Source organism: Cylas formicarius, unplaced genomic scaffold (assembly GCF_029955315.1).
Source record: "Cylas formicarius isolate icCylForm1 unplaced genomic scaffold, icCylForm1.1 PGA_scaffold_2__14_contigs__length_35257938, whole genome shotgun sequence".
In the NCBI taxonomy this organism is placed as follows: domain Eukaryota; kingdom Metazoa; phylum Arthropoda; class Insecta; order Coleoptera; family Brentidae; genus Cylas; species Cylas formicarius.
Window position 1 is genome coordinate 18697622 of NW_026844319.1, and position 144179 is coordinate 18841800.

A 144179-nucleotide genomic window follows, 5' to 3' on the forward strand; every position below is an offset into this window, starting at 1 on the left:
GTCGTTGTGAAGGGTATTGTGAAAATAAACTGCTAAATAGAGGACATAACTGTAAAAATAAATGTTTCCTGAAATGATAGACATAAACCAAATCCACGGGCGTACTGCACTGAGTCAGAAGAAAGTTCAAGTGGATCTAAGATGAAAAACGTATTTGTGTTTACAAGCTACAAAAACGAATTGCTCGTTCACCCTCCTTTCAATGGGTGAAACAAAGTTACAAGAGTGGTGCTTGGGTGATATATTGATTACGGGCGATGATGAATTGTCAAGGAGTACTTCATTGTGAATTTGTGTTAGTATGGGAGTTATACTATATTCCTTAATGTTAAAAAGTTTTATTCAACCTATTTTTAAGTGTGTTTTCCAAAACTAACAATGTTAACAATCATTTTTTATTCAAAATTCAGAAATAGAAATACCGCATAAAAAAAATTTATAAAAAATTATAAACGAACCTGGAATTCGAAACTCGAAATTTTTTGCTTCCCGGTGCTTACTAACTTAAGCAAAAAAACTTCTTTTATATGTTAGGTCTGAGGTTTTTGTTTTCTCATTTTTTCTAATCATTTCGAACATTTTAAAATTTGAATAATCCATTTTTCCATCAATTTGACTGGTAAGAAAAAATGGTTAAAATGTTTTGAAGGATTATTAGATTATTGGCGTAAATCTGAACTGAACGCAATCATTTATTCTTACATTTTTTGTGCAAATTATTGAGAAAACATGTTTTCTTAATTACCGTTTTTAGGGTTATTGGAGATTTCAGCTAATAATGCCGATCAACTCAGAAAATTATTATTTTTTTATAACTTAAATAAATAAACCTTCTTTTTAAACAATTTTGTTTATTAAGTTATATTTTTGTTGCGATTTTGACTGTTGAATTTGTATTCTCTGACTTCCGTAATATTGGTCCTACCTATGTACCTATAATAATCGTTAATTTTTTTGGACTAAATTACCTAAACTGAAAACTAATATTGAAACACAATAATTTTGGCAAATATGAATTTTCAATATCAAGTTTCACTATGAATTAGATTTTGGATGTTGGATTTTATTAACATGTTATTTTTTACCAAATTTGACCAAACCTATTCTTATTTCACTTTGATTTTTTTTCATATGTTCGTGTAATTACACTTAGTGTCTTTCAAACTTAGGTTTAAAAAAAATGCAACTTTCAACAAGTATTTTTTACTTACCTGGCGTTAATTACGGAATATTGATGGTGAGATAGACAACAGGCAATAGACAATAGATTTCATCCTTCTAAAGTTATACAGATCAGCGAACTCGAAAGTTATATTACTTAAATAGTGACAATATTTAAGAAAAATTGCACCTGCAACACTGAATAAGCGAACAATCTTGCAACTGAACTACAAAACAACATTTAAAACTAATAATAATAATAATAGACTGAACCGCATAGACTTATAAAATTTGCCAATTTATTCTTATTACAACAAAAATAACAAGAAGAAGCAATCAATTAATAACCAAAACCATTACAATTCTGTCGTGGCGGTTTAACCTTCGCTCGCTCCCTACAGAATCCTGTGTAATCGGCCCCCAAAGTTTTGATATCGGTTCCAAAAGTGTAGTGTTTGTTTTCTAAGAGTTTTGTGAACGTTTTAAAGTGTTTAATCGTTGTCAGCCTCGCTGTTTTTGACTTCTACTCCGGTTAAAGGCCGGATAGTCCACGGGGGAAGCGCGAGTGGCCGTTTCTTCCTATCGTCAAAAGCTATTTTTTTCAAGTGTTATCTTACGAAGGCATCCTTTAGGAATTTTGAATCATGTTTATCAATTTTGGAAGCTGTCCAAATGACCTTATGTAGTCCTGGCCATTAGAAGTAAAAGAAGAAGAAGAATTAGAACCATTACACGAGTATCTAGATGAAAAGCAACGTGTTTAGTATATTACAGCAAACAATAACAGTTATTCAAATAATAGACGAAAAGAAAATGCAATAATTATTTAGGTTATGTGATAGAAAATGGGAATATTATAAACAAATCTGAAACTTGCTTTGCATTCATTTTTTCGCTATTAATAGTTATATAAGAAACAAATAAAATAGTTTTTAAAAACGAGACCCGTCGATGGCAACTCAACTTTCATTCAAAACAAAACTTCTTAGTGGATTATTGGTTTTAAATTATTTTTATGAATTGTGATCAAAAAAATTATAAAACTTCGTTTTCGGGGAAATGGTTTTTAGTGGTAATTCTTGATGTAATTTCTGATACAAGTTGTAATTAAGTGCACGCAGATCCACTACTGAACTTCCCATTGCCATCCCACAAGAATTACCGGCGTATACCCTCACTGTGCCGCAATAAATAAAAGAAAATTAATTATAACACTTTCAATTTTAGGAGAAATGAATCATAAATAAGCGTTCGCGACATGGTTGCAAAAAGAAATACACGAGCGCCATACCTTGAACTTCATTTGTGGCCATTTGTATTTCCAAATTTAGATTTAATTATGGCGGAACGATATTTTAAACGATTTAATTAAAAATTAGCGTTCGCTCGAGCTCTCTAAAATTGCTTTCCCCTTTACGCAAACTTCAATAAAAGACGCAGTCGAAATGAAAGCGTTGGGTCACTTCAGCTCTTCAGTTGCCGCATGGGTCGGACTCATTTCATTCTTTGACCTATATATCTTAATCTTATTATGAGGGTGATGGCGCAAAAATACATCGGGGTAGCTTCGATCGCTCTACTATACAGGGTGCTTAATTGATTGAAGAAAAGTTCATATAGTATGTCGTTTTAAGGAAACAGTATATTATGCAACAAGTGCGGTATACGGCATTTGACTCACGAGTTTATTTGACACGAGCGGAACGCAGCCGAGCGAGTGTTTAATAAACGAGTGACTTAAACAGTTTACCGAACGTGTTGCATACTATACTTTTACATTTTCGCAAAAACAACAAGAATGCAGTCACTGACATGACCGTCAGAATATTATATAAATAATATATAAAATATCTCCAAAAACATCTGATTTCTTCCAAATCCGTGCGGTAAAATCCCGGAAATGTCCGAAGTGGGAAACCAAACTGACGTGGTAAAGACACGTTTCCATGTTGGATAGGCGTGTAATTAGGTATTTTTTTAATCCAGTCTGTAAATTACCTAATTACTCACCGATCTAGAGTGTATCACTTTACCACATCAGTTTTGTTTCCCATGAATCCGAGCCACTTCGGTCATTTCCGGGATTTTACCGCACGGATTTGGGAGCAATCGGATATTTTCGGAGATATTTCCCACGCTTTGAATTTTGACACTTGTTAATTCTGACGGTCATGTCAGTTAATGTATCCGTGTTGTTTTGCGAAACTGTACCCAAAAACTAACGGTCGTAGAAAAAGTATAGTATGCAATATGTTCGGTAAACTTTTGAAGTCACTCGTCTATTAAACGCTCGCTCCGCTCGTGTCAGATAAACTCGTGAGTCAAATGCCGTTTACCGCACTTGTTGAATATTTGACTATTTTTCTTCAACTTTGGACATGTTCTGAAATTTTGTACACATTTTTTATCGAGATGGGGAGTTTTTTCAAATGTATTTTTTTTAGGTTTGACTTCGGCATTGGCTTTGAGATAAAGATATTCGAAAAGCTACGCCGCTGGTCTTTATAAAAATTGAAATTATTTCTCTTTCACACTAGCATTTATCACCTAAAACATTAAAACCCAAAAAAATATATTTTAAGTTCGTTGAGACAGTTTTTGATTTTTTATTAAAATTTGGTAACATGTCTTTTTGGGTAAAAATTAATTTTCGATTATTCCAAGTGACACTGAGGCAGAAAGCTATCAAAATTACTGCATTTACCACATAAATAAAATTATAACAGTTTAACAGTATAGTTTTGACGTTGAGTATTGGAGATTGCTTGTACTTCGAATAGTGGTTATCTTCAATGATAACACGCTTGTAATTAAAAATGCTCAAATAAACTTGAACTTATCTTAAGGTTGTAGGAAACCTTAAATTTACCAGAGATAGAAGAACCGCCCCTTAGGTCAAAAATCGCCCATTGTTGTACATCTAGCTAATGCACTGGACTGGTATAACGCAATTTTAAATACGCTAATGTAAAATGGAGTTTCTAAGTGCTTTCGAGTACCACATTTTCGTTTAATGGGCTTCGGGACGATAATGGTCGAGGACAGTAATACTATGTTTATTGGGTGTACGAGACAGCTGCGTCATAAACAGGTACGGTGCGGTGCGATACCGAGAAGTTAAAGGCGACGGTTTTTAAAAAAAAACATTTTCCGTATAACCAAACTAAAAACTTGAAATCAAGAAAACATTTGTAAGTCATATCACGATTTCCAAATTGCTTGGAGCACACAGTATGAAATGAAGTCCGAATAGCTATATTTAAATAATGACGAAACCACAGAAATTACACATTTCTAACCTTTCATAAATAACCAATGCAGATAGCATTATTTGACACAATGTTGGCAGTTCTGGACATCGATGGGGTTTTTACCGAAATGAACTCAATATACGTAAAGAAAATGTTTTGCTAATATTTCATTAAACATTACCCATACAGTAACATAGAATTCTTTTTATCAATAGTCATATGGTTTATCAGAAATGTCTTTTTTATGACAATGTTGCAACCACTAAACGCTTACGCCAATGCTTTTAATCTCTCTGCTTTTAGTTATTGTTTATAGGAAAAATGACTTTGTGAAAAGGTATTTTTGAATATAGCTTTTTAAAGATTAATAGCAAAAGTATTATGAGCGCAATGAACTTTGCGATTTGAACCCCGAAGTGTCGTTTCATTTGGTGTATGTTGTATGTACTTTGGTGTACTTTTTATTATTGTTTTGTGGATTTATGTAATATCAATTACAGAACGCTCAAATTTAGGTAGCATTATCTATAAATGTGTGTAAAAGTTGTTTAATTATGAAAGTTTTAGTATTGTTACATTATGGTCTAACAACAATTGAAATTTTATTTAATTTTTTTAAATTTTAAGATTGCAAATTTAGCTTGCTTAGAAATCCTCAATTTCTTTAGTTTGTTATTATCTCTGGAGGTCAGAGGATGCGAAACTTGAATTTACACCTTACTCCATCCACATTTATAAATTTTCTGTGTCTTTATCTCAACCTGTCTTGAATTACAATAAATAAGATTAAAAAAAAACATCTAAAAAGAATTGTTTTATTAGCATGCGGCCGATAGGCGCCATTTTACACCAATATTTCGATATGGGATCAACGATTTATCCTTTTGGTTCAATCTATTTGATATAGTCCTTCCTGACAATGTCCTTATAAATAACACCGATTTGCGTAAAGCCGAAGGCGTCATATTTTTGACGAGATCATATTTTCTCAGCCCTCTCTATTTGTTCTTCCCAATGTTTCACGGAGGTCAGGGTTAGGCCTCATCGTTTTCTTTTAAAATATGAAAAATGTTTTTCCGCATCGAAACCGCAGGACAATCTGCACTATATATTCATAGGTGGATATAATCATGAATTGGGCATTATAGGATTACTTTAAAAAAACAACAAATTTTGTTACTCAAAAGCTAAAATGTAAAATTAACTCTCAGATCAAGACTGCTTATAGCGTTTACCTTGGCGCAGTGCAACATACATTTTGGTCATATGTACACCAAAAAAATAAATCCACCCGAATCCCGGTAGCATGGTTTTCGACGGCAATGTACCTGATGATCTCCTTTCTATTGTGGAAGCGTTTGCTACCTTTTTTGAGAGTGTATTTCTCCCTTCTGCGCCTGAGCGCACTCTTTGTAACATAGTAGATTTAAACTCAAGCACTATAAATTACTATCCAATTACTGAGAATGAAATAATAAAGGCCGCAAAGGAATTAAAAAATAAAATGACCTCAGGACCCGATGGAATTCCTTCTTTTTCAGTAAAAGATTGTATTAGTGTCTTTTCCAAGAATTTACTTAAAATATTTAACCTTGCCCTCTCCTTCCAAATATATCTGCAATGTTGGAAGGAATCCAGGGTCTGTCCAAATTTTAAAAGTGGTGAAAGAAATCACGTAACCAACTATAGACCTATCACAATCTTATGCAATTTTTCTAAAATACTTGAGGTCGTTCTGTATGACCGTATTTTTAACGCATTATCTCTCCATGTCATCACGGATTTTATAACTCCCGCTCTACTAATTTGCTACAGTTTACGGAGTATGCAGCAAGGGTGCTTGACAGTCAAGGCCAAGTAGATGTTGTATATACCGATTTTAGTAAAACATTCGACAAAATCAATCATGCTGGTTTGCTTCAGAAACTTAAGCGTCTTGGATTTGTCTATGGTGCGATGATGTTTCTCAGAAACTACTTAAGTGACAGGACACAGTACATATCTTACAATGTATCTAATAGATACATTGTATGATGTTGTCCCCCACATTAAAAATTTATTCAAGGGAAAAATACTTTAAAATCTGATAAGAGAATTTATCATGTGTCAAGAACTTTCCCAAAGATCGTTGGGGATAAATTTGCTTTACTTCTCTCGTAATCTCACTCACGATTTAGACAGTGGGCGTGGGATAAGTTCAGTATGACACGCAATATTACTCGATAGACTTGTTCCAAAGTTTTAACAGTAGTGCACTAAAAATAGTCTCTTATATGCATCAAAATCTTTCCTTTTCTAAAAGAAATTCGTGTATAGTATAACCGATGGTAACATAATTAGACGGTTTTCTAAAAGGAAGGACAAAAGACTTCTTTGCTCCGAAAGTCTCATATGTGTCTATAACTCATTTGTATTCGGTAAATTTATGAAATGACTTGCTTTCAAGTCGAACATAACTGTTGTTATTCATGACCACAGTCTTGTTAGATCGGAATTTAAAATAAATGCTCTAAACAGAACACTTACGTACAATTGTAAACTGTCAGATTTACTCTCTAACAATTAGCTTGCTAGGTACCAGGCCAAATTCTCGTACAACGTTCCCCTATGATTAGGTTACAGAATGTTTTCAACTCAATCAACCAGTCGATATATTTCGCAGTGTTTATAGGTGTTTACCATTCTTTAATTCATCTAAAAAATAGATAAACGATTCAGTGCAAAAAATTAGTACGATATACTAAATTAGCTTGATAAACATTATGATATGTTGGCAAAGTGGCGTTGAAATTCCTCTTCTCTCTTTAGTGTAATCTGGACGACCACAAGGGCTCCATTTGCCATTCGAATATGTGATGAAGTAATCGTACGTCTTAGCTAAAAAATTTTGGTCTTGGCGCGGCTTTTGACATGGATTTCCAAACTGACAAACAAAATTTACTAGCGGACGAGGCGAACGCGATTCATGTATTCCCGTAGAGGCCGTGAAATGTAACATCAAATCATCATTATCATACGATGGGCGAAATATGAAAAATATATTCCTTGTTAGATTTGGTTGCCGGCTATTATATTGAGAAGAGCAATTCGATAGTGTGGCATAGATCATAAAAAATATTGGGTCTTAAGATAATGAACGGACACCTTTTGTTCTAGGAAATAAGTTGCCGGAACGATGACATGTGTAGGTTATAATAGTTTTATTTTTTATAGAATAATTTGCTCTGTTCTTTATAAAACGTGAGTGAGAAGTAGCTTGCCTGTTTTTTTTTTCATTCAAGAAATTCTGCTAAAGTATTAAACTCTATGTGTTCGGTTGTAATTTCAATGTTATATTCTATTTTAAAATGTATTAGAAGCTTATCTTTAGGAATTTGAAACTGACAAATAGAGCAACGATGAGCCGTAGAAGTAACTATTTCCTAGGAAAAAAAATTGGCAAAGTGTTGATAGAAGATAGGTTTTTTGATGGTATGCAAAGTCTTTCAGTATATTAAAATTCTTATTACAATGTTTACACTAATGTTTATATTGTTTTCTCGGGGCTATAATATCAACTGAATCTCAAAATTGAACACTGTGCTTAAAGACAATACTTTTAGCTTTGGCTTTTCTTACCTGGATGAAACTTTTTTGCATGTTTTCTCAAATTGAAACGAGCACTGAAGGTTTGTTCACACTGAGAGCATTTAACGCTATCCATTTTCAATAAATCAAACACAAATTAAACGAAAACACCAGAAAGCACAACAATACAAGGAATTACAATCAAAAGAGTCAAAAGCCGAAATAAAATCGTAAGTATCAAGAAATGTCAAATCATATCAACCTTCAAAACAATCTGACATAATAAACAAGTCTACCCGCCAAAACTCTCGGTTAGTTTTGTTTCAGTTCGTTACAGGCTGCCAATATCGGGAATGAATATATCGCGTTCTCCCCATCCGCTAGTACAAAATTCCTGGGTCAATTTACGATTATCCAGTAATGAATTGCTCTCAGTGGACTATGCAAGCAAGACGGTAGAATGGCAATTTGACGTCCACCGGAACGGAAGAACTTAACTTGCACAATCCAAATTTATTTATGGTATATAAATAAAATAATAGAAATAAAAAAAAATTTTCAGTTAGTTAATTATACTAAAATAAATATCATTTTAATGTTAACCTGTAACAGACAACCAAATTTGTATTACTTGTTACCCAATGGTTTTTCTGAATATGTATCTGTTTCTGCGTTATATGGTATTTTACTTGTTTCTGCAGAGCTTGATAGACAGTTTCTTCTCGCTGCAGTTGCTATACCCTTAAGACAACTGCGAAACCGTGCGAGACGTTTAAAAAAATATATAGACAGCGCATTTAAGTAGTTCCGCCTGGTCAGTAATTTTCATCGTTAACTATCCGTTATTGTTGCGCATTGGGGAGAATGTTTGGGTTTAGAAGTTGTGCGCGAAAATTGCGGCCCGTCTACAAATATGTAATAATATGTTGAGCTAAAACAAAATGGAAATATTTTCAACCTTTGGGCTTCACCGATCGAAGCAAATGTTAATGGTTGTGTTTTATTCCTGGCAGGCGTTTTGCATATCCGTCTGCTTGGATATAAATTGCTTATTATCACGACATTGCCGAAAATTGAATACATATTATAACAGTGTTAACCAAGAGCGTCTAGGATTACTTGAAAATCCTGCTTAAATTTGCATAATTCGTTTCAAGTGCCAACGAGCACAGATTGTTAAAAATTTTTGTTTTGACTGCATTCCATTTTGTTTTCAAATAAATTTTCTGCTGCCACGCCAGTCTAACTTAGGACCATTACTATTTCTAATTTTTATTAATGACGTTGTTTCAAATCTTAATGATACTCAGAACCTGTTATTTGCGGATGACTTAAAAATTTATACTTCCATTTCCAGTATTGCTGATTGCGTTACGTTGCAGAGATCAGTAGATGTTGACTGGTGTATCTCAAATGAATTGAGTCTTAACGTAGATAAATATTAGGTTCTAAGCTTCACTCGTAAGAATGAAACTATCGATTTTCAATACAGAATCTCAAATATTGTCCTCCGGCGTGTTACAGATACAATCAAAGACTTACATTCGTGAATACATAACGAGCATTGTATCTGAGGCTAACTGTAATTCTGGTTTTATAGTACGCAACTGCAATTCTACATTGCTGCTTTGAAGGCCCTGTATTTTAGCTATGTTCGATCTAAGCTTGAATACGCCTCGGTTGTATGGAATCTGATTTACTCTTGTCATAGTTGGGCGGTCGATGGTGTACAGAAAAAGTTTTTGAAGTATTTGTTTGTTCAAAACATAAACTACAAATTTTACTTGGAAAATTTTAATGAAATGTAGGCGGAAGTGTGTTAGCTTAGTTATCTTTGTTTATAAATTTGTACACAATATTATAGATAGTCCGAATCTAATAGAGTATTTAGGATATTCGTGTACCATGACTCAATTCGCGCGCCAAAGACACGCTTCACTGTGTTCTGGCAAGAACAAACCTATTGAAAAATTCGCCTATAAATATAGCATGTTCCAATTGTAATTGTGTTTCGGACATGTGTGACATATTTAACTGTGGACTGAGGGAATTGAGAAATATTGGTGTCTAGCCGTCGTTAGCTCGAATCAAGATCTATGGTTATTCCAAATTCTTTGGAGCTCACTTTGTCAACCTGCTCGAACTAGTCACTAGAATAGGTTAGGTTACATTATATTACATACTGTTCCCTTTTTTTTGTTACTATACATTGCTCTGTAAATGGATTGTTTTCTGTTGAGCATTAAAGCTATTATTATTATTATTGTTATTATTAATATTGTTATTATTATTATTATTGTTATTATTATTATTGTTATTATTATTATTGTTATTATTATTATTACTATTATTATTATAACCCACTAAAACTTATGCGAAATTCTGAAATTCATAAAAACGAATTAACTTGTGGAAAAATTATAATGTTTAAAAATTGCTTTTTGACCGTGCTTGGTTTGCCTGCATATTTGGCAGTATTTTTTCCCAATATTTCCTTTACAAATTGAGAAACTCAAAACTTGTATTTTTAGATATTTCCTGTATAATTATATAATTAATCTTTCCTATGTTGGATAAAATTTAAGTGACACATTGCTGTAAAACCTTGCCATAAATCAGTTTATGAAACGGTGAAAGAGCACCGGGAATTGCTTAATATCGCAGAAAATTAAATCTGGCAGTCACCCGAAACAAAAAATCGAAAACATCAATTCCCATCAATATATGTATTTTCTAAGTGGTAATTACGCGAGAGGTTGATATATTTTTTCTTACTTCCCTGAACAATATTGACAAAAGTTTTCCAATTTCCAGTTTTATTAATAAAATGTCGGAAAGGGTTCCGCGATGATTTATGAAGACAATTAACTTTTTGCATCACTCTATATTGCTACGAAATTTATTAAATTAGCCTTCCTGTTTTGCAATTCATTTTGGTCCGACTTTCTAGCCCATTTTGAAATGGTTTTAATTTCAAGAGGTGAGGGACGCCGAAAAAAGACACCAATCCCCAGTATATATCAGACAGTCAACTTCTTAACTATTTTTTTTTGAATAAATTATTTTCCATACTGTACTGTATTGTTACATTCGAAAAATCGATAAAGTCGATGGTTTTCTCCTCACTAAACTCAAGATGTCGGTAACGGTAGGTCCAAGGAACCCCATTGATACAGAACGAAAAAAATCGAAAAAAAAATTACTTTTGTCTGTCCGTTTTCCATGGATTTTTCCGACAAGATCTTCCGAACGGTTTGAGCTAGACGGTTAAAAATTTGCACCTTTTTAACAGTCCACGGGATGCACAACATACGTAAAAATGGGCGCGATCAAACCTCGGCGGCCATCTTTTTTTTTTCAATTTTGAACATCGCTATGAAACACGATAAGTGTCTGAACTTTGAATCTATCGATGCCCACATATACAGCTTAGCTCCCTAACGGAACCTATTGAAATTGGGGGGCTGGGGGGTAGGGAATTATTTAAAAAAAAATAAAAATCGCTTCTGCAGGAGTTTAAGAAACAAATCAATTTTCGAAAAATTTTTAGGAAAAAATCTGTAAACGAGAAGATCCGCGAGATCAAATTCTATAAACTTTTATTCTTCATAATTTTCAGAAATGGGTGGGTGTGGCTGGTATTCGCAAAAACTGAAAATTGAGGTCACCTTTTCATAGTAATTGACGATAACTAGAAGGCTGTGCTTCACCTTTTCACATAGTCATATAGCAGATATAGACAGCTAAAACTATTGTACAGAATGTTCATGCTATACTAAGTTTTTTTTTTAATTTATTTTTTTTTTTGGATTATTTTATCTCTCAGAAAAACAAATGTCCTCGAAAACTATTAACCTAATCGGCGAAATTCTTCTGCGGGAATACGTGCAAGATTCGGTCCTATAACTTTTATTTCAAGCATTTTTTCGATTATATACAGGGTTTATCAATTATTGACAAACGAGAATTTATACTGGATGCATGCACAATAAAATTATATCCATTTTGTCAAAGTTCAGGGAAACAATGCGTCCCTCTAGGACAAAAAGATTTTAAAATACAAAGCTGAGTAGTAACTTTGTAGATTGCGTACTAGATAATACCTATAGTACCTATCTAATGTATCTTTGCTAATGCCGGTGTAGTTGGCAGCCCTGATTAGCAATAAAAACTCGTCAAAAATGCAAATCGCAAAAAATTTAGTTATACATCTCAAACGGCAAAGTCTAGCTTAAAATCCTGATCTGAGCTACTCGATATTATTTTATTTATTATTAAAATTATGAAAATAATAGATAAAATGCCAAAATACATTTCATCTTTTTATCTTTTTTGGTATATGAAATATTACTCTACCTAGCGAGTCAGATATTCCCTAGTAATTCCAACTTTCGGGGAATCGCAATTTATATGATGCAAAGGTAAAATCCAAAATAATTGTCCAAACAAGGAACTCGAACTTGACTGGCTTGACTCTTCTTAGCTGTCACTAAAACAATACAGTGCAGTATCATGGATATTTCCTGGGCGTTTTCATTTTTAATTTGGTGGTGTATGATGAGAAAGCACATGTTTTGTTAAGTTTAAAGAATACGACAACTCATGAAGGTACGGATTAATCGTGTTTGATTTTTTTTCCTTCATGAGTAAACTGCATTGTATTATATCTAATTGTTATCATACAAGTTACGTGTCAATAACCTATTAATCCGATTAACTGAAATATTTTAAACTAATATAACGATAATGTAAACTAAGCAATAATCCAATTACATAAATATTTTGAAATGAAATGAAACGAAACTCCGAAATCCAAAAATTCAGAATTTCATTGTTTCTCTAGTTAACTAATCGCTACTATATTTTTTAATTCATCAGTTACAAAGAAGGATAGAGAATGAGAATTTGGATATGGCCATGGCAAAATTACTTGCCTCCGAAACACGAAAATAATTTCATAGCATAAAGAAAAGTCATACCGTACTTTGATTAGGCGAATGAGTATTCATTAAAACACAACTATATGCTATAACTGGGTACTTTAACAAACCATAACAAATATTTAATTTAGGTGTTTACGCTTTTCGGTCACCTTGTATACTGCGCTAACAAAAAATCATGCAAACACGCATTATGCCAGTGTACAAAAGATATATTTACAATGTTCCTTTATTAAGTACCTACGTTTAACACAGTATCGGGTACTAACATAGAAAGACAATAGAGATAAAACGATTATCTAAAGTTACAAGATATGCGTTTAAATGGAAAAATCACGATTTCAAACAGTGGCCAGAGTGAGAGTAAAGATTCCTATCACAATGGTTTCGTAGCATGTGTTTTTTCTTTCACAAAACTTAAGTGGTGATTTCGCGGCGTCGTCATGGAAAAAGGAAACGAAATTAAAGGTAAAATAAAAATGTTTATATTATCTATTCGGTACGTTGGTTGTCATATGCATATTAAGGCTAAATTTTATTTATCTAAAGGTTATTACCTACTAAAAATCATGACGGTTTCAATCACATCATCGTTCTTCTAGGTGCAACAATTTCATAATAAATATGTTCACCTTCGCACTCTCGATATTGTGATTACTAGATGTCGATTAAGGTTCTGGTTTTGGAAACTTTTTGAAATACTTTTGATTAGTCAGAGGTGACTGATGATATATGACATTTCAAGTATCAAAACATTGTTGCTCTGCCCGAGACGTCCTTTGGTACCTCGTCTTCGTTGGATTCGCAGTGAACTATATGATCAGGATAAACCTAAACATAGCTATAGTCGCCATGGTGCAACCACGTCCCAAAGATAACGTTTCCATATCCAGCGAATGCATAATAGATGCACCGACGTCGTCGTTATTATTAAACAAATCCGATACTGGCAGTACAGTGAGTACCAGCGAATATCGCGGAATATGTCGAATAACGAATGAAATATTTAGATTTTCAACACTTCAGATCACGAACCGTTGACGAATCAAAGCGCAGTTGTCCGGGCTGGCAATTTTTCGGAAAACAAGGACGCAAAATTCGACTGGAATGAAAAAGTCCAGGGATACGTGTTGGGTAGTTTCTTTTGGCTGCACTGGGTGACTCAAGTTCCTGGTGGTATCTTGGCCGGAAAATATGGCACCAAACTCGTTTTCGGGCTGTCCAATTTTGGAGGAGTCGTTCTTTGTTTCGCTATTCCCTATTGTGCTTGGCTGGGACACACCTCGCTCATTTTGCTCAGACTCGTGCAAGGATTGATATGTGTGAGTAATATCGCTCTATCAATTGGAGACATAGATGGAAAAATTTTTATCTTCCAATAGGAGATCTCGGTAACTATATAAGCTGTGGAAATGGTTAGAACACAGTCTAGAGAACCAATTTTTTGTAGGTATATTGAAAAGGTAAATTGTTTGCGGTTTCAATTAATGCTGATTTCTTTCTAGTCTGCCAATTAACAAAAAAGATGTCTACTCATTCTTCGGGCTCTTATTTGAGTAGTCTCAAAAGATTTCGGATATTTCATTTTGTTTTTTGGTTATAAAATAAATGCATATGACTAAACAAATACTCCAAATAATATCCTCTTTCCATAGTTTTTAACACATGTGTTACAATATATTATCGGAAAACCTCAATTTAATTTACCATCAATCAAATGAAGATATTCCAAATCTGTAATGACCATTCCAAGCAATTACATGAAATTGTATAAAGATTTTTTTTCGTTGAAAAACAATGTAAGATATTTTTCCATAGCTCTTATAGCTTCCGGCAAATTTTAAATAATTTAATTTTCTATTATCTGGCAAATTGTCTAATAGAATAGATATGAACAACAAAAGAAACACGATATAAGCTTCAACCAGGGTTAATTAATGCAGCTGTACGACATGTTCGCTGGCATATGTAAACAAAACTTGCTTGTATCATTTTGGTAGCTGCGCTTGACCTAGATTTGACCCGTTTGAGGTTGCCATTTCTCAGATATATTAATGTGTCGTGCCCCCACACACAGAAAGGAAAACGAAGCAGGGATTAAAAATTATGTGTTTATTTTACATCGTTACATTACTTTTAACATGCGAAAATTATCATTTTTTGTTGAACGGACTAGAAATAAAGTTTTTTCTACTCCCTACTCTAAAATGTTCAATGAACTATTAGGCATGCACAAAGTGTCACCTTAAGACGTTAAATTCATTAAACATTATGACCGACCTTTCCGGCACTTTAGTCATGGGTTTGAGAGCCATGGGATGTTTTGGTCACATCATAGCGAGTATGCTGTTTTGCAAAAATATACTCAAAAACAAATGGCCATGATGAACATGTCAAGACACTCGTTATTTGATTAGCGAGTGCCAAAAAAACTGATGACTAAATGAGAGACTACTAATTACTTTGAATTTCTACGTCTTTTGGAATAGTCATTTTCTTAATGAATCCATTATTATTATCTGCAAAGGGTAACAGCACTATTTTTATAAAAGTTCAAAACTGTTATTCTAGGGGTTTGCTTGGCCATCGATGCACAACTTAACAGCGCGATGGATACCTCCAAACGAAAGAAGCAAATTTGTGACGGCTTATCTAGGTGAATTAATGACAAACAACTTCCTTTTTTTCAAAATACGAACAAATCGTTTCTCCTTTTTATTCCGTTATTTAGACTAGATACACTTATAATTTAATAATCTCTACTAAACATAAGTCTGGAAACAATTTTTTCTATTTCTTCTTTTCTTTCTTCTTCAATCTTTCAAAAATGAAGTCCCTAAATTCAATACAGACAAAAAGTTCAATTCAAAAACTGACAACTTTTTTGCTGCAGGTAGTTCTGTGGGTACAGCTCTGACCTATCCAGTGTGTGGTTTCATTATCGACAGGTGGGGATGGGAGTACGTGTTTTATGTCAGCAGCTTCTTCGGAACGGTGTGGTTCGTCGCGTGGTGGATGTTGGTGTACGATTCGCCGGGTCAGCATCCGAGGATATCGAAGAACGAGAGAGACTATATTTTGGCGAGCTTGGGAGAGAGCGTCGCTAAAACGCAGGTGGTTCTCAAATAGCACCGCACACCTGATACAAGTTTGGAGCAGGGTTGCTCTTCGGCGTTGTTTATACGACAAATGCAGTAACCCAAACTTTATGAAAACTTGCACCAAACTTCCTAGTTACCGCTGATAAAATCTCGTTGCACACTTGCAGATCCAGTCTTCCACGTTTTTCCCTTTTTCCCTCCTTTCTTCATGTGTTGTTCTTTTTGTATTTTTGTTTATTTGTATTATTATTATATTATTAAAAGGAAATGATGAAATTTCAGTCATCGGTACCATGGTCGAACATTTTCAAAAGCCGAACCGTGTGGATGAATATACTGACCCAGTTCGGTGGCTTGTGGGGACTTTTTACCCTAATGACTCACGCTCCGACTTACTTTAAGTTTATACATGGATGGAACATCAAGGCCGTAAGTAAAAAGAACCCAAAAGTACTCTATTCTCTTGACGGGAATATTCTATGGGTAGATCCCACACAGGCATAAAACACAAACGAGTGAAATTACTTGCAATAGGGGTCAATTAAACTGTCACGGGATTCAGATTTGATAACGTATAATATTGATAAGCGTAAAATTTTATTATACTCATGTACGTAATAAACACCTATGACGCTTTGGTGATCTTTGTAGTTGATAATCTTCGAAATCGCCATTAGTTTTTCACTTATATTTCAATAACAACATATAGCAAAATCCTTATCTTTATTTTCATACCTTCAGTTCCTTATATATATATATATATATATATATATATATATATATATATATATATATATATATATATATATATATATATATATATATATATATATATATATATATCAGAATTTTTCTATAGTTAAATCGAATACACATGGCTATGGCAAAATTCAATACAAAACTTCAGGTTTTTTAAGTTCAAATGGCAGCTAAGAAATTTAAAGTGGTATCATATTTTGGAGGAAAAAAATCAAATTTGTATTTCGAAAACCGTACCAAATTGCTAGTATTAAACGAAATAATCAAAAGAAACCAGTCTTGACATGACAGCCATGAGTGACTTGTTTAAGTATCTAATTAAAAACAATTGACTTGACAGTTTGTGAAAAAGTTGTTCAATGTGATTTTTCCAAGAAAGAGAACGTTCTATCCAGACCCCAAGGACCTTATTGTGCACTTTGCTACAAGAGAAAATCAGTTTAATTTTTGTAACGAGTTCGAGACGAACCATCCAAGCGCTCTAGTCTTGTTGGTCACACTATCGATACTAAGTTCATATAGGTTCCTATCTCGCGATAAAAGAATTGGATCATCCGCGCAGATGGTAGTATTACATAGTATGTGGAAAGAGAAATCGTTGGTGTAAACTATGAACAGCAGGGCATGCTAGAACTACTGCATCTTCACTATTCACTTCGATACACTGACCATAAGCTGCAGCTTTTGTCGACTGAACTTCTTTTTTATAGAGTTTATTTAAATTTCTATACTGCTGCCAATGATCTGAACTGCCAGACGCTATGGCCATAGCCTTCACGTGTAAGAACTTATCATGCAGGCAACTTAGATCGTTGTTGTACCAAGAAATTAGTCTCGAACTTTTGGATTTAACCTGCTTCTCGTTATAAGAACAATAATAATAATAATAATAATAACAATCTCTATTTTCCAAATCGACAAATACAATATTTGTAGATATAGGAAATTGTAAAATAATGTACTATATATAAAAAATACTACAGACAGCAATCTATAAACAAGGAAGGAAAATGCCTGCACTCTTTTACTGAGTACAGGCATTTAATCACAAGACAGTAAGAGGTAAAAAATTACAGCTGTGAAGCATACATGCTAAGCAACATGGCGTTTCATGGCCATTAAATAAGGACATGTCCAAATTTGTAAGAATTATGGTGATTATTTAGAAAATTTCAAAACTTGCACGAAATTTTTGAGCGTCTCTTCAGGATCATATTGAAATAAATGTTAATAAAAAGTAGTCTAACATACAGAGTTTTCACAAGTAAGTCCAGAATTTCAGCATTCTATAGGCATATTTTTGAAAAGCAAAATAAAAATAATGAAGATGGGTATTCTAAAGTATTACGCATAAATAATTGGAAGAGAGCAGTAAATCCACAAATGTTATGAAACGTTTAGAGACAACGATGTTGCCATATGCCCTTTTTACAAGCGACAACGACGCGTCGTTGAAAATATTTTAGTTCGATATAGCAGACTCGATAACACAAGCATCCAAATTTATACAATTCGAAATGCAGCGTGCTTTACCACAATTTTATCGAAAAGAATGTTTTCCTCTTGTCCTGAATTGTAAAAGAAACACCAGATACAACTTATCGGATAGAAACGTTTTAAATTACGCGGAAAACTCCATGTGTGTACCCTGATATATGTTTTTAGACGGGGTTGCTTTCCGGAATGCCCCACATGTTCCGAATGCTCTGGGCCTACGCATTTTCGTTGATCGGGGATTACTTGCTCAGAACAAACAAAATGAACCGCACCAATGTTCGAAAATTGGCAACGGGATTTTGTGAGTATCGATCGCGTGTAATTTTTTTGTTTTTTAATTAATTGTTTATCCCAACAAACCTTTTCGAAACGTTCGGGTCAGGATTTTGCATTTCGGTCGCTAATATGCGCTGCATAAAATTCATGCCAAACAATTAGTTGTCGTTTTTTGGCACAAAATCGTTGTTTTCATTGCGCGAAACTATACGTGTACATTTTGGACACTTTTACGAAAGAAAGATGCGGCCTTCGAAATGGTGAGGTTCTTTAATAAGAAACGCAAACGACACGAGCGATTTTTAAAGGCCATTCCATTTTTTAAGTAGAAAATATTAATTTTTAAGTGACCCATGTAGTTTTCATGTGATAACTTATCGAAAAACTTCTATCAATACAACAATAATAATAAAGAACTTTATGCGCAGAATACGAGGTCGAGTCAAAAAGTTTATTGGCCATCCTTTATGTCTTAAAATTTAGCAGATTGTACATTGTTTTTTTAATTAGGTTGATATAAACTTTTCAAAAATATGTAGTAAGGTAAATTTACTTTCGAAAACATGCTCAATAGTTAGCTATGTGGGAGGGGGGGCTGGTCAATTGACCATTTCTTAATTGACTAGTCAAATTCGATCAAAATATTTTAAATAACATCTTGCCATTGTAGAGCGTTATCTATCATTATTTAATAATCGAATGTATTTTATAATACATTATTATGCGTTTGTGATGTTCAATTTACCTATAACCCTCTTCAAGGAATACCTGAAAACGATGCTTAGCGATTCGGAAAATTTCAATTAAAATATCCACTCCATTTAGTTATCAGAACACAAGATATAAATAAAAATAATTAAATAAATATAAATTTCACTGTATTTTTAAAGTTATTCCGATCAACTGAGAGGTCAATTCCACAACGCTTTTTGGAGGGATTAATCGGAAAATATCAGAATAAAATAATTATAAACATCGTGTATTTTTGAAAGTCCGTATTATTCTGTATCAATGTCAGTTCCAAAAAATAACTTCAACTCACCAAAACAAGTATGATGTACTTGATTGAACTAACCAAAATTATTTTTGAAAAAGCTCAATTATTCAATAAAAATATTATTCCATGTTAAAAATAGGGTCCAATATATGTTTAACTAAACCTCATATACTCATTCTGAGAGAAGCACTTAATTCTACTCTCAACGCGCGTACTTTTAAAATAGAAATTCCTATATCTCATTTCTCAGAAAGGAAAGGCGGTAAGAAAAGTGCGTTTTTGCGATCTTTCGTTTCACAAAAAATGAGCCATACTGTAGGAACAACAGTATTCTTTTTAAAAAAAGTGACAAAATGGGAGCCAGCTCCCATGCTGGGCCTACACACGCACATAAAATCTAAACACTTTTTTTTGTTTTATGTAATTATTCTTCAGTCTGCAGCTTTTGTTGACTATCAGAACAACGCATTCCAGTTTCCAGCTAAAAATTCGAATAAACTTGAAGTCAGTTATTATTTAAATTTTATTTTCATTTGGTATTTTTATTTGTTCTATATAAACGCAGATATTTTTATTTTGCATTATTGCATTTTTTTTGTGTTTATAAAACCAGCTATGCTATATTAATCTGATACCCTGTAAATTTTTTATTAGGAGTCTGAGCTAAAGGTCTGCATGAATTTCGGGTAAAATGGAATTTCATTCATTCATTGAACGTCGAATGTTCTTTGTTGCTGCGCAAAAATAATGTATTATTATTAAACATTTTAGGTTGTGTGGGCCAAGGCGTATTCATGTTAGGGCTCGCATACTCCGGCTGTAACAGCCTAGCGGCCATAATATTCCTCACCCTCGCCGTAGCTGTGCACGGATCAGTTTCTACGGGTCCTCTGGCCAGCGTGGTTGATATCAGTCCGAATTACGCAAGTAAATTCCGTTCAATAGTCATCCCACCTGTTTCACACTGCTTATTTTTTCAATTTTAGGCGTTATACTAGGGTTGATGAATACATCCGCCGCCATCGTGGGATTTATAACCCCGGCATTGGTCGGATACTTAACTTTTCAGAATGTAAGTCGGCGGTTAAGTTCATCCATAATCACAAATTCATTATTTTCAATAATTTGAAAAGCAACTTATTCTTTGCAGCAAACTGCCCACCAGTGGCAAAGGGTATTTTGGGTGGCAACATTCTTTTTGGTGGTAAGCGGTCTAGGTTTCGCGCTTTTCGCCAAATCCGAACTCAAATCGTGGAACACGCCCCTCAAAAACACCGGACCTCCAGAAACCGAGTTGATGATAATTCACGCAAAAACAGAAGCAAAAGATGAAGGAAAAGCTACAAACGGTACGCAAAACTCATAAGCGATGTGGAAAATATAATAAAGTTTCAAACAAATCCGACAGGCACATAAACATAATATGGACTTCAATCGCTTGTGGTTTGTACGACTGAGAAAACGTAGCAATAAATTATTTTTATAAATAAAATTATTTGTATTTGTTTTTATTTTTGAATTTTTATTTGTTTTCTTCTTTTTCTGGTAGTACGTGCATTCTGACAGTAGGCTATTGATAAAAAAGAAGAAGGAAATGACATACGATATAACCTAAATCCATTTCCTCCATATTTTTTAAAATTCTGGGATGAATCCAAACCTTTTTGATGAAAACGAAAGGCGTACTCCGTTTCCGGGTCCCAACGCACCCCGGCAGCGCCAACATGTACTAAAACGTACAATTAAAGTATGTTGCCAATTTTTCTCCTAATTTTTTTTCTAGTACAAATTCACAGCGGACGAATTGAGAGTGTTAAAGGAATGCAACAGGGAGAGCTTTTTCCAAAGATGCCTCCCACTCTCCGCCCTATTAGGAGGGGCTACATATTACGCAGTCAAAACCGGTAGGTCATATAAAGAATGTTTTCTCTGTAAGTAACTCAACATTTAAGGAACATTGGCACCTAATCTTAGGTTTGGAGCTACACCCAAGGTTATGGCAGCCGTGGCAGTTGGATATTTCGTTGGAAAATTCTCTTATCAAGGCAAATGTGCGGAAAAGCTTATGCAGCTTCCCAACAGTCCTCTGGGGCAGATGATAAGGGCCAGAAAGGAGGGTAGGCTTCCAGAGGGGTAAAATGATTTTTGTAGAGATTACATTCTTACTATATCTCCTATTATTTAGTACTGAATCTGGATTTGGTCCAAGTGTGTCTTTGAGTCCATTCTCTGGAATAACAGATAGTTACAGTGACATTAGTCCGGGAAGTCAGGATATTGACTTGGATAGGCCTCAATTAGATGGATTGGATGATTCATTTCGACCTTCTGTTGACAGTATGAAAAAAGTTGGAAAAAAATCTTTTGGCAAAAGATTTATTTCCTTTTTATCTTTATTAATATTGTATGTCATTGAGGTTTTTAACTTGTTTAACTTTTTAGATCCAATTGTAATACAAGAAGAAGAAATGCCACCCGAACAAAAGCATGTGACCACTTACGAGGAATTAAGGAAGAAAAATAGAGAAGAATATGAACAAAAACGATTGTCTAGTTACAGGTTTGTCTTTGCTATACCAAAAAGTGTTTCTTGATTCTTTATATTTAAGCTCTAGGGAATCTCCTAAGGAATCGCGACAATTGCCTGCAACAGTTCCTTCCACAGAAGCAAGAGAAGAATTCCCAAAATCAGCTAGAAGAAATAAATATGGTGATATTATGGAATAATGGCATTTAATGTAATAATGGGTAGATTAACAGATGAAATACTACATTCACGTCCAAGTATTTTCTTAGTCCCATAAATTTTGTAAAATTTAAAGTAAAATGGTTTCAAAATTAAGATCATGAAGGAGTAATATGATAAAAGTGGTAAAAGATATTGGCAGGTAAAGTTAAATAAAAAAGACTACAATTAAATCAGGCTTTTGATAAGGGTATATAAAAATATAAAGTACTTTGAATATAATTTATTGAATAAGAATTAGGACTCAGGAGTTAAGTCAATTTTTAAAATTATTATTCTAATCACATATCATTTTGATTTTAATTAACCTAAAAATTTCACATTTGATTTCAAAATTTTGAGCACCTAGCACATTTGGCCCAATGCTGGAATAAAAAGCAAGAGCCCTGAAAATATTTTCATAAAAAAAACAAAGGTATCTCAAAATATAAACATTTATATAAGTAGGATTATATACAATCTTTATCTAAACGCCAACATTTTCGACATTTATTCATCCAGAATACAAGTTCGCACAAGAGCCTCTGCCACAGAATAAGGATCGCAGTTGGACGATGGTCGCCTGTCTTCGAAATAGCCCATTCCTTCTTCGGCGACGCCCCGCGGAATTCGTACGCTCGCTCCACGATTCGCAACGCCTGAGAAATAAAATTATAGCTATTTAAGTTCGTATTCCTTAACTTTTAAGTTGGTCTGACAAATAAAAATTCTTAATTCCCGGACTAGATAACCTAACCTCAATCGAAATCTTTCTTCTTGATCATTGTTTTTTACTTACAGTTGGGCAATGGTACTATGGCCGTTCGCTCATTACCGACATCCGTTGAACAATTTTTTCAATTATTCAAGGCAACGGAATCTATCGGGGGCGAGCGGAGGCTAAACCACCATGTGCAATGCTTACAATAGAATCCTCCATGGAAGTCAATTGGCCAAACGTCATGTAAATTGTAGAGGGAAAAAATGTTCAAAGTTCATATCTAAACTATTTTTCTATAGTTTTGTTGAAGGCTACTCTTTATTATACCTGAACTGAAAGTATCTATGGAAGACGTCTCATTCCTTCCTGTCAGACGTTTTTCGTTGTCTTTCCCCCCGCGAGGGTCGTAAGCCTGGATGTGCCTCTTATGATGTTTACTCAACTTCTCAATAGCCTTTTCTATTTCACTGCAACAGTTATGCCGACGTCACCACATAGTATAAGCTTGTTGCATCTCTGTACTTACAAAATCCCATCTTGAGTTCTCATCGCTTCTGTAGAAAAATTAATGTGCGCCCCTGCCCCGTTCCAGTTTCCTTCCACTGGTTTGGGATCGAACGAAACGACCACTCCGAAATCTTCCGCTACTCTGTGCAAAATGTATCTCGACATCCACAATTCGTCGCCTATAGAAATCCCTTCACACGGGCCCACTTGGTACTCCCACTATTAGGAAAAAAGTTTGATCAAAATGTCGCCATCGGAGAAAACAAATTTAAAAATCATACCTGCGATAACAACACTTCGGCATTAGTTCCGGTAATGTTAATGCCGGCATAAAGACAGGCTCTGTAATGGGCCTCCATAATTGATCTCCCGTATACTTTGTTAGCTCCCACTCCGCAATAGTAAGGCCCTTGAGGGCCCGGGAAACCTTGTTTAGGCCACCCGAAAGGTTTCAAATCCATGTCCAACAAAGTGTACTCTTGCTCAATGCCAAACCATGGATGTACTCCTTTGGCCTTTTCCATTGCTTCTGCGCACCGTACCCTCTTGTTGCTCTCCGTGGGTTCTTTGTTGTATTTGTAGGTCTCGCACAGTACTAGTACGTTGTTGCCTCGGATAAAAGGATCCTTGTATATTGCTACAGGAATCAGGTACGTGTCAGAGTTGGAACCTTGCGATTGGTAAGTGGAACTGCCGTCGTAGTTCCATACGGGAAGGTCTGGAACATTTAAGAAGGGTGTCTAGATTCGTGCAATGATTGGGAAAATTGATTGATTGAAAAATTAAAATGCAATAATATCAAAATTTAATATTAATATTAATAGAATGGGCAATTTTACTTCCTCTCATTTGTTAGTAGGAAACGTCTATTATTTTAGCCTCTTTGGTTTGGGAAACCAGCTTTAGCAGTTATGATGTCGGTATCCAAAAAATATTCTTAGCTTGTCCTTTGAAGTTCTACCACTGGCCGCGACCTAGTCCCATTGGTAATATTTTATAGATGGAAATAGAGTATTTCTGATTTAATTCAAATGTCCTAAAAAAGTGGATATAAAATATAATTATTTCAAATTTTGCTCTTTCTTGGCCCAAAAGTTTTATAACCTGAGTTCACAGCGAAACATCAAACATCCACACAAACGATAAAAACAAATAATTCGTCGACATTAAACAAAATTTGGGACACCTCGACATTTTTGGAAAACCACAATTCAACAATACGAATACCAGACTTAATTAATAGAATTTATAGGGGAGTTAGGGACTTGGTCGTGTGCCAGGAAAATAATGACAAATGAGTGCCATTCTTGATGATATATAAATAGTTATTACATGAAACAAAAAACAATTTTCGAAATGAAATTAATACTTTAAGATACTGTAAATTTTGACTTGTCTGGGTCAAATCGTCTCTTTTAGAATTTATTTTATTATATATATATATATATATATATATATATATATATATATATATATATATATATATATATATATATATATATATATATATATATATATATATATACGTATATATATATATATATATATATATATATATATATATATATATATATATATATATATATATATATATATATATATATATATATATATATATATATATATATATATATACGTATATATATATATATATATATATATATATATATATATATATATATATATATATATATATATATATATATATATATATTTATATATATAATAAATAACATAAAAGCCCGGAGTATGGGTAAGGACCCATGATGTGCCTTTTATATATTTTTTTAAAGGAATGTACATCAAAATTTTCAGATTATTAGAAACACTATTATAAATTTGTATAAGTTATAAGAAAACCACCTTATATGAACAAAAGACCTTCTGAACCGTGATACTTAGGCCCGGAAAGCAATGAAGACAAAAAAAGTAATTCAATAATAAGGAAAAATTGAATAAGTTTTTGAATGGACATATTTACATAATGAAAGGTGCGTTAAAAATTTCTACCAGGGTCCAAATTACTTAAAAATTTTGAAAATTGTTTTTTTATTTTAAAAATGACGAGGGCGTAGGGACAACCGGTATATTATGGTCTTTAGAATATACCTAGAAAGTGGATACGCTAAAAAAACACCCATTCATAAATAAATGTATTCAAGAATACAAGTATGCTAAGTTGTGTACCTATTTGCGTTAATTAAATGCCACGTCACCTGCGATGTAATTAAATTTCCGAATAGCGGAAGCCCAAACCAAATTTTAATTTAAGATTTCCCGTAAACAAACGCACACCTTATTAATTTTAAGGAAACGACATCGCGTCGTTCAGCTGCAAATAATGACATTTGCATAAACGGAGTAGATGATGAACGAAATTATTCAGCAATAAAAATCATTTTCACAAGCTGAACACGAAGATTAAATTCTCCTGAGATCGTTAAATTTTCAGATTTATCGTTTCCTACAAAATAACTAATTTTTAACTATATTTCTTCAGCTCACAAACTGTAGATTTGCTCATGTTCTAGTCATTTAGTTACTTTATTTACCGAAATATTTCTTTACTCTGTACACGCATTTACCCAAATACGTACATTTAATATTGTTTATTGCGTGAAAACAGGAAAAAATTTAATTTTTATTTTAATGACAACTAACTTAATAATTAAAGTTTACCAAAACGCTGATTTATTTTTTATTTCTGAATAATACGCACAAATATGTATTACCAAATAATAAAATCTAATGAACATTTCTGTTACTAATATGATCTATATAGCTATTAGATCTATTAGATCCAAACTGACGATATGTCAGAGGCCATGTTAAACTCGAGATATTAAATCTCGAGCATGCGCATGTTTCAATTTTTTTTTCATAGTTGCTTCATAAGTTTCCATATTATCGGCAAAGGCAGCATCTCTGGTAGCTAAATGATCGTCATCGATATAATATTTACATAATAATTCGCTGAGTTATTATTTATATGTAAAAAAACAAGATCATGTTCAGGTACATTATGCAAATTTAACAAAAAGATGAGCTTTATTTTGGCAGATATATACTTGCACTACTGCAACCATATGCAATAAAAGAATATAAAAAATGTTTATTAATTATTAAAATTATTTATTAATTATTAAAAGCAATGTAAGTGATTTTCCAAACAACAATCGCCTCACCTTCGAAAAACTGAAACAGGTAAAAAGATATTATAAATATTCTTTTAATACAGTTATCTGTCATGGGTGCTGACGGGTATGATCAAGAAAACAATCCTCATTACTACCGGTCTCCCTATGCATAAAATTTGCCTGACCAGATCCATTCCAGTTTAGATCCAGTTCACTGCACTTTGGAGACCATTACTTTCTTTCTTAAAATCTATCAATCCTACAGATTTTATATTAACGTTTTTTTATTTTTTATGAAGCATAGCTTGCGTAGTAGTCGTCGTTCAATCTACCTGATGGTTTGGTTGGAACAAAATCAAGTGTCCTGGTTTTTCCTCTGACATCTTCCCCCGTTCCGTCTATCCAGACGTACGTGGCAAGACACTTATTACTGGGTACGGGCAGGTCCATGTATTGGTACGTCACTGTTTTGTCCAATAGCGTGTCGTTTACCATTTTGATTTACCTGGACAGAAATCGCATCCTGAAAGCTAGCTCCGGAAATAACATGCAACAACGGCAAAACTTATAGTAACATAATGTGTTGCTCGAACTGGTTGTAAGGATTCTGTTATTTCGAGCTAAAAATAACTGGCCTGGATGATGGGGGCGATTGCAATTCCTATTCGACCTATCATACGCATCAGTTTTCTGGAGCAAAGCCATTGCCAGTGTACTAATCATAATCGAAGATCTAAAACCTTAAGCAGTTTGAATAAGAAATATTGTTTTATAATTTTTTTTATATTAAATGGAATATTTATGAAAAGGAAGATCAATAGCGTCACATATTTTGTGTATACTTTTTTATTCGTATCTGTGATAAACTTTGGAAATAAGCCCCTAAAATAATTTTTCTACTTCCTTCTCTAAAATACCTAATTATTCACCGATCTAGCGTACGTCAGTTTCGTTTTCCACAGATCCGAGCCACGGCTTAAAATTTGAAGTTTGTCAATTCTGACGGTCATATCAGTAGAAAGAGTGTATGCAACCCGTTTAGTAAACTTTTTAGATCACTCGTTTATTAAACATTCGCTCCGCTTGTGCCAAATAAGCTCGTGAGTCAAATGCCGTTTACTACACGTGTTGCATTATATACTAATAACAGGCAATAAGAATGCATTGCTTGACCCTATATTTTTTTTCTCAAAAATGGATTCCTGTTCTGAATTTTGTTTCTCCACAGGGAACATTAAGTCACGAGTTTAGCAGAATATGTCAAAATTAGATCCAATAAGAGCCTTTCCTTCAAATTTTCAAAAAGACCGTATTATCAAAAACTTTTACCAAAAACTATTATCATAAAGAGTATTTATATTTGCTGGGTAGATTTCAGAGAAACATCACTTTCATAGTTAAAGATGGCGGTTTCGTCAGCTGAAAATTTGAAAATGTTTCCCACGATCCTCTTTTGGCCGCTTTAGTAATAAATTTTTTTACTACGACGAATTAAAGGTTTCTGAAAACTTTCTGCATTTTGCATTATTATCTGACCTGCCTGTATAATAATAACCAGCCTCGTAATCACATTGCGCAATTATTATTATATTATTCAGACGCCATTTCGATTGAAATTTGGTTTTCAATTTTAAATATATTCAAAACGTGGCTGGTTTTGCGTTTTGTGGAAACACACAGAAAAATATTTACAACTATTAGGTATCATTGTTGCAAATCAAAGTTTGATCAAAATAAACATGTTTTTTTTCTCGATAACAAGGTTAAAATGACAAATTAGATGGCGCGACTTTACGGTGACCTTGGACGAAATCATAACGCGATTTCCAAACTTGTGGCGCGCTCCTGATATCGTGACCCCCCGCGAATTTTCATTATCTAGAAAAATTTGAACTCGAGTGCCAGCAAACGTTGCGTGTTCGCCAAACCAGAAATTGCCAACACAGTCAGTGAACTGTAACCCACTCAGCGGAAAAATTTTCCTATTTTTTTTTAAGGCCGTTTTGCACGTCCATCAGCCGAGTGCGTTGGCTGCAACTGCAATTCTGCGAATCGTCTATTAACGATTACCTTGCAATTACCCAAAAAAATTTGAATAACAGAGAACGTATATTTCGGTTACACATTAACCCTTGTTTAATTAATATATAATTTTTTTAATTTATACCGAAATGATTTTTTATAAAATCAAATTTTTAAAAACCTGCTGCCACCTTATAATGTATTGCTTGGAAATAAACCAAGAACCCAATCAAGACAACACATTTTTAATACGCCATTTTATTCTATTCTATTCTATTTCATCCAAAAACAAACAAAAAATATATATGAAAAATAGAGAATGTAAGGTAAAGTTTAAATTTTGATATTGGTTCGTAATTGCAGTTCAGTTGCTGCCTTTAAAAGCAAGCCTTCCTCCACGAGATTTTTAAATTAGAACGCCGCACGTAAAGGGCCTTAAGTTTTTTCAATTAAAATAGACGTCTTACAACATTAGTATTATCATTTTAGTTTCGCTGCTTCATGTACGCAATTAGGTACGATAAATACTACAGCTTACCTTATCATTCGATTATTGTTTACAAACACCGACTGACTGACGCTTTTTGCTTGTTCAGCAACTAACGACGAACTGGCTGATTATTTTCGTATCGTCTCATTCGTTCGTATCCCCTTCTTTCGAATTCCCTGCTGCGAAACCGCGCACCACAGACCATGTTTTAATATATCCCGACTCTTGCCTTCTCCTTTTTGTCCCATGCGGAGCAATTATCTTCGTTTTAATCTGGTTAATGGCGAACGCACACTTTTCCGGAAAATTGGAACCGTTTGGATTAATTTGTTAGCTGAGTTACTTTTTCAAAAAGTTTTTATGATGGCATGGAATGCACAAACGACTTCAATATTAATATTATGATACGATTTTTTTAAATGTTGATTTCTAACCACCGCATTTATTATCTGCAAATTTATTTATTATCGCAATACATATTTGCCTATATAGGGTGTTATCTAATAAATGTCTAATATTTCACAGGGTGATTCCTCGACTATGTTTTAGGTTAAAACAATATTAGGGGTTTTTGACATGAAAAATTTGAATTTGTGTTTAATTTAGCCTCTACTCATAAGGGCACTACCTGCATGCCTTTTCTCACTTTCAAAGCGTCATAAAAAAGATACTGTGGTCTTGGTAAAAAAAAAATAAATTCCCAAACTATTTTTATGTAATGTGTAATCTTATTAAAAGGCGTTTTCGAAATATTGTGATTGGAAATATTCGATGCATAAGTTTTTGAAAGAAGTTAATCGTTTATAATAAGTAATAAAAAAGATCAGGTAGGCTAAAGAGTTTATTCTACAGTGCGTATTGTTTGTTTAGTGCAGAGGGTGCCAAATTTTCATAAAGTAGATAATGATTCTATGAAAACATTTCCAAAGCAATATTTTATGTCGAAATTAATAAATAATAATTTCAAAACGAATTGTTTATTAATGATCAAAGCTAAAAATGTTGAATCATTGAAGAGGACTTAGCACACATATTTGGAGTTCAGGTAGCTGTCGAACTGTAGTTTTAGCTGCAAATAATCTTGGTTTTGGTTTAACATTTTTCTAAGAACCACATCAAAACCATGTGCTTTTTGTGTGCGATCTGTCCCATATAAAAAAACAGTTTTCGGTTCTTAACGTTTAAAAAATTATATTTACATTTCGTAGAAACACAGATTTTTCCATAACAAAAACGTTAGCACGATTTTTTTAAATGCACATTTTCCCAAAATATCTTTGAAGTCCGAAACGTTGCTAGATAATCCTAAGCGGTTTTTACCATTATACCCAAGTGTTTTATAACGATTGAGTTCCAGACATCAACATTACTTCAAATGTTCCATTTGGGTAGCAGGTAATGAATATTAGTTACATTACCGACATCTTATATCTTGAAGACCACACGTGTGTAGCACGTATTTACCTAAAAAATATTAGAGAAATCACTGTGTGAAATATAGGAAACTTATTAAATAACGCTCGATACATTTTGTTTTTTTAATTACTGAAGTTTTGTTGAGTGTCCCTCGCTTATGTGAAATTCAGGTAAAATTGTGGTCCGTAATAGAAAATGATTTTATACCTACCTGCGTTTAATATTCTTTCGTTTGGTATACTACTTAGTTTAAGTTTATTAGTAATCATTCTTATTTCGTGTTTTCGTGTGTAATACAGCGTGTGTTGAATCGTGTGCGAATTATGCAAAATATGTGCGAGTCTAGTGTATCTCCGGAGATGCTCCCGCTAAAATGTACAAAAACACTATTCTATTGAGACTAAGAAATTTATAAACAACGTTTATTTAACTCTCATTGAACGTTTTGCGATCCAGCAAGCATCTTTAGAAGAAATGGCCACATTGACGAAAATTCCAACATCAACTGTGAATAATCCCATTTCAACCAGGAAAAAAGAAGCGATGCTGACATTTTCTCGAGTGTAGTGATCAAGATATAATGCGGCGTAAAATTTACCAGTTATACGAGTAACAAAGCGTGCCTACATTAGATCTTAATTAGGAAGCTTGAAAAAGATGAAACCGGTGTTAAATGTGACAGAACTAGCTTATGGAAGTGTATTCAACACATGGGTTTTAGATTTAAAAAAATGACAAAAGGCAAGTTTTAATGGAATCTTTTAGAATTCGGAAATGGCTACTAGAATATCTAGAAAAAAATAGGATTTACAGAGAACATCCTGTATATACTTTGGCAATAATTTTAAGGATTGATTAATCGGTGGAAGAAAGCAAACACTCATAACACCTGGCACTTTTTAATTGGTTCATGTATTTTATTAGGTTTTAAGTTTTAGGACTTAGGACTACTAAATTTACATGTTAAGAGTTCCAGTCAGAATATTTAAAAGTCTAGGTATCCGAAACATATAACGAATAAAGTATTGAGAAATAGGCTTGATAAATATATTCTAAGCACCGAGGATGATAAACAATAACTGATACCAAAGTATAAGTATAAAATATTTACAATAAGTAGGTCAACATTCAGTTTCTGTTATATCTACCGACTCTTTCAATTTACAACATGGTTTATTCTGTTAAGTTTTATTTTTTAAGAGTTTGTGTTATCTAAATGGAATTCTCTTCGCATGATGTAACACTACGCTGATAGTAAACCTCCCGATAGTGGACATATTTACAATACCTGCTACGTGCGACGAGATAATGCTATCGCTGAATTTTGTAATAAGTGCATATAAATAAGACAAAAATTTTACAGTATTATCAAAATTCACTTAGTCTGTTTCTAAATGGTACATAGTAATAAAACTACGTCCATAGACGTAGGTCGAAGATTAACCCACCATAGAAATCAGGCAGGTGAAAATATGATTATAGATAAGTACTCCTGATGCGATAAAATACAGAAAACCACGCAAAATATATTGTATCTGTGGTCATTATTTTTCAACTTTTTTATGTATAATGAAATTTTAATATTGCCCCACATGAAATATAACTTTACAATATTTAGTAACGCGTTGTACTGGTGGAGGTTTGGGTGTAACTCCAAATGCGAAAAAAGTAAATTTAGGAATCTAGATTTCTGGAACAAATAACGTATGATATGATAAAAAGGCATGATGAAAATCTTCTACGAATCGAAGTTGATAAACAATAACTGATACCAAAGTAAAAGTGTAAAATATTTACAACAATTGGGCCACTATTCATTTAAAATAAAACGGAGTTGCTTCCGTCTATAATTTACACAGACGAGACGTTCAAACAAGGGAGGGGTAAGGCGAAGAGTATTGCCTGTATATGAATGGTGGTCATGATAACCACATGGGGTGCAGAGAATAATTCGCGAGAGGGGCAATAAATCATTGGGGCTATATTATAAATAGTTAAATCAAGCAAATTCGAGAGATAGACAACATAAAACAACACGGGCCTATGAGCACGTCTTCAATTTCATCATTTGATATCAATTACTGAGGCAGGGAAATCCAAAAACACATTTTCATTTTCAAAAAGTCACTTTCTTCACAAAAAATGAGCAAAAACAGATGTTCCACAAGACACGTGGAAAGTGTTAACCTATTTCGGCTAAAACATCGTTTAAGTTCTGCATCACACATGGTAGGTCGTACTTAGTCAGTTCCCTACAGAAGCCACAGTAATCGGTTAAAAATACTTGATATCGGAAGAATTTAAGTTGTAATAGTTAGTAGTCAACCCAGTGCTTGCAGTCAAATGTCCGATGACCTCTTTGTTAAGCCGAAATAACTTAACAAAGTTTTCATTCGGTATTTTAAAATAGTCCTTTATATGCCGATTTTACAATCTTATTTCTCTAATTAAAACTAGCCGTGTTGATTTTTCACATTTTCTAATGCAACAAAAAAGTCGATATAAAAATTTACAGCAGCGGAATTCATGTCTACAGGACACTAAACATATAAGACAAATAAGACGTAACTACCAATTTTGCTCTACAGTAAACGTGCTATAATTGTGGTTGCTAATGCAATTAACAACGCCTTAATAATTTTCTTTGGAGAAAAAGGTATGTTTAACAAATTCTGTTAGTAATTGCGTTATAAGGTTTATTGGGATGAGTATCCATATAATATTAACAGCTTTCGAAATATTGCTATTTATACATTTTCTTTTGCAAATGCACCTCACGGTTTTGGCGTTAAATTAATAGGAGTATATGCAATAAATTTTTCAAAATAAAAAACACGAAATAAAACTGAGCAAGCAGCGAACTTTAGAACTTCTCCTAATTTTACCCTGAAATTGAATACTCTGGCCAATAAAATAGACAGTTATAACCGCCCGAAAAGGTTAGAAACTTTCCTACATTGCAATAAGCTATTAGTCATTGTTACGATGTCACATTAAAAAAGACAATTTTTGTGTATCGGCAAAAAAGCCCGACGACATCTCAGCCCTTCAAGATATTTTCATTATATTCTTCTTCTTCTCTCTTTTTTTTGGCGTTTTCTAAATCCACTTTGGCACATACGCCTCTTCAAGTTCCTTTTTCCATTTTCTTCTGCTATAGGATGTTTATATCCAATTTCGGCCGGCGATTAGTTTTAAATCATCCGTCCATCTCTCTAAGATTGAAATGGGAATGTCTTAGGGCTTTGTGCACTACGTCGGTTACCCTTGTTCTTTATCTTATCTATGTATTTGTTATCTTATCTCTAAGAGATATTCCTTTCCATAGCACGTTGCGTGACTCTTAGAATGTTCATGTTCTTCTTTGTGATGGTCCATGTTTGTGCTGCGAATATAAGTATTGGCAAGATGTATGCGTCAAAAACTTTAGCTTTTAGATGTATTTGAATTTATTGGTTCTTCAGTATATAGCTTAGTTTTCCGAAGGCTGTCCAGGCTGTACCGAAACACATTATGACAGATAGCGGTTTCTATATTTCTATTTGCTGCTGCGAGTTGAATTATAATTTGATAGATGGCGCCCCCACGATAAAACGATTATCGTATCGAGCTACAGCCGGTAGCAGATAGTTGTGGGCCCAATAGTTCTTATTTTTCTAGATCTTGAGATATTTTTCATATCGGGAGAACCTGTGGCCTCTTATATCGCCGTATTGTGTCAATACACTTTACCGGACGCTTGCCTGGTCTTTTGTTAAGGTAGGTTGGATATTTTTTGTGTGGCAAATGCCAATTATAGTTTTTTTTAACTTATTTCTTTTGTTAAGGAATTATCTCAACCCGTTTCGGTGTAAACCAAATAAAGTTTCCCAACGCTGATTGCGAGTTTTCGCGCCTGCCAACCCACATACTCTAAATTCCATGTTGTCTCTCTTCCGTGTACATTACCTTGTTTTTTTCAATGTACATCTTCAAACCAACTTTGCCAGAGTTGGTGTGCAACTACCTCCATTAGCATTTCTTGCATGTCCTTTATATGTACTGGTTTTGTGTGTTCGTTACGGTTGAGATAGTATGTAGCTTCATGTAGATTGTAGATGTAGATTCATGGTACTTTGTATTAGGCTAATGTATCTTACGGTCCATCCTGCAATTCCGCTGAGATGTCATTATGTTCCACTATGTCGAATGGTTTTTCACAATCTGAGAATGCCAAATAAAGGGGAAATTTGGACTCGTTGTATAAGTAGCCCTTTCTGATGCCAGCTTGTTCGTATGGTTGGTACTCATCTAGTTTTACGTTAAAATGAAAAAAAAAAAAACATTTTTCCTTAATACCTATGATAATTTAGCCGATTGTATTCATTTTACGAAATAAAACCCACATTCTCTCAAAGAAGTCATTTTATTGTAAAAGACATAAACTCCTTTAAAAAAATGTATGTAAAAAGTATCACAAATTGTTTTAAAGTCTAACGAAATCTACAAAAAATAAGTAAAACTAATAGTATAATGAGGTACCTAAGGGTAATATGGCCCGGAAGAACATATGGTCCACACTCTGTTTCTTCTGCTGAGTATTCTATTAAAAAATAGTCAACTCGCATACAATTCAACAACATCAACATACCTTAAGACCGATGCAGTTTGCATTTTCTTAATACTGAATATTAATGCTGCACCTCAAATGTTCAGGAAAGACATTGGTATCACTGAATACGCCTGAAAGTGCCTCCGTCAATATGCAGCTGGTCGTACGAAAAGTTTTCGGTCCATAATAGACAATTTTTAAAAATAAATTTATTGGTTTTGCGTTTTCAGAAACGTTGAATCAGAATGTATCTTTATTTATGTTATTCGCTCATCAAGAACTACTAATAATACTTTTACGGTAAGTAATACATTTCAACGCTGGCCATATTACCCCATTACCTATGGTAATACTTTATACCATATGCAATGTACATGTAATAAATTACACTCTCACTCGTTTCAAAGTGTCGTTTTTTCTCGTCGTAGTTGTGGCTCGCCTACCAACGCAAGTTCCATTTATTGTCAACTTCCAGGGTTAGCAGCGCAGATCTCCTAACTCTCGCCTGATCCAAAAGCCTTTACTATTGCGGAAATACTTTCGTAACCTCCCGTGAGCGTTCCGAGAGCTCCTATGAAAATAATGATCGAATCTTTGATCAATACGAATTTGGTTAGCCGATTGAAACCGCTTGCGCAAACGATGTCTATGATGGCCGGGAATATTAGCGCCAGTGCCGAACTGCTGACCGCCCCCACCAGCGATATAAAAAGACCCAGGAATGGAATAGCTTCCGCCAGAATAACTAAAAAAAATTATTTCGAATGAATTATTTGTACCAGAACAGTCGATTTCACACACATTCATTGAGTTCTTAAGTGGAAGGTCTCTCTTATGACTGCATAAGTGTAGGGTAGTTCCTTTAAGGAATTTAGATAATTATAGATCTATTTAATACAAATTTTTAAACGATCATTAAATGATTAAATCCCACTTAAGAACTATACACTCTTTTGAAATCTTTGTTTATGGATCGATTTTGATAATTTTTTTTGTTGGATAGATCTCTCAAAGATTAACTAAAACCTTGTTTTGCTTATTGCTCCAATTTAAAGTCATGGTCATGGTGAGAGAGAGAGAGAAAGAGAAAGAAAGAAGTAGTATTAGGGATTTAAAAAAATAATAAATTGGCAACGAATTCTTACTCAGGAGTACTTAGAACCCAACCATAGCAATTTCTACAATGTTCCAATGCAGCGTATTTCAAATATCGTTTACGCCCCACTTAATGCTGTACATCTTATGTTATTGGTACTAATTTTTGGTGTCAAATATTAAGAAGGGCTATTAGGGGTAGGATTCTTTAAGAATTCTTATTCAGGACTACATAAAACTTAGCTAATTTCCATGAAGTTCGCCGACTCAATTTTTTGAAGCGGAAAATCGAGAAGCACTTTTAGAGATTTTTTCAAATTGAAAATGACAACAGATTCGTATTCAGGACTACCTAAAAGTAACTAGAGTAATGTCCAAAGTTTTTAATCTTAAAAAAAAAATAAATATTGTATACTTTGTAAATAAATAACGATTATATTGTAAGTGATTTTAAGATCTTAGAAATTTTAATTATACAAATTTCAAAAATAATGATAAAAAATACTTTTTAAAATAACAGCTTTAATAAATCTTAGTATTGGAAAGGTATAATATGAACAAAATTAAAATATATATTAGCAAGTGAATTACCCATGGCGAACACAGGAAACAGCATGTCGACGTCAATCAGTTTGGATATTTCTGTTATTTTCATTATTAGATGAGAATAAAAAATCCTTTTTAATTAAAAAATACAGCGTTGCAAAGTATGTTTAGTTCATATCTAATCCTCTCTAATCATATTTAATTTTAAGAAAATCGTTAGTATCTTTCACTGAAATCTATTCAACAAAATTGAATTATTAAAATACTTAACAGAACCCTGTATGCAAACTTCATGGAAATTAGTGTATTCAGCATTTATGTAGTTTTACTGCGTTTATGAGAGATCTATCCAAGAAAAAAAAAATGAAAATCAAATCATAATCACAGATTTTACAACGATGCACATCCTTAAACGATATTTCAAATACTTTAGTAAAAGGATTATAAAAATTGCTATAGTTTCGTTTTAAGTACACCTGAATAAGAATTTGCTGCCAATTTATTTATTTTTAATCCCAAATAGTACTTTACTCTTCCCTTTCTCTTTTGTTAAATAGCCTCAGTTTGTCTCAGTTAAAGCAATAAGCAAAACAAGGTTTTAGTGCAGTTTTCAGAGATCTGTACAACAACAAAAAATTATCAAGACCAAACCATAAACAAACATAAACAAAGATTTTACAAGGGTGTACAGTTTTTAACTAGGACACACTGTTTAAAAATGAACACGTAAAAAACAACAATCTCCATTATTAGCCACTTTTCTCTATAGCAAATTTGGTTAACTCTTCTATAACGCCCGTGTCAATCCAGTTTAGGTGAAGTTCATGGATTTTTTTGTTTGTTATTTACTTAAGTATACTGGAAATATTACGTTAAAGTTGTGGTGTCCAAGGCCAAGGAATCAAGATCCTGACATTTTGCATAGGATAAGTTGAAAATATTAAATAAAATTATTTTTTTATAAATAATCAAGATGCATGCAATAATTATTATTAGAATAAACAAATTATAGCTTGTTTTTAAAAGTCCATTCATTAAAAAATACTAACCCAAACTAACGACAAAACCAGTGGATTTAATTGACCTCACCCCTCATTTAAGAAATATAAAAAATAATAGTATTGAAGGAAATACTTACAAGTAACCAATACAAGTAATGATCTGAAAGCTAGTTCAGCAAAAACTGGGTATTTCACAGGTCCCAAAAAGGCCGCGACATTCGGCCAAATAATCTCGACGGCTATATAAAACTGCAAAGCGTACGTCAGCAGTATCGCGCATGGTATGACAACTTTGACACATTGGGCAAGGCTAAAATATAAAAACACAGCAGTTGGATTTCTTCTTCCATTCCACATAGCTTTTAGCACTCACATTTCTCCTGCAGGGAGATTAAGAGTCACACTTCCTTGAATATCGTCTCCATATTTGAGGAAACTCAAGCATCCGACCACTATGTACATTGTGGTGACGGCTACCATGCCAACGTTAAGTACCCCGAACGGTTTGCTAAACTTGGCGGGTTCTTTCATTTCGTTTTGTAATGGCAATACCTAAGAAAAAAGAATCACTTAATGCTATGTTGGATTTGGCACAGCCGTTCATTTGCTAGACTACTAAAGTCATTCTACATAAATAAAATTATGTCAAAAATACGGGAGAAACAGTATTTTTCTTGCTAGTACCATAAAATGGGATTTTTTGGTGATTTTCGATTAAAGATATATTTGCGAATATGTGAAAAATTCTATAGAACAGTGACAGTCAAACAACAAACAAACCAGGACTCGCTTGAAACACTTACCAATCCGATTCCTTCGAAGGCGTAAATTGCAGTGCCGAAAAACAGAGGCAGTTGCTTCCAATCGGCAATGTAGTCCCTTTGCGAAACGGGAGGAATATCTTGGCTCGCATAATAGAGTACGATTAGCATTCCGACTACCATTAGACCGTTTGCTAACGTCGAAAATGGCGCCAGATACTTCAGGTTTCGTATTAGAGCGGTCAACAATATCGGCAGCAAAATAATTGCCATATGGAAGTGAACATCCAGGACGTAGCCATAGTAGTCCAGGATCTTAAATTAGGAAAACCACAAAAAAAATTAATTGAAAGTAATATGAAATATAAGTAAATCAGATTTGATTTGATTTGATTTATGAAAACGGAAATAACAATTTATGTGTAATAAATTTGTGTATTTTTTTATTAAACACCAAATATTTTTCGCCAAAACAATCAGGCAAGTTACGGAATTTTTGTTTAACAATTATTTCGTTAATATTATTATTACTTATACATAAACGAAAAATGAGTTATATCTTCGCCGGTCATCAAGACCCTGCCAACTATTTATACATGAGATAAGAAAGTTGTAATCATTTTGTGGGACACTGCATCATTTCATAATTAAAACTATTATCCGCACTTTTCAAAATTAAACAACACCCTACATTCAGTAATGAAGATATCAAAATGCGGCGTTGTTTCATCGACACGTAAGTTGATTTTGCTCTACCTACTTTAAGTACAATTACAATCACCATTAAAATAATGGAGTTAGCGAGTTACTTTCATATCAGGTTTCAGGAGACGAACAAAAGCGAATGGCAATGTCATTATCTACGTTGGTGAGTTTATGCAATTGCCCTTGAAACAGTAATCATGGAAAAATTTATTTGAAGTGTTTATTGTGTTGAAGTGCACTTACAAAACGTGCAAAACTTATGAATAGATAAAGAATGTCCAATAAGCACAGCATAACCAGCGCAAATAAACACTCTGCGCAATAATTAAGGATCACAAACTGTGAATTTGTTGTAGAACTTTGATCACTAGTTTTGGCTAATTTTTACTAAACATGTGTAAGGTTTGAATCAAATAACTATTTCGAAAAAATTAACATTCCAAGAATATACCTGCTTGATATTTTCCGAAATAAATACGAAATAAACGCAGCAGAATCCGAGCTGCGTGACACAGAGGAATACGTTTACTATCCTCTTCATAGTCTTCGCCAGCCATTGGGTTTTGGACGGTCCGTTAGCGAAACACAGCTCAACTGTTTCCGCAAAGTCCGGGCTGACCTTTAGTTGTTTCTCCTCAGTTAAGTTCTTGGCGGCTGATAACTGCAAACGCAGAAGGTCGCAGTGAATTTTCCGTGATCAAATAAATAACAGTGAAAATAATGTAAAAACACAATGTGTTCAACAGGTTGTGCCAAAAAATTCGGAATAACTTTGTTATAGTATTTCTTTGAATCAACATACTGAGTGTTTTTAGTAAAAAGAGTAAGTTTATTAAAATTGATATTTCCAATGAGACCAATAATGTAAGTAAAAATAAGTAATCCATTGGTGGCGAAAGGAAATAAATATTGTGGTCTAACAATAATTTTTTTTTAAAACTTCCTAAAAACTGGTATTTCACATCGTTAATAATTATTACGTATATGTGTACCTACACCACTAAATTAGTCGTTATTGCAAAATTACATTATTATTTTGCCTACGAGCTACACCAAACAGGATGTTAACAATTTCGGAATTTATCAGATTTGCGGCAATTCTCAGCTACTTTTCTAAACCGACTCTCCCGTCTACTTATTAACTCTTTTATTGGTTCATTTTTTCGGCAAATAACAATTCCGACCTTGACTTACTGGCTTTGTTCCGCGACAGTTTAAGTAGTTTTCTCTGAAGTCGCAGTTTTTCATAAAGTTTTGCGTGCCTGGCAAGGTTCTGAGTAAAACAATTAACATTACGTCAATACTTGAAAAGTATCGGCCCTTGAATTCACAGATAGCCTTGACTACTGGTAATTGCGACAAATTTTATTGATTATCATTTGCAATTTCAATACTACTCAAGTGATTATTCAATTCAAATCAACTATTTAACATATCTAAGGCGACGAATATGAATTTTCTATGCTATTGCCTAAGGGCGCATAACGTCTTAAATACACTCACATATAAAATGCTGTTATGTGCATAAACAGGTAATCAAGCCGGATAAATCCGGTTCCTGTCGTTCATTGGAAAAAGCTATTATAACGCTATTAAAATATTTTAATTACGCCATGTTTACATAAAGTACACAGGACGTCCAGAAACGATTTTCAACTTCGATCGACCAGTCGGGATTGCATTTTATAGTGCAGTATAATGTAAAATGAAAAACTATCTATATTTTAAAATCTGTGCAAAAAGTCCAATTCTTATGTTTTTGGTTGCAGTGTTTAGATTGAATCCAAATTTAGATTGAATCCAAATTAAAAACATCATTTCTGCTGAAAATTAACCGTACAATTAATTGGCTACCTGTTCTATGCAATATAATCAAACTGTTTACCATATTGGCAATAAAAATTATCAACCGTCGAAGTTAACGCAAAAACTCACGTTGACTACAACCTTCAACGTCCCCGTTTTTCCTTATCAACATTAGCATTGCTAATCGTTTGTTGCTCATTACTGTATTGCTTAAATGCCACAGACAATTTGCTGCTTTCCCCGCCTTTTGGATTTCCCAGTTTGCGCCGCCAGAATGCTATGTTGACTATAACATTAAATATGCCTATGCTGATAACACTAAGCACTCTCGCAGCCAACATCAAAGAGTGCTGAGAAGCAACTTTCATTTTTGTGTCGTTCAACAGTCAACGTGGTTGCAGTCTATTTGACAATTTTCAGTTTGGATGTCGAATTTTTGGGGCAATATTTTGTCATAATATGCCCAAATTCCATTAATTTTTAGCGGGAATCGGATTAAATGTGCGGTGGCCAGTGGCTAAAAAGAAAATGGCGCAGAGTGTCATCAGCCTCCGAATTTTTAGCAGTTAATTAAATAACATGTAAAATTTTGCTACCAAAGTTCAGATTAACCAATAAATTTGATTAGATTGGGTTTTACAAATTAATTTTTTGTAATTAAAAAAAAACAGTAAAATAGCCATTTAAAAGAATTTTCCCTTGGAGATGAAAAAACAAATAAAAAAAGAAAAATTTGGGGATAATATAAGATTTCATTATGCAAAATTTGGAGTTAAAATAAGTATTTTCAATTAGAGGTAATAGAGGAATTCTATATCAACATGTGTGAAAAATTAATCAAAATTAGCGCTTTATCAGGCACCATATAAATCTAGAGTACTTTTTACTTTTATAGTACTAATATTATTTACAGACTTCTTGGGGCATAGTGGAGACAAATCTATTTTGGTTTTCGTTTAATGTTACAGTTACGAGAAGCGAACCATTTCATCGAAAAAAAATATCTCGAATATTAGTGTTTGCAACGGTTATTCCCCTGTGACCAAATCATAAGCATAATTAAGCGGGAAACACTAAAGCCAAGTTCAAGGCTAGCAAGTTACTGAGTGGCCGTTGAATTTGATGGACACATAAAGCTTAAAATTTAACTTCGATGGTTACTTACCAGCAAATGTTGACAGTGGGTACACATGACCCCAAGAATTAGGATGACCACTGGACCGACGATTATACCGGCATTTCTTATAGCGTCACCCATTGCGAAAATTCCCGATCCTACGTTTCCTTTAAGTAAGTGCATAAGCGATTCGACGAATCTGCAAGATCAAAAATATTTGGCTTACGGCAGCTGTTTACTATTTATTACCAATTAGATTTTGTTATTTGGTAAGTCAAAGATTCAAATAACAAGACGAATAAATTCAATTTTCGTTATAATGTCAGCAGGTTTGACATCCGTCAGTATACATACAGGGTGATATAAACAGAACTTTATTTCCAAGATCAGGATGTCATGTCTGGCATAGTTTTTGAGATGATTTAATTGTGTAATACCTCGGAAAGTGTATCACCCTCAAGGTATTGATAGAGGCAAATATTGACATCGTCGTGGGTACAATTTCCATTCATTATTTTTAAAATTGTAGGAAGAAACAAAAAAAACTGAAATGTAAACGGGGCTTCTGCTAATAATAATATAATAATAATAAGAAAAAAAAGTTACTATGAGCAAAAAATGTTAGTCAGATAATCAAAATAAAACTGCTTGATCTATTGTGTCTGAGTGGAAGGAATAAACGGCCAAAGAATTTTGAGATTAAAAGCAATGATAATATTATTAAGGAATCGCATTAGCCACTTCCATGAACAACTTTTTTATAGAAGCTCCTATTAAAATAGTTCACAAAATTAAGAAGTCATCTAAAATTCTCTGGCTCTGGTGGTGTGCCTATTGACCTCTTTGATAAATGCATCATTAGTAGAGCGAGTTTTTCCTACAGCCCTAAAAATTTCTCGTGTGATTCCCATCTTTAAAAATGGCGACAGGCACTCTGCAGAAAATTATCGTCCAATAGCAATCACATCATGCTTTGATAAAATATTTGAATACGTCATGCTTGACCCATTTACCGATTTTTTAAGTAAAAACAAAATTTTGGCACGTCTTCAGAAGAGGTAGATCAACCCAAACAGCGATTCATTCCTTTTTGGAGCATGCTATCAACCATATTGAGTCTGGAGAGCACCCTGAAAGGATATTTTGTGATCGTAGCATAGCGTTTGACTGTATAAACTACGAAATTCTTTTGAAAAGGATAAAACACTACGGAATTCGTGGAATAGGTCTGAACTGGTTTGGATCATTTTAAAGAGCAACTTGTGTCAAATTAAAAATCTCCAAAAAGTCAAATAGGTCGATAGATGCGCACCGCAAGGTACAGTGCTTGGCACTTGGCATCATTTTTATCAATCAATCAACGAACTCTTTTCGAATGTCCAAAAAACAAGGGTACTAATATTCAAACGTCCATTTTTAGAACTCGACGAAACCCTATCTTCGGAAACTTAATGCAAATTACTTTTGTCAATTTATTACACGGATTGTATTCTAAATATGTGGGAAAATAAAGATATTATTGTCCTATTTGTGCTTAAAGCTTTGCTAAAAAATGTTACCTTTTATTTGCATTTCAATTGATATATATAATACACTTAGGAGCACGTTCCTCACCTCAAAATAAGTTCATTCAAGATTTGAAGATTCGGGGAGTCAAAGTTTCATTTTTTTGTTTTTTTTGTTTATGAATAAAATTTTAAAAATAATAAATTGCAATTTGGTACAGCTCATACAATTTGAAAACTCAATAATTGAATGTATTAGGTGGTTTGGAGGTGGTAGTTAATCTTTCTCCAACTTTTTTTTTAGATTCTCCGCTCATTTTAGAAACTTGTTGAATTCGAGTCAAATGTGAAAAACTTGGAAAATGCCTTAAATATTGAGTGCATTAGATGCATCAAATTTCAGTTCATTGAAGTATGAAAAATTAAAAAAAAATCAGAATTTTTTCGTAAATTTGACACTCTTTATCTCGAAAGCTAATCTCCTAAAGTGAACTGAATTTCTCCTCACTTTATTTCGAATGTCCAACTAATCTATATTTCCATTCAGTAAACAATATCGAAAAAGGGTTTCAAAAATAACGGTTTTATCACAAACAAATAATTTTTCTCAAATATTTCGAAATCGGAATGGTTTAAAAATATTCAATATATTAACAGCTTTACAAAAAGCAAAGAGCAAAAGGTTGCGCAAAATAATTGGAGCTCTACCGTCAAAATTCTTTCACTCTGTAGATATTCAAAAAGCTGTAAATAATGACTTTTTAAAGTATATTAGTTATATCAAATTTTAGTTCATTATTATCAAAATTGTGCTAAAAAACTTGAAAAACACAAAGAACCATGAAAGTCTGACACCATCTTCGTCACAAAGCATTTTAGGATCCATGTAATGGGTGTTTTTTTTCGATGTATAGAACTTTAAGTTGGCATTACTGTTCAAGATGGCGACCGATTTAACAGCTATCTAGTGATTTATTCTCAGTTTGATTTGGCAATTCATCATGAATGGACTCACGCCTGAACAACGCTTGCAAATACTGCAATTTTATTTCGAAAATAATGGTTCTGTGCGGAATATGTATCGCGCACTACGTCCATTTTATCATCGACAAAATCGTCCATCAGAGCAGTTAATTCGATTAACCAAGGAACGTTTTTGCACCACGTTTACTTTTATCGATAACTCGCATCCCCAGAGACGCCGTACGGTGAGTACAGAAGAAGCTATTGCTGCTGTAGAGCGTAGCATTGAGGAAGACCCGAATGAGTCCATCCGCCATCGAGCACAGGAATTTGATCTGTGTCCGTCCACTTTATGGAAGATTTTGCGGAAGGATTTTGGTTTACGTGCTTACAAAATCCAACTCGTGCAAGAATTGAAGCCGAACGATCATCCAGTAAGGCGTAAATTCGTCGAATCGGCCCAAAACAAAATTGCCGTTGTTCCCGATTTTCATAAGCGAATTTTGTTTAGCGTGAAGCGCACTTCTGGTTGAATGGCTACGTCAACAAACAAAACTGACGCATTTGGAGCGAAGCTAATCCTCAAGTGTATGTCGAAACACCGTTACATCCAGAAAAACTGACTGTTTGGTGCGCTTTATGGGGTGGTGGAATCATTGGTCCGAACTTCTTCAAAAACGATGATGGCCAGAAGGTTACAGTCAATGGTGATCATTCCCCAATTGAATAACCATGATGTCCAGGAGATGTGGTTTCAACCAGACGGCGCAACATGTCACACAGCTCGTGCCACAATCGATTTATTGAAAGACACGTTTGGTGACCGCCTAATTTCAAGTTTCATACCTGTGAATTGGCCTCCAAGATCTTGTGATTTAACACCGCTAGACTACTTTCTGTGGGACTATGTAAAGTCATTGGTCTATGCGGATAAGCCACAAACGCTTGACCATTTGGAAGACAACATTCGCCGTGTTATTGCCGATATACGGCCACAAATGTTGGAAAAAATCATCGAAAATTGGACGTCCAGATTGGACTACATCCGCGCCAGCCGTGACGGTCATATGCCAGAAATCATATTTAAAATGTAATGCCACAAGATTATCTTTCGGAAAAATAAAATTCATGTCAAACGAATAATCCATCGTTGTTTTATTGCAACTTAAAGTTCTATACATCGAAAAAAAAAACACCCTTTATATATGATTTTTTTTCTTATTTTCAATTGTTGAATGTAAATGTATTTCGATTGTTAGAAAAACATGCCCGGTTGTATAACGTATTTTCGGTTCGCTGCTTGGGAGATATTTTGTCTATTTTTCTTTGAAAAGCTTTAATTCCCAGGAATTATTTTAATTATATACCCAATTGTGCGCATAATTCGACATGCTAACGCGGTGTGCAAATGCGGAAAATTCGATTCATTAGCGACATTGGTAAAAATATTTCTCACGTTATTGGCACAACTCATTACGGCTATTGTTCGAGGTATGCTTAAAGTGCGCATTTTTTTCGCATTCCTTTCAGATTAGGCAAGATCGACAATGAAGTCTTTCGATTTAACAAAACCTACTTAGGACCGGATCTTCAATACTATTGTAGGCAAAACTTCAAATTGAGTAATTCGTTACGTTGTATTCCAACCGAAAAACATGAACCAATCCTAAGTTCGAGTTAATTAAAGCACAGTACGATGAAATTTAAGGATCGTAAAATTAATACGACAATGGAAATAATTGCAGAGAATTGGCAAAAAGCTGCCAGTCTATGATGTTATCAAAAAAGAAAAAAAAATGATAACAGGGTTGATCGAACGCTTTCAACATAATATCAACAGATGAAGACAGTTTTTAACATGAAGAAAAATATGACTTTTACAATATAATTCAACTAAAATATAAAAAAATATAAAGGCACCGTACGTGTGTCAAAATATGATCGGAAACGCAGTACCTATACTATAATTTTTATTTTCTATCAATTTTGATAATATTTGGTAATTTTTTGATAATATTTGTTAAAATAAAATTTCGTTTATTTTTGTTGTGTCCCCTCCGCAAACATTTCTTGTATTGGATGTCATTATTTTTGAACAGATAATAAAAATAATAATAGTGTTTATTGAGATGTTTTTAATTATTGTAAAAAAATTACCAATATACCAATATAAACTAAATATACTTTCATTAAATCTCAAAAGGCGAAATCTAGCATAAGATCTTGATCAAAGTTAATAATAATAAGAGTCTAAATTTTATTATTTCTAGAATAATAGTTTGTTTAGTACAACGACTTTTACAAATTCAACAAATGGGCATTAATTTTTTTCCTGAATACTAAGACTGGAATGGATTCAAAATATTTATTATCAATATATAAGTAGATATAGATTTATCATGCAAGAGCTGAAACGAATTCAAAATATATGTTATCATTATATTGTTAAATTAACAGCGTTCAAATGCATACAAGAAGTACGTTGGTAAAAAATCACCTTAAATATAAGGGGTACGGTGCTGAATAAACGAACCGACCATATGCTAAAAATTGATAAACTTCAATGCCACATTAACAAATTCTCATAAAATATTGGATGTCTTATGACTCTACACCGAAGTAGAATATAGTGACTGTGCCAAATTATATTCAATTACACTTGCCAGGTTTGGAAAACATTAACAAAAAGTAATCTTAAAAAGTTGTGGACACCAATTTATAAGAACTTCCACGCCTTTTTCAGTCAATGGTTAAAATTTTAACTTCCCATTTCAAGACACCCTGTATATACAAGCCGCAATGTCCCGAAGAACTTCTTTTAATAAACAATTTAATATTTCGTAAAGAGATTTCATCCGTTCCGAAAAAAATAAAAAACTAAAATAAGGTAATAACACAAACTTAGTCATTACCTATCCTACTTACGACGTCGGGTGTTCGACGGGCATTCCGTGCCCGTGCGCGCCGCCACTGCCAGGAACTTTATCCTTAGGAACTTTTTCTTCGAGCGGTATGGAGATTATGGGGTCCTTCGACTGGAAAGTCATGAAACTGTCACCATTGCTGGAATTGACAATTTGTTAGAGTGGAAATAACACGCCTTCGTAAACTCAGATGGATCAAATTAGTTCGGTTATTTCGAGGGTAAAAAGACGAAGTTGATTTGAAAAGTACGTATAAAAACGTACTTAATTAATAATGATAAAACGTTTGCAATTATATTGTACATAATTTGTATTACGGTGTTTAGATGACGAACTTCTCGATCAGTTTATTTTAACTGAAGTTTTATTTTTAACCAAAGCTTGTTATTCCAATTTACAGTTTTCCAATTTTAGATTTACAGTCTCTAACGACCCTCCCTGTGGATTTATCAGAAAAAATAGTATTCGAAGTCAAGGTGCACCCGAAGTTCATTTTTCTATGGACGCATCTATAAGTACACTTTTGAAAAAAAAAAAAATTTGTCCAAAATATTTTTAATTTGCTCCCGGGTGGTCTCTTATATAAAGTATTTTAAATATTTTTGTTTTATATACCCTCTAGTATACACAAAAACAATTCAAAAAACACATCATTTTTTAAATGTATAAGCCTTTACTTTTAGAGGCTTTAAACTAAAGATAGGGCACCCTGCAAAATACGATTTTCCTGTTAGTAATTTTTTTACAGATTTAAGCGAGCACATGTAGAGCCCGTTTTTTCCGCAAATCCCATTTCTTGCGCGATATGGGGATAAAGGAATGTGGAACCCGACGTTTCTTATGAAGTATGAACATAAGGGAATCAAAAACCTTTTTCAGGGTTGTATGTCTTGACTGCCGAGGGTAAAAAGGGACTATAACGTAATTTTGACTTAATGGCTCTGAAAACGGCTTCAGTTTCCGCCAGAGGCTCGCGCATTCTCTGCGAGCTTTTAAAAGTGCGGTTTAAATGAAATAGTTATTTTCCATAGATGTATACTATTATAATAATAGTTGTTATTTTCAATAAGTTCTCGATATACGTAAAGTTTTAAAATTTATTTTAAAATTTTGCGAATTTGTCTCTATGACGAGTTTGTCATAGAAACAAATATCTATATTAATCCGCATATCAGTGGCGTCCATTTTTATTGAAGGCTAGCACGTGTTAAGTTATCAATATTACCTTTTTTCTGAAACACAACTAGACTTCGATCCGTACCAAGGTTGGTGCGGCTGCTCACCATTACCTACGTTATACTGCTTCTCGTTAGGTTGCAAGTCCATTCTGAAATTTAAATATGTTTACATACACTTTACAGTAATGTAGATTCTATATAATTTAGCCAGCGCTCAAATAACGTTCTTTATGACCCTGGAAATCGTCAAACTGTAGTCTGGGTGTAACGACAAGGTATTTGCTTTATGATGTAACCACGTTTATCACATTGTAAAGTAACATGTGTGTAGAAGAATAAAAATTTGCTTCCATGAGAATATTTGAACTTGGATTCTTGAAAATCAGGAGAGTAGCTACTTCCTATTTTCCCAGTCAGTTAAGAAGTGCCGAGGAGCAAAGGACAAAACTGAAGATACGGCGTTCAAAACGTTTATATCATGCCGAACTTGCGGTAGACATACTTTCTTCTGGTCGTCAGACTTGTTTGCAGCAATTATCTGCCGTTTAAGTTTTTGCGCAAATTCTGTGGATTATAGGTAAAAGATCGGACCACTTTCTACCTACCGTATACCGTTCACCTCCTCATTGATAGTTGTAACAGAGTTTGTCATTGTCCGATTAAAAAATAGCCAATCATTTGGCAACCGCGGGATTTAAAAAGAAAATCTGCGTTTACGAAAAATTACATTGTTCGGATAAAAAAAATGCGGAGAGAAAGCCCGGCAAAACATATGACTTTCAATTTTGAACCAGAAGTAAATAAGAGAGGGTGTTTCAAATAACTAACTAATATCACTTCTCTTCTTTTTTGAAACATCTTTATAATTGTTTAAATTTAAAGTGTGCTATAATATAGATACAATTTAATAAGAATAAATGATTAACAAAAAAAAAGTTTTTGCTATCTTTGTGGTAACTGGACTCGTCCTTTTTGGGCACCCACGTCCATTGCGCACTTATGCCGAATTAAATGTACTTTCTATGCGTATCAGGCAACCAGTTCGGCCTGATGATTAATTTTAGCTAACAGTGCTTCGAGCGAAATAGAACTGAAGCATTATGAAATACCACATGGTTGATAACTGAATGAGGCGGAAGAAAAGAATGAAGGTTTTGGTTAAAATTGCGTCAGGCGACCTTACCTGTTTGTTTATTTTTAAAAAATTGGCGGATAGTTTTGCTACGGGCGCTTTAAAGTGGGCGGAAATGGTTACGGTTTTATAAATATTTTGCCATCAATTTAATTTAAATTTGTCAGAAATATTCACAAAAGTGGATACCATGCAGAAATTAATAATTTTCATTTTCTTTTATTATTTATTATATATTAATTAATTTATTTTTTCGAGCATAAACACCATTAAGTAGAATAGAGTAGAATGTGAATTATTTAGTTCCTATGAACAATACAATGTAGCTTAGTATCTATAATTTAACACGCAAAATATTACCTGAGGACAAACTTTTAAAAATATTAATTTAAGAAATAAATTTTAAAAAACTATATATCGAAAATCAAATCAAATCATTCTATTCTATATTTCCATCGATTTTTTTGAAATTATTATTATTTTCGTTTAGTCAAAAGATTTTAATATTGTTTTAAAACTTTTTTTGAGGTTTACTGTTAAGTCGCTATTTATTTGAAATAGTTCAGTTAGACATTCTAACTGAGTATTAGGTACCAATGCCTAATCTGATAGCTGCTCTTGTAAGGTAAATATTTTTCCAGAATATCTTGAAATTCCAATATCTTTGTCTTATATTTCTTAACAGAAACGTGAATTTAACTTGGCTGCTGGATAATCAACATAGCCTTATATAGAGTTTTGGTCATTTTTGACAATTTTTAACAAAATTGGTTAGAAGATTGTTAAAATATTAACGAAAAAACATTTTTTTTTTAATTTGCTTTTTGTACATTGCAATTCAAACCGTTCTCTGTTCCGTGGTAGATATCGTCTTCATGATTTTTAATTCTGACTTGAACGAACTTAAGAATCTCGAAGCATTAGCGAAACTGAGAAATAATTCGAAGGTAAACGTATACGCTCATGGACCTTGTACCAGTTACCGCGATAGCAGGTTCGTCTGAATTTATTTAGCAATCACAATGTCAAAATTTTGCAAAACGATCTGACGTCCGATGCGTAGGTAAGTGTTTGTCAGGAACCCGTCTGCACGCAATCGCGAACATGAACCACTCAAAATATTGGGGCATGAACCTTGATAAGCAGTGAGTGTACTCTAAAGATTTGCCGATACGAATTTTTGTTTATCAACTTTGTCGTAGCCTGCATTCCTGCGGCGGGAAACTTTCAACGCCTGAGAAACCTTGAAACTTCTTCCCTTGGATTCTCAATCTAAGTAAATTTTTCGGAGGCAGGAATTTAGAAGCTAGTGGATGGTAAAAATAATTGCATTAAAATAACTAAACAGAAGGTCTCAGTATTAACAGTTGCAAGAGATTCGATCTGTTCATATTTTAAATTATAACCGATAGTAAAGGTACAAGCATCAACTCGAGAGAAGTGAATGATTTCCTAATTTAATTTCAAGGTGTTATGCAGCCAACTGTAAACGTTTAATTGAATTTGATTGGTTTTGGAGTAATATTTAACAAAACCTGATTTTTATTAAGTATAGATACGAGTTTTGTAACCGCCATCTCAAGAAATCTAGGGTCTCTATAAAAATCCAAAATCAATAACAGAATTCTTAGACAAATATTTCGTAACACTGAAGTTTCACCTGACCTTCTATAATATTTCAATAGTGGGAAATGATATTACAATCAAATTACTAACTAATTTGTGTTTACTTCATTAAGGTAAAAGTGGTTAAAATGGCCTAATGAGCTGTATTGTGACCGCTAAAGAATTTGTGTATTTCTTTTTTATATATTAACTGCTTCTAATTCCCCAGTATTGTTATTATACTTTTCATGTACCCATTTAAAGTAATCGAGGGCAACATGAATACTTGGAGTGTTTTTAAACATTAGAAGACGTCTTTCTAGTGAATCGGGTTCTTATTGGAAACGACTGCAAAAAGTTTTTCGGAAGCAACAAGAATCAATCATTGCACCTGTAACGGTTGTCAGGCCAAACACTCTGTATAACCAGCCGGAGTTAATATTATATGGATCATTAAATTATATTTTCACAGTAAAGACATAAATAAAAAAAAATCTTTTAAGGATTACTTTCCATAAGCGTTATGTTTGTTTTATGAAGCAAAAATTTTCTTACATAAGTGGGTAAATCAAATAAGAGCTTTAATTCACTTAAAGTTCAAACCAACACATGAACAATATATACATAATGCCAACTAAGTGTTTACATTCAACTAGAGTAAAATTCTATTTTACCTATTAAAAATCTCGAGCGGAGATTTAAAAAAATTAGATTTTTTATTTATTTATTTAATCAAATAAAACGAAAAGTACTTAATCTTCAAATAAAAAAACATGTAATACATATTGTTACACTTTTTCCAAGATCAGTTTTTAAAGTTATGAGAGCGCCAATGGCAAATGAGAGACTAATTGTCTGCACAGCAACGTGTAAATGATCTGCGAGAATTTTGTCAGTTGTATCGTTTCATTTCATGAACATCTGGGACGAGATTGCAGAAAAGGCAAACTTCTAATTCTAATAAATAATCAGATTAACCCGCAACAATTATCGAAAATTGTAAGCAACAAAAAGCGATCAAAAATAAATCAGGAACTTACGCGTTATTAATTTGTTTGAAATCACCAAAAACCAAATTTCAAAAAATAGGCGCGATCGTATGTCGTCCACTGAATCAGTGAATAGTACCGGTAGTTGGGTTTCGAAGCGACTGTCGCACTTGACTGACGCGGTACTTACCTTTATTCACAGTCAAACTCAATCGACAGTCAATTTAGCATCCCTCCTACTTTCATTTTTGCGCAGTGTTTTCCAAAAAACAAAAATATGTATTATTGTTATGTTGAATTTTTGTTTGCTTGCACTTGTCTTGTCACCCAACCCGATCCAAAGATAATTTTTTCAATCGTACCTGTTCCAGTTAATGTAGTGCTTGTTTAGTTTAAAATTTTACCGAGCCCGACGATGAAAACTCCAAGCATATTCAGTGATGTTAGCACAGTTTTATTATTATTTACTTTTCAGAATTTATTTACATTGAAACAGGAACAAAAGAGCATTATTGAGAAGAGTAACCAAAATTCACACTAATTTAATAAAATAAAATAAAACAATAACAAGCCGATTACGTTAGATAATTAAAGAGAGAATAATAATAAAATAATATTTAACGAGTACAAATACATTCAGAGCTGCAAGCCACAATAGCATTTTCTACTAGAAATTAATATAGTTCCAAAAAATGTTGAACTATGCAAAAAAGTTAATCTGATAATGAGAGTTGGCTAGACAGTCAATTCAGCATCCATTCCACTGTCATTTTTAATAAACGTTTTCCCCAAAAAAAATGTGTTTTCTGTTTTGTTATGTCTTTGGTTGCCACTTGTCTTGTCTGCTATCCTGATCCAAAGATAAATAGCCGACCATTGACCAATACTATTTGCTACATGTAATTAATTCTAAGGCTTGGTTCCAAAAAATGTTGAACAATATAAAAAAGTAAAACTGACCGCATTTGTTTGATTTATATTTGCTATTTGCTATATTGCTGTGGCAGGTTTTGTTGTACTAAACTGTGCTTATAGTGTAAATTATACAAACTAAAAGATATATAGTAGTCAAAATGGAGATCGCTAAAATGGATCAGCTTGAAGAGATAAGGAGTAGATATAGTATTTTCTACCCGAAATTATTTTAGACTTAGTTCCAAGACCAGTCAATATGACTATGTTGGTTAGCTAGTCAAGTAGTTCTAGAAATGAAACTATTAGTGCCGTACTTATCTTTATTCAGAGTCAAACTCATTAGAGATCAATTCCGCCTCTCTCCCTCCCTCTCATACTTACGTAATGTTTTCCCAAAAACAAAAATGTGTTTATTGTTTGTTGAGTTTTTGTTTGCTTGTACTTATCTTGTCTGCCAGACTATGGCAAAGATAATTCTTTTAATTGTGTTTGGTAAAAAAAAACCAATGATTTTATTTATTTATTTACTTATCGTGGGGCGAATCTGAATTACAATAGATATTAAGCTTTATACCCAAAGCAAGAACAAATAGTGCGAATGCTTAATAAACGAGTGATTAAAGAAGTCCACCATTAGTTTTTACGTACATTTCATAGATAATGTGTGACGTATCCCAAACCCATGATTAAAGCACAGGAGATGTCTGAAGTGGCTTGGATGGGTAACGAATTTAGCGTCTTACAGTGATAATTTCCGCACATTTTACCTACGCATAATTAGATATTATAGGGTATTGTCCAGAATAATCAAATTATTATAATTTTAAATGTCGCATTTAACACATCCTTCCGTATGTGCATTCCATAACCAGCATAGGCAATCGAAATCATATGGTTAATATTTCAGACCTGCTCAATCCACATTTTCGTTATTATTTTGTGAAACCCTCTATTCAAATGCGCTTACACACCGTGATCGGAATAATACGGACCAGGGATTTCCGTATTTTTCCTATTGTAAAATTCAGGATATTTGCAAGCAGATTTGGGACTCCAAATAATACCCGAATAATCATACAAAATTCGACAGTATAGTCCGCGGAATTTTTTCAAAACAGTTTGCAGATTTATCTTGTCTTATGGATGACGAGATAAGATACGAGAAAGATAGTGAAAGAAATTCGGTCAGACTCTTGAGGTAAATTTCCTACATATTCGCGAATAAGCTGATGCTTTAAAATTCGGAAACGCATACCTTTATAGTTATTTTTTATAGAATTTTAGTAAAAAAAAGCAATTACAATACCTTAACAACCTTGACATTCCATTTCGTTGGGTTATACCGTAAGGATCTAAATATATCTAGTTGGTTAGTGGCACTTACACCAAGTTGATTGTGCAAAATAGCAAATCATTTTCTCACAAGAAACCTAATTATTTGTATTGGATACATTGAATAATTACGATTGGAATATGTCTTTATATCTTTATTTACACCGCCACTAAAATTCATTAAGAGAAAATTTCAAAGCGCTCAAATTCACTTCATGTCATTATTTAAATTTGCAAAGTTAAATCTATAGAATGTATGAATTTTGAACGCCGTAATCTTTTTTTCACACTTTTGTCTATTAAAACTGTGTGTGGCGTATGTGATTTTTAACAACTCTTTATGATTGTGATTGTAGTTGTAGTTTTTGAAGCATTTTTTAGAAGTCGAAAGAAGACCTGAATTTTTTAGCACATACCTTAGACACGGTTCATATACGACGTAGGTGAGTCTCGAGTCTCCTAAAATCAGTCTAATAATAGCGAAGATAACAATAATCGACCCTCTACAAGAGGAAATGACCTTTTCCACGTGATAATTTTTCTGAATTCGAAGTTCGAGTGCAATTGCGCACAAAAATGAAGCGCAAAACTTTGTGGTTAAAATGTAGTCTTTCAAAATCGTTTTAATCGTGATAAAGATAATATCAGTCGCCAGCCACAATCCAGTAAATAACATTTTCAAAATGATTGCTTTTCTGACCAACGTTAGTAGGTACTGCCAAATTTCGATAATTATCAATAAATTTATTCGTAATTAATTGAAGCGCATATGATAAATGACAACTTTCAGTTTATTTGCGAATCACACGCTTAGCTCAAATATTCGACGTCTCAAATAGTTAAAGTTAATATTTATGTCACAACTAGATTTAGCAACTGGATAAGGTTGGATGATTAGGTTAAAGGTGGGTTTGCTACAATCATCAACAATTACAAATTCTTGATCGATTTTGGTTAATTTCGTATACTATATTAGAAGAATTCCTACATAAATAAATAAAAGAGTGAAATCTTGACGGAACGTCAAATATTATTCGATTAGATCTAAAACACCCATTTTTTTTATTTGGTCTCAAGTTTCATTCCCTCTGTGTAATAGTTAAGCTGGAATATTAATATATTAATAATCAATAATACACCTACTCATGGATAATTAATAATTTATTATATTTTTTTTTACAACATTACAGTAAAATAATCCATATGAAAAATTAGTATTTTCCATCGACATTTGATTGCTGAAGCCTCTTTGTCGTGTTCTGCGGCGTATAAAAATAAGACCAGTGTAAAAAATATACAGTACTTTTATCAAACAGGAAAGTAGGTGTAATCCACAATTTTTAATAATTATGGTTTTCCTATAACAGATCAACAAAGTTCACTTCCGGAATATCCCGCATTAATGCAAAAAGTATTTAAATTATAATTTGTTGTTATTAACAATTTGATTTTATTATAAGGAACATATTAAATTTAAATTAATATAGATTGCACAACTAATTCTTTAAATATTTTACCAAAGGCATATTGGCTAATGCTACCACCCATGTAGGTATGTACCCACGACCTGCTTGTAGGTAGCATCCATTGACGTCACAGCTTTCAATGCGCGTTATATATGATCCGAAAAATGAAGGAATTATCGGTATTGCTTTATATAACAAATTTATGTATTAGTTTACAGCCAAGGTAAACTTTCCGCCAGCAAGTATAGAGGATAATTAAAACTGGAATACATATAATAAATTCGCGCTGCGAGTCAAAATGATCACGATGTCTGTTCGTGAATTATTAATGCGTCAATGAGTCAAGGTTTGCAGGCTCTGTTACGTTGATTAATTTTTATTTATTGTTTACTTTTTTTTTTGCTGCAACAATCTGTAAACAGAGATTTCTCAGGCACCGTCAGTGATCTCAGTGGATTAATAATTGTAATGGCTTGAGTCTGTTATTACAGGTTTGCTAAATAACGCTGTAGCTACGTACGTGCTAAAAAGTCTTAATTAATATTAGATAATATGCACTTATTCGATGCTTACGGCCTAATGTTGCAAAATTGTTATAAACATATGTATTTTCCGTTATTTCGAATAAATATTTCTTATTCTAATTGACATTTCATAATAAAAACAAGATAATAAGTAAGCTCATCAAGATGAGAACGTATTGGATGAGAATCGTCGAATGATCTCATTAATTTGGCCAGGAAAAGTAAAGGAGACAAGGAATGAATTTAAACCTAACCTATAACTATAATCTAGCGTTCTAAGATGTTTAGATCAATTTCAAGCAAAATTTGCGAAAACCATCGCTCAAAAAATATCTTTTTGTCCACAGCGAGTCAAGCAGGAATCGAAATAAACGTCAGAACATTGGAAAGCGATCCGTCGAAGCATACGGTGAATAACCTTGCGCAGTTTTATTCAATACCAAGAGATATCAAAAGTAAACTTTTCCAACACGGCGGCATTCCTAAAACATTCACTGTGCAAGCGCAAACATTCAATGAGACATGTTTGATGATCAGGAAGCCAGCTTTAGACATTATAAATTGCCTGAAATCGATAGATTACTCAAAACCAGTGGTAAGATTTGTTTTGTATGGCAAAAAGGGCTCCGGCAAGTCACTATCTCTAGTCCACATTATTCACTGGGCACACAACAATGACTTTTTGTTATTTCATGTGCCTTGGGTTGGCAATTGGATGAGAAGAGCTAAAGAGTTTAGCAATTCAGAAACGAAAGAAGGGTTTGTTAACCTCAATCTTGATGCCTCTGCCTGGTTAATGCATTTCAAAACACAGAATGCAGAACTCTTAAAAGATCCTGCTCTTGTTGTGAATGAAGACATTGAATGGTCTAAAAGGTTTGTTGTTTAAACGTTTTTCTAATGTTTATTTCTAATCAATATATATATTTTAAGGGAAGTCACACAGAAAGGTGCACCTTTACTTGAACTGGTTGAACATGGTATAAGCAGGGTCAAATTTGCTTCCGATTGTGTTAATATCTTGGCCGAAAATATTAAAGCTTTGGCGCGGGATGGTCGATGCAGAACTTTAGTGGCGGTTGATGGTTTCAACGCGTTTTTTTATCCAAAAACAAGGGTGTACACAGAAAAGAAAGAGATGGTACCGCCGAGTCGTGTGGTTTTAGCGGAAGCATTCAGGAATTTGTCTAAATTTGATTGGCGAAATGGAGCAGTAGTCGTGACTGTCGACGAAATCGCAATTGCGGAAGAAGATCAGATCTCACATTTGCCAAGGTACAATTTTATTGTTTTTTGAATATTTGATGAATGCGCGGGTTTACACTTTTACAGTGTGCTTTTACCATAGCCTTATTCCTTGCGCCATCTACAAATCGATGTGCGAACTTTGAAAAACTGGTTCCTCTGGTATTATTGCTTTTCAGGCAATAGTTTTGCCCTGGCTGTTTGCCCGGTTTATTTTGTAATTTCTGTGAAGTGATGTTATAACTATTTTCTTTTTTCTTTTGCTTATTAATGATAATTACAAAATTGACAAAAGTTTTTCAGAAAAGTAAGGTATTGCATTGTATATTAGATATTTGCTGGGAAAGGATGGATTCGAGCATATGGATCCATTTGTGCCCATCTCAGTTCCCGCCTACTCAGATAAGGAAGTGCTAAGCTGCATGGAATATTATAGGGAGAGAAAATGGGTGACCCCATATCCCGGACAAGACGACGAATTAAGGTTTCTTAGCGCCGGTAATCCCTACAAACTTATGGAACTCTGCGCTTCTTTGTAAATAAATGATTTAATTAATTGTAAGATTTTGAGTCAGTTTGAAAATGTTGCTAATTAATAAAAGCTTCAAAAATTGTCATCTTTTATTTTTATTAAGAAAAGCTGGTAAAAGAGGTTTTTGCTGGGGTAAAGAAAGGATTTACCTAAATTAAAGAAACACTGGTAATAGATTCAGTGGCAAGATCTTGGGCATAAGAGATTAATTGATTGACCTTAACATAAAAATACTATCCAACAGATACACTGAAATTAGTTATTGTTAATAAAATTAACTTTCAACTGACTTGGTATTTCTTTGTTATCCATATTCCTTTTTTTTGACTCGCTATAATGTACCTGTAAAATTGTCTAAACATAGTACAATAAAATTCCATTTTATTCAGGTAAAAAGTAATAAATAGGTAGATTGTTGGAAACACCAAGTCTTTATCTCTGCTGTTAACTTTTCTACCTTTCAATTGATTAGTATTCTTAATTGTCAATTCTTTCTCAATATCTCAGTATTATTTTTAGTTTTTTCGAAATACCGATCATTTTCTATCAGCAGAGTTCTGAAACCATCTGTTTGGGGCCTGGTCCCACTCAGTGCTATATTGTTTTGTATATTTGCAAAAAGGCGATTTTGCAACTTAAATTATTACAACCCATGTTCTTCAACGATAGTACCAAAGAATACATACATACAATAGCGGTCCATCTGTAATACAATGCTTTGTAGTGAGTCAATCCATCAAGAGCAAGCGTGGCAAATACAGTTGCGTGACTACGTGACGTATTGCTTCCAAAAATGGATCCTTAATTTAAAAAAAAAACAATCGCTTTGAATTATTTGAACCATCGCATGTAAAGGATGTTTCGGTCAACCCATATGCCACCCGAGGACAGTAGACTAAATTATTTAATGCGTTCTTATTACTCCTATTTGTTTCGGTTCGAAAATAATTCGTGTGTTCCGCTACGGCAATAGACCAACGTTTATTATAAAATAGTTTTATTTCCTTTCTTATTTTGATAAATTGCGATCATTAAGTCCAAAAACGCCAATAGAAAAAACTGAATACCGCGATTTTTATTTGGCGCAGGTGATAAGATTATAGCATTTTTTATTAAGAGCAAGTTTTATTTAACAGCATAACTCATAACGCATAACTCATGTAAAATGCTTTATAGTACCACACTACCACTTCGAGATATCAGCTGAACTTTCCAGAATCTCTTTTCAGTTTTATTATAGGAAAATGTCCGTTTAGTTAATTTAGTTATAGTTTATTAAAAATCCCGGGCACTGATTTTACCTAAAACAAATCGCAAAAGTTAGTATTTACCGGAAATTCAAATTATTTTAATTTACTTCGGAATTTTATTTGGTATATTTGATGTCTAAGGTATTATAAACTCTTTACAAATTCATTATATTTACAATTTTTTGCTTCCTGAGTTTCCTTCAGTTTTAAGGTAAAGCAATATTTAAAAATATATCGCTAGTCTTCTCATTTTTATTTGTTTATTATGATTATAGAAGACGTCACGATAATTGTTTAAAGAAATTTCCACAGGTTACTGTAATACTATTCTCTTCTGGAAACTCTGAAGAAGACAACAGGATGATTGGCGAAACGTCAGCAATTTCGACTCAGCAAAAACCGACGCAGGAGGAATCCAGAACATTGTTTAGAGTTTGGGCATGTTAGTATTTGAATTTCCTGTCTCCGAAGACAACATATTTTACAGGTGGCCCAATAGTATGACAATAGTACAATATCTCCAGTATTTAGCACAATTTTAAACAATTTTATTAATTAGAAAAAAAAAAAATGAAGAACATGTTTGTCTATTATCACCTATATCTATCGTTCTGCAATTTTTTCAACCAAGGGGTTTTTCAAATTCAAGCAAACTTAAAATTTAAACTATTTTTTATCTGATTTTTCAAATGGAAGACTCTGTATCTAACTGCTTCATAATTTCCAGCTATTGTGCGTCTATAACTTTTGTTAAGAGTTCCGTACACCTATCGATCCAAGTTTTTCCTTAATATTGGTTTCTCTTATTAATTTACAAAAATTTGTGATACAATTACATTTTAAATATAAGATTTAATTAGCTATTTGCTCAAAAATACGTTTTTGTTATTAATAAATAATAAAATTATATATAATAATTTCATGAAAAAGCTTGTATCGATAGATATAGGGAAACCCGGATAAAAATGGCAAAAGTGTAAAGCTGAAAACGATGAAGTAGTTAGATCCAGAGTGTTACATTTAGAAAATTAGGAAAATTAGTTTAAACTTCGCCAAGTTGGCAGGATTTTATAAAACACCCTGTGTGAAATAATTACTTAGACGCCTAACTGAACTCTTAATAGTACATTATACTATTTTACGATCCATTTTTGAACTTGCAAGCGATGCAGATCGAGAGTTGTAATATAGAAAAACATATTCTTTGAAAAATTTTCTTTTTTTTCCAATAGTAAGTTGATTTCCTCGCATTAAAATTCGGGAAGAATTGCGGAGTCATAATCCACATTTCTCGGAGGAATCATAATAGGCAAAAATATGCAGGAGTTGCGTTTAAAAAGATATATTTTTGTATTGCCACCCTGTATAATTGAAAACATTTAAAAAATGTGTGGACATTTCCTGTGTATTTTATTTTTCATCGGTGTTAATTTATAATTATCTTTATAAAATATGTTGCATTTTCTATGGAAATAAAGTGCTTCTGACTTTGGACACTTTTAAAACTTGTGTTTTGTTTATCACAAATCAAGCATCCGCAGAGTTAAATTGTAGATGTTTACAATTACTTCTATGTACTGGTTTAGTAGCTCATCAGCTTGCAAGACAATGCAAAACCGGGAAATAGGTAACTTACTTGGTAAAGTCTGTTCATAGATATAAGAAAGTGAAAAATTGGAAAAATAAATGAAATAAATGTATATGCTTTAAAAATAAATTAATAAATACAGTAATATTTTTAAACAGCCAAAAACAGACAACGGCACGGGGTGTTCCAAGCGGTCACCCAATTCAACGGCGTCCGAGGTTATTTAACTTAAGAGATCGGACGGCATCTAGTGTATCAACGTGGTATGACCGTTGCATGTAAAACATCGCTAAAGTCTGTTCATAGATATAAGAAAGTGACTAACTGATACGAATTAAGGAAAGACCCGGGTAAGCTGTGAGAATGAAATATGGCCGAACAGGTCCGTACTTTGATAAGAATTTAATTATTTTACAAATTTTCTTTATTACCTAATTAAATTAATTAAAATTATTCACATAATATATCAGTATCACTATCGCTATCATCGCCTGTTCTAATTATTATTTGTTCTATATTATTTGCAATATGGATATGCGATTGTTCTGCTTTTTCTATATAAACTTAAACTAAGTAGTATACCAAACTAAAGAATATTAAACACAGGTAGGTATAAAATTATTTTCTATTACGGATCACAATTTTACCTGAATTTAAATTCCGAAACTTTAGGTAATAATCTTGTTGTATTGTATGTTAATGACCACCCCTAGATAATCCCATTCAAAAGCAATTGGTCACTTTCTTATATCTATGAACAGACCATACCTCAATTCGATAAATTTCTTGAAACAAAAATAGAGAAGAGTGGAAAGTTAGGAAGCCACATGGAAGATCACGTAGCCAACACCACGTACTGTGCATACCTTAATTCGACTAAATTACTCTACATTCCAAATAAACCGACTATAGTTGAATTCTCAATTGCACGCGCAAAGCTCAAACAAATTTACAAGCGACAATTCGATGTGACATCGAGACACGAAATAGTTATTATAGTTATTAAAGTACGTTTATTGAATGACGGTCGCCCCAATGAAAATTTCTGTTCTCACGAAATGTAATTTCCTCGATGGGCTTGCGCAGCGCAACGAATTCGCTCCGAGAATGGGGATCGGGGAGCAAAATACAACATAAAGAGAGTCAACACTCGCTCAAAACCTTATTCAGTGGTTTAATGCGGCAGATATATCGTTCGAGTTCTGTGCTCCGGTGTCTATTTATAAACAAAATCCTCCGATCAGCTGATAGCATAGGTGAGTAAACGTTTCCTTTGTTTACCTGCGGTTTGGTATTTTCATATTGTCGGAACCAGTCAATTTTCGCGTGGAATCGGTTCGGTGACCTACATTTGCCCCCGGCGGTTATTATCTACAAATTTAGGAATTCGATTTTCTTCGAAGCCGCTTTTCATTATTCCGTAGATCCCGACCAATTAATTTTTTTGCGAAATCTATTGAGGGGCATTTTATATTTTTCTTTAGCGTTTATCGCCTTATTGTCAAAATTTTTTATAACAAAAATGGCGCTTCACGAAACTCAAACCCTTTTACGGTTATCTAGAAAAAATAATTTAGGTAATGAACCTCTGCACTTTCTCCACTCCAGCTAAACAACATTTTCTCCACTTTTACTTGATAAAGTAAAATTTCACTTTGCCTGCTATGTTTATTCGAGTTTTTCGATCTTCCATAATGATGGATTTAGACAAGCATTACACCTTAAGTGCTCTTCACAATGGAATGAATTAAAATCATACTGAATCGGCTTGCCTACCTCAGAACCCTGCAGCATATTACCCCACCCACAAATTATATTGCTTCCCGCCAGTTCTTTGAATGAATCGTTCTTTAAAAATTTCACTTTTATAAAAAAGTACGAGGACCGACCGTATATAGGAAGATGTACTTTTATATGCGTATATCAGCCAAATCATTGCTGGGCTGTTTTTAGCTTCTATGTTGACTCAGTAGGAATCGACGTCTACAAAAACTTCAAAATTCGTGTCTTAAGTTAAATTAGGTTACCATATTTCAAATTACTGGTTAATTTAATATAAATAACAGATGTAAGTTACATATGGAGTAAATGACCAAATAAAGAGCCATAAAAAAAAATTGACAAATAATGACAAATTCGTAGATATAGTCGTCGTTTACCACTTTTGAATTTTTCTATCTATTGTCCTTCGTGGCAAGATTTAGTCGGAAAATGTGATACGCCTGCCACCACAGAAACCATATCACTAAACCTTTTTCTTTTTTGCTGCACACAGAAAGCGAAGCAGTTACGGTCAACCTCAAACATCGATGATGCAACTAACCTAAACACATAGAACATGCATAGATATAATTACAATTGAACCACCATATAGCTATAGCAAATATAGTGGCCCTAATACGGTAAAAAATGATGCTCCTTGTTCGACTATGATATTTGTCTAGAGAAGGGAATGTTCTTCCGCGCATGCCCATAAATTTCACTCACTAACCTGCAAACTGCAACTACGCATGCGCAAACGACTGCAGAAACACAAACCTTATGTTTTTAATTGAAAGTGACGATGGATGATTTTTTTTATCATCAAGGTAATATCATTCGGATCAAGTTTGGATCACCAATTTACCATTTTTTTTACTATTTTTGTCCTGTTTATATAAAGTTTTTAGCCTAAAAACCAAAATTTCTATTTTGCGTGTAAACAATTTGAAAGGCTAAATTTTTTTATTTATGTGTTCGTATTAATAATGTTTGGTACATTTATTTTTAATGTAAAACTTGTCTGAGTAAATTCTTGCTTTCTTCTTTAAGAAATTGTATGTAAAAAAAATCTTCCTTTCTTTTTACTGTAGCTGGCATTGATAATTAAAATTAAATATAATAAATACTTCCACCTTTTCTAGCATTCCTAGTTGCTAATGTCCTGGACCGTCTTACTAAATACGCTTTATGCCTTGACATGATTAGTAATAGTTAATTTTTATTTTAGCACTTTTCATTGAATTTTGTTCGATGCTATTACGAAACCGAGCCGGGAAAACTTCATAAAATTTTTTAAATCGGGCTTAGGAGAGTAAACATCAGCGAGCGTCCACGCGACAATCTCGTGCGTCCAATAAACTGCAAGGCCTACGATCGGTCCAGCACGACCGGAATAGCGTGGAAACGCATATTAGAAACCCGATCCTCGAACACGAATTAGCATAATACTGGGTAATTATCGTCAGTGCGAAAACAAATTTTCTGAAATTACCATATTTTTCCTGCAGCAAAATAAGCGCTCCTGCATATTCTATGCAACTAACCGCAGACTTGTGAGTCATCCTAATTATCAGCTTTTGCTTCTTTTGTTTCCATTCGAAAAAATGACCTCATTGGTTGCGGGTTAATCTCTATGGTATGTAATTGCAGAAATGCAAAGATCAACTTCGACCGTATGTATTTTTAGTCACTGCTATGTAAGTCATTCGATTTACAACATTATTTCAAAGTTCTAAAAAAGTTAAATTGACGTTAATATATAGTCCTGGATGATGAGAGGAAACTATCATTCCCTACTTGAATGAATGAATACGAGCTTGGACGATGGCCTCCAATAGTTGATGTGCACTTAACACAAATCCGTAGACGTTCACTTGCTTCCTGTAATTGTTCTTTAAGAATATGCGAGTTGTATTAATACTCTGTTTCTAGTTTATCCTCGTATCTAGGAGGTTACATTGAACAGGCAACAACACATTTTATAATATAATTCTCCAGCGAGATATTATAATTAATAAATAATTAATATAGGGGTAAATTAATTATTTTTCTATGCAGTCTTTGTTTTTCATTATTCAAATTCGTAAAATCCCGAAGTATAATTATATTCTGAATAAGTTTGGTGACAAACATGCTCCGTTTTTTATTATTTCAATTCCTCATTATTTGACTTTCTCTATTTTGTTAAATTACAAACAATATCTGCAGTAAAGAATGGAGCCAGAAAAAAATTGGCAATCAAAGACCGAGTCCGTGAATCGATTGCAAAAATTCGTAGATATAGTCGTCGTTTATCACTTTTGAATGTTTCTATCCGTTGACATTCGTGGCAAGATACCTTTCGAAGATTCAGTCGGAATGTCTGATACGCCTGCCACCACAGAACCATATCACTGAACTTTGTTCTTGTTTGGTGCACACAGAAAGCGAAGCACACAAATATCATGGTATTTAGGACCAAAATTTTGTTTTTAATCAATGTATGAGAAACCAAGCCATCCCTGGTTATGTCTAAAATTGTTCTCGTACACAAAAAAGCCTACACCAAAAATCAAAAACTACGGTGATATTTCCCGTATCTGCAATTTCTGTAAAGTTTTAGAAACCCTCCTGCATGACAAACTATGTCATGGTTTTAAGAATAAAATAGTCCCTCAACAACATGGTGTTTTTAAAGGTAGAGACACCATTACCTGTTTAACTACTATGTCTCAGTATGTTTCTGGGGCTATGGATGAAGGTTCTCAAGTGGACGTCATATATCTTGATTTTTTCAAAGCATTTAATCGGTTAGATCACAAAATTGTAATCCACAAGCTTCGTACTTTTGGATTTTCTGAATCGTAATTTGTTTTCTCGTACTCAGTACGTCTATCTCTGATGAATGCGTTGCTTCCCCAAGCGTTCCCGAGAACTCAATACTGAGGCCATTATTATTCGACATTTAACATGTTCATTAGTCACAAGATCTTGCTGTTAGTTTTCTGTTATATGCTAACTAGGATTGTGCATTTTTGTCTATAAATAAATAACTTGTAGCTTAATACAGTCCCCTAGCAGCAGGCGTAGCTATTGAATATAACTATCATCCTTTTTCTAAAACTCTTCTAATACTTTTTGTGACTTGGGAGTAATATTGGACTCGAAATTATCCTTTGTTCCTCATGTTAATAAGGTACTGGCAGCTGCTTAAAAAAGCTATGAACTTTAACAATACAGAAGTAATAAAAGTATTATATAATAACTCATACATCAGATCTAAATTAGAGTATGCCTCAGTAGTTTGGTCTCCTGGATACAATTAATAGGCTGCAAAAAATTCAGCGTTGTATGTATGGTACAAAATGCCGCTGTAACTATTATACTACTGCAACTTACCTGTTAGTTTGGTTTCATGCCTGTTAGGTATACTTTTTTAAAAATAAATATAATTGAATAATCTGCTTCCTATGAATATAAAAATAAATAAAGTATTTAAGATAATTTTTCGAGAAAACAAAAATTATATTTTAGATAACTCTTTTGGTTGAATTTTTTTTTTAATTTTCTAATTTTAATTAAAATTAAATTCTTACAAATTGATAATTTGATTAATTAATTAATTTGGGGTTGAATACATACATGTTTTTTATACCTAGGTGTTTAGGTCAAATATTGTAATGTCATAATATTATAATTGTATATAATTTCTATTGTAAAATTTTGTTTCGACTTACTAAAACTATAGTGCTTGGAAATTAGGTATACATAATAGTCTCAGGGGAACCCTTGATATTTTGAAATGGATCACAAAATAAACACATCATTATTATCGTTAGATGTATTGAAAGTGGGTCAATATGTTATCGGGAGTTCGGTGATAGTAATGCATTTTCTCGTAACTATTTGAAAAATAAAAGCGCCTGGAAGAGTATTTTAAGAGATTAACAACAACCGCGTGCAATAACCTTGTTCCCTTTATGACGCGCTACGTCTTTGTTAAACGTTTTCGATTTCTACACCTGGCACTTGACCAAAGCTCACGCCATGTCCGTTCTGAGAACCTTGCATGTTGAGTTATAATTTTTGGAACGTTTAATGGGCTTCTTTAAGCGCACCGACTCTGCACGGGAGTATAAATTTCAAAGCTAAATTAATGTTGATATTTTCGAAATTATCCGAATTAAATTGCCCATGAATGGCATAATCGTTTAGACAGACGTTCGCATGTTTCAAACGTGTAAAACCAGTTGTCCAGCATGACAACCAGTTAAGTGAATTAGTTATCAAAAATTTTTGGCTTGCGATTGTTCATATTTTATTCTAGCGGCAATAATTTTAAATATCGAAATACTTATTAAATACGTTATTGTACTTCGTATCTGAAAACAAATAATTTTGCATATAAGTACAACGAAAAACTCTCTAAGTTATCTTATCGTCGCTCGGTGGTTTTATTATTGCAAAAATTACAAGTGTATACTTGGTAATGGCGGCCAGAAATTTGGTTTTAATGGCGAATAGACTAAGCATGCATTTACGTTTAGTTGGAATAGACAGTATGTCCACGGGTGGAGTGGATAAGAGGACTAAAAAATGAAAAATATGGTGTTGTTTGTTTAAAAAATAAACCAGTGCAATGTCACCATAGGTGTATCTTACCCATGAAAAGTGAATTAGGATAATCGTAGGTCGTTAACTGCCCAAGACCGTTTTAAATAACTTTTTAACTGATATTTACATCTTCTAAAATCGCAAAAATTGATAACGGCAAACAACCAAAATTTTCCAAATTGCAAATGTCAAAAGTTTCTAAGTATCTGTCTCCTCTAATTGTTGGATCTCTTGGATCTACAGTACAGGGCATCCAAAAACTACAAAAATATTAAATTTGCTGAAGAGTGAAATGGCCTTATTTGCAGCTTTAATACAGAATGTTAAATGAAAATATTGTATTAAAATTTAGAATGAATCACTTGAGAGATTTTTTTCTTATTTTGGAAAATATGTCAAAAGTTATATTAAAGTGAAATAAAACAAAATGCGTGGGGATGTGACTTGCCAAAAATTTTAATTTCGAATTGTTGCTTGAAAATAAAAATAAAACAGCAAATTTAATATTTTTGATTTTTTTTTGGACCCTGTGCAATAAAAAAAAATAAGAGCATTTTCCAAACAAAATGGAAGTTAAAAAATAAAAATGCATTACGGAAATTAATAAATTGCGATGAAAGTATTGATAGGGCAACAAATCAAAATTTTAAAAAAAGTTTTTAGTTGTTCTTAAAATACCTTGTAAGACTTGCAAAGTTTATAATTCCTGCAACAGTTGTTAATGCATACATGTACAACAATGCCCTTTTTTTTTTAATTTATATTCTTAAAAAAATGTGTTGGGATAAAATTCATCCGTGGGTCAAAAAGTGCCGATAACGATAACACAAAAACCGTCAAGATTTAGAAGTTTCGTATTCGTACTCTCGAGACGAATATTTCAAAATTACATAATTTTACTTAATGCGTGTGTATTTAACAAATTAAATATTGCGGCATTATTCGTACGTCATTGTAATTGGAACGGGAGCTCAATCAATATTACAAGTTCAGTCTATATTCCAATTCTAAATGGTAATGTTTTATATGTAAAAGGACGACCGACGGGGTGACCATAGTCTGCCCATTGTTATCCGTCCAAAAACAATGGCGTGCAAAAATAAATTAAACCAAATTTCAACTAATGTTCCATAAAACCGAGAGATATATATTTTAAAAATATTTTTATTTATGCAAGGATACTCTGTGAAAGCAAAATGAAGTCCCTTATGTACTTTTGCATAGTACTAAAATGATAAATTAGTTAGATACAGGGTGCTTCATTTCAAAAATCAGAGAAAATTTACTTGACAAGGCGGCAAGATTTCATTTACATTTTTTTATCTTAAGCTATTTTTTACGATGTCACAATAAACATTGCTTGAATGAATCGCAATATTCAAAAATATTCCATTTCCATTTATAAAAAATATATATGTTTGTTTTGCCTAGCGTTTTGCGAAACACCCTGTATAATTGTTGTAAAATATGTCTCCATTTTATGCAACATTCATTAAAAAAATGGAAATAGTGCTAAATAAGGAAGATGTTGTATTTCGTTAACTTTTGCGCCATCCTGCATGTAGACTATAGACTTTATAGTGGGTTATATGAAGAGTTTGTATCAAGAAGCAAGGGTTTATTCACAATTGCCACTTACAACAAAACAACTCTGTAGGCTGTAGGTGGCTGGACGTCCTGTACCATTTACAATAATATACACAATATACAATTTACTATATAATAGGCCATATTCCTCCTCATTTGAGTCATCGTTAAAGAATCTTCTATATGTAATATTCTCTGTTTCTGCTATATCTTCCACTTCAAATCCAATATCATTGCTTGTAAGTAAGTGGATCGTTTCTTGTCTCACTAAATGAAATTAGTCTTTTTTTTTATTTTACCATTTCGCCGAAGTACATTGATGATAATCTGCCGTTCGAGAGGACTGTAAATCAAAATACGACTTGTTCCAAAAATATGGTGGAAAATATAAATCTTAATCTTGAACATTTTTTCAAGATACGACACGATAGCAATCAGTTACAAATCTTCTTAAGGTTTGGCTTATTTTCATAGAGGATAGACGTTTAAAATAATGGATATAATGTCAATTAGCAAATAAAGTTGTTAATCGCTTACGCATATTCTAGTGCATTGGCTAAGTACGTGATAATACCGGAACGAACTGGTTTCGATAGACTTGCCAATTGCCAAACTTTTAGGTGAGAAATATAAGAGCCATTAGTAGTCAATTTGATAATTTGTTAACAAATACGTTGTCGATTTGGTAGCATGTAGTTATTTGATATATACACACAGAAATACTTGAACGTAATATATTTTAATAATTGTATTAGAAGAGCGGAGTAGATAAAACAATGCGAATAATTTTTTTCTATTACTACCTATATCCATTATCACCTAATTAGTTTGTACTTTTATGTTACCTTGATTTTTACAAATATAATTATCGTTTAAATAATTAGAAACACTATATATTTTTGTTTTTCAAAAAGATATATTACTGTATTTAGGATCTTCATTAATAATGCTAAATGTATGCTCTCACTCTGAAATAATATTTGTATTCTACCAAATCGATAAAATTAATTCATTTGCGGTAAATATCGCTTTGACTTACAAGTTGCAAAAGATTTTTTAATTTGGTTTTAATTGTAAACGACCTCTCGCTAACATGTCCTAAAAAACTTCGAAAGTAAATTCCAGCGTAATTATTACTTAAGCTGCTTCAAATATGTGGAATATTTTTCTACAACTTATATAGATGGGGTGTGGAATTGAAAAGTTGAATTCTAGTTTTTATATGGGTTTTCGAATAATAATTTTAACATTTTTTTTAAATGAAAAATAGGTACGTAAAATTTTTAAATTAATCAAAATAATGGAGACAACTGAGAGCAGTGCGAAGAAATCGTTGCCAAATTTCTTAATACGATTGATTTAACAAGGGGATTTCTTTTGCTTCTAGGAGATGAGCCAAACATTTGTCATCTTAATCATGATAAATATCAAATACAGTAAATTAAATTAATTAAATGTAATCAGCTACGAAAACGACTATACTAAAAATGTAATGTACAAATGTAATTAAGGTTCAATTATACCGACAAAGAAAATATTTCTATTTAAATTATTCTTTGCTAGACGCCGTGCCTCAAATAAACTCTCCTTAATTTTCTGCTAATGAGTTTGACTGCTGATAAGATTTTGTGACGTCGCAATCGTTGACGATTCTTTTAACATAAATAATAGGAACAACGTAAAAATGATCAGTCTCCGGATCGCAGTGAACTCGTTTTGTTAAAGCGGTAAGTGACTTCTGTGTTTCGATATATCGCGTCATAAATTTTGGACCTTTTATAAGTTACATTTTATAAATTATAATTCGTCTGTTTATTTTAAATAAAACCGACCTCATTACTGTTTTCGGTGTAATCATTGTTACATTGTTTTGGATAATGTGTGTTTGTGATAACGGATCTCTAGATCTATATCTGCCCTGTACCGCAAACATCGCTGTCTGCTTTCTTATCCAATCTTGGCAAAGTAAACGAAGCAAATTTCGGAATTTTTTTATAGCTTTTTTTGAGAGACACTCAGTGTTGGATAGTTACGGCCTTAACAGATGTTTCCTTTTGTTTCTTGGTTTATAGTATTGTCTACTGTTTTTCCGTTTTCTCATTCATATGACATAGCGGTGCTTCTAACTATTTTTTTTTTCCGGGTTCAGTCTCAACTGTGAGGCGGAAGTCCAGCTCTCATGTCATCTTTTAGGAGGTCTTTCAGGATTTTATTTGTGTTGTGTTGTCTTTTGCCCGTTTTGTCCAACGGTTCTCTTCCATTCTATCAAAATATTCTCTCCAGTTCTTCTCGTATAGTGTCACTCACTCACGACACCTTTGTCTCACTGTTCATCTACTTGTTTTTCCACATCATATTCTGCAATTCCGGATGCGGTGGTAGCTTGCATACAAGTTTCTTTAATGAAGTCTTTGTGACTTGTGTTTTCCACTCCCAAATAGGAACATCTAGAACTTTGCTGTATCGAAAGTTTACATCTTATTGGCTCTCTGGTATAGCATTCTTTGTAAGTCGTCGTCATTTTCAGCCTCTTAGATTGCTGTGTCCACATAATATTTTTATACTTTGTACGATTTTATCCATAATCAAATAGAATAATAAAGGGCGCAAACAACCACCTTGTCTGATACCAGTTGTGGCTGGTGTTTTTGCCTTTAATCCTTGTTCCATTTTTATTTTAGTTTTGTTATCTATACTAAGTTAATTGTCTTTTTGATAAGAAGAATATGGAATTGTATTTTCTTTTTGGACGGAACTCCGGTTCTGGTTTTTCCCATCGAGTCCCTCGCGATCGGGAATGTGCCAATCATTTTTCCATAGCTCTGATAGTTACCGAAATTTTCCTTTGATGCATAATTCCAACAAATACCAATGAAGTCAAAGAGCAATATAAATATTCCTTGTTTTGATACTCAACCGGTATAAACCAAACAGAATCGCTTTCTTACTTAAAATAAATCTACTGTGAGCATATGGGTTCACGCTTTATCAATTTAATCGTTAAAGAGCCACTAAAAGTCGAACCCGGTTGTAATTTTTAGAAAATTATATCTAACCTCTCACAAACCAGTTCAAATTAGATCTAATAGTATGTTATGCAACGTTTTAGTGACCAGTGTGCTTTGGCACGAGCTGAGCGAGCGTACTTCATATTACACCATTAGTTGGGAAATAGCACGACCTAACAATTAGACCTGACAAACGTCAATGTGCCATCAGACTACTGCAAAACATCCGATCACTATAAAACCGGTGACCAAATTGCTGGGAACGCCTGACTGATCAGTGCATAATTCGCTATTTTAAAGAAGAGCTTATAAAAATATTGTTTCAAACAAAACAAGAGAAAAAGCCGATGAAATTTTCACTTTGCCTGTTACTTTTTAAAATAATTTCAGTAGAGAAAACCCAATTTGCTTAGTTTAAACTCACCGTAAAAATTTTATCTTTTAAAACAAGCAAAGGTAAATTCAATAAAGATTCCCGTGGGGTTAACCAAAATCCGTAAATATTGATATTGTCCTTGGAACAAGTCCGTTTGCATTCGTGATAATATTTGTGATAATTTAAGTACCTCTAATATGTATTCGTTTACCTAGACTTGTATAACGTTACCGTATGTAATCTTGTGCTAGCGAAAGGTAATCAGTCATACCGTTGCTATAGTTTTAGAGCATTTTGAAAGAGTTTCAAACCGAAATTAATAAATTTGGACTAACCCCACACTATAACTTAAAAGTATATTATGCGCTCTACTTTAGTAACCGATTTAACTAACTGAAGAAGTTTTTCATCGTGTTACATGCTATACTTGTTTTACAACTATTAATTTTTGGGTATATTTTTGCAAAACCGAATACATTCCTCGATTATCGTGTGACTTTAAAATCAGATCGCTCCCAAACCCCAGAAACGAAGTGCCTCGCGCCGGTGGTTAACGAAACTGGCGTCTTAAGTGAGACTTGGCGCAATCTTAATTAGCGCATAATTGTCTCTTTTATAAGAGGGAGTAGAAAAAAAAGATGTGCTTGGAATTTATTTATTGTCTCCTCTGACGTAGTGCAATACTGAAGTAATTTTGGTGCCTTCGGTATTGTCCGATTTGAAAAAAAATGTGATCTCTTAGTCCCATGAATTGATTATCTTCGAAGTTACCAAGGTCAACTTAAAAGGGCAATGTCAATTTTACTATATTTTCAAACTTTTTGAGTTGAGTTATCTGGTTTAAGATTTGACAGTATTTAACACAGTATTGTTGCTAAAATAGATAGCAGTTATTAAATATTTACAAGGCCGAGCTGTAATGAATGGAAAGAATTGGAACGCTAAGAACTGGTAATATAATTAAAGCAGGACGCATTATATTGGCGCAAGATCGTATAGCCCAAATTTGGTCAAGTCAAGAAATTTACGTCTAAAATTACGACAAACTGACCGATTATTTTGTAAATGTATAACGTCGTAACTTTTGTGCACCTGCGTTGATGGGAAAACACAGGAGCTCGTCAAACAAGACTTGAATCGTCAATACCTATTTCACTTTTCCGGTCACGTTCTAAATAAATGGCGAGGGAGAGAGTTAAAATGCTATAAACTAGCAAAATTCAATTCAAGAAAAACATTCTCTTCTGTTTTGACTTTATTAAAAAATATTTTTGGTATATAGTGTTTTTTTGCTACTTTCGGGATTATGGCGAGGTAAATGAAATTTCCGCTTTTCCAGATTATTTTAAAACTAATTATTAGAACTTTTTGAGGGTCGTTTTTTGCCGTGGTGAAAAATCTCTTTTTGTTTTTCTTAAACCATCGGCAACTTTAATTACAAGTTGTACAGGTTAAACTACTTTATACCATAGTAGGTCTTAATTTTTGAAACTTTGATGTGTAATTTTGTTACAGATAAAACATGCCGAACCTGACGCTGGAGCATTCGCCCAATGCGGCATTAAACAAAACAGTATTAGCCGAATACATGTCACTGCCCATTCCAGATGGAAAATGTCAAGCCACGTATATATGGATCGACGGCACTGGTGAACATATCCGAGGAAAAACGAGAACCCTCGATTTCGTACCAACCAAATCAGACGGTAAGAGCAATGCCGATTAACACAGATGTATGTTTATATGACGTCGGAATCGCATTATTTGCAACGTTAATAATTAAACAAAAAAATAAATAAATAACTAAACAAAAAAAAAATAAAAGATTGAGGGTCTATATCATAAAAAGGTTTTTTTTTTTAAATTAAGCAATGACATTTGTTTTCTTAAACTAAACCAAAGCTTTAGGTGAAGGAAAAGTCGAGCATCGCCAGTAATAAATTACCCTATATCTTCGTATTTTTGCTTTAATTACATTAAGAATTGTCTCTTACAAATATGATATTTTAATATAATTTTTTCACAAACTTCTAAAGCTTTGATCCTAACATAGAGTACCGCATTCCACAGATTAATTTCAAAGGAAATGTCGATTTATAAATAATGATACAGAAGGTATCAATCGAAAAACACAACGTTCCGTGGAGAGTGAAAAAACAAAGGAAACGTTTTGTTTCTTTCGATTTAAAAACAATTTAATCGCTCCTCTGACGTTAAAAAGTTATCATTTCAGTGTATAATTTCATTTTATTAACTAGATATGGCGATATTACAAAATCTACATTTTTTTATAGTGAGAAATTGATAATTTTCGTATCCCGTAAGTTAATCGAACCTGGATTTCTAAACCTACTGAATTCTAATCTTATCTAAACAAGAACCATAAACAAATCACAATTAACGTTTATATGTTGTCTAAATCTAAAATCCATAGTCTAACGATATGCTTTGTATGTTTGTTCTGGTTACTCCCTTATGAAAAAATAAGAGTTCCTTCTCAATATATGCCATTAAATTCAATAAAAGTTTTCCAAAAAACAAATATTTATTCGGATTTATGGAAGGAAGTATATAAAAGATTTGTTTCCAAATTTTGGTTATTTGTACCATTTAGAATTTCTTTTAAAATTAAATTATTAAAATTAATATTCGAAGAGTACAAGTACAAGGCACTCATAAAAACGAAAATTTTAGAAATTACGATGTTTTTATTACTTAAATATGTATAAATGTCTCCTCGGTAATTACCATTGTAGACTTAATCTAATTTATCGAGTATTGAACTCTTAAGGACCAATCTTGCAAACATGATAAAACTCATTACTCATTACATTACATGCAAAATCTGGAATCTTAAAAAAATATATTATGTTTTTAAGAAATGTTTTGCGGATAATATTAAAAAATGATTTAGTACATTTTGTTCCATTTTCGATGCGTCATTATGATAAACTCCATTATTATTTAAGACAAGTAGGTTATGAGCTACGATGGAATATTGAAAAATTGGTGATTTTAAAAATTTACCTTTAGTTGCTTATATTACTTTATCTTCCTTTTCTGATTTTCTAAGCATTGTTTCATGGAGAATTTTTAACAAAAATGAATGGTACATTTAAAAATTGGAGTCAAAGCTCTGTTTTATCACTTTATTAATTTAATAGTAAAACTAACCGTCATACAAATAGAAAAAAAAAATAAAACAGATATAAATTATGCAAAAATAAATGGATCTGTAGTTTATATTCTGACCTGGATGGCGGGATTTCAGTTCAAATTTTAAATAATTCATTTTATTTGAGTTATTGAAATGAAAAGAGTATTTGCAATATTTTTAAAATCGTCAGCTTTTTAAATTTTCCCTTGTAGCTCATGAATCACAGGTGCTATTCAAAAGCCGATTATATCAATTCTCAAACTTCAAAAACGCATCTTCAAAACTCTGAACGTGAACGAAGTTGTTTTCCAGAACTCCCAGTATGGAATTACGACGGCAGCTCAACATATCAAGCAGAAGGTTCAAATTCCGACACCTACCTCTACCCTGTCGCCATCTACAAGGACCCGTTTACGCGCGGTAACAACGTTATAGTGCTTTGCGACACCTACAAATACAACAAAAAGCCAACGGAGACCAACAAAAGGTACACATGCGCTCAGGTCATGGAGGCCGCCAAAAATGCTAAACCATGGTTCGGCATCGAGCAGGAATACACTCTGTTAGATATGGATCTGAGACCGCTAGGATGGCCCAAGAACGGATTTCCGGGACCACAAGGGCCTTACTATTGCGGTGTGGGAGCGAATAGGGTCTACGGACGTGATATCGTCGAAGCCCATTATAGGGCCTGTTTGTATGCTGGTATTGAAATATCCGGAAGTAATGCGGAAGTAATGCCTGCTCAGGTATGTCTACGAACCAAAACCAAATTAATCAAATCGATAATCGCAATCGACAGCCACCCAGATAGTTGTTTATTATAAGAACATATGATGATAACTTTTCAAAGAAACTTCCCCAGACTACTGTAATACTATTTACAAATCTTCTGGTTTCCTCCTGCATCAGTTGTTGATGATTGATTCGAACTTGGTGACGTTAATTATCCTGTAGGATTCTTCAGACCTTAACTGAAATAGTTAGCTAGTTCGATTCATCCATAACCGATGCAGAAGGAATCCAATTTTTTATCATTATGATCTGGAGATTAATTCTCCCACCGAAATTGTACCAAAGTAAGATTTGGTGTTTGTGTAATTAGTCGGGCACTAACAAATTGCATGTTTAATTGAGTTTTGTCATTAATATTAAATTATTCAGAAAATAAGTCTGAAACTTAAATTTCTTATTTGCATTTTGTAATACTTTAAAATTGTATAAAAATTTTCCAAAATTCAATTCTTGAAGTAATTAGGAATGGAAAAATCAGTTATCGCAACGCTCATCCAAATTTGCGTCATTAGAGAATAAAATAAACGAGGACACGATCAATAAGCTATTACGTACTTATACGGTTTTCCAAATATTCCCTAAGAACGCACTTTTACCTTGTGTGCGCGAGAGGTTTATGAATTTTTGAGTGTTCAAAATTTCTATTACCATGTTCAGTAATTGATTTTAGATACTTCCTAATATGGAACTCTTCAAAGAGCTTTTTATGTTGCATGTTCTAACTTGTCAGGGTTTTATTTTAAGTTTTAATAAGACCATCTACCAAAAAATAATTATTGCTGTCACACGCGTGCCACATGGTTTCCATCTTAGTTGACCTAAACTAAGTTTATATTTTAGTAACAGAACAATGAACATAAAAAATTCAGTTGCATTTCTTCTATTTTATTATACTAGATGATTTTTTATGAATTGCAGTGGGAATACCAGGTCGGTCCATGCGAAGGAATCACGATGGGCGACCAACTCTGGGTGTCGAGGTACATTTTGCATAGAATCGCTGAAGATTTCGGTGTAATCGTGTCGTTCGATCCGAAGCCGATGGAAGGAGATTGGAACGGCGCAGGCGCGCACAGCAACTTCTCAACTAAGGCGATGAGAGAAGACGGAGGAATCTTGTAAGTTTTTGCAGCTGTAATTTTTCGCAATTCCGATTCATACTTTTTTTTTTCAACTCGGAAAGACTTAAGCAGACTTAAAACTTTTCACTTGTTTGGGTACAGAACTAATTATCAAACCTTGGCAAGGTCGAATTAGAAACGACAAAATTTTCCTTTACTGGCTTAGTGTCGACTAAATGTATGTTAATTATATTCTCTCAAAGTATTCTGCGAAAGGATATAATCACAATACCAACAGTATTATTACCTACTTGGTAAAGGAAAATCAAGAAAGGGTCGAATTTTTGAAATTAATTGTTTTTATTTTTCATTTTTTAATTTTCTAAATTTTCTACTATGTTAAAACAACTCGTCATTAATAGGGAACGACGGCAATGAGTATTTAGGGAGTTATAATTGTGTTTTATTAACATATCCTCATTAAGTATTTGTTGTTTTAATTTATTGACGCGTCGTGCACTGCTTATCCGTTTGGCAGAGCTAATTGGACGCTTAGAATATCCTATTTCGTGCCTTTACTACGCGCTACTGAACTTAAAACATTATCTAGGTCTAATTCGTTTCACGTCATCAATTGCCTTATCTTTTTCAACAAATGCAATTGTCTCACAAAATTTATGAGCTTCTGTAAACATTTGTCGTAGCCAAAATATAAAATATGACAGTGGTTCAACAGCTGTTTTCAGAGCTAGATTAATTATTGATTTTGTCAAAAAAATTATACAATTGTCTTTACTTACTAGAGTAACGTCCTTGCCATAGATAAATTATTATTTACATAATAGTTTGCCAGCTAGCCTTTCTAAAAAAATCTTGTGGAGTTCAAATTTAATAATTGTCCTTGAAAATTTCGCCCTGAAAAATGCACATTTTGTTATCACTTTATCTAACTGTGAAACTTTCCGAGATATTTTTGAGTGGATTTAGGTTTATTAGTGGTTTAGATTAGATTTTGTTTGATTTTTAAATCAAATAAAATAATTAAATCAATAAAATAAAAAAGTGTAGCTGAACTGCTGATTTAACCGAGTATTAAAACAAATTCCATAAATCAACTTAAAATAAGGCAAATTTTATAACAAATACCATAAATAAATACGTAAATGAGCTAATAACAACAATAGAATAACAATAACAATAAACGTGGGAAAACAGTAGAACAATAATTACAGCAATAAAATAAAATAAAATCTTCATTTACAAAAGTAGAAAAATATAACTTATGTAATTTCCATTAACAGTTTCTTTTTAATATTTTGTTTAGCAACTTAGCAGACATATAAGAAAAAGAATTCCGAGACATAGCTTTGTGCATTTTTGGTATCTCATAAAGATTGTTGAAACGTTGTTGAAATATTCAGGACGTGCAATTTTATGTAAAAAGGAGGCTAGGTGAAGTTTTTGTCTCTCTTTTATGAATCTGAAAGTTAGTAAATTATTTGAAATAATTTCTCATATTATATTATGGTTTCAGTACAATAGGGAATAGATGTCGAAATAGGAAAGCATTTATTTATATCTCTCCAGGGAAATCGAAAAAGCCATCGACAAACTGAGCCGCAACCATCTCAGGCATATCCAGGCCTATGACCCCAAGGGGGGAAAAGACAACGAACGCCGCCTTACGGGCCGACATGAGACCTCGTCAATTCACGACTTTAGTGCCGGTACGTATTCGAAACGGCTTTAAAAAAATATAATTAGAAGCTATTGGATCATATAGTAGCCGATTAATTCGTTAAAAGGGTCAGCGACCATGATGATTACTGAAAGCTGCTAGGTCTTATGTGTTAAAAGCGAGATTTGAAATCACAGGTCTTATTGGTAAAAAACGTGGTTTGAAATGACCACGCATGCCCATGTTAGCCTTCTTCACATTTCATCGTGGCTTGAAAAGTTCTTGTGTTATCAGCATACACAGTGCTTCTATATATCTTGTAGATATGTGGTTACACTATTAAGTTAATATTTTTTCAGAGCGTTACTTCTAATTCCTCGCACTCCTTCTAACTTTGTAGTTCTCACTTTTTACACTTTCTGCCGTATTCAATCAGGTACTGATTGATTGTTATTGGTCAAATTAGAGTCTTTCAAATACAACAGCGACCGTTACCGCCAGGCTGTGAATCGGTGCTTAATTATTAATTACAGTGCAATTACTTTTTTGATGGCGGACGAGGGATAATTTCAAATTTGTGCTGTAAACATCTATCCGAAAATTTAGGTACCTAAATTATTATTAATTTATTGAAAAAGTATACATCGTGAAATGATGTTCTTTGTTGGTCCTTCCGCCTCATCGATTTCTGAACCAAGGGAAAATATTACCCACGGTTTTCTCTGTTGTTGTGAAAACGTATCGGGATCCGATAAACCGCTAGATGGCTGCACAATCACTCATTGAGCTACAGAAGGACAGTTTGTGTTGGTACAGTGTAGGATTGAATCAGGTTTTGTTGCAAGATATTTTGCAAAATTGTGATTAAAATTATAATGCCCAGTAAGCGATTACGCTTCTACCTGAAATTTACATCAGATTTGGCGAAAGATTGTACATATTTGCATTTGAATTATATTGGTGGAGTTTTCATTATACGTAAATATATTCACAGGTGTAGCCAATCGGGGTGCCAGTATCAGAATTCCGCGTGGCTGTGCCGAAGAAAAGAAGGGCTATTTGGAGGATCGAAGACCTTCCTCCAACTGTGACCCCTATGCGGTAACAGAAGCTTTGGTCCGAACTTGCGTACTCGACGAGTAAGAACCCAGAATGAATTTTGCAACGATTTCCTCTATATAAATAATATACACTCGATGTTTTATATGTATGTGTTTCAAAAATAGCAAATGTTTATAAACGTTGATCATATCATCATAATGTTTTAAGTTAAAGTTTTCATAGGGCACTAAGTAAGTAGATAATTGAAACCAATAGGGTTTTAGTCGAATTATAAATATCGTTTGATCACTAGAAACGCAACAATGTCTTGCGCATAACAAACGACTGTATTATATTTTCAATAGTTTTATTTTTATTATTGTTATAAATAATATATTACATTATTTGTTTAATTGGTTTTGTTTGTTTGGACGAAAAACGCTAATGTTGAGGTAGGTATTAAATTTCAGAGATGCCTTTGGGTTTAGCGGTTTATGAAAATAACTGACACAAGTTAAATTACGATCCGAATGCAAAAGCTTTTGAAAAGTCGAAATGCGGTTTCTAAATAACACGAAAATTTAAAATCCACTGCAATATTTTTTTTATTAAATTTTATATTTTCTTATTTTGAAATTATAATTCCTTTTGTCCATTTTCGTTGATTTTGAAATCCATTTTCTTTACTAACCGTTCCAATAATCAGAAAAATTTCAATGTTTTCCAGTTAGTATCTTCTTTGTCATTACAAAATACAATTCATTTCAACGATATACGTACGAATTTACTTATAACAGCGATTTTACAATAAAATAAAATGCACAATACAAATTGCTTTGCTTCATAGATGTCGCTTCACAAACTATAAATTATTATTATTATTATAAGATCAGCTTTTGATGTATTTTTTTTATTATTTGAAGCTGCGTAGCACACTTTAGAAGGACTGTAGTAGCAATATATTTGCAAATTCCCTGCAAACTAGCTTAACTAACTTTTTATTTGTTCAAAGGTAAAATACAAAATTGTCCTTTGAGTTATCGACCATTAATTATGCTTTTTCTTTTACAAAAACACCCTATTTCTACATTACAATTGAAATACTGTAAAATAGATTTCATAGTCGGATGTTGTTTTTGTGCGATTTTCTATAAACATTGCCACGAATAATGTTTTTTTGTCGCTTAAGCTAGTAGAATGAACGGGCCAGAGGTTTGTTTGTTTACTGTCAGCAGTGGTACCATCAAAGAATAAATTCGTCTAAATTTACATCTAATCGCGATTGTTTTTGTTTTTAGTTTAGTTAGATAATTTATCTTTGAAATGGTAACATTTAAATGCAACAGCCATCATACCGCGTTGATACACCAGATCTCGTCTGATCTCCGTAGTTAAGCAACGTCGGGCGCTTTTAGTAGAGTTCATAATAATATACCGTTTTTACTACATAATCTGGTATTTAAGCACAGGAATACCAAGCTTGGGTTTCTGTTTGTAATCCTCAATAAACAGATTCGCAATTTCACAATGACGTTACAGAACCGTATTTCGATACTTCGTGCATACAAATGCAACACTGGTAGAATATTGGGAAGCATTTTTTTTATAGAGCCCGCATGTAGTATCGTAATTCGTTTGCCCCGCGAAACTGGCATATCTAACAGTATTCAATATTCAAAACACTACGCAACTCTTCATGTAAAGTTTTAATTATTGAAACAATATTCTTCTGATACGCATCATATATCATTATTCCGGCACGATACATGTCAAGTACACTATTTGGGGCCTCACGAACTTTCCACGTTTTTCTTTGACAACATTCACAACTACGTCACGTACTGTGGCGTACGGGGTTTTAGCCATCTCGGGCGTTAATTTTATGGCTCCAGTTCCCCAGATTTCAATTTCAGAAACAGAAACATTCAAAATTATAATTTTGGCAGCAACCGGCAAATGTGTCTCGCGTCTTTGGACCATTTGAATTTGACGGATGTTCATCAACGATTATTACGTCATCGACCACAATCTCAACTACTTCGTTGCTGAACAATGTTAGTATTAAGTAAGTTGCAATAAAATGTATATGGTACCTCACACACACTGAGTCTTGAAAAACAATAAGATTTTGTATTGCTTTTCTAGGAAAATATTTTAGCGTCATTATGGTAAACCCGTGAACAGGAAATCAATTTAAGCTTTCTAATGTGTTTTTTAATTTAGGAGGTCAACCTATCTAATGAGCAAATTGAACTTGAAATCGAGCTACCTCAAGTGAGGACAGTTTTAGGAAGATTTATAAGAAGTACACCAATATGAATTAATATAACAGTTTAATCAAAGAAAATTTCCCTACTCTTAAAATACAACAGTCCACACGGCACAGTTCTTGTCGACTAATGTCTTAAATACGGCTCTGGTTTGTGGTACACGTGCTGAAAAGAATAGTCCCTTGCCCTTTACAAGATAGCTATGTTTTACATGTTTTACATGCAAAGGTTGAAACACTAGATGCCGTCCGATCTCTTAAGTTAAATAACGTCGGACGCCGTTAGTTCTTGAATTGGGTGACCGCTTGGAACTCCCCGTGCCGTTGTCTGTTTTTGGCTCTTAAAAATATTACTGTATTAATTTATTTTTAAAGCATATACATTTATTTCGTTTATTTTTGCAATTTTTCCAATTAATTTTTGTTATACCAATTAAAAAAGTATAACAGTATCTCTTCAAATTGTTCATCATTTCATCTAGTCGTTGCAGTTCATCTAATCTACTTAAATCATATAGTTACTTAATTAATTACCTATATAATAAATAACCTTTATTTATATCCTTTATTTTTGTTCGTCAAAACATCAACAAAATTTCAGCTCTCCGAAGTTTCAATCGCGGACCAAGTGCTTGACGTATGAACTTTCATACATATCGTGGTTTTTAATATTGAGTCGAAATCGAATATTTTCGTTGACTATTGAACAAGTGTAGTACGACGTTTCAGCTGTGCGCTGAGGGTAAAATACTCCCTTGGCTTTGGACGGCTTGCTAACTTCTAGTCTTCCGCCATATTTGCTTGTTTTATATTCAGGAAACTTGCTAAAGCAACCTCCTGGCTAAAAGCGAAGCCATTCTCGATGAATTTTATTGGGCATACATCAAACTTTTACCAATTTGGAAGGCCCCGTAGGTATGATTTTTCCGGGTGGTAGAAAAGGTTTTTCTTTTTCTTTTGGTGGCACATACGTAGGTCCAGGCTTTATTGACTCCGGATTTTTGAATGGATTCTCTTCGAAATACTCTTTGGGATGCATACCAATCACCAATGGGCCATGGGAAATTTTCCCGTAGCTTTTAAATTTCGGTTTAGTACCATAACGATCGATGCTGCAGGGTACATAAAACCAAAACTTCCACTTAGCTTCTGAGAGGATGAGAGTAGTAGGCTAATATTTATATACAGTACAATACAATATTAAAGTAGTTCATTTAATGAGTGCTACCTATGAGCTGGATAGGGACTGAAGCAAATGTCCACGTAGCCATAACCACCCTTTTTGCCCGGACTGGTCAAAAGATTTGTGAGTTGAGATTTGTGGGGTGGTTTTTTCTTGCGACCGACGCCAAAAGCTTCAACTTTTCCACCGAAAGTACCGAACCAGTCTCCGGGACACGCGTGTCTTTTGGGCACTCCGGGCGGGACGAACGGTTTCTGCGACACGTATTTCGCTAACGTTGTTTTCCTGCAAAGAACGATTTGAATTCCTGACACTGGAGTCTATCTGGAGCGGACTTGTTTACCTTTTTCTGCCTCTGCCTTTCAGGGCTTCGCCAACGAACAGGCGTTTGAATTCCTTATCAAAGTAGCAATCCTGCGAACCTGTCTTGGTTTTGGGGCCACCGGCGAGTATATTTTTCCCCTTGGCTCTCGGAGATCCTTATGCGACGATGTTTGTTTGGTTGTGAATAAAACCAAAATTCTATTTGCGGTTGGTGCTTACGTGAAACGCGTGAAATATATCCTTTTCCAATCATATAAGGCATCTCGCTGAAAAGTCCTATCCTTTCTATATCTTTTTTGCCGTATTTATTGCCCAGGGTATCGAAGGTTTGCGCGACTTTTTTCATCTTGATAATATTTCGGAAGAATTGGATTTAATGAATTAGTATTATCCTGACGTGCACAAATGAAAATGTCAGATTTAATGCTTAAAATTCAATCAAAAGTGTCAACTTATTTTCATGTTATACAAGAACCGATGTTTCGAATAGTACAGATATATCACAAAGGTGGGATATTGTAAAACAGACCGCGCATAGACACCGCACAGCTTCAGCTCGTTTTCGAAGTCCATTTCGCCTCCATAATGCAAATTTAGAGACTGGAAGCCACTCGTAGGTCCTGATTCAACTACTACATTCCACTGCGAATCAGAATCGGACTGAAGGGAGATTTTAATCCGCGAAAAAGCTGGAGAGAAACTCAGACACATACTTAATTCTTCTCACAAAGTTGATGCTGATCAATGGTGTACCGAAATGTGTTGGGAGGGAATGTTTTAGAATTCGCTGATATGAATCCTGTTGACAACATGGCACAAGGCAAAAACTAACCAAAACTCTAAAACCATAAAAAGGGCGATCAATGCGATCTAAATAATTACCGTCCAATGGCAATCATCCCGGTTCTGGCCAAGATGGTGGAGAAGATATTGAAGAACAGGCTCATAGACTAATTCGAGAACAAAAATCTGTTCAGCAGTTCTCAATTTCGTTTTCGTTTTCGACTCTTGCTTTTGTGGACTTTGTCGAGGAGGTGGCATTTGATCTTGATGGCACTGAAGTGGGAAGAGCCACATTGTTTGCTAAGGCTTTTGACTGTATTGATCACAATGTATTGTATCGGAAGTTGGAGTGGTATGGTGTGAGGGGCACTCCGCTCGAATTGCTCAAGTCTTACCTGAACAATAGAATCGTTAGAAGAAATCAACGGAACTAGGAGCGATCAACTTCCCGTCAGGTGTGGTGTTCCGCAAGGCTCTATCCTAGGCCCCCTACTTTTCGTTATATACATTAATGATCTCCTCTTGAACATCCCCCATCATGTTACGCTCTACGCAGACGATACTGCCCTCCTTATAAGGGGAAAGAATCCCATTCATCTGGCCGAAGAGTGTGTCCGCGCAGAGGAAGTCGCGGAAACCTCATTCAACTGCACCAACCTTGTTCTTAATTACAGCAAAACTCGGCGTATGACCTTCTCAGGCAGTAAAGTCAGGCATCTGAATCAAGCTATACGCACAATTCGCGGATCAATACCTCTGGCACATTGTCGCCCTATCTGTTCATTTACCGTACACTGGCCCACGTCCATGAAAATATAGGTGCTTTTGAAAGACATGCACACAACACCAGACAGGCAGACCTCACCATACTATTCCAGACTGACGACTTCGGCAAGGAATAAGCCTGGCACCGACTCGTACAATGTTCTTCCTCAACATATCAGAGACTTATCATAGTCTAAATTCTCCAGAGAAATTAGACTGTTTCGTCTGGAGCATGCTTTTTACTCAATTACAGCATACATCCTTTCGGCCAAACACAAATTTTACATCAACCTATGTTTTAGCTATCGATATTTACGATTTCTGTTAATTTTAGATGCCATCGTTTTTACACTTTATAATTTATGTATGGTACTTCATATTGCTTTCATACATGGAATTTTTCTATTGTTTATACGATTTATTTATCCACAACCGCAAGTTGTCAGCGTTAATCTTTCTTTTTTCTTTTGTACTACTGACGCGCCATTTGTTGTAAAGACTATTTATGTAAAAAATGTCTAAATAAAACTATCTATCTATCTAATCAACCGCTGGTTTACTTCAATATATGGGACAACACGTGGAGAAGTCCATACCGATTGTTAAAGTAAAAGCTGCTTTAGTAAATTTTTTAATTCAATATTTGCTGATGTAATGTAGTAATGTTAATTACAATTAAATGTGAAAACAATTGTTTTTTTATTTTTCTAGATTAGGGAGTTCACGGAACGGACTAGCAAATTTAGTTCATTACCATTAAAACCAGGTGCTGTTTTAATGACGAACTTAGATAATAAATTCCGTAACGACGTTGTAGATTGTCGTATTCTCTACACTATACTATTTTAACCTTGGTTGGTCTATTATCACATCTTTATTTTTGAGGTCAGTGATGGTAATAGTTCGTGGAAGCAAAAATTACGGTATGTAAATCAACCTGCTTATTTTAATTACGTTGTTTTATGGCATTTGTGACAATAAATTAGATATAATCTTGTCTTATCATTTTTTGTTTTAAAGAAATTAACATTTTTAACGTTTGTTGATTTTTATCCCTCCAAATTGAATATTTGCCAATAGGTGGTCCTTATTAAGCGTCGAAGTCTTCGTCGTTAGATACTACAAAAAATCTACTGTTTATAATACTTATAAATTTGAATCATTTAAAATGAGTGTATTATTGTTCTGATGGCAGTCGTTGATCCTCATTTATTAAAGTGTCTCCTCTTCCTGTACTTCTCTTTCTTGATCTGTTACGACCAGTAAGTTTTACAGTTCAAAAAGGATTTATAATTCTTTCGCATTAATAAACACAGCATGGATCACTACCAAACGAGGAAAACAACATCAGTGATAATGATGATGAATCCTGTATTATTTGTTGCCAATACCCCAACAACGAAATCTAGCACAGTCTGTGGAGGGTGGTCACATAAACTACGTGTCTACGACAGGCTAGAAAAATGCAGAGGTGGTAGATACCTTTAATTGGTTTAAATTATTTTGTTCGTTTTAATGTTAACAATCATTTGTTTTTGTAGTGTGACCAATAAACTAAAAATTCTTTTTCTACTCCCGTCTGTAAAATACCTGATTACACAGCGATCTAGCGTGCGTGAAGCGTCACTTCACCACGTCAGTTTCGATTCGCACGGATCCGAGCCACTTCGGACATTTCCGGGATCGGATGTTTTCGAAGATATTTCCCACGCCTTGGATTATGACGTTTTTTCAATTGTGACGGTCATGGCGGTAAATGTATTCGTTTTGTTTTGCGAAAATGTACACAAAAACCAATACACAAAAAATGTTATGCAATATATCGGACAATTTAAATACTACCTGCTATAAACTACAATTAAAATGTTGTCGGTAAGTAAAGTGACATTTATAATTTAAGTTTCACACAAAAATTTTAAACACTGTTCGGATAAACTTTTGTGGTTTTTACAATTTTTATATTAATATCTTGCCAAGACCAATTGTACCATTTTTAAATATCCATGTCTCATCAGTACAAACAAAACAATATTGAAGGTTAGGACCTGCTTGTACGATCTTAAAAGCTCTATCCTTGGGTGATTTTTCTACCAGTTTGTCTTTTTCTTTAAAAAAAATACTTAATGAACAATTGTTAAATTTAAATAGACAACATAACGTTTTAAAATTGTGTTTATTCCGTTGTTTTTATGACATATTCAATATTACATCTTTCTGTTTGAATAGTACGAAATTTAGTAATCATAATCTGTTATTATTTAAAATTTGTTAAATTGTGATTTTTTCGTAGTATGCAACAGATTCGGTAAACATTGTACGCCACTCGTTTATTAAACACTCGCTCCGCTCGGGTCAAATAAACTCGTGAGTCAGATGCCGTTTACCGCACTTTTTGCATAATACACTATTTCCGTAGCTCTTCGCACTTTCCAATGTATTCTACAACGCTTAATTAAAATGTATTATAATTAATACTAATTAATAATGAAACGTCAGGATGGCTATAGAGCTTTATTTTAAAGAGTGGACATAACAGGTACTATCAAAAAAAAGTGCGACGAATATATTCGCTAGACGTGTAGTTAAAAATATTCAAAACAAACGGTGTGAATTAGCTGAACTACAAATCACGCATTCTAAACAACGTCTCATTGCTAAGTGCTTAAAACTGATTAGTAGATGGTCTTGCTATATACAGAATAAACATATAAATAAAACAACAAACAAATCTTGCAATGCAACCGTCTCGGATTCGCAATCATCAAACGGACGATTGGTCGAAATGGTTCCACGATGATTTCTAAAACCAGGTGTTGAAAAATTTAAAAATGGTTTTAGAAATCCGAATAAGGCGATTTCGGTTTATCGAATGTCAGTGGTCTGTAGACGTCCTTCACGTCACCCCAACCCCTCGGAGCGGTGTTGTAATTCTGCAGGTCGTCGAAACTGATTTTCTTGGTAGTCGGCGGTAAAGGAGTAGCCAGGAAAGAATCGTCATAAGTGTGAGATGGTGGTTGATAGTTGTAAGCAGGAGTCGCATTGTAAGCAGGATAATAAGGGTTGGGCAAAGGGCTGGTACTTTCCTTAGGAACGAAAACAGACGGAGAGGTGTTTGGTTTGTAGGAGGGCGATAAGGCCGGTTTTTGTTGGGGTCTTGGAAGCGTGGAGGAACCTAAACAAAAAAGGGATTGTTAAAATGTAACTGGGTACCTAGGTTCAATGTGCTACTTCGCGATCATTGACCAGTTCCTGACCGCTTCAGCAGTTAAATGCAAAAAATAAGAAAATCAAGTGTTATCGTGGTTTCAAACAGACTGAGTTAGGTCCCGAAATAAATGTATTATACAAAAAATTAATTAGATTAGATTAATTAAATTAGTAATGTAAAGGAAAATGTTTATATTTTAAATAGTAAGGAAGGCTTCATTTTGCAACATAGTGAAAATAAAAACAATAAGATTAATGGTAGAGAAATCGAGGAAAATTATTACATGATAGAGTAAGAAATGAAGACATTAGAGAACAAAATGGAATCTAAAACTTGACAAAATAGGTTAGAATAAGAACAAAATTCTGGATTAAGCAAATAAACAAAATGAACGAGAGATTGCCAAAAATGGTAGTATATAGCAGCTAGTGTAGCTGGAAGAAGATCCAGAGGAGGACTGATCAGGAGGTGGAAAGACTACTGGACATCCTACCATATGAGAAAGCGTATTAAAATAAGAACTAGCGAAGTAGATTTAAAAGGTTTGCCGTATTTAGTTTTCAAAAAAAACTTTTACTGTCTAGTAAGAATTGAAAATGATGTTCGGGAAAGAGTCGACAAAAATATTCAAATGTAAAACTATGAGGAAATACACATTACTCTTGTTAGGTGAACAAGATCACAAATTAAAATAGATCAACTTTAAACACAAACAAATAATGTCCGGAAATTCCACGCAATAAATAGGTTTAAGTACCAAATTTAAGTACATTTAGTAAACGACTGCAGCAAGCAATCGTTTTTAAAAATGAAATAAGTGAATGGAAGATGACGGACAAATTAAGTTGATTGCAGAATTCAGTTATTATTCTTGAAAAATAGATAAATATAATAAGATTGATTTTTTAAGTGTTTAATGGTGATGTTTTTTTTTTTAAGTGATCGACATTTTTAAGACTGCTTTTACTTTTTGTATTAGATACAGATCAAGAAAATTCAGCCATGAAAAATTCTTTTTTAATAATCTATCGTGGGATCAACAGGACTATCAGACTTTGCTTAGATATCACAAGATATACCACACCATACCATACAGTATTATACTGCAATGGGGATATATAGTCTGTTAATACTATACCGTTTATATATACCAGGTGGCGCACAGTTAAAAATATCTGGTCAACTGATCAATACTTTAAATGTAAGAACTAATGGAGATGTAAGAGACCGGGCTCTATCGCCGTAAATAATTTTTAAATATGCAGTTTTACCGCTCTATATAATCGTGACAATACTTAGTTTAAATCGTACTCCTTGTATATTTTACTTTTACTTTTAGATTCTACGAAAGATATAAAATAGATTTTGATCGCGTTTCCCTATTTCTGATCGCTTTCCAAAAAAAAGTTTTTTTAAATAACACACCTTGTATATTTTTTCATTTAATATTTCTTTCAAAGCATTCCGCTTTAATTATAATAATCTAATAAAATCCATTAAAATTTGACATTCAAAATTATGAGCTGCGGTTAGTTAAATTAAATGAAAATGTTATTTATGAAATTCATTTAGTCTATTTATTCCTGGCATATCATTTTCGATGTGACATACAGGGTGTTTTAAAAATTAGCATTTTTACGGAAGTTCAAAAAAACTCCGTTTATTGAGTGACCAGAACACCCTATCATTATTTCAATTTTGAAATTTAGGAAAGAAACTAACCCAATTTACGTAATATCAACACTGAACACAGTCAGTTCGAAGAAAGTTTCGCACATTGGCAGAATGAACTTCATAAACATCATTTACATTTAATTTAGCTGACCAAAACTAATAATTTTAAAGGTCATACTTTAATAGATTTTATTAGATTATTATAATCAAAGCGGATGCCTAAAAAGAATTCTTAAATGAAAACAATTGTCAGCAAAAGTTCGGCTTTCTGTTTAATTGAAACAAATTGCTTGAATGTCGATAAAATAATTTTTAATGTCGATAACGATAAGGTATAGGGAAACCTGAACAAAATCTACTTTGTTACTTGACTAGAATCTAAAAATGCGTTGCCACGTTTATATAGAAGTGGCAGCACTGCATACTTGAAAATACTTGAGAGCGTTAGAACATCTGGTTTGCCAGATACTTCCCGTTAATTAGTTTTGAGAGGTCAATTTGTTAATTGCTATTGATAGTTGTTCTTTTCCGTTGTTAATATTAATTCGCAAACAACAAACACCAATATAAACATTTAAACGCTTGCCTTGCGCATGTTGCCCGTTAGCATTGCTATCAGCCACATCTATCGGTCGAAAGCTGGATGAGGAATAAGCTTGGGACTGATGGTAGGATTCCAAGGAAGAGTATTTACAAAAAGAGCTGTTTTCGGACTGTTGCAAAGCGTACGCTTTCGTCGAGTCTGGCGATCGGTGATTATTTTGAACCGTCGAGCTCGCAACGTAATACAAATTGTTGAAAGCTTCCTCCGCCTCTGCCAAATTTTGATCTCTTAATTGTTTTTGAATTGCATTTTGGCTGGCGTGCTTCGGAGCGATTTTCTCGACTACGTCAGGCAACGGATCGCGGATTTGCTTGTAATGCATTTGGGGCATTATCGTCTGCTCGAAATTCTTTATCAGGTGTCTGACAGGAAGTTTCACGTAGTCTTCCGGACCCTGCTCATTGCCTACGTCCTCCTGGATTATTTGGAAGTCGATGTCGTACTCTCTGTCCCGCTGATAGAAAATTTTTTCAATCTCTTCGTTTTCGTTTAATCTGATTACGTCGATTTGGGCCTTCTCGTTGGTTACGAGTCCCGTTTTTAGGCTGGAACTGTCTGTGGCTTCCTCCCGATATTCTACTTGATTCACTTCCGACGTACTACCCCCAGGAGTTTTGTTATGTGTGACATTTTTCGAACGTTTTTGTTGTATAGATTTTTTCCTTCCGACTAGCGCTTTTTTAAACTCGTCGTTAATATCGAGTTCTCCGAACAACGGTTTTGCACCCATTATGGCGCCTGGCGGTTTCTTGCAGATCTTGGGCTCTATATCTAACTCCATTTCGTCATTTTGTGCAGATTTGGTAGCATTCCCTGTATTGCTTGAAGAATTAGGCTCATCGGCAACTTCCATAAGGGACGTTTCTCTATTTCTATAATTACCATTATTAGTTTTAATTGAATTTGCGGCCTGATAAGCAATGTCTGTAGAATTAGAACCTGTATTTTCTGTTCCTCTTTGCCTGTTATCTTTAGTAGGCAACACCGAATTATAATTAGCACTTGATTCAGCGTTAGCGGCGAAATCTTCAGCTGGAGTTGGTCGGTTTTCGTGAACCCCTTCTTGTGTTCTTTTCATATCGCTAAGGATGTTATCGAATCCGTCAGACGGGTCGATGTATTCAACTTTATCAACGCCCTTTAACGCATATCTATCCGCCATGTTATAGGCCGTCTTGATGTTCTCCAATTCTTTAAAGCATTGCTTTTGAGTCACCATGACACCAGACTTCTCTCTGTCCGTTTGGGTTACGATTTTCTTCACTTGCTCTTCGCATCGGGGGTTTTTGGCATCCACTTGCACTTTTTCAATTATTATTTTGGTTTTTTCTGACTCTTTGGATTCAACGGCTTCCTCCGCTATCTTTGTTTCTACCTCATTGGGAATGAACACTTTTATAGGCGTTGCTGACCTAGCGTTAAAATGACCTTCGCTTTCGAACATTTCCGATTGTATCATTCTAGAATTATTAAAGGTGTGTTCCGAATACGTAACTTCCGGATACGGCAAAGCGTACCCAAATTCCGGCTTTAGTGGAGGTGAAGATTTTGGTTCCGCCTTCTTTAATGTTATCGGTTTAAACAAAGTTGAGGCCTGCTCCACTGCTAAGTATTTCGATATATTCGGTATTTCAGGAAACGGAAACGTCTGCTTAAGTATCGGAGTCGGAGGCTCGGAATCCTCCACCTTAAACGGGATAGGACTAGTTCTGAGGGCAACTATGTCGCGCTCAATTACTTCCGGGTTCAAAGTGATATCCGGGATATTAGGAAATGGGGAAGTGGGTCGCAAAGAAGATTCTAGACATTGATCTCTCTGGAAGTTTACGATATCTTGGGTGACAAGCTCGTCTTCCAGATTAACATCGGGTATCATTGGAAAAGGAGATTTCGGCCTATCCTGTGGTTGACCCAGTTCTTCGGTAGTGGTCGGTATTAGCTGTTGCATGATTCGGGATTCGTCGGGAATGGTGGGGAAGGGTAGGGTAGGTTCGTCGCTTGCGTCTAATGAGGCGGGTTGCATAAGAGTGTTATTGGCAGATGGTGTCACGCTACCTAGGTATAAAATCTTGCGGTCAAAGCGAATCAATGCGTTTTTAGTAACGATTTTGTGCCTAAAGCTAATCTTCAAAATAAAATGGAAATGCTAGAGGTAATTATTATACAGGGTGCTAGGAATTGGAGTGTTTCAAAAGAAAAAACTTATTTCTAAACCAGAACAAAGACTTCCGAGAAATAATTAAAGGCGGAAACTGCATAGTAATATCTTAATTAGAGACCGAGATATAGTGCGCCAGTGTTAGATCATTTTGAAAATTATCTATAACTTTTGCGATCACTTGAGGCACTTTTTTCAGTGAAATGATCAGGCTTTTTCTACAATTCTCTAATCGACCGCAAATTAATACAACTAAATCATACATAGCTTAATCTAATTTACGAAAGAAATTAATATTAAGAACCTGTTTTACTAAAAGTGCCCAGAAGTTAATTTTATTATTTTGCTTTCGAATAATTACTCTGTTTCGTTTATTACATTAAAACAATTATTATTTCAAATGATATATGTATTGTTTTTTAGATAATCGAAAATATTGAAATGAGATATTAATACTACTAAACAAATAATGTTAAATGAAAAATAGTAAGCAGCTTTTGGATTTTGTAAATTCTTTTAAATTGGCTATAGACCATATTAAATTTAAAGTCTCTCTTTTCGCCGAAAATTGATAAACGCCTTATATCTGGATTGATTGCGAAGATATAAGATTAAATTTCTCAAAAATTGAGTCCATGACGAAGAAGTCGATTTTGATCTATATAGTTTAGAACTTGTCTTTCCTGTTGAAAATATCTAATTACAACCACCCTGTACGAATATTTTTTTGTTGATTTTATATTTATCTAAAACGACAGCAAGTCGCTAAAAAATATTTAGGCTTTTGAATTAGCAGTAAGAAAAAACTGCTTTTTAATTTTTCATTTTTGCGTGGATGTGATATCACATGTCCCCAAACTCATTGGTAATTAGCAAAAAGGGTTAAAACCTTTTTACTCACTATAATGTTGCTTTCTGGCAGGGTCCGAGTTCCAGGATTGGGGCAATGAAGGCTTGTAAACGTCCACATTGCCGGTACCCTTTTGAAGATTTTCGACAATTCTGTTGATACTCTGACTATTGTATGCCGGATTATGGGCGTAGATCTTCTGATCACTGAACGCAACGGCTTGTTACATTTTCATGCCGGTAACGATTCAAAACTGAAGTTCTAAGACTTACCCATTATTTTTGGATCCAGTCCACGAAGCCAGACTGTCGCTCTTAAGGGCAGCTTCGTAAGAATCCACGGCTGGTGCCACTATGATCCCTTTGGTCGGCCAAACTGGTTCGATTTCAAACGCTGCGTCCACTGACCCTGTCTCTAGGGCCGCGTCCCACGGGGATTTAACCAATTTAATTCTTGGACGTGTGAATTTTTCCTATGCAAACAAAATATCTCTGCAAAAGGGTCCAGAAAAAATATCTGTTTTAAATGATTTCCAAAATGGTTTAGGGCGCTTAACGGAATTTTGAATGATTATAAACATTTGTTTATAGGTTGTTTTATTTAAAGCCAATTTATTACCAAGTTTTTTGATAATATAATCTAGATATTAAACAATATTTTTAGTTATTTAAATTTATTACCAAAATAAAGGATATAAACAAAAAGCTACTAATTGCGATCAGGTAGAATAATGCACAATGTTTGCAATGATTAAAAGTAACGAGCTTTTCCTTTTTAGTTTAGAAATCCGGAAGGTTTAGAAAGTTAAGCATGAGATTTTACAGAAGTCATTAAAAGCCCAATCCTTTTCATTCTTCTTTGCAAAGAAAATGTTACTTTTTTAAACTTTCATTTAAGTGGGACGGTTTACACTATGGAAAACAACCTCCATTTGTAGATTTAACATGAACCATTTGAAAGTGAACGGTTTGGGTAAACAAAAATTATGTTTTTCTACTCCCGTCTGTAAAATATCTAATTACACACCGATCTAGCGTCAGTTTCGTTTCCCACGGAACCGAACCACTTTCCGGCATTTTGACGCACGGGTTTGGAAACAATCGGATGTTTTCGGAGATATTTCCCACGCCTCGAATTTTGACGTTTGTCAATTCTGACGGTCATGTCAGTGAATATATTCTGTTGTACCCAAAAACTAACGGTCGTAGAGAAAGTATAGTATGCAATATGTTCGATAAACTCGTGATGCCGTTTACCGCATAATGACTTTTAGCAGATGAATGATACGAAAACCAAGAAATTAATTTGGCATAAAGTCTTTACTGCAAATAGATGGAGTATCTTCAAACGAAAGGTGAGAGCTACAATGTGCTTTTTTGGTAATGAATGGATAAAACCGTGCAATTGAATTTAATATATTCTGTATTGTTTGTATCTGTTGTCAAATTTGACCAAATATTTCTTTGAACTAATTGTTTTTATGCCTTTTATGATATCATGCATTACGATTTTTTTAAGAATTGGTATTGCAAGAAAGAAATGATGTGAGTTTTTTGTCGATTGCAATTATTTTTCTTGTGTTTGAACTATGATCTGATTTTTCCTCTTTACATATTTAATTTTTTTTTCACTTACCCCTAGTTATTTATTTATTAAAATCACGATCATAACAATGATAATTTGGTGAACACAGAACTGCTAACGAAATCCCCTTAGCAAACAACTTGAAAGTTAAATAGTGTAAAAAAAATCAGCAAGAACTTTTATGACTATGATTTTTGGTTCCGCTTTTACAGAGCTGTATTGCGTCTCATCGCTATTGTGATATTTACTCCTACCTGTATTTCGTCTAGTTTTTCCTTATGCTGCAACCTTTGTGCTGTTTCCGGTAAATAACTCAACGGCGGTAAATTATTTAGAGGTGGCAAAGGGTTTGAAATTGGCGTCGGAGATGGTGCTATAGCATCCGGTAACGTGGACGAAGGTCGAGTTCCGTTAGTCTCTCCAACCACCCACTTTTCTGACCGCTTGCGTCGTTTCGCAAATAACTCCGCCCCTTAAAACCCAGTCAATTGTCGCCAACATGTCGCACTCGCGTTACTCACCTTTTCCTTTTGGCGAATTCAAATCTTTTACGATTTCCAAGCAAACTTCCGGAGAGAGGATGGTTTCGAACGTGTGACCTTGCTTTCTCAATGTGTTGATGTCTTGTACCTGTCCAGCGGGGTTCATAACCAGCTTGAGGGGGTCTTTTGGTTTGCCGGAGCCATCGCCGTTAGTTTCTGAACCGTTGATGTTAGCTTTGCCTGGAAAAATATCGGAATTCCCTGCAATCTTTTATTTCGCAGGAGATGAATGGAAATATGGTTCATCGGAAGCATTGGCACGTAGTCGTCGAAACCCGGAAATAATTATGAGAGTGTGAAAAACTGACCTTGTTTCGCGTTTCTCGTCTTTTAAAAATAAACCCTCAGACGAATTGGGTAAACCGGTCAATTACACAGATAATTGAGCTGTGACGTAGGAGCCAACAAGCACTGCTCCAAAAAATTATCCGTCGGTGCAAACAGCAGCGCGTTATCTAAATATATTTTTGGTATGGATGCGTTGGTTGTTACACAACCGTCTCTAAATCCAGATCCGGATCGTTTATCCTTAAAGTCTGATTCTAAATATTGAGAAGGAATAAAACAGGGGATTCTGTCCAGTGCGACCAAATTTAAGGGTCGTCCATAGGAATACGGAGAAAATGAACCCATAAAACCATATAAATTCGGGCAATATTTCAGGTGGATAATGAAAGTCCTAATAGACTATTCAGATGTTTACTATATAACGTTAATGTATGAGTGGGGGGGGGGGGGGTTCCTCACGGATAACAAAACATTACAAGTTTTTTCATAGATTTTTGACTCTCATCTATGTTTTCGGAGATATAGGACGTTCAAAGTTTAAATATCACCCTACATTTTCTGATCAACTGAGAAGTTTTTATAGTACGATAATATAAATTGGCAGTTTTAGGTTAGAAAATTTGAAAAAGTATACTCTTTCTTAGGCTGTCTAACTCCGTCGTTACTTAAAAAGTTAAAAAGGTATTTTTTTTATTTTTATAAATACTTAAAAAATGAAAAGGTATGGGGAGCACCAAGAACAATATTTAACAATAACAATTTTGATAATGGAAATAAAAAAAAACCTTCAAATCAAAAGTTCGAATTCTCCACCACCTACTTCAATATATTTTACAATAAAATTAAATTTATGGTGTTGCCAATTTCTTCTAAGCAAGCTTGTCTTAGCATTTGTCAAATTTACGTGGCGCCGTAATCTTTTCCCTCCTAGTGAGATGCGTGATATACAGCAGCAAATTTTGCTGGATTTGCAGCGTTCCGCGCATATTTACGACTACACCCAGATCGAAAGGAACTTAATAATTAACAACTTTTTATAAATCTTTAAATCCCTTTAGAAGGAAGAGGATCCTTTCACCCGAAAAGTAAAAGCAGTAAAAAAAAACTTTTTTTTTCGAATTGAATATTCTTCTCATTATGAAATATTCTGGCAGAAAATTAAAATCGCATTAATACATCTTGTCCCTATACCTAAATTGCAGGGTTGTTGAAAAAAAAGCAGTCTTTAAAAAAATCTTATTATTTTCACATTTTTCTATCAAGAGGAAAAGACAATCCCAATATTAATATTAATCTGTAATAAGTGTATATTATTGTAAATAATTGTATCAAAACATGACAAATACAAAAGTGCTGGGGTGTATTCTGTTATTTTATTTATTCGATTTAAAAGAAAATTTTGAAGTTTCGTCAGACATTCTGCAACTTCTGCGCACATGCCTTTCTTGCATTTATGACAATTACTTTTCGCCAAACCACCTAAATTGACTGAAAACCGAGTTGTCCTACTTCCATTTGACTAACAAAAACTAAATACACGCAGTATTGCTCTTAGGTTTGCTTCCAAATGGAGAACTGAAATCGATTCAACTTTTTTCTAATTTCAGTTAATATCTAATAGACCCACATTTAAAATTACATTCTGCTGCGCCTAAGCTTTGGTTGCCAATATGATAATTAACGTTACTTAGCTCTTTCGCGTCTGGATGATATAAACACATTTTTTGAAATATAGCCTTTCTTTGCTCATCACTCAAAGTTACGACCACTTCAAGTAAAAGCAATAGCAAAAGTCTTTTTTTTTTAATAGTTCAAAAGTTTTAGACTTAGTGTGATTATTGAAGAATTAACTGACATAATAAATAGGTGTTTCCGCACTGGAATAGATCCGGAAGTTTCAAAGCGTCTAAAGTTGTGAAAATCTATAAGAGAGGTGAAATCTCTGATCTTAATAATTACCGACCCATATCAATTATCTCAATAGTTTCCACAGTTTTACTAAAAAGTACCAATTACTTTTTTTGAGTCAAATAATTTGATAAATCTAAACCAGTTTGTATTTAGAAGGAAATGTAATGCACGGGGTTCCACAGGGTTTCATTATGGGACCATTATTGTTTTTAGTTTATATTAAGATCTCTTCGGTCATATGGAAATTTAATCGGAAAAGATTATTCATTCTCGAGCTACTATGCTTTTTTTCATTCAATTTTGTCGTATGCTGTTATACTGTGGAGAAACTCAATAGATGCCATAAAAATTTTTCGTATGCAAAAAAGTGCGATCAGAATTATATCCAACGCAGGACATAGAGACCATTGGCAACCGATATTTCAGCATCTTGGTGTTAATTCATAACTCAAAAAATTTGTTTTCAGTTCACTCAGATAGTCATAAATAGCCCATTTCCTCATCAAATTTGCTTCGAACTAGGAAATTTAAATACACTAAAAGCATGAAAAATTCTCTTGACCCAAAGTTTATACAACTTAAATTTCAAATCAAGTCCCAAACTTGCTATTTAAGAATTTTAAAAATAAAATAAAAAAACATGAAACCTTGAGAACATGTACGAGTGTATGAGTAATATGTACTAGATCTAGTGTAGTGGTATAGTAGTGCCGCTTCTAAACCACTTTAGGCGGGATATTTGAACTGTGGTGAAATTTCGGCTGTGTATTCGGGCAAAACGTTATTTTTTCATCTTCGATCACTAAGGAGGAAAACACTAAATGCAGAAGAGGAGGACCAAATGCACCGACTTACACCAAAGACCCCATCAAAGCTTTGGAGTCTAATCAGAGAGACGAATCTAGATAAAATTTCTGTAACTATGGAAGTAACTTTTTTAGGGCAACCGCAATTCGCATTTACTTTGGTTGTCGAGACCCTATCGCGTATAATCCAGTACGTCTCTGGACGAATCGTGAATGGATAGTGGCCAAATTTGCAGGCCTTTTTCCCTTCCGGATAATTTTCGGCTTAACGCTATCGTCGAAGACTATTAAGTTGTTACAGTCCGATATTTCTGCGATGTATTGCCAACCGAGGAGTAATTAGTGCATTTATTGGAGCAAAGTGGCCGGAATCAAATATAAACCACGAGACCTACATTTCCCCGTCCAGTGCAATTGACATTTATGAACGCTATAATTAAATGGTAATAAAACAAAATGCGCGTCGATACCAACCATTGTACAAAACTTGGCACTGATGAGACTCTTTCTTTTTTTAGATCAAAGTATTTCGTCCGATTGAATTGTGTACATCGGGATTGGCTTCGTGGTTTCGACAGGGCGCTATTGCCATGGTAAAGATATTTAATTGCGACGCACCATATGAAACCGCAAAGGCAAAACCGATCTTCGTCACATTGCAAAACGCGAAAACTGTGCCAAAATGTGACGAGCTAAATTCAAGTCCGTTAACCCCAAAGTTATTTCGTGCATGCCACTTTTAAGTTTAGAAAGTATAAGTTTAAGATTGACAAGGTCATTAAAAACCTTTCCCATGATGTGTAAGCATACGAAATTAAAAAATTGACTTTGTTTTTTATATTTATTTTTATTTTATGAAATCTTTTATGAAGGATCCCATTTCATATCCTGCTCTTTGCCATAATGATTAACTGAATGAAGAAATATCCCAGATTTAAAAAGACCTCTTTCTTGACTGGAATATGCCGCAGGAATTTAATAACTGATTTCATTGAACAATGTTAATGTCATTCAGTTGCCGTACCTTCTCCTTCGTGTACCCATTTGACGGATCGTTTCTTCCTGTTGACGTACATCTGCAGGCCTTTGCTGCTCTGATTGCTGATATCGCTCAATGAACTCGATATTCGCTTCGCCAATTGAACCTGGTCCTCGACGGTGGGATGAAAACCCTTATCGTAGAATGCCGATGACGCAAACATTTTTCCTGAAAATCAGGAATGCTTGACATTTAACTTTTATTTACTGTCGTACGATGTCACAAAAAAAGATAGAGTCCTCACTTTTTTAAGTTTCATCGCTGCATGCAAGGTTTTATGAAAGGTCTATCGTAGCGGAACAAACTTTAATTTAAAATTTCTACGATGTTTACACATCAATTCCGCTGTGTTCAATATGTTTGTTATTGTAGCATTGAAAAAGTTTCATAAATATCCCATGATTTGAACACAGACTGAACCGAACCTAATCCTTTAGGATTGTACGCTACTTACTGTTTGCTCTAGGTTGGATTTGTTCCCCATCGGCGGGAGTGAATATTTTCTCCAAATTGATGGGTTTGGAAGGAGGGGCGTTTTCATCCTGTAAGATAAGAATGGAAATGTCACATAACTCAATGCTTACGATTTATACCGAGTCAGAATTTACTGAACTGGACTCCAGTGTTTTATATGAAACAAAACGTTCAATTGTTGACTAGAATAAACTGAATTTCGATTGCCCATGTGGTATTTTCAGCCAGTGGTACGAAACTTCATAGAATATTTAAAATAGCTTCTGGGAGCCAATTTTGAAATAAATCCGTATACGGATTACGGCAGATTCCGAATGATTGTTATTTTTCCAATTCTTCAGCACATGTATTTGTCGGTAGATTTGGATTTGAAAATTCTTTTTAAAAATATTAATTGTGGCGAGCTTGGGCGATTTGGCTCTTCTTAGAAGAACGCCGCATGGAAAGACTTTTGACCTCCCTCGTTAGTGAGAGAAAATTCGTAAAAATGTATGGCCTTACGAAGTCTCTTATTAGGGAGTTAATCAATACTTAGAGCCGTATTTTATTCCACCCTCCCGAGCTTCGGCTCTTAGTATTGAGGCTAAGGTAAAGTGGGAAATTTATTTCAAATGCTGCAAAATCCAAAGCAAACTTTTATAGAAAAACTTTCTACCATACAAAAATAATGTGCGTTTTTGGTAGCGTTTCTTTTACACAAAAGGAATGTGTATTTTTGCAATTTTGATTCTATTTTATTTAATTATTATTTATTTTATTTAATTTTTGACAAATGACAACAAAGAATAATGGCGAGTTTCTTCTTCCTTTCACTATTTTTCGAACTTTCCAAGGAACATTCGGTAAAAATGCAGCTTTGGCAAATTGCGCATTTTTCAAACCACTCAAAACTTGTGTTCGAGTTTCATTCGTATAACCAAAATTTCAAGCTGAAGAGTTGGTTCCCTGGTTATTCAGGACGTTAACGTAGGGCAGCGAAAATCTTAAGGTAAATATGCCGTTTATTTTTGAAAATAAGAACTAAACGTTGAGCTACATTGACCAGAAAAGGGATTAATAAAATTATAAAATTACTATTGTTAATTAATTTTTGGTTTTGTTAAAAACTGTTAAAAGGAGTTGTAACTAAAACGATTTATTCTCCATGAAGTTTGAGTTTAATTTCGTCGTTCAAAAAAATTTAGTAAAAAAGAAAATAGTTTCTGCAATTTTTTATATTCTATATTTTGTCACCTATAAGATTTATTTCAAAAAATATTGTATTAGTAAGGTTCTTTGACCATTTTTTTCATAAATTATTTGTTAAATACTATCGCTATATGTAAACCACTACTGGCTTAAAATCCAACATTCAACATACAAGCCAACATAGTAAAAATTAAGGAAATTCTGGACTGTCCCACTTCATCTGCGGCCCAGTTTAGTTCAAATAATACATTAAAATACTGTTACAAGAATGTAAGAAGAAATTGAGCGCTAAGTATCTGCCAAAATCAAATAAAAACTTGTAATAGGATAGTAAACTTTCAATCCCTTTCATATAAAAACACTTTCAAAAATATAATCGGATACAATACACCTGAAAAACTGGGTTTGAAATAAAAAGTTTTAATCAAAGGTAAATATTTTTCAGATATGCGAGTTTCTATGTCTCATGATATATAATTTCTGGAGTTTCTAGTAATTTTTCTAAATCGACACAGTACATTTCTGCGAACTACATTGTGCAACCTACGATATGGACAAAAGAAACTGTAAATAAAATTTGCATGGTTTTTGATCAAATTAGTTAATTTAATTAAAATAAGAAAAGCAGCCGAATCGGATAAATAATATGCAGCAGTATCGTCTATTAATGTCAAACGAAAAATGAGAAAGGTACTGCAAATGTTAGGTTGTATATACAGTAAAGTGTAATATTATATTATATCTTGAATTTTACGTTGTAATATGAAAGGAGAGGCACAATTATATTGATGCATTGTTCCACTCATATTGTCGCTACGCTGCTGTCTCAATAGGCATCGCCTTATGCTTTTCTTTTGCCTGATTTTCTGATCGCACTTTTTTTCCTAAACCATGCAGAGAAAAAAGTGGTTTATATGTTAATATTAACTTTTATTCTTGAAATAGTCGAAACATTCACCCATTTAAGTATCGGCGCATAATTAATAACCCATCCCGTATTAGAAAGTTGAGGTTAGTCCATTCAAAAGCTGACCGTGTTGACCTACTTCGAAATGCACGTGTTTCTCCGCTTTTTTGAACTTTTGGCCGTTTCGGTTCACGAAATTTTCCTGGAAAATTTCCTCCCTGTGTTTACTGATCGTGTATATCTCGCCACCGAGGAACATGTTAAAAATAAAACGGCGCGTACGCGTTCCAAAATAAAGCCGATTAAACCAGAAATAAATGAAACGCTAAATCGGACGAATATACCAAAAACCCGGACGCGTCTAACGAAAATCTAGAATTTCCACACCGACCGGCGTTTTTAAGGAACCAGCGGAAACACTGAAAGCTTCGCCGACGCCGATATTATAAAATTCGACGCGAAGCCATGTGCGTTGTTGCGCGTTTTGTTTATATTATTAGTTTTAGTTATGATGCAATCGACCGTCGGTAATCGATTTTTCGCTTTAGAGCAAACCGAAAATAAACTATCGCCGCCATGTTTCGAAAATTGCTACCCAATATTTTTCACTACTGTCTACAGCTGGCGGAATTTTTAAAGAAATACAAATAAATTCAGAACCTAGATTTTAAGTGCATATCCATATTACATATTACAATACAAAATGAATAACTACTCCAATAGAAACGAAAAAGTCAACATAGAAATAGCATGTCCTCCTATTTCCCTATTATAACAGACCTGAATTATAGTTAGTGAAGACCAAAAGCCTAATTAGATATGCGCGAAAAAATCGCAAAAAAGTTAAGAGCAAAAAAAGGACGAATGACTTATAAATATATCCATGTATATTCTAAAAGTCAATTAAAAAGAAAAAACTAAAGAAATCTTCAAATGTTGACACTATAAATCGATCATTATTATTTTAACGTAAAAATGATATCCCTAAAAATTCTGTACTACTGGAACACACTGTACTTAGCAAAACGCTACCATCAAAACCATGAGTGAAAATCCACTTTTTTGACGATAAAATCGGTTTTGCAAGTATTAGGATTATTGTTTTCACATTTATTAGCAACTATTTGCATGCAATTTTCTATTTTCCATTAAGTGTGTGTGTTCAATTGCTCGGATCAATATTTTAATGCGAACCTATATAATAAGGATACGAAACTTCAACAACCACAATCGCCAGCCAAAATACCAACAAAAAAAAGGATTGGAAGAATATTTAAATGTATTTTATTATAATGTAATACGATAAATAGAAGTCTATAAATCAGCTACTTATTCCCTGCGCCTACACCATAAATTTGAATCCTTGGTTTTAGCAAATTTTAGAGAATAAAATATATTATAAAATATTATAATATTAATTTTGAATAAGAGAGTTGAAGAATAAATCATTAGGAATTACATTATTTGCTTGTATAGCACAACTTATTCGACATTGAGGGACAGGTGACAATATAAATTAGAAATATTTGTTCAATAATTAGCGGTGTCGGCGAAAAAAAAGATTTGAAAAAGAAACTTCTTTTTAGAAAATATTAATTTGAATTTAATTTCCAGGGATTGCTCTCGTGCTTAATGATGAATTATATTTTCTACCCTGTAAAGTTAAATTTTCTGCCTAACAAATGTACTTAGTTAATGACGATATCTCGATCTGGTTTCAAGATTTTTGAATATTCCATGTTCTCAATGTACGGAGGCCAGAAATATCAAACTGATTCAATTAATTTAACAGCTTTACACGTTTCAACAATGCATTTTTTAAAAACTAACATTTGCCATCACATTTAATTTTATGAATAATAGAGTCTGTTCATAAATTTACTGACTTTTTAAAATTACTTTTAATTTTGCGGAAAAATGACTTAAATAATTTGAACCCATCGAAAATTTCATAGGCGGGTCACATAGAAAATTATAATAACATTATGTTGCCGGAATTGATATTCACAAGAGCAGTAAAAAACTGCATTTTTCAGCTATTAGACACTACAGGTTCTTAAAAGGTAACGAAAAACTGATTACTCTTGAGGTAATTTAGCAACATTAAGTAACAAGTGAATCAAGTTAAGCAGTACGTCGTTGTGAACGCTCCAAACAATCATACGAAAACCTGTCGAACCATAATGAAAAGATTTGGTCATTGTTTCTTCGATCTAAACTTACCACACCAACTTTGAACACCTTCTGAGTGAGGTTTGTCAGAAATTGGCGTTTGCTGGGATCATTTCGATCTGACGGTTTGAAGCACCGTTCCGATTCGACGACGTCCGTAATGCTTTGAGATTTTTGCAGTAAACCGAAACTGGATGAAGGCTGGCGGTCGGAAGGTGTGGAAGGAGCCGAAGAACGTACAAATTTTGAACTGCTTGCACTTTTCGACATCGAATACGAATACGAAGAGCTTTGGCTCTTCGAATCGATGGTTTTCGCAATAATTCTCATCGTTTAAATTACTCAAACCAATTGGATATTTTCGAAAGAAATTTCCTTTCTGGTGAGGATAATTATTGAATGAATGAATGAAACTTTGTAGATAAGGTGAACATTTCGGTGACTTTTCTACAACCGACACCCATTGAAGGGGTTGCATCTAGGAAAGGGTGATCCGCATGCATGCAATCTTGTTTTTTGCAGGACAGAAATTCCTTTATGATGTCGACCGACGCTAAGCAATTTTTATGCATTGCATGCGGCAAATTGACCCTTAGACGCGTCGGTTATAAATAAACGTCACCACACGGCTATAAATATAACCCTTGAGTTATTATATTTATCCAAGTTTAATGTCATTGCAAGGCGCCATGAATACCGGATTACAGGTAGGTGTGATACAGGGTTCTGTAGACAGGACTTGAACAGGTACAGATTATTTTTGACTTTCTCTGTAGGTAGCAAGCCATATTCTTTCCATTAAATTAAAAAGTTTCGTTTATAAAACAACGGCACCTCAAATAAAATAGCTACGACCGTTATTTTTTCTCATATTAAAATAAAATTTATATTTGTTCTTATCAAAGTGGTTATTTTATTTTATAATATTTCTTTTCTCTTAATTAAGGAACGACAACCAATCGTAACGTTTACTTAGTTTACTAACGAAAGCAATTAATTTTTTGCAGACTTACTAATTTTATTAAAATAATCAGTATGTTCTTCGTTGCAACGAGTTTATTTCTGTTATGAACTGGGTTACGATAAATAACACATTTTTAATCTAAAAGAGATGATTTATTGTTTTTTTGGAAATATTTTCTCCAGTTTACTGCTTAAATACGTCAATAATTAATAAAACATAATATTTAACCTAATTTTTAATGAAATTATAACTGATTATACTAAATATTTGAAAAATGATTAACGTAGCAATGTCAGATACGGGATAACCTGAAGGTATTTTCATTGGCTTATTGAGTCCTTATTTGACTATCTAAAAAAAGTCATATAGTTTAGTTTTCTTTTTCCATAAAATTATTGTTTTTTGCAATTCACAACACTTTTTGTAGCGTAGGAAAGGGTTTCCTTAACGATTCCTTTCAGAGATAGAGATTTTTTACGTCGAAGCTCTATCGTTTAGGGTCCACTTGTTTCCTAATTTTTTTTTTTAATTTCACGTTTTCGTTTACTGTGACAATACAGGGAGAGTCAAAAATAAGAGCCTGTTTATTCCCCGTTCAAATAATATAATTAGAGTTAATTCGGTAATGCTTTATAAAACCGAACTGCTCGCTTGATCTGTTGTTGGTTCATTTGTTTGCGTCAAAAATTATTTTAAGTTATTTTCCTGATGATTATTTTTAGATTTCGTCTCGGAATTTTCGTTTCCCAATCGCGCAAAATTTTTTTTCAAAGAAATAACGGTCATCAAGTGTTTGCGAACTTATGCCCCCGTCAATTTCGAGACGGCCTAAATACTCAACGCGTTTACACCCACGATGTTCTGATAAATTCCCCGTCCGAATATTTAATTCGCCGCGTCACTTTAGGTCCGAAAATAGCCACCACTTTTCGATAACACACGCGCCGCAGAAACCGCGACTACAAACGGCTTTGGGGAAATTTCGTTTTTCCCATGGCAATTACTAACGAACTTTGATAACACTGATCGTATGAAATCTATATAGCCAAGTACAAGTCCCGAAATAAGTTGCCAGGAACAACAGTCGACGCATTTGGTCCGTTCCTGGATCATTTCCAATAATATCGAAGGTACCTATCAGCGATAAACGTTATATAAATAATTTAAAATGGATATTGTTAAGTCTGCCGGCGATTATAAATAACGGCGGAAATAAACACAATAACATAAAACCGGAATAAGTTAGTAAATTCAGCAAATTGTAGAGAAAAGGTATGCTGTATCTCACTTCATACGTCCACGCACCTTATTATTTTCTTTCTGCTATTTGCGATGTAAATAAAACATAAAACTCACAAGATTACAATTGGGATTGGGTCTGAAATGTGGTATGTTTAGAATTGATATTGGAAGTTGAAGGGTGCTGCCGAAGAATTAGATGAAGGAATACGGAAGATGGGATCAAATTATAAAAAAAACTAAACTAACTAGTTAAAACTAAAATTGCACTTTAGCAAAGATTTAGAAAAAAATGTTTTATTTAAGAATTCGCGCAGTGTTCAGTGTATGCGATATTAATAGGCTTTCCTTTTGCACCAAAAAACATCTGCCTCGTATTTTTAACTACGTCGATGTTATCTCGGTAGTCTAATATGTAAACGTCAATTATTTTCATGGCGATCAAACGCTTATTTTAAGACTACATGACCAACTTAAACCCAAAACATTCAAACAGTTCTATATTGTCTATTTTTATGCTAAACCTTTTTAAAATAACACGATAGGATGCAACAAGTTTTAAAAACGACCATTTAGTCGCAAGTTGTTTAGGCACGAGAAGGGCGCAGCGGGGTGAGTATTTAATAAACGAGTGAATAATATAATTTTTCTATTTTTCCATGAGAATCGACAAACGTCAAGATACCATGGCCAAAATCTTCATCCAGTCGGTCCCAGACCCGTGACTAAAATAACTAGCGACCATGTTTAAGGAAGCTGACGTCTTAAAGGAACACTTTTAGTAAATTTGAGTAGTCCATAATTGGATATTTTAGAGTAGGGGATTGAAAGTAATATATTATGATTAGTACACGAGTTTAATTTGACAAGAACGAAGTAAGTGCTAAAATACCGGAAACGACCAAAGTGTCTCGCTACGGTGGATAAAGAGACTGATGTCCTAAAGTGACACTGTTCGCGTACTTGATCCGTGCATAATTGGGTGTAAAATAAGAGGATAGCTAAACTGTACAAGCATTAACAATTGCAGCCCCACTTTGGTCACATGTTCTTCATTATTTTAGTAGTGTACCCTCACCATGTTCTTATCCTAAATTAGAAATGTAAATTTATCATTTTCCAGTATTTGGAAAAAAATTACCACGAAAAGTACTTGAGAACCACCCTATGTTTTAGGTACGCACAGTAGGAATATAAAAATGTTAGATTAAAATTTAAAAATACGCACACACATTGGTTTCATAAGATTTGGTTAGTTTTTATAAATATACTTTTATATAGATACTTAAATTTTATTAAATCAGTATTGCCTTTTCCTAGCATCTGTCTTACCTGACCGCGATCTTCATTTCCGTATTTACTGATCAGTTCGTCATTCATCTAGAACAGAAAAACATTTAATTTTCCAGCCAACGGTGTAGCTTATCGAATTGTTATTGTTAGTGTACGTACCTTTTGAGAGCAAAGTATAAAAGAAAAATTATTCACACAGACATTAAACTAGATGTAATAGCGTAGAAGATAAATTTATGTATCACTTTTAGTGGATAGTTACTGCTAGTGTTACTGTAAAACGTATATAATAAGAAGTTTGTTAAATGATTCGGTTCAACTTATCTTGAATATTCGAAACCTCGCGACACATATTTCCCTCAACTCAATATCTTAAAAACCATGTTTTTTCATCAATGTATATCTCGATAATATTGAGCGAGAACTACACTGAATAAATCCATCCTTTACGCTATGGGAGTATAAGTATGACAACTGGTGATATACCTCTGTGAAATGATAACGACTCAGTGTGTTTTCGGGAGGAAGGGATAATGGTCGATGTTTTGTTATAGTGTTTGGTAGACATGAAGGCAATCTTGCCACCCATGATTCCTTCTGACTGTTATCTGGATGTTTCTGAAAGTACAACGAGCATGCGACATCAAGGTTAATAAAATATTGGTGTAGCAGTTATCAATTAAACATCTAACAGATATTCTGTAAAAGTGAGGTTGATTGGAAATAAATTTATGCAAGTATTACCTTTCTCATAAACGACTGAGCTAAAGCCGTTGGAGCGCTACCATTTTCCAAACCTTCGCGTTTCACCTCCTTATCTTTCTCCGCGTACGAGTCCAAATCAGAAATAATTTCTCTCAAGGTATTTTTAATATTCTCCTCTTTGATTTCAGCCGAGTTGTTAACCGACAAATCTGTGAATGTTATTAGTGGTGGCAATGAATTGCCACTCTCCAATTTCGGCTCTAAATCCGATAGAATTAGTGGAGATAAAGGCTCGACGGGAACGTAACCAAGAGGAAGACTACCGACGTTATCCTGCACAGTAGAATTCACAGAAGAATTAATATCCTTAAGCGAATTTTCAGATTTTTGCGTTTCTATTTGTTTGGTAAGCTGAAACGATTTTGGTGCGTCGAACGGCTGTAGCGGTTCAAATGGTTTTACTGGCTCGAAAGGTTTGATAGGTTCGAAAGGCTTTAAAGGTTCAAACGGCTTGATCGATTCTAGTGGCTCGTATAAGCTATGGGGCCTTCTTGTTGATTGTTTTTCTTCCCAGTCCTGTAGAATAGCAGGCGTTTCGTATTTGTATTTTTTATATTATTGTAACGTTTTGAAGCTTAAATATTATTCAGGTCAACGAACTTACCAACCTCTTCTGCCTCTCAGCTAACATCCAGAGCAGGAATAATTTTCTGAAAAACTTATACGTAATTATGTTTTTAATAGGGCTGTTCTTTTACGGGAAGATTTCTCAGGAAATGCCTTAAAGACACTTAAAAAAAAATAAATTTTCAAATTCCTAAAGAGTATGATAGAATTGGGTGTCTTGTGTTGAAATTTTTACATAGTACTTAAAATGAAAACGACAGACACGACATATAATGAATATTGTACTGCAATAATATATAGGTGTAGACATTTTGTTTGTTAAGATTCTAAAATTATTGCTGTATAGTTTCACATTCATTTTGTATTTTTATTCTATACTTTATTTTCTTTTTTAAATTGCGAGAAACTGTTGTTAGCGAATCGGATATTATCGGATAAAATTTCAAAAAGTTTATTCGTCATAAGTTTCGAAAATGTAAAACTTTGTAATGTCGAATGATAAAAAAAGCATATATAGGGTGTTTCAAACCAAACTCGACCAACGTAAGGGGTTGATTTCTTACTCAAAATAACGGACTGTTTATTATAAAAACGTTGGGTTATTATGGAGATATCGCGCTACAAATACGGCAAAAAAATGGTTTTATTATTTTTTATTTTTGTTTTTTCAAATAAACCTCCACAAGCTACTGTAATATTTTTTATAAAACTTCTGGATTCCTTCTGCGTCAATTTTTGTTGAGTCGAACTTGCTAACAAAAACCGACGCAGGAGGAATCCAGAAGTTTTATAAAAAGTGTTTTATTTTTTATCTTAAAACCATTATTTATTCAAAGATTTTAAATTAATACGTACTAGTTTAGTCAACCAAAACTATTGGGTTGTTCGGAAAGTCATTTCGTTTTTTTTGGGGAACATGAAAGACAGTTTTCGTATAATGAATAAATATTTTATTAAATTATATATTGACCATTCTGGTCCAACACCTTTTGCCATCTTTCTGGCAGTAACATAATTCCCCTCTCATAAAAGTTTTGATCCTTGCTGGCAAAAAACTGGTTCAGGTGGTTTTTGACATCTTCATTTGAGGTAAAGGTTTTGCCATCCAAAAAATTTTGCAGGGACCGAAACAAATAGTAGTCGGAAGGCGCCAGATCTGGAGAATATGGTGGATGTTGCAGTACGTCCCATTCAAGCTGTAAAAGTTTTTGGCGAGTGACCAAACTTGTGTGAGGTCTCGCATTATCCTGGTGGAACACTACACCCTTCCTGTTGATTAATTCGGGCCTCTTCTCTTTAAGTGAATCATTCAATTTGTCCAGTTGATGACAATAGACTTCATTAATCGTTGTATTGTCCGGCAAAAGCTCAAAAAAAAACGATTCCTTTGACATTCCCCCAAACGGAGAGCATCACCTTTTTTTGGTGAATGTTGGCTTTTGACACGCTTTGAGCCGGTCATCTTTTCTGCTCCATGACCTCTTGCGTTTAACATTGTTGTATACAACCCATTTTTCGTCCCCAGTAATAATCCGCTTCAAAAATGGATCATTTTCTTGACGTGTGAGGAGCGAATCACACACGTCAACGCGACGACACAAATTTCGCTCCGTAAGGACATGGGCCACCCACACATCGAGCTTCGAGGTTAAGCCCATGCCTTTCAAATGGCCATAAACAGTCGAATTCGACAAATTTAATCTCTCACCGATCTCTCGTGTGGTTATTCGCCGATTTGCATCAACTAATGCCTTTATCGCATCTTTGTCAGCTTCGACCGGCCTTCCAGACCGTGGTGCATCTTCGACATCAAAATTGCCGGATCGAAATTTTGCAAACCAGTTCTGGCACTGGCGTACTGTTAACACGCCTTATCCATACACATCCGTCAATTTTTTTCTCGATTGGACAGCATTTTTACCTTTTCTGAAGTAAAAAAGTAAAATATGACGAAAATGCTGCTTATTGCTCTCCATATTTAAAAGGGCACCAACCAAAAACTACTGCGTAGAATTAATAGAACTTTTTCACACACAAGCCTTGCAATATCAGCTCTCAAGACATATAATGGTTATGCGGCTTAAGTGTGAAGTTGGTTTCGAAAAAACGTAATTAAGTCCTCTGACGGGAAAAAACGAAATGACTTTCCGAACAACCTTTAAATGTCTTCTTTCGACATCCAATGCGTTTTTATTAAACTGGCTATCAAAATTTAGTTAAGACGAATGATAATGGTAGATTATTTCCATCCTCTCTACTCCTTCTAAAAAAGTGCAAAAATATAAAGGAAATCTGTTTTTATATCAGTAATATTTGCAAAAAACGTTCTTGTTCTCTCTTTTCGTTTAAAAAACTATTTTTCCAGCACATTTGCAGCTATGTTTTGAACAAGAAATCACCCCCTTAAGTTTCTCGAATTTATTTTGAATCGCCTTGTATAATATAAATACCGATATCCTACAGAAATTTGGCAACAAAGAATTATTCACTGAACGGCACCGATATTCCTCTACTTCGTAAATCGCATCATTAAAAAACAAAAGCAAGAGGAGAAAAATAGATCGAAATAAAGTAAAAAAGCCGAAAAGAGGTGGTACGAGAGTGGAACTGAAGCTTCAAAACGTTACATTTTCACGTACGGCAAACGAGAAGCGCTATATAGAACTGAGCGCACACCAGCGCGAGAATATAACATTTTGAAGCCCATCGTTCTGAAAAATAAATCAACAACACAGTTCAAGGTAAATTTTTATTGGAAAGAGATACAGTAGGTAAGGACAAAGAAGCACAACTAAAAACTAAAAAAAGTTACAAAACACGAAAAGCGCCAGTTCTATATAACGTTCCGTATAAACATTCAAGAAAGCAATACATTCTGTTGTATCTTTCGTTATCACATACGAGGCCTTACCGATATAAATGCAATCAACATATTTTACAGAGCGTGAATACGTGAATGACAACAAGGCGATGAAAAGAAAGAAAAAAAAAGAAAAATGAAGTATATAGTACAACAAAGGCAGAAACTATCCATTAAAGTTAATGGGGAGGGTCCAAATCAGATGAGAAACTCTTTTGTGAAATTTGGTAGAGAACCCTGAAAACATAAAGCGATAATCAAAACAAAAAATTATCGCGGGTTACATTTTGAATGGATAATTTCTGATCGGCCGGGATATCTATCACCCTTCGATTTCGTATTCTTCCGTTTCTTCCATGGAGAAACTTTCCGAGGTTTCGATTTTCGAGCTCATTACCTTTGTGTTTCCCGATATGGTACAAGTTTCCTGCTGCATGACACTCTTCGAGGCCTCCGTCTGCTGACTTCTGTGATCTTCTTTTATGGACGTGTTTTCTTGTGATTCGAAAGTAGCCGTCTTTTCGTGCATTTTCGCGTGTCCCAAGTCTTTCCGTACCTGAAAACAATGGAAATTTGGTTTCGCATACCCATCTGACACGAATTACCCGCACAGTGGGTCAAAAAGGTGTCGCGGTAAGAAATATGTTTGTAGTTTTTGAGTTATTTTTTACAACATTCTAGAGAGAAAAATATATGCGTTAATAATCACAATACTAAATGAAACAAAAACTTAAATAAAAGAACTTTAACAGACCGTAAAGCCTTTCGCCACTTGAACATATGAACGTATACGAGTATAAATAAACGCTGCTAAAAGAGAGGCAAGTAGTATAAACTGCGTGAACATAAAACAAACACCGATGGTCAGGAAATACAAGCAATCGAGCTCAATTTGATCATTAAAAGTTAATAAGTTTTTCGAAGACCTGCTTAGTGATTTCAATTCAAAACGAAATATTCAACTCCTTTAGTGTTTATATTTATTTATATTTATTTATATGTATAAAAGTCGACTCTAAAAATAAAAAAATCTTTTACAATTTACAAATACACACAACTCCTGAAGTTATTGGATTTTTGACAGGTTCTTGACATCGCAGTGACAGCTTGGATATCCGAAAACGAAAACTTGTGGCGAAAGTTGAATACATCGAAGCCAAACGACCACTGATTTCGAGATTTCAATATTCTGGATTTCATTAAAAAAATTATTGGCGCAAAGTGGAGCGGCGGTCGATTTTTATCAATAAAATTTACCGAAAGAAAAGAAAAAGAGATAATAGTCTATTAAAGTTAGAACTATCATCGCACCACAACTTATACAACGTTTTGGACAAGTATAAGTTGTGGTGCAGTAGGTCAGTATAAGTGTGACCATTCTGAACCAGAACATCGAAGAATTTATATTTTGACAAATTGAAGCATTCGAGATGTTATAGCAAAATATTTTCACAATATAAAAGAGAAGCGGCGATTTTTGGACATTAAAATTTTAGAATGTAAAAGAAAAAAATTAAGTATAAAGTTAAAACTTAAGTATATTTTTTAATGTGCATAAGTTGTGGTGCACTGCTCCGAACCAGGACATTGTATAATTTGTACTTTGTGAACTTTGTCCTTTTGCGATACAAAAATTCCCCATGCTATTGCAAAAATTCTTCAATGGTCAATTTTTATCATAAAACTGAACAATTTAGAAGTCAAAGTAGAAGAGGAAGTCTGCTTTTATGCGTGTGGCGTGACTAATGCGGAACGCATGATGCCGGATTATTTATGCTTGCCTAAATATTTCCAGCACACCTCTGTGCGTTGAACGATTTACTCTCTTCCAGAAACGTAATGTATGTTTGCAGTACGAGTAATTGAAACCAATTAATAACTGAGTTAAAACGTCGCAATGCGGAGGCGGACTGATTTTCGCCTAGTCCACCATGTTTGATTTTCTATTTTTTTAGTGTTGGGTTTTGTCAGATTCATTTATAAAAAATGTACTATTTGATAAAATAAAGTTTTATCGCAATAAACAGCAATGTCAAAAAATCTGCAAAAGTGTCGTCGAAAAAGGTAAAAATTACTTTTTTGTGACCCTCTATCATTAAATGCAAATATTTCAGAACTCGCCTTTATATACTCCGATTATAGATATTCTTAAGTTAAATTGTACATCGATTCATCGGTAATGTTAGCTATGATTTTGAAATTAATGGAGATCTTCAACTTTGTCAACCCATGGAAAAAATTATTTTTGTTAATAAGTGATATTAAAAAATTTGACATTTTCAGTTAAAATGAAAAAATTTGGAAAATTGTAATTGGAAATGATTTTGTTTCAAATATCAAAAATTAAGCGGCGAGTAACAACTATCATAATTAAGAATCATTTTAAGAATTAATAAAGTTTATAAAGGACTTTTCTTTTTGGTGTCAGTGAAGCCCATCAAAATGGCGCTTAAACTTTTTTGGCTCGGACTCTAAAACAGGAAATTACTCAGTTGCCAAAATTTCATGTAAATAATGGTAATAAAATTTTTGCAAATGTGCTTTGCTTTATATGAATTACTCTGTTTTTAATACCCTACTGTTTAATTTAAATATTTAAATATAAATTTAAATTTAAATATAAAAATAAGGTATAACACCTTTACAAATTGGGTAACTGTTTGGCGCGAGCTTACCTCAGAGAGTGTAGTCTCTTCCGTTAATTCAGATTCTTCTTCCCTATTGCCCGAACCAGTACTAACTGCAGTACTGCCGGGGACTGACACTTGCATATCAGACATGTTGCGGTATGCTATGCTAGGTTCAGACCCAAATGGAGATTGGCTTGTTTTGGATGACCTATAAAAACCAACTTTAATATTTCCCAGGGAATATGAAATTAAAACGAATGATAATAACTTTATTAAAAAAATGAAGAAAAAAGTCCAGTTCTGAGATTTTCGTTCGTTTCCTTTCTGTAGCAAAATTAACAAGACAGCATTAGCCGTCCCATATATCAGCTTCGTAAGCTTCTACTATTCACTGTTCTACCTAATCACTAATATTCATGCTTAAAACGGTATAGTTATGGATTTTGAATTTATGCTAAAATTCGTCGTAGTTTTTTTATTATTGTCATTATCAAGCTCATCAAGTATTTGGATAAATAAAATGTATAACCCCTTATGGGAAATTTCGGATACAAAGTGGCGGTTTGTACATTACTACTCTACAGTTTTGACATTTGCAAAATATTTTCAAATTTGCTATGCAAAATTTATATCCGCTATGATCGGTTAAATTTAAAATCTATTATCAAAATGCTTAAGAGCCCAATAAAACTATCTTTTAGATTTTCGAATCAATACTTTTATATTTCTTAATAATTTTTTTGTTTTCTGATATGCCTTTTATGAAATAGGTTTTATTAAGGATTATATAAATATATTGTTACAAAATTTCATTTTCTAGTTTAAGTAGTATTGTTGGCACCCACATCACCTTAAAATACTTCATTTTAACTTTTTAAATTTTTAAACATATAATAATCAAAAAACATAACATATATAAAATTTCAGCCATCAAAAAACTTGAACTTGAGTTGGAATCATTACATATTATTGCAGAAAATAATTTACAATTTGGAATTAAGATTTTAATTGTGCTACATTATTTTCGTTAACAAGCTATCATTACAAAGTCGAAAAATCTTTTATGATGAGGCAAAGTTTTAAAATAACCAATTCTGTAATTTAATGTTCAAGTAGCATATTTTTATCTTCAATAATGACACTTCGGAAATGGGGCTAGTGCCATAAGGCGTTTAATCAATAAGTCAAAATAATAACAATTTTAATTTTAATATGGCATTAAATGTAAATAGAGCCCAAAAATAAATCAGAATTTGTAATAAAATAATTCAGTCATAAAATTCCGCCCGGAGAGATCTATAGTTAAAGCTGCGCCAAATCTTCCAAAACATCACCAGTGCTTGTTGCACAAATTTGCAAGCTCGCAAACGTATTTAAACATGGACTTGGCCGGGCCGGGTACCGATCTCACTACTACAATTTATTTATGAGTTTGGCTAGAAGAAATCCATTGGACGCTCGCCAAACGACGCTTCTTGTCCACAATTTCTACGGGTTTTTTACCGGGTTTCGCGTATTCGAAAAAATATTTAATTTTAGTCTATTGCGGAGCACAACAATAGCGTCCAAATGGGTTACAGTTTTCTGCACTGAATTAGCAGAATGCGCGAAACCGAAAATAGACCCAGGTTAAACACGACCTGTTTTCACTCGTAAAAACGTCCTATCAACGTTTTCTGTTTTTCGTAACAATGATTTTGTTTTTCGTAAAATTTCCAATAAACCAAGTAGCTTATCGACTCGTCAACAATCTACATTGAAAATGTTTGCGTATTCACTTGCTCCTCTGAATAAATAAGAATTAATGAAATTCCTTCTACCAAATTTATTTTTTTTAGGCATTTCCAGATATTTTTCAAATTTGGATATTGTCAAATGTATATCACATACAGCTACTCGGTAGAGATATAGAACGCTTGCTCATGCTAGTAACATCTTTGAAGCCAACATCGAGAAACTCGATTTCAACCAATAAAACCTTGAGGCGTTCAAATGAGATAACATACTTTTACGTCTGAAAATCGCTGTTTAAAAAGAAAATGGCGTAAAGTGCGTATTAGCGTGTGAAATTTAGAGGAATGCTCGGAAGATCATTCCCTGCTTTATGAAAATATTAAAGCACATTGCGTCAGTGTTATCGATAAAATAAAAAAGAACCACTGAAAAATTAGTTAGGAATATTTATATGTGCCGGATGCAGAACAATGTCAAAGCTTTTGAAAAACATTCCTTCCTTCAGTCGAAAAAACTAAAAAAAAATAAGTTTCTGGAATTTCTTTTCATTTCTATTCACAAATGAAACGTCCCTGTGAAAACCAAATCAAAAACTTCTAAACCCTAAAATCAGTTCCCAGAATCTAAAAGTTTTTTAAGTTTTTAAATTTCTTTGCTATCCTACAGGAATATTTGGGTCATATCTGAACCATTTCCATGTATTCCTCCTTGATAATAAAATTTTTCTAGTTTTTTTTTATTTATTGTTTTACTGTTTACTGTGTGTATGCCAAATTATTAAACTACAAAAACGCAATTGTCTTCTCCAGGGCTAATCTGATATATACGAGATTTTTATTTATGCCGATCGGAAGTCAGTTGGAATGGTTGACTGGATACTACTTGGCAAGACTGCGACTGTTATTTAATAACGAAATATAATTTAGTACAATTGAAGTCAAATATTTGGCAAAGGTTAAAAAATCTCGAAATGAATATCAGACATGCCGGTTGGGTTATATGTAGAGGAAAAATTTTCTATCGAGGCAAATGCATCCTCAATACGAAATAGAAACTTTTGGATCATTTATCAGGATGTCTAATGAAAAGACGAAATGAACATGGACAATGGACCGATGATCGGCAACACTAGATGGATCATGATAGGTCATTGTGAAACGAGAAGTCGTAACGGTAGTAAAAAAAGAGCACTATGAAAATTATTAGTGTATTTAAGTAGCAGTGATAAACGGTCTTCTGGTACTGCTGTTCGTCTTTGTGCTAGCAATTTTGGCGTTTTTAAGTATCTGTCATCAGTAGTTAGTCCCATTCTCTGAGTTTACTTCATGCTATTTGTCTCCACTGCAATTCATTTTGCATTACTTTCCTGATTTGATGAAACTTGATACACGATCATGCAATCATTTGCTTTATGCAGTTCGAGCACAATTTTTTCCATTAATAAAATTTCGTAAGTATCAATATTTCCTTTCAAATCTTTTAAAGAAATCTTCTTCGCTCTAGCATTCAATATTTGTGTTCTACTTTCTCGCAATTTTCATCTGCCTCTGTTTTATTCTAATACATTCTTCCTCATGTTTCTTCGGTTTTATTTTTTTATGTTCTGTGTATGCATGAAATGTTCCCAGCCACTGGGATGATGACGATAGACAAAACAATGTTAATAAACAATGTTTTTTACCTGCTACAACCTACATTATCAGCCAAGAAATAAGCCGCGACGACCGCCAAATAAACCGTATCGATATCACTGGAAAACAAAAAAGAACGCAAACGTTCATGTCAGTTTTCGAAAATTGGTATTGACAAAACACCGCGGGCCCACAGGTACTTACCCATCAATAGACCTGGTGGGCGTGTAGAAATATTGCAGGAGCACGACCAACAGATAATTGAGCCACTCGCGAAGCATTATCTCGGAGCGAATATTCTAAAGCAAGATGCACCTGGCGCCAAAATGGTCACCAACTGAACCAAAGTAACGAATACGATTTGGCAAATTTCGCGGACGCAAATTTTGCAGTTCCATTTAAGGCACATAAACTTTAAAAACGCACTTCGCTAGGCTACAGCAGGACGCATTGGCACGGATTTAAAAGACAGTAAAATTGATCTGCATTGGAATTTGGAGATCGACCGGGGAGCGCATGTCTGAGTTCTAATATCGTCGCCAATGTCATTGCTTTTGATCTACAGGTCGACAAATCATAAAATATCAAATACAATAACGTTCATTAGCAACACTACCAGAAATCAAACTATATAATATAAAATAAAACTAATCAAAGTTTTTTGTGACAATTTAAGAACAAACCAGTACATAAAAAGGGCTATAGACCAAAATGTCCAAAACACCTTGATTGAATACTGAACGAGGAAATGCAAAGAAACAGTTAATAGCGTATTTGGGAAGCAGATTGTAGCAGTCCAAATATATAATAGAAGCTATTGGATATTGCGCCCAACCTTTGTTATATAGTTTTTTAACGCTTTAAACCTCTTACTGGTAAATGGTGAGAACAAACACATTAGTAGACAATACCACCTAATTGTGGGAAGTAAAACATTAACCGACTTAATATTCAAAGATCGGGAATTGTCTTAGATAGGTTCAGAAATAATAAATCATTGATAATCAGAAGGAAAAAAAAATCTAGTTTATTGTTGTGCTGGGGTAAATCTAAATATTTAACTGTTTACAACTAAACAAACTAAATAAAATTTAACATATGATTGAATTATCTCTTAAAATTTACAGTTCTGTTGACAGTTTGGTGGGTATTAAATAATAAATTAAGGTGCTGTTCTGCCATATGCACAAGACGGCTGTCCAGCTCGCGATTATCACTTCTTAATTTGGCAGCTACCTCATGTGACCGAAGAAAAATGAGATTCTTATAGCAATTTGTGAAAATAAAGGCACCTGATTATCTCAAGAAACAGGTATAAAATTATCGCTTGGCTTATTACTAGATATTTTTGAATTTTGTATGACACGTACCTAAAAAGAAGGGTAACGATTTTTTATAAATTCTTGTAACTATGAAAAGTATAAATAAGTGACGTTCGTAAAAAATATATACTTTGTATAATGTTTTTCTACCGCATTCAAATTAAATACGTATGGTTATATTAATTTCTCTGTTTATTTCATCCCACAATTTTTCCCTATTATATTGTCTGTAATAAACGATCTTAACCGTGAAGTAAAGCTCGCAGGTTTAAAAATAACTAAACAGACAGTTTGTGTTGCACAAACCCAGATTGTGCCAAATCGAATTGTTTCAAACACTCACTCCTTCGTGATTAAGAAATACTTTTGTAAGCGTTTTATTTGGCAACGGTATATTTCTACTTTTACAGGGCTGGTAAATCGTTATGTACTAAAAAATTTAAGAAACTATTTTTGGATCAAATTAAAGTGACTAAGGAATCCCTATTTTGAAATAACTGATTATCTTGTTTCGCTTAGCTTTTTCTTTATTGTTTACCGTCGATTGCAAAACTATATTTGAGATTTCCTATTTAAAGGAACTGAAGAAATAAAAAGAGCTCCAGTTAAATGAATCGACCAAACTTAGTGTGTTTAATAAACTTAAACAACAGTTATAACATTATTTTTAACGATGAATACTGTAGACATTAAAAATTCGGTTAGTATACTACTTCCCTTTATTGTTAAAGTCGTTTGTAGAGAAATGCGTTAAAATTCGAATAAGGAAAGTTAGTTCTGATTATATATGAAGAAGAATTTAGTTTGGCCACACCATACCGCGAGCAACTTACCACCAACGAAATAAAATAAGTCCGATTCCAATACGTGTGACTTTTAAGACCGCATGACTAATCCCGCAGACGCGTCGTTACTGAGCGGAGTCCTGATTTCGGGTGCTTACGCCGACGACCTCTGCGCAACCGCGAATTTCTTTATTTTCAGGAAAATCTGGCACGTTCTTTAATTAACGCAAGACGGATCTCAACCCCATGGAAATTGAAATAAACCATTAAATACAACTGCACTTCATGTCCTAGTAAATCGAAAGCTATGGGAAAAATTGTTTGCTTAGCTTAATGGCATCGCCATAATCTTATAGAAAATAATTTTGTTTGTCGCTATCGGATTCGATAGGGATTTTTCCAAACCGGGCTCCAAGGCTAAAAAAAAGAATATTCTTTTTCTATTCTTAGATTGTGTTAACTTCGTGGTTGGTAATGTTATTAATATCTTCGGCATGCATACAATCACGGTTCAGGATTCACGTTCCTTCCTATAATAATAAAAATATATAAAAATTTAACAGTTAACTTTTAAAATAATAAAAGAGATACCCAATGGCATGCGGTGTTCCCAAGCAGTCACCCATCCCAGTACTAACCGCGCCCGATGCTGCTTAACTTCAGAGAACGGACGGGATGTTTTTTTTATTTCAAAGGTCTTTATTGCTTTAGAATACATGTCAAAGTCACATTTGCATATTATATACAATAATATTTACAATACATATAGCGTTTGGGCGGATGTTTAGGCCCTTTCAGTCTGACTTGTGATACTTCTCTTATCGGCAAACTCCGAGGTTATGGCGCTTTTGCATTTCCTGTATCAGAGATTTTAATTAATTCATATCAATATCAAATATAATAGTGCGGGGATGATGTTTTTATTATATTGGAAGGAAACTAATATTAGTAAAAACCCTTTTCAAAAGAATTGTATCGTATATCGACTTGAGATATTCGAAAAAAAAGAAAACTTCAATTTTCTGCTCTGTAAATATGACGTAAGTAATTGAGGTGTGATTTGTTGTTGACACGTCTTCGTTAAACATTGGCAGGTGTTGGTAAACAAGTCTTTGGTGATTTGGACAGTCTATATCACGGTGGGTCAGGGAGAACCCAAACTATTGAAATGAACCCATTATACATTTTAGTGCAATGAACGTTTTCCTTATTATAGACTAATCATGGGATTTTTTAAAGAAATTAGCTTTTGACAAAATTGAAAATGCAGGAAGCCAGTAAAGGTAAGTTTTGAGACTAATTTTGTGCTAAGTAAATTACTTTAAAAGGCAATTATCCTTAAAAAATTCTGCATTGTTTTGAGTCATATTAAAAAAATAGCCCAAAATAGTATGTTTGTAATTTATTAAGCAATATGTTGCAATTTTAGCATAATTTAGGGATGTTGTTGATACTATATACATGTAAGACACAATCTTGCTTCCACCTGCTCCATTTTATAAAAATAATTTCTTAAGACTTACCGGGTGGGCAAAAAAAAAGGAGAAAATTGTTTTTCGTTATAAGTTTTGACCAATTACTATATAAATTTGTTTTCATTTTTTTTATAAAGCGATAGTGTGACCTAAGTTTAGTGAAAGGTATTGTCATAACTTTTGTTTACTATGTGTTGTCATGCTATTTTGACACTAAGACTAAGTATAAATTATTGCATTGCAAAGCAATGACTTATCTTTTTTAGAGCTGTGACTAATGCAAAAATTGTAAAAAAAACAGAGCAAAGTGCTGAAATGAATGATACTTTAGATGTATAAAAACCTTGTTATGGTTTTATTTACGTAAGGAGCTTGGGAGACCTCATAAAGTGTTCGAATCCTGACATACCCTTCTTCGTTTGTGGCATGTCTTAGGATTTTGTTTTGGTAGCGTTTTAGTTTTGTGAAATGTAGTTGAGCTGCTCTGCTGAATACGGGGACACCGTAAAGTAAGATAGGTCTTAGGATTGTTTTGAAGATAAGGATTTTATTTGGAATCGATAGGGCTAATCCTCCACAAGTCAGAAGATACAGTTTATGAATCGCCACGCTTTTTTTCTGAATGCGGCGTTTGGTATGAAGGAGAAGGAGGGGCAAATCTAAGTGGTTGATCCAATGTAAATCCTACATAGTTAACCCTGGTCTTTGGTTCAATGATAGGATTTTGGATATTTAATATTTGAATTATGAATTTACGTGTGAAGACAATTTGGGATTCAATTTTAATTTCCATGAAAAACGATTTGTCTGTTAGGGATCTCTGCACGACCGGAGTGAGCGTAAATAAGCATGTCCTCGGCGTATTGTAAGATCTGAATCGTCGGGTGTGTTGCTATGTCAGCTATGTACAATGTTTGTAGCCTTGGAGAAAGCACTGTGCACTGCGAGACTCCGGCGTTTATAACTCCTGTAGCAGAGGAAGTGCTATTTACGCGCACTGCGAAGGTGCGGCCTTGGAGATAAGAACCAATGAGTCGTGTGAGGTTTGGCGACAACTTGAATACATGTTAAAATTTGTACAGTAATCCACTATGCCACACGGTATCAAATGCAGTCTTAAATTGTCTTTATCGTCAAAGTTAATTAATTCTCGTGAGTATGATCCTTTCTGCGACTTTGTACACAGTATTGAGAAATGATATGGGGCGATAGCTATGGGCCAGTTTGGGATCCTTACCTGGTTTGCAAATTGGATTGGATGGATTTTTTCCATTGTTTGGAAAAGTTCTGCAACACTAATATAGCTTTGAGAATGTAGAGTAGTTTGATTAGGGCTTTTCGGGGTAGATTCCTTATCAGATATATTATTATATACATTATCAGGGCCTGAGGCTTTATTGTATGATCACGGTTTAATGACTGCTCGTAATTCCTCAATGGGGGGGGGGGGGGATAGGGGACAGGGGTGTGGACGTTACTAAGATGGGCAGTCTTTTCCTTTGCCATCGCTTGCGGTGTCATAGGGGAGACGGTCCTCGAGTGGTTTGAGGATTATCTATTTCACCACCATATTTCTGGCGTTTTGAATAATAGCCGTAAAGTCCTCTACTTCTCTTTCAAGACTGGGAGCATCCTGTATAGGAGCGATGGGTGATAAGAAGTCAGTGATATCTTTATTGAGCACAATGTCAATGAAAGTTGGGGTGGTACCGTTTGCAGGAAAATGTTTTGGAGTATCGCTAGTGTGTACCGCCAGCATATTATGAGTAGCGTAATTGAAGATTGTTAACCCGATGATGTGATTGTTCCAGTTTACGTGCCTGCCGCTAAGGTCTCCTACTAACAGAACTTTCTGGGATTGGGAAAATATGGTGTATTTATCCCGGAGCGTGATGTTATTGTTGGGTGAGTTGTATGCCAAGCAGATGCACATGTCATCGGGAAACCTAAATTTAAAATTTTATTTAGAATAAGTCTGCCGGTAACATGGCTCGTTCGATCTTATTTTTTCCACCTTTTACAGTTCTATACATCTCCCTGAAGTTTATTGCAGCCTCCCCGCTTAACAGATTAAGTGTTTCTTGAAACTCCGAGATTCCATTGTTGTCGTTTATAGATTGAGCATGCTTTGGTTGGAACTGCATGTTGCGAATTGCTTTGGTGCAGCCCGCGGTGCTGATGGACAGTGGACTGACTAGTAGTGGTGCGTTTTTCCCAGGCATTTTGTTGAAGTATTGGTACTTCTTTGTATTCTGCTCTCTCAATCGTCGATGATTCTTTCTTCTAAAGTTCTTGAATCTTTTTTTGATAGACAGAGCAGTCTGTGCCAAACGCTGTGTGATTTCCTCCACAGTTGGCGCAAGCAGTGTGGGTCGCAGTATTTGGGCGGTCCGTAACAGTTAGATGTAGCATGCCCCCAAGAGTAGCATCGGCGGCACTGAATAATTTGTTTTTATTTCTCCTATGCTCCTACGATATTTTTGTGTGTGAGATATATTTAATCTTACTTTAGGATCCTTTCAGGGTGACGCTAGAAGGGCAGATGACGAGGATAAGCTAAGATTTACTGTATCCTAAGTCCAATATTTTTGACTTCGATTTCGTCATCATCTTTGATGATATCAACATTTATATCTAACAGGCCTCGAAGAATAAAACCGTGTGTTTTCTGGGTGACTGCTGTGTATGTGTGCACGGATAAGAACTCCTCCTTGTTTCCAATACCTTCTTGTTGGTCTTTTATTAATACACCTTTATAAAGGAAGTATTCGTCGTATTCTTTTACATAAATTAGTGTTGATTGATAGGCGTATTTTAAAGTAAAGCCCTTTTTGACATACCTGGAAATATCCTTTACCAATCTGTTATGGTTGGTAATTACGGATTGGACTGGACGACGATTGGCGGTGGATTTTTGAGAGTTTTCTTGCGAGGTGGTAGACCCCTTTTTTCGGTTGTGGTTTTTGCTTTCCTCGCGGCACGTTCGACGTGAGCTTCAAGATCGGCCTCTTCCCCAGAATCTGATTGGTCGCAATTTTCGTCTACCTCCATTTCGCGGGCTTCGATTTCGAGAGGCTGATACAAATTTTTTGTTGAGGTGGGAGAAACCCAACCCGTTAAATTTGCGATGTTTGTCTTCCTTACGTATCTCCTCGGACTTCTGTACTCCTAGTTATTTTCCATTGATGTAGGCTGCGGAGTTGTTGATAATGTTGGCGGTTCCGGGGTTGTGCTTGGAGCGTCAGAGATCGTATCTGGTTAACCTTGAGAAGCGTTTTCTGTCACACTTGGATTCTCGTTGGGCGGGATATCTGGTGTAACTTCTAATTCACCTTCTTTTTTGTTTCTCTTTTTCAAGTTCACTCGCCACCTGTTCGTTAGATGATGGTAATGTGCTATACTCGTTTCCTTTCAAGTATCTCTGTGTGTTCTCAGTATTTCTTCTGTTTTCTGGTTTCATTTGTTTTTCCTTTACTTTTATTTTTCAACAATTTTTGTGAAAGCTTTAAGCACTCTGGAAAATTGGTGAGTTTTTTGGAAATTTTTATTGCGGGATCCGCGGCACAGTTTCATTCACACGCCGACTTAAAATCTATTTACACTATCGTCACTAGTACATTAATTGAGGATTGAAATGCCGCATGGCACGGGGGGGGGACGTTTACAACCAATCCTAGTCGGACTTTTGTCAGGCTTAACCTTGTAATCTGAGCTGGTGTTTATACACCCTATGAACAGGTCGTAGGAGCGCAATTAAAAATATGCCCGTACGGAGCTGCAACTCAGAGGTGACTGGACGGGATCTGGATATATTCTTTCAGGAAAGTAAATTTTACATGGAACCGCCATACCACGCTGATGCATCGGACGGGATCTGGTATATCAGCGTGAAATAGCCGTTGCATGTAAATTTTACTTTCTTTAAAGGATATATCCTAGAACTGGCGGTAAAAATGATAAAAAATACATCGGCACGCGGTGTTCCCAACCGGTCACCCATCAAGTACTAACCGCACCCGACGCTGCTTAACTTCAGAGATCGGACGGGATCTCATTTCATTTCAAGCAGTCTTTATTTATTTACAGTCTACTACATCGTCAAAGCCATATTTACATTATATACAATAAACATATACAACATAATATCGTAAATAAACTATAGATTGTCGTCAACGACGCTGGCGTGACACCCGCGTCGTGCGGCAGTGTTCGGGTGAGTGTTGAGGCCCTCTGGTCCGGCTTGAAGTCTTTTGGTTGACAGCGGGTCCATGGCGCGTTTTGGTTACTCGTATCGAAATTCCAATTAATGCTACGACATAATATCAACGATAGCAATGCGGGGAGGATGTTTTTATTCAATTGAAAGGAAACTAGTCTTAGTAAAAACCTTTTTTAGAAGAATTGATAGTTTTATTACATTCCAAAAATCGTCGAAGATGTTTGCGTATGTACTTAAGTAAGTCGGTGGGGATGCTACAGCGCGAAACATGCATTTTCGTTTGGGCGTGCCGAAGTGAAAGGAACAAAAATTTTAGTTTTTTGTGGTTTCGCGCTATGCATGTTTTTAAGGCTGTTTGTTTGCCTATCGGCTTGAAGTAATTGAGGCGGGATTTGCGTTCGTTATATGTCTTCGTTGAACAATGGAAGATGTTGATAAAGAAGTTTGTGTTGGTTTAGTCCGTCTATGTGTCGTCTATTTGTAATGTCTGTCGTGAGAGGCGATTGATGAATTTGAACTCGGAAGAATTTATCAGATATTGTGTTGATATAATCACGCAAGTGAGGGACTTGGGAGATCTCGTGTAGTGTTCGGATTCGAATACAACGTCCCTTATTTGTGGCATGTCTTAGGATCTTATTTTGAAAACGTTGGAGTTTGGTGAAATGAGATTGAGCTGCTCCTCCAAATATGGGAGCACCGTACAAAAGGATGGGTCTTAGGATTGTCTTAAAAATAAGAATTTTATTTGGGATTGAAAGGGCAGATCCCCGACAAGTCAGAGGGTACAATTTATGTATGGCTGCACTTGTTTGCTGGATGCGACGATTGATATGGGGACCGAATTTGAGTGGTTGATCTAAAGTAAATCCTAAATAATTTATCCTGGTTTTTGGTTCGATGATGGTACTGTGGATATTGAGTTTTTGTATTATGCGATTATCGTTATTGAAAAAGAATTTGCGGGTAAGAATGATTTGTTCAGTTTTGCTGGGGTTCAATTTTAATTTCCATTTTTGGAAAAAGGGAAGGAGGGAACGTAGATGAAAAAGGATCTGTCTGTTAGCGATCTCGGCCCTATGGGAGTGGGCGTAAATAATGGTATCGTCGGCATATTGGAGGATTTGCGTCTTTGGGTGAGTTGGAATATCAGCTATATACAATGTATATAGCCGTGGGGCAAGCACTGTGCCCTGCGGAACTCCGGCGTTTATTACGCCGGGTACAGAAAGGGTGTTATTTACGCGTACTGAGAAAGTACGGCCCTGTAGATAAGAGCCGATGAGTCGGGTAAGATTTGGGGGAAAGCTAAGGACGTGGCCCAGTTTGTACAAGAGTCCGTTATGCCATACCGTGTCAAAAGCCTTCTCCATATCGAGAAGTGTCGCGACGGTTAGCATTCTGCGGTTAAACGCAAGTACAGTCTCATGCGCAAGCTTGGCCACGGGATGAAGGGTGGAGCGGCCTTTGCGAAATCCGAATTGAAATTCGGGGGTCAAATTTTGTTTTTCAGCGAAGTTATTGATCCTAGTAAGGATGATACGTTCTGCAACTTTGGACATTGTGTTGAGAAGTGAAATAGGCCGATAGCTATTGAGTAGTTTAGGGTCCTTGCCGGGTTTGCAAATTGGAATTACAATAGATTTTTTCCATTGTGCGAGAAAGTGCTGCAGAACCAGTACGGCTTTGAGAATATAAAGGAGTTTGATGATGGCTTTGCGTGGTAAATTCCTGAGCAATATATTAGATATATTGTCAGGGCCCGGGGCTTTATTATATGGCAACGTCTTTATGACAGCTCGTAATTCGTCAAGTGTGACGTGAAGATGCCGACGTATATTGGGGGCCGGTTCTGGAGCAGGTAAGTCATCGACGGTTGGAGCCTCGGTCTCAAAAAGACGATGGTCTTCGGTAGTGTTGGGGGCAGGGGTGTGGACGTCACGGAGATGGGCGGCTAAGCATTCGACCTTATCGAGGTCTGTCATATGGCCCCCTTCGAGGGTGGGAATTGGGGGAAAGCTCCGCCGAAGGCACTTCGTCAGCCTCCAAAGCGACTTGTCTGTGCTGCTAAGAGCCTCTAATCGATCTGCCCAGATACGATTCTTATGGGTGTATATTGCTACTCGTATTTTGTGTTGAAGTCGTAAGAATTGTTGTCTGTCTTGAGGTCGCTTCGTCCTCTGCCATCGTTTGCGGACCGAGTTCTTCATTCGGATCCGCTCAACAATGTCGTCGGGGAGACGATCCTCTAAAGGCTTAAGAATGACCTTTCTGGCCACTATATTTCTGGCATTTTGAATGTTTGCTGTTAATTCTTCTACTTCTTTTTCGAGAGTTGGGACGTTCTGTATATTTGTGTTAATAGTTGTCGTTTGGTTGAGTATGTGTCTATAGCGACGCCAGTCGACATTTTTATAGACATAAGTCGGTCTGTCTGTTTGTTCCTTGTGTACGTTAGTAACCTGGAACACCAATGGGGAATGATCGCTCGGCAGTACATTGGGAGCAACTGGTGGAATGAAGTTTGTTACGTCTTTATTGACAACAATGTCAATAAAAGTTGGTGTAGTGCCATTTATAGGGTAGTGCGTGGGAGTATCACTCGTATGTACTGCCAACAAGTTGTGAGTAGCGTAGTTAAATATTGTTAACCCATTCCGATTATTAACATGATTATTCCAGGTTACGTGTCTAGCGTTGAGATCACCGGCTAACAGAACTTTCTGGGATTGGGAGAAGACGGTGTCCATATCTTGAAGCGTGATCATATTGTGGGGGGAATTGTAGGCCAAACAAATGCTCATGCCGTCAATGAATCTGAAATTAAAATTTTCGAAGCTTAAATTAAGATGCGTCATTACGTGGGGTATGTTGGTTTTTATTAAAATCGCCATGCCCCGCGTATTATTATTTCTGTTTCGGTCTCGTCTATATACAGTGTAGTTTTTAATTTTGAGTCGGTCCTCAGGCGAGAGAAGCGTCTCTGAAATGGCCATAATATCGATTTGCTCGGCGTGCAGGGACTGAATTAGTTCCCCCACTCGCCTTTTAAGGCTGTTTGAATTCCAAGTCGCTATTTTTAAATTGAACCTGCTTTCACCTAGATGTCGAACTCGTCAACGTTATTTTGAATAAAGTCTGCCAGTAACATAGCTCGTTCAATTTTATTAGTAACACCTTCGACGGTTCTATAAAGTGCTTTTAAAAAACGGTTTAACTCCCTGAAATTGATTGCACCCTCCCCGCTTAACAGGTTGAGCGTTTCTTGAAATTCCGAAATGCCATTGTAGTTGTTGGAGGGGCCTGCTCGTTTCGATTGATCCGCCGCCGGTGCGTGCTGCTGTGGATGACTAACATGGACGGGTGGTTTGGACGACTGTTGTGATCTGCTTTGTTGAGGGTCTCTGGCGTTGGTTAGTTCCCAGGCATTTTGCTTGGGGATCGGTGCTTCTTTGAATTCAGCTCCATTTGTTGGATACCACTTCTTTCTTCTGGATTTCTTGGAGTTTCTTTTGGTAAATGAGACATTCGGTATTGCATGCCGTGTGGCTTCCTCCGCAGTTAGCACGGGTAGCGGGGGTGTCGGGTGTTTTTGTGCATTCCTTTGTGTGGTGTCCCTGCGCGCACTTTACACATTTGGGCGGCCTATAACAGTTGGATGTCGCGTGTCCCCAAGCCTGACATCGGCGGCACTGGATGATCCGTCTTTCGTTCTTTCTTCGCTCCCAGGATACTTTTGTGTGCGAAATATACTTAACTTTATTTTCAAGTTCCTTTAGAGTAATGCTGGATGGACAAATGACGAGATAAAGTTGGGCCTTGCTGCGTGCTAGGTCCTTGCGCATTTTATATATATTTTTCACCTCAATTTCATATTCGTCCATAAGTTCTTCTTTGATTATATCGATATTTAAATCTAGCAGTCCCCTAAGAATAAACCCATGGGTTTTTTGGGTAGCCGCCGTATAAGTGTGGAAGGATAAGAATTCTTCTTTTTTGCGAATACTCGCTTCCTGATCATTTATTAAGACGTCCTTAAAGCGAAAGTATTCATCGTAGTCTTTGATGTAAATTAGTGTGGATTGATAAGCATATTTTAAACTAAATCCTTTCTTGACGTGTCTGCTGATATCTTTTACTAATCTATTATGGTCGGTGATAACTGACTGGATCACTATTGGCGGTGGATTTTTTGTCCTCTTTTGGGCGGGTCGTCCTCTTCTTTCTGTTGTTGTTTTTGCCTTTTTTGCGGTACGTGCGACATTAGTTTCGGTGTCGGTCTCTTCTTCACGATCTGATTGGTTGTTGCCGTTTCCTTCCACTTCCATATCGCCAGGTGCGGCCTCAAGCGGCTGGTATGTATTTTTTGTTGATGTGGGCGGCGCTCAACGAGCTAACTTTGCAATGTTTGTTTTGCGGACCTACCTTTTCGGACTTATGTACTCCGGATCAGTTTCAATTGAGGAGCCTGCTTGCGGAGAGTTTAGCGGGGGCTCTGGGGTCGCGCTCGGAGTTCTCGACTTGGGAGTATTTGACATTGTATCTTGGGTTACCGTTGCTTGCGCATGCGCAGTTCGATATTCGTCGGGCTTGTCGTCAAGCGGACTAGCTGAATTGTTCTCGCTGACGATCTTGTTTTTGTTTTTGTTTTTTAAGCACGATGTACTTACTTTTTGTGACTTTTGTTTTATCAGTCGCCACCTGTTCGTTAGATGGTGGTAGTGTGCAACGTCCGTTTTCCTTGTTGTATCTTTGTGGATTCTCAATATGTCTTCTATGTTTTCACTAACTTTCCCTTTACTTTTGTTTCTTACTAGTTTTTGCGAGAGTTCTAGGCATTCGGGGCATTTGCGATGTTTCGAGGTTTCAGTTTTTGTCACAACACTGTTGCTCTCGTACGCGGATTTAAAGTCCACACTGCTATTTACACTATGTACACTATTTGGGGATAGCACACACTCCGATGGTCTAAAAAAGGCCGCGACGGCACTGGGGGAGCGTTTAGAGCCAGCCCTAATCGGATTTTTGTCAGGCTTAATCGCTTTATCTGAGCACATACACGCACAATCGCATTTATACGTCCGTACGCTAACGCTGCTCAGACAGAACTCCGGACGGGATCTGGTGTATCAGCGTGGTATGGCCGTTGCATGTAAATTTTGCTTTCTTTAAAGGATATATCCTAGAACTGGCGGTAAAAATGATAAAAATATACAACGGCACGCGGTGTTCCCAAGCGGTCACCCATCCAAGTACTAACCGCGCCCGACGCTGCTTAACTTCAGAGATCGGACGGGATCTGGTGTATCAGCGTGGTATGGCCGTTGCATGTAAATTTTGCTTTCTTTAAAGGATATATCCTAGAACTGGCGGTAAAAATGATAAAAAATACAACGGCACGCGGTGTTCCCAAGCGGTCACCCATCCAAGTACTAACCGCGCCCGACGCTGCTTAACTTCAGAGATCGGACGGGATCTGGTGTATCAGCGTGGTATGGCCGTTGCATGGAAATTTTACTTTCTTTAAAGAATATATCGTAGAATTGGCGGTAAAAATTATAAAAAAAATACAACAGCATGCGATGATCCCAAGCGGTCACTCATCCAAGTATGGCCGTTGAATGTATATTTCACATTTTAAAGGCAAAATTCATGTCATTCATATCAGAACAGAGAGGATTTTAAGCACTTTTTACCCAGCACTGTATATTTTACATTTGTATAATTTAACTCCAAGTCAATATCCCAAACCGTGGCCGGTTTCCGTAAACAAACCAGAACCAAAAATCAGCTTGCGACATCTATAATTCACATCAATAACACTTCGCCAATTCATGACTCAATAGAAAGCTTAATCCATTGTGTCACCGGTTTCGACATCTGTCGTCAGATGGCGCACACGATAAACTTAACGATCATGGACTTATTATAACCGCGTAGCCACTTGGAATTTGCATAACCGGGGAATTTGCGAAATTATTTTTCCACACAATTAGCTGTTTTCCTACGTAGTTTACTCGAAATAGAAACTCATTCTGTACTATTTTTAAAGTAATCGCTATAAATATAAAGGGTCATTGTCAGCTTTATAGGATGTGGCCCATCATCGTTTGACATATTTTGGCAAAAACATCCTATAATACAAACAATTATTAATTAAACCAAGATACATCTAAGAAAATAGATATAATGTTAACAGCCAGTAATCTATTTTATTTAACGTTAAATGAGTGATCAGAATAAAATTTATACTCAACAACAAATAATAAAATTTGTTGCTTTTTACAAAACTTCTGGATTCCTCCTGCGTCGATTTTTGCTTAGTCGAAATTGCTGACATTTCGCCAATCATCCTGTTGGCTTCTTCAGAGCTTGACAGTTTCAGTCAAGCTAACATTTTTTGAAGCACGGAATTTCTGGAGGGGAATTTCATTGTGGTAATTTAGTTGTAGGCGTGGTGATCATTGCGGTCACAATTTGTGCAATCTCATTTTTCAAGTCAGACAAGTTTTTTTATTCAAAGAAACTTCCACAGGCTACTGTAATACGTTTTACAAAACTTCTGTATTCCTCCCGCGGCGGTGTTTGCTTACTCGAAATTGCTGACGTTCCGCCAATCATCCTGTTGGCTTCTTCAGAGCTGGACTGAAACTACAGTTTTTTTAAGCCGAAACTACAGTTTCAGTCAAGCTCTGAAGAAGCCAACAGGATGACTGGCGAAGCGTCAGCAATTTCGACTCAGCAAGAACCGACGCAAGAGGAATCCAGAAGTTTTGTTAAAAGCAGATATGTTTAAGTGGGAAAAAAAGTGATCCCTTAATTAGACGAACGATATTCACTTAAATAGGTTTGTCTAATTATTACCAATTTTGCGACTTACTGATGTGTTCTACCGAGTGCAGCCGGACTGTCCTATTTATTTTATTTTTTATTTGTTTTTGTTGTTTGTGAAATTTCGTGAAAATCTGAACTTTTAGTTTTTATTTTTTTGGATATTAGATTCTATTATTATGTTAATTTGTTGCCAAATTTGACCAAAGAATTATTTATCGAGAATATCTTCCAGAATTTATATTTATCTATATTTCAACTAGAGTTATTTTTAATGAGTTTGAACTTTGATACTGGTTCTTCTCGTGTTAACGTTATTTTTGTTAGTGTACTCGTAATATAGGTATACATAAAATTCATAAAATTTTCGTTACTTACCTGTTATTTATTTAATAGAAGCAAGATCATTACAATCATAACGGCAGTGGTGATTAATAGAAATTCGTGGTAATTTAAGTGGTATTTAGTGGTAATTATTAAGTTAATTTCTTATAAAAGGGACACGCAGATCCACTACTGAAATCCCCACGAATATCCTACAGAATTTGCAATTTTTATATTATCTTTAATATATTTGGATTCACGAAGCGCGTCTTTCTATAATGTAAAAAAGTTAGTAGAAAACATGACAAAATAACAACAATAATAATGAACGCATTCATCAAAAGTCAACAATACGAAACTCGTGCCGATTCAAGTCTCGCGAAGTAAATCTAATTAAATACAGGGAGACAACAATAAAAGTGCAAACAAGGCAAAGCCACGCCGATGTATATTTTTACACGTTGATAAGATTAGGGCGATAACGTGGTGGTATAATGAAAGAAGAGTTCGCGGCAAGGTCGATTCCGAACTAGATGGAATTGAATACGCGCCCGTGTAGTTAGCGCAGTGTCCGAGTTGATTTGACTGAGTAAATCGTACTTAACCTGGTGGCGATCGCGGTTTAGTCGTGAAAAAAATCCAGCGCGTAAATTATTAGTGTGAGGACGATGTGGTTTTGAAAAATGACCGCCAAAATATCGATCGACGCAGCTTTAACGTCGCTTTTTCGATAGTTTTATTTTATTCGGGTAAGATCTAATTGGTAATTGCTATTTTTGTTTACGGGATCCCGTTGTCACCTAAAACTAATTCCTCCATCGTTAATCACAATTTGATATATTGAGCTTATCAAAATTGTCTCTTAGAGGCGACACGTTAATACTAATTTAGATAGTTCTTAAAAATAAATCGTACAGTATATAAAATATCTTATCGAAAGCAATACTAAAAATTATTTCAAATAAAGCGAACTTTTTTAATTTTTGTCAATTGTTGACTTGTGTTGGAACAAAACAAAGTCTGTTCATTTTTAAATATTAACGGCAAACGCCCAAACTTGCCAAAACCGATCGCCGCTCCACCTACATCGTAAACTAGAACTGCCGTCCACAGGTGTCAAAAAGCAACATTTTCTACACCTAAAATGTATTCCTATAACGTTATTAAACTCGTTACTTTCGAATTTTTAAATCTATTTTGTTAGAAAATAACTGCCCACCTCACCAAACACCTGGTACAAACATTGGTACAAAATTTGAAAAAAATTTCAAAACTTTTTCGGTTATTTTGAGTTAAAATAAAAATATCCGCTCGGAATACCATTTACTCGAGAGGAAATATTATTGGAACAGAAAACTCGGGACCTCTACGGTTATAATTTTTACTTCTCGAATTTTTTCGAGAATCTATGGGATTATGAATAAAAAGCAAGTCCCCAAAATTGGCCATTATTCGGGGGTAATTTATATGCGATAACCAAAACACCGTAAAGAATATTGCAATGTGGTTTGAACACCTTTAGGTGGCAATTCTTGTAGTTCAAATTTTTGTCTGTTGCATAGGGTGAGCGATATATACGGATAAAAAATGCCGCAAGACTTAAGATCAAATGTAACCAAAATACTGTTAAAGATAGTACAATTTCGTCTATCGTACAGGATGCGCAAGATATTTGAAAAAAATCTAGAACACAATTTATGGTTAAAAATTGAACTGAGGTGGCTTTTACTTGATGAAAATCCATTTATCAAAATAAATATGAACTAAATTATATATTTATACAATTGTCATGTCAAAATATATAATTTCGTGAAAATCTGAACTTTTAGTTCTTATTTATTTCGATTTTATTTTTAAAACCTTTATATTTTCCAAAGTTTAAATTGACTTTGGAGTTGGATCGAGTGCTTATTTGAATTGCACTTTGTATAGGGTGTGTGCACAAAACAATTACATTCATTTTTAAAAACATATACAGTGATTCGCTGGACGATAATAAAAACAAGCTACAAGTTGGTTCCCCAATGCAATAGTAGAATTGATTAGAAAAATTTTGTTTTTCATCGGAGGTCTTAATTTTAAAATGAAGTTCACTCAAATAACTCATCTACATTATCAAAAAATGTTCTGGTTTACTTATAAAATCAAAAATAGCAACACACCTAAATATTTTTAAAACAAACAAATAAAATAAATTACGTTAGAACACATTCAGTACGTCAGTCAAGATTTTAAATATTTTATATATGTATTTTATATTATATTGTCTTTGCCCAGAATGGGAAGGTGATTTTCTATCGCACAGTTATTAAATTTCTTAAAGTTATTTTTGTTGCTTGTCGAGTAGGAATGATTAAATGTTTGAAAGTTTTCTTTATTTTTTTGTATAGAAATTAATGGTAAAAGTAAATAAATTCCTATTTGTACCTTATCTCAGTTACAACAATCTATCATAACTCATATCATAAATAATAAAAATAGCACCGTTCGATATTTGTTTATCGGTTGAGTTCACGTACGTTTGAAGAAATCGCTCAAACTTCGACCTTGTCAAAAATGTCCATCGAGAACTGATTTAATAAATAATAACAATAATAATAAAATCCAAAATAGAAAGTTTAACTTACTTTTTTTTACAAAAGTTCTGTATTCCTTCTGCGCCTGCTGAAACTGTTTCACGGAATCTCACAGAAGCTAACAGGATGATTGGTGAAACGTTAGCAAGTTCGACTCCACAAAAACCGTAGCAGGAAGAATCCAGAAGTTTTGTAAAAAGTATTACAGTAGCCTCTGGAAGTTTCTTTGGAAAAAAAATGAAGTTCAGCTTAAAGGCCAAAACTTTTAAATTGAAAAGCAACTTGCATATAGACTTTCGCAAAAACATATTGCGTCTGATATAACTGTTATAACGTGTTACCGCTGAAATATCAATATATCAACGTTGATAATAATTCCTCGCGTATGCAAATTGATAAAATGCATTATTGAAATAGATTTCATTTAGTTTTCAATTTCAATGCCAACGTTTGACTTCAAAAACCTGCTACGTTAACAAAGTTTGTTGTTTAAATATTTTAATCTACGCAATGCAAAAATCGAATCCGCATAATTATATCAATATATTTCGCGTGCTGTATTTAAATGTGCATTATGCGCGCTTTGATCTAGGTAGGCACAAAAAACTACTCACCAAAACTATGCTTTTAGTTAAATGGAGACAAATATTTTGTACGGTCGGGCACAGTGTGTGCACTTTTACCTGTATGCACTAAAATATTATTTTTGAAGATAATCGATCTTGTTTTAGTTTGGGAATTAATCAAAAACTAATTCTTGTTACGCTTAATGCGATTTTTTGTAGACCCGAGTTTTAACCCAAAAATGATTGTCATGAAATAAAAATCAATCAAATAAAATAAATCAAAAAAATTTCTTTATAAATAAAACAGTTGTTCGTTTGTAAACATGCAGAAATTTATATTTATTTATTCATTTTGATCTCTTTTGTAATGAATTTAAAAAATTATGTAAAACGTGAAATAAAAAAAAAACATACGCTATTGACAAACATGTCATCCAGATAAATATATGAAATCAATAGTATCAAATGTAATAACAGAATTAGAAAAAAAATTGAACAGAGGTAGAAAATTATGTATGTAATAAAAACTCTTTAAGCTTATTTTTAAATACGGATTCATCATCCGGCATACCCAAATGGAAATTGTTTTTATTTCTTAAATAATAATTTTGCATAATATGTTTCGTTGTGAGCCACAATTTTCTTCTAAATATATTAGGATATATTACACATTAATTCTATTTTATTAATATAAATAATCCCATATAAGTAGCCATCAAAAAACTTCTGATTGCCTTTCTATCTATCACGTTCTTTTTACTTCGATTGTGCTCTAGTCCGTTACATATGCAGATTCAGCCGAATTCAATGATGATTTTAAGTCAATGGTAGTTAAATTACATCTCAAAAATACTGAAATAATATATATATGTATATAATAACAATATATACAACATTAAATAAATAATAATATTTAATGGTTTTTGAAATTATCAATTAATTTTCTATGTCTGGTTTGCTTTAGAAAAAATATTTGTCTGTCTGAGTTTACGCCTATTCAAAAAACGCAGACAAAAGCATATTGTAACCGCATATAAGTAAGTATTTTGGTATCCAGACAAAGCTTGACCTTCGGTTCTAACGGTAGGAAAAAAGCTAGTACAATACTGTTCCAAATAATGAAGTATCACCAAAACAACATTGTACGCCGATATAAATAAACACAAGGATGCTTTTGCAGCGGATTTTTCACTTGCAAATTTTGACAAATATGTTTCGAAACGATTTTGTGGGTACCAGAAAGACGAATTTAAAGCGAAGTCGCGTTTTTGTTTGACAAACACACTGTTTAATTCGAAAATTTTACAACGTTGCGCACTGTATGTTTTGCTTTTAATTTGCCCGCGTACACACTGTCTCGCGTTTATTTGCCCGTTAACTAACCAATTTACGACATATTTTATAATAAACAGAAAAATATTCACTACGCATGGTTTCGACTTCATTTGCGTACTACCTGTTTTAGATTTATTAAGATGTTTTTCCGTTTCAATGCTACTGCCATGAACTACTCGTTAGCACCGAAAGACGTTTTTATTTACCTAGTTTATTCTAATTCCAAATACGTTTAGGCCACGCATTAATATGCAAAAGTCCAGGTTTCACGAAACTTGATTGATATAGTGTATAAAGCGATCTCTTCACTCAAGCAAGTGAATTTCTTGTCATTGGTTATCATTTTCTTTGCGGAATCATATTGCCGTATAATTAGCGAACCTGGAACTGAAAAATCTGCCAGTGTTTATTATAAGTTAATTAGCCTAGTGGAATCGGTCTTGGGTAATGTTTAGAGCACTGCATTTTACTTTTCATAACTTCCACAATTACTTCTTTTTTATTTACATCATTTTTTGTCGTTTATTTTTTAATTAAGTACTCAACAACCTTAAACAACAAATTCGTATTATCGTTTCTGTCTATGAAACCTAAACCAATGATATGCAGTACTCAGGAAGAACGACGAATAAAATGATCGAATTTAGTTTTCTTTTTTCAAATTTTTGCTACTTATATTTTCTCCATAATCCACTCCCAAAATTTTTAGAGAAGTAGCATTTTTTGTTGCTTAAACGTTTGTTCTAATAAACGGTAGATATAAATATTTAATCTTTTCATTGCTTTTCATTTTTCTAGGTAAATATTTTCGAAAACCTTGGCGATTTTTTGCGATTTTCAAAACTGAACGGAATATTTTTGAATTGATTTAAATAACTCATTTAAGCAAATAAATACTAAGCGGATATAAATAAAGTATCTGTTTTCGTCTCCGTTTTCATTTAATGTGCAAAAATATTTGAGTAAATAAAACCACATGCACAAATATAACGATCCGACCTATAGATAGATTAAATATATTATCGAGGTTTTGTCGATCGTATTAACGCGTACCTGTTAGTTCTCAGTACCAACTACCCCACCCCGGCATAAAAAGTCCACGGCAGTTACTGACCAAAAATATGAATTTATTTTAGTGGGTAAACAAAACAAAAAACTTAAATTTTAGTTTCTCCAAATGCAATGTTTGAATGAATTGCCATGCCAAAGATAAAATATACCGAAAACATCCGATCGATCCTAAACGGGTGAAGTACCGGAAACCCTCGAAGTGGCTCGCTACTGTGGGTAACGAAGCTGACATCTTAAAGTAATACTTTCCGTATACTTGCTTAGAGCATAATTAGGTATTTTAGAGTGGGGAGTAGAAAAATGATATTTTCAGCCTAGTAATACTTGTTAACTTGTCTACAATTACCAATTTTCTTGGTGATGGTAAAATTAATTTGTTTCGAAAATTTTGCAGAAATACAGTATCATAAAGAAAGAAATAATTAGAGTGGTATGTTTTCTACTCCCCATTCTTGGATCTGTTATGGCATAATAATTGCGGTAGCACTTTTAACATAAAAATTCGAAATGTATTAACACAATCAGAAATTTTAAGACCATGTCAGTGAGGCTAGAACCATAATCACTTGACGAATATTTTGGTTGATTTATTTTTGTAAAACCGAATTGAAATAAAAAAGTTTTATTATATTTATTATTAATTTAAAATACACAACTATCACCTGGAACGTTTCCGGTACTTTACTCACGGGTTGGGAGCGGTCGGATGTTTTCATCCACCTGTAGTAGAAAAGGTATTATATAACAGTTTTATAACCTCCTTCTAATTCCATTTTTGAACCTTATTTTAACCAAATTGACAATCAGAAACAATAGAAACACATGAAACGTTTAGCAAATATTACAGAAGAAGAAATTAATGAAAAATTTAAAAAAAAATGTTTTCATCTGTTACTAAATAAAATACCAAGTAAAAAAAATTCAAAAATATCCCGATATTATAGTTAAACCATTGCAGTCTAGTAAAAGGGTGCTTTGGAAATATTTTCATATAATTTCATAAAATTTACATAGCAAAATGCTTACAGCGACTTTTTAGAAATGCTCAGTTTCGAAAAACATACCTCTAAAACAGACACAGATATCCATCTAAGATTGTTGCCATTATACTTTTTATCCAAAATTACTTTTTTTGAGATTTTCAAGTCGACTCAAGACCCAGACGTGCTTAAAGATTCCGCCATTATCTTCGAATCAACCCACGCCTCGAAATATTTTTAATCATAATATTTTCTTCCACACGTCTACCGCTTTTAACGGGCGTTTGTTATTCCAGAGGCGAGAAAAACTTTGGAAATGGCAAACTCGGAGGTCCACACGACCATACATAAATTCGAGACGAAGAAAAGCTCCGCCATCAGTATCAGACGTTATCCTGAGTCGGTGGAAAAGATTTCGGCCATGCTGGCACGCGCACACAGGGGCTCCTTCCAGGAACCCCACCACCACCACTACCCACCTGTTGACGTGCCGTTAAAAGTGTCGAAAAGTTCTCAACACACGTGCGGCAGTTTGTACGCGAATTGCGGTTGCCGTGATGATCCCGACAGACAATCACTCGTTCACACTTATTCGAATGATACGCACTGTGCAACCAAAAGAGCTTCCATACCGAATCCAATCGGAAATTATCCCAAAATCGACGAGAAACGGTTGTCCAGTCCCGAGTTGGACCTTTCGCGGGTTGCCAAACATCCGAATGTGTGCTTGAAACTGAAATCTCCTTCCACTCCTTCTTCCACGATCGTCAAGGCGAACGTATTCCTTCACCATCCGGAGATTAGTTTTCCCATTCCGTTAGAGGTGCCTCGCGAGGACTACGATAATAAGTCCTTTCCTGCTCATTTGCACCCGGAAATAAAAAGCAAGCCGGAGCCTCAAACACCACCAGTCAAAGCGACGCACAAAGACGAAGAGGCGGAAAAGTTTCTTAAGGAGTTCGGAATATTCGGACCGATGGGTAACGGAATACCGACGACTTTTCGAAGGAATTCGCGGAGTTCGATCGAAGACAACACGATAAATCAGATTCGCAGAAACTCCAAGACGTTGGAGTTGAGAGCGCGGAAATTTTCCGAGTCGCACGAGGAGTACGAACACTTGAAAGCGATAGTTGCAAGGTTAAAGAAAGACTTGACGGAACTGGAGTCGAAGTATGAGGTCACACAGAACGATTTGCATGAGACGAAGAACCTTCTGAATGTTAAGGAGAGTCAGGTCGTGAAACTTCAAAGGGAAGTCAATAAATTAAAGGTAAGCAATAAACATAACTATCGCTGTGCTTTCAATTCCGACTTAATCAATAGCTCCATAGCTACAATTTTTAACGAAATCCAAAGCAGAAATTAGAAGTTACAGGCAAAAAAACTCCACTGGTAAAGCAATATTTAGAAAATTTTATTTAACCAAATTTTAGGTAACCAATGCTCAGCTGTCATCAAATATAAATCTACAAAAAGCACTGTTTTGAATGTGAATACCATTTATCCGGAACCAGAAGATTTTCTCAAGTATAATCTAAAGTTTTTATTTTCTTTCTGGTTCTTAAGATCACCTACCGCGAAAATGACGTGTCTACTGTTTTAACATCCTCCGAGTCATCATTAATATGACAATTCTAAAGTTATTCATGAATTTGGAAGCTTTATGTTTTTTGATACAAAGCAGATAAATATGTTAACATTTTTAAAATGTATCCCAGTAAGTGTATCTAACGTTCTCCTTCCTTATTTTCTTTGCTGGATGTCTCAAAAAATATTGCGCTAATGCCTATAGTAAATAAAATATTAAAAATTACCTTAAGTTTCTTAATAATGGTCTGGGAAAATGCCTATTTCTACCTAAAAATCGCTTTTTTTTTATTTTGGGGAAAAGTATTATTAAGATAATAAGTAAAATTTAAACCACAAATACTTTTTATTGGATCACAAAAGTTTCTGCTGAAATTTGATAAATGACAATTTAGTTACGACTTCATTTTGACACAACCGGAACGGGTGTTTAATAAACGGGTAACGAAGAAGATTTATACGTTAAACATTTTATACGGTCATTATATGTTGGGTATATTTTGAAAAACAAAACGAACACACACTTACAAGAAGCGACGGATGGCGTTTCTATTACCAGAAATGACCAACGCCAAAATCCCCTTAATGTTAAAAAACTAGTCAAGATTTCAAACCCGTGACTAAAGTATAGGAAAAGCTAGAATATTGTTTAGTAAAGCTGAAATATTAAGTGACATTTTACGTACGAGTAATTAGTGACTAGATAAAATAATTTATAAATTCGTTCACGATTAATTACTAAAACCTGATATAGCTCCAAAACCAAGTTTATTGAGTTTAATCAAGTCACCTTTTATGGAAAATTGTTCACAAAATATCATATTTTCCGAAAAAATTAAAAAAAAAAACAATATATTGGAAACAGATTGCAATATTAAGTTATATGAGAACGATTCTCAAATTGTCATAATGGTGGGTTGTATCTAGGTAGTACCCATTGAAATAAAAACACAATTTTTTTCAAAGTCCCCTTTATAAGTAAAAATACACTACGTAGTTTCAAAAATGTTAAGGGCTACGCTCGATGGGCACAATGGTATTGCGTCACACGAAATGAATACCAGCGATGTATATGCCAGTAATTCAAAACAAATTCCGATCTATATTTTGTTATTATACAGGGTTGCTATTTTCCGCGTATCGCCTGTCACTGCTTGTGTGGATACGCATTGTGTATATCACTTGCAGTACGTATGATTAAATAGTAAACTGCCTATTTACCCGAATGGGACGGAAATTAAAAGCCCCGTATCGGATATGTCAGAGCAGGGTAGTCATACACACAAATGGCGAAGGACCATCTAATTCTATCGTCGCAAAATTAGGAAATATTTTCCAACAGTGGCGTTTTTGCCACACCACAAGGGAATGTTGGTTTCGAGTAATGGGAAATTCGTCCAATTTTGTAAACTATTTAAATATTCCAAAAACATAATACGTCTGACTTTTTCTGCTTTTAAAGAGAAAAATTAACGCTGTAATTAATTACCTCCTTGACTTATTTACGAACACATACAGTAAGAAGAAAAACAAATAAAATACTATTAAATAAATAAGGCGATAATTACCAACTTATATGTAAGTTTGTACCATCGATAAGTAATTTCTTACGAGTATTTCTAATATTATTTAGTGCAACTTGCGTGCTTTGCGTTTTCCATAAGCATTAATAGTATATTATGCAACAAGTGAGGTAAACGGTATTTGACTCACGAGTTTATTTGACACGAACGAAGCGAGTGTTCAATAAACGAGTCACTTAAAAAGTTTACGGAACGTGTTGCATACTATACTTATACACTGATATGACCGTCAGAATTGAGAAACGTCAAAATTCAAGGCGTGGAAAATATCTCCGAAAACATCCGAAACTGACGTGGTAAAGTGACGCTTCCCGCACGCTAGATCGGTGTGTAATTAGGTATTTTACAGATGGGAGTAGAAAAAGTATATATTGATTATAAAGTTTTCAATAAAGCAAAACGCATTTTAAGAACATTTTATAACAAAATTATGACTATATAAGTAACTGCTTTTCTTTAAAGTCAGAAAATTTACTGAACACGATTTCTCCGCATTTTACACAAAATGACGAACATATTTAGAATGTTTCCAACTTTATATATATTTTTTATATAACGATTGGACAAAACATCCAAAAGTTTTTCATGTTTTTCTTGAAATTAATTTATGTCTGTAATGTCTGATTTGGAATGAATTTCCCCCACTTTCTTTTTCTTATTTATGTAGCTATTGATATCATAAAACCTTTAAAAAATTTCCAATCATATACAAGGTG

At 34.3% G+C, this 144179-nt stretch overlaps 9 protein-coding genes and 2 non-coding genes across 26 annotated transcripts in view; 5 read left to right on the forward strand and 6 right to left on the reverse strand.

Annotated features, from left to right (window-relative positions):
* Positions 1 to 4187: 4187 nt before the first annotated feature.
* Positions 4188 to 21236, forward strand: LOC132697853 (sialin-like). 6 transcript variants are annotated; one of them, XM_060663555.1, is made up of 11 exons: positions 12796 to 13387; positions 13665 to 13876; positions 13930 to 14241; positions 15491 to 15575; positions 15813 to 16033; positions 16303 to 16449; positions 18445 to 18577; positions 20321 to 20476; positions 20536 to 20621; positions 20700 to 20898; positions 21099 to 21236. In XM_060663555.1, exons 1-11 carry the CDS (start codon positions 13363 to 13365, stop codon positions 21110 to 21112), a joined length of 1590 nt encoding a protein of 529 aa, XP_060519538.1. In that variant the 5' UTR covers positions 12796 to 13362; the 3' UTR covers positions 21113 to 21236. The 6 variants fall into 6 exon arrangements, 5 of the variants coding, with proteins under 5 accessions (XP_060519540.1, XP_060519538.1, XP_060519539.1 ...); XM_060663556.1 differs by lacking the exon at positions 21099 to 21236 and adding an exon at positions 20958 to 21017; XM_060663557.1 differs by lacking the exons at positions 12796 to 13387; positions 21099 to 21236 and adding an exon at positions 4188 to 4252 and having other exon boundaries at positions 20700 to 21011.
* Positions 21237 to 21264: 28 nt separating this feature from the next.
* LOC132697855 (OCIA domain-containing protein 1) lies at positions 21265 to 22457 on the forward strand. Its single transcript, XM_060663560.1, has 6 exons — positions 21265 to 21275; positions 21333 to 21453; positions 21524 to 21682; positions 21735 to 21886; positions 21992 to 22109; positions 22159 to 22457. The coding sequence occupies exons 2-6, from the start codon at positions 21371 to 21373 to the stop codon at positions 22274 to 22276; spliced, it is 630 nt and encodes a 209-aa protein (XP_060519543.1). The 5' UTR covers positions 21265 to 21275; positions 21333 to 21370; the 3' UTR covers positions 22277 to 22457.
* A 256-nt stretch (positions 22458 to 22713) lies between these two features.
* On the reverse strand, positions 22714 to 29348 carry LOC132697854 (glutamine synthetase 2 cytoplasmic-like). The gene is made up of 6 exons (XM_060663559.1): positions 29200 to 29348; positions 26972 to 27144; positions 23784 to 24220; positions 23522 to 23721; positions 23323 to 23462; positions 22714 to 22933 (listed from the first exon to the last, which is right to left on the reverse strand). The coding sequence occupies exons 2-6, from the start codon at positions 27132 to 27134 to the stop codon at positions 22785 to 22787; spliced, it is 1089 nt and encodes a 362-aa protein (XP_060519542.1). The 5' UTR covers positions 27135 to 27144; positions 29200 to 29348; the 3' UTR covers positions 22714 to 22784.
* Positions 29349 to 34953: 5605 nt separating this feature from the next.
* LOC132698354 (proton-coupled amino acid transporter 2-like) lies at positions 34954 to 52665 on the reverse strand. Its single transcript, XM_060664362.1, has 9 exons — positions 52537 to 52665; positions 48807 to 48908; positions 47583 to 47720; positions 42238 to 42388; positions 39718 to 39927; positions 38604 to 38876; positions 38174 to 38352; positions 37938 to 38110; positions 34954 to 35903 (listed from the first exon to the last, which is right to left on the reverse strand). Exons 2-9 carry the CDS (start codon positions 48905 to 48907, stop codon positions 35653 to 35655), a joined length of 1476 nt encoding a protein of 491 aa, XP_060520345.1. The 5' UTR covers position 48908; positions 52537 to 52665; the 3' UTR covers positions 34954 to 35652.
* Positions 52666 to 56969: 4304 nt separating this feature from the next.
* Positions 56970 to 58567, forward strand: LOC132698173 (small ribosomal subunit protein mS29). The gene is made up of 3 exons (XM_060664105.1): positions 56970 to 57598; positions 57656 to 57997; positions 58299 to 58567. The coding sequence occupies exons 1-3, from the start codon at positions 57003 to 57005 to the stop codon at positions 58504 to 58506; spliced, it is 1146 nt and encodes a 381-aa protein (XP_060520088.1). The 5' UTR covers positions 56970 to 57002; the 3' UTR covers positions 58507 to 58567.
* A 3867-nt stretch (positions 58568 to 62434) lies between these two features.
* LOC132697978 (glutamine synthetase-like) lies at positions 62435 to 80807 on the forward strand. 3 transcript variants are annotated; one of them, XM_060663785.1, is made up of 7 exons: positions 62461 to 62593; positions 64327 to 64550; positions 74178 to 74368; positions 76132 to 76568; positions 77533 to 77732; positions 79263 to 79402; positions 80348 to 80807. In XM_060663785.1, exons 3-7 carry the CDS (start codon positions 74185 to 74187, stop codon positions 80494 to 80496), a joined length of 1110 nt encoding a protein of 369 aa, XP_060519768.1. In that variant the 5' UTR covers positions 62461 to 62593; positions 64327 to 64550; positions 74178 to 74184; the 3' UTR covers positions 80497 to 80807. The 3 variants fall into 3 exon arrangements, with proteins under 3 accessions (XP_060519767.1, XP_060519768.1, XP_060519769.1); XM_060663784.1 differs by lacking the exon at positions 64327 to 64550 and having other exon boundaries at positions 62435 to 62593; XM_060663786.1 differs by lacking the exons at positions 62461 to 62593; positions 64327 to 64550 and adding an exon at positions 70970 to 71005.
* Positions 80808 to 82772: 1965 nt separating this feature from the next.
* Positions 82773 to 86278, reverse strand: LOC132698234 (cilia-and flagella-associated protein 96-like). 3 transcript variants are annotated; one of them, XR_009618353.1, is made up of 6 exons: positions 84390 to 86278; positions 84190 to 84325; positions 83892 to 84131; positions 83559 to 83775; positions 82885 to 83504; positions 82773 to 82829 (listed from the first exon to the last, which is right to left on the reverse strand). XR_009618353.1 is itself a non-coding variant. In XM_060664194.1 (6 exons), the coding sequence occupies exons 2-6, from the start codon at positions 84514 to 84516 to the stop codon at positions 83277 to 83279; spliced, it is 948 nt and encodes a 315-aa protein (XP_060520177.1). In that variant the 5' UTR covers positions 84517 to 85680; positions 85742 to 86278; the 3' UTR covers positions 82782 to 83276. The 3 variants fall into 3 exon arrangements, 1 of the variants encoding a protein (XP_060520177.1); XR_009618352.1 differs by having other exon boundaries at positions 82782 to 83003; positions 83198 to 83504; XM_060664194.1 differs by having other exon boundaries at positions 82782 to 83504; positions 84390 to 85680; positions 85742 to 86278.
* A 1611-nt stretch (positions 86279 to 87889) lies between these two features.
* LOC132697757 (uncharacterized) lies at positions 87890 to 121080 on the reverse strand. Of its 6 annotated transcripts, none has more exons than XM_060663364.1 (14): positions 119011 to 119275; positions 115487 to 115649; positions 113209 to 113367; positions 109364 to 109900; positions 109106 to 109237; positions 108659 to 108706; positions 100837 to 100924; positions 100368 to 100550; positions 96318 to 96518; positions 96051 to 96268; positions 94485 to 94684; positions 94264 to 94418; positions 91187 to 93259; positions 87892 to 88890 (listed from the first exon to the last, which is right to left on the reverse strand). In XM_060663364.1, the coding sequence occupies exons 1-14, from the start codon at positions 119085 to 119087 to the stop codon at positions 88553 to 88555; spliced, it is 4572 nt and encodes a 1523-aa protein (XP_060519347.1). In that variant the 5' UTR covers positions 119088 to 119275; the 3' UTR covers positions 87892 to 88552. The 6 variants fall into 6 exon arrangements, with proteins under 6 accessions (XP_060519353.1, XP_060519352.1, XP_060519347.1 ...); XM_060663366.1 differs by lacking the exon at positions 119011 to 119275 and adding an exon at positions 120962 to 121080 and having other exon boundaries at positions 87893 to 88890; XM_060663365.1 differs by lacking the exon at positions 109106 to 109237 and having other exon boundaries at positions 87893 to 88890.
* A 10738-nt stretch (positions 121081 to 131818) lies between these two features.
* LOC132698859 (5S ribosomal RNA) lies at positions 131819 to 131936 on the reverse strand. The gene has a single exon (XR_009618432.1). It is a non-coding gene; the product is annotated as a 5S ribosomal RNA (ribosomal RNA).
* Positions 131937 to 131995: 59 nt separating this feature from the next.
* Positions 131996 to 132113, reverse strand: LOC132698864 (5S ribosomal RNA). The gene has a single exon (XR_009618437.1). It is a non-coding gene; the product is annotated as a 5S ribosomal RNA (ribosomal RNA).
* Positions 132114 to 134273: 2160 nt separating this feature from the next.
* The window catches only part of LOC132698208 (cGMP-dependent protein kinase, isozyme 1), an 18968-nt gene continuing 9062 nt past the window's right edge, over positions 134274 to 144179 (forward strand). Inside the window, exons 1-2 of one of the 2 annotated variants that reach the window (XM_060664152.1) lie at positions 134274 to 134511; positions 140587 to 141563. In XM_060664152.1, the coding sequence (XP_060520135.1) occupies positions 140607 to 141563 (957 nt within the window). In that variant the 5' untranslated portion in view covers positions 134274 to 134511; positions 140587 to 140606. Of the gene's footprint in view, positions 134512 to 140586; positions 141564 to 144179 lie in introns of those variants that run through there. The other variant, XM_060664153.1, reaches the window with a different exon arrangement.

Bases quoted from the DNA above. Each gene is read 5' to 3' on its own strand.
- LOC132697853 (XM_060663554.1), top strand. From the start codon at position 13,363: ATGGAAAAAGGAAACGAAATTAAAG. The intron at 13,388-13,664 runs GTAAAATAAAAA...TGACATTTCAAG, and splicing joins AAAAGGAAACGAAATTAAAG to TATCAAAACATTGTTGCTCT. The intron at 18,578-20,320 runs GTGAGTATCGAT...TAAACATTTTAG, and splicing joins AAAATTGGCAACGGGATTTT to GTTGTGTGGGCCAAGGCGTA.
- LOC132697855 (XM_060663560.1), top strand. From the start codon at position 21,371: ATGCAACAGGGAGAGCTTTTTCCAAAGATGCCTCCCACTCTCCGCCCT. The intron at 21,454-21,523 runs GTAGGTCATATA...ACCTAATCTTAG, and splicing joins ATATTACGCAGTCAAAACCG to GTTTGGAGCTACACCCAAGG. The intron at 22,110-22,158 runs GTTTGTCTTTGC...TTTATATTTAAG, and splicing joins AAACGATTGTCTAGTTACAG to CTCTAGGGAATCTCCTAAGG.
- LOC132697854 (XM_060663559.1), bottom strand. From the start codon at position 27,134: ATGGTAAACGACACGCTATTGGACAAAACAGTGACGTACCAATACATG. The intron at 24,221-26,971 runs GTAGATTGAACG...TAAATGTTCCAG, and splicing joins TGTTCCAACCAAACCATCAG to ACCTTCCCGTATGGAACTAC. The intron at 23,463-23,521 runs GTAAGTACAGAG...TAACTGTTGCAG, and splicing joins AGAACTCAAGATGGGATTTT to TGAAATAGAAAAGGCTATTG.
- LOC132698354 (XM_060664362.1), bottom strand. From the start codon at position 48,907: ATGGACTTGCAACCTAACGAGAAGCAGTATAACGTAGGTAATGGTGAG. The intron at 47,721-48,806 runs GTAATATTGATA...TGTCAATTCCAG, and splicing joins AGTTGTGTTTCAGAAAAAAG to CAATGGTGACAGTTTCATGA. The intron at 38,877-39,717 runs GTATATTCTTGG...TCCTAATTTAAG, and splicing joins TTTCGGAAAATATCAAGCAG to ATCCTGGACTACTATGGCTA.
- LOC132698173 (XM_060664105.1), top strand. From the start codon at position 57,003: ATGTTTAGATCAATTTCAAGCAAAATTTGCGAAAACCATCGCTCAAAA. The intron at 57,599-57,655 runs GTTTGTTGTTTA...ATATATTTTAAG, and splicing joins GACATTGAATGGTCTAAAAG to GGAAGTCACACAGAAAGGTG. The intron at 57,998-58,298 runs GTACAATTTTAT...ATTGTATATTAG, and splicing joins CAGATCTCACATTTGCCAAG to ATATTTGCTGGGAAAGGATG.
- LOC132697978 (XM_060663784.1), top strand. From the start codon at position 74,185: ATGCCGAACCTGACGCTGGAGCATTCGCCCAATGCGGCATTAAACAAA. The intron at 74,369-76,131 runs GTAAGAGCAATG...GTTGTTTTCCAG, and splicing joins CGTACCAACCAAATCAGACG to AACTCCCAGTATGGAATTAC. The intron at 76,569-77,532 runs GTATGTCTACGA...TATGAATTGCAG, and splicing joins CGGAAGTAATGCCTGCTCAG to TGGGAATACCAGGTCGGTCC.
- LOC132698234 (XM_060664194.1), bottom strand. From the start codon at position 84,516: ATGAAAAAAGTCGCGCAAACCTTCGATACCCTGGGCAATAAATACGGC. The intron at 84,326-84,389 runs GTAAGCACCAAC...TCGTCGCATAAG, and splicing joins ATATATTTCACGCGTTTCAC to GATCTCCGAGAGCCAAGGGG. The intron at 83,776-83,891 runs GTAGCACTCATT...TGTACCCTGCAG, and splicing joins AGTCCCTATCCAGCTCATAG to CATCGATCGTTATGGTACTA.
- LOC132697757 (XM_060663364.1), bottom strand. From the start codon at position 119,087: ATGCTTCGCGAGTGGCTCAATTATCTGTTGGTCGTGCTCCTGCAATAT. The intron at 96,269-96,317 runs GTGAGTAACGCG...CTGGGTTTTAAG, and splicing joins GAATTCGCCAAAAGGAAAAG to GGGCGGAGTTATTTGCGAAA. The intron at 94,685-96,050 runs GTAGGAGTAAAT...TTGTTTGCATAG, and splicing joins AAAAACTAGACGAAATACAG to GAAAAATTCACACGTCCAAG.